We start from the raw sequence: 144,179 nt of genomic DNA, 5'->3' as shown, positions 1-144,179 counted from the left end.
TATGGCGCACCAGTTCTGTTTCAAAGGAAGAAGGATGGTTCCTTGCGCATGTGCATAGACTACCGAGCACTAAACAAGGTATCTGTTAAAAATAGCTATCCTATTCCTTTGATTGCCAATCTTTTCGATCAGCTGGGGCATGCCCGCTACTTCACCAAACTGGATATGCGGTCAGGTTACTATCAAGTGCGCATAGCCGAAGGCGACGAGCCAAAGACCACCTGTGTTACAAGGTATGGGTCTTACGAATTTTTGGTTATGCCATTTGGTCTAACAAATGCACCAGCCACTTTTTGCACATTGATGAATAAGATATTCCATCCGTACCTCGACTGGTTCATGGTCGTCTATCTAGACGACATAGTCGTGTATAGCAAAACCTGGGAGGAGCATATGCGGCACCTCAGGGAAGTGTTCCAAGTCTTGAGGGACAACAAACTGTATATCAAGAAAGAGAAATGCTCTTTCGCCAAGCCGGAGGTAATGTTCTTGGGTCACAAGATCAGGGATGGGCAGCTTATGATGGAGGATAACAAAGTGCAGGCCATTCAAGAGTGGAAAACACCCACCAAAGTGCCGAAGTTACGATCCTTCCTTGGATTAGTAAACTACTACCGTCGGTTTATCAAAGGCTACTCAGCAAAGGCAGCCCCGTTGACAGACTTACTCAAGAAGAGCAAGCCGTGGGACTGGTCTAATGAGTGTAAAACAGCAATTGAGGAGCTGAAAGCTGCAATCAGCAAAGAACCTGTGCTTGCCTTGCCAGACCATACTCAGCCATATGAAGTGCACACGGACGCATCCGACTTTGCCATCGGGGGAATACTCATGCAGAATGGCCATCCGATTGCTTACGAGAGTTGAAAGCTTAATGAGACTGAGCGGCGTTACACTATGCAAGAAAAGGAGATGACATCCATCATCCATTGCCTTAGAGTATGGCGACACTACTTGCTTGGGTCCAAGTTTGTTACTTTGACAGACAAAGTCGCGACAAGCTACTTTCAGACCCAAAAGAAGTTGAGTCCGAAGCAGGCACGATGGCAGGACTTTCTTGCTGAGTTTGATTATGTCCTGGAGTACAAGCCGGGCAAGACCAATGTAGTGGCAGATGCACTAAGTCGCAAGGCCGCATTGGCGAGCATCAGTCAAGTCACAAGCGCATTGGCTGACCGAATCAAGCAGGGACTCCAGCATGAGCCATTGGCTCGTAATATCATTGCCTTGGTAGAAGAAGGGAAAACCTGGAGGTTTTGGCTGACTGACGGCTTACTCTACACCAAAGGCAACCACCTCTACATCCCGAGATGGGACAATCTGAGGAAAGAACTGATTAAGGAGTGTCATGACTCCTTGTGGGCAGGCCATCCAGGTATGAGACACACCCTTGCTCTCTTAAAATCTGCCTATTATTGGCCTGGGATGCAGGATAGCATTGAAGGGTATGTACGTACGTGCCTTGTTTGCCAGCAAGACAAGGTACTGTAACAACAACCGGCAGGCTTCCTACAACCATTGCCCGTGCCCGAGAGACCATGGAAGAATGTCTCAATGGACTTCATCACATCTTTGCCAAAGTCCGAGGGATCTGGGAGCATCATAGTCGTTGTGGACAGATTTAGCAAGTATGCCACTTTCATCCCTGCATCCACCGATTGCACAGTAGAGGAAACAGCCAAGCTTTTCTTCCGCAACATCATCAAGTTATGGGGCATTCCAACAAGCATAGTCAGTGATCGAGATCCTCGGTTTACCGGGAGATTTTGGACAGAGTTATTCAAGATGCTCGGATCAAACCTAGACTTCTCGACAAGCTTGCATCCCCAAACTGATGGTCAGACCGAGCGCATCAATGCACTGTTAGAGTTATATTTGCGACACTATGTGAGCGCTAGCCAGCGGGATTGGGCAAAGCTCCTTGACACAGCCCAATTCTCATTTAACTTGTAGTGGAGTGAGGCAACCAACAAAAGTCCTTTCGAGATCATCATGGGACGACAACCGAACACACCTCTTTCCCTAGCCACACGTTATGATGGGAAGAGCCCTGCAGCCTTCAGGTTAGCCAAGTCTTGGCACGAACAAACTGAACTTGCTCGTGCAGCCCTACATAAGGCAGCAAAGAGAATGAAGAAGTGAGCTGACAAGAAAAGAAGGCATGTTGAGTTCCAAGAAGGTGATCTTGTTCTCGTAAAGCTTCTGCCCCAGCAGTTCAAGACATTAAGGAAAGTGCACAAAGGCCTCGTGCACAAATATGAAGGGCGCTTTCAAGTGATACAATGCATCGGCAAAGTTTCGTATCGACTCTAACTTCCTCCGAAATTGAAGATACATCCGGTCATTCATGTAAGCTTGTTGAAGCCATTCCATGAAGACCCAGAGGAGCCATCCCAAGGAGTCTCTAAGCGAGCACCAACGGCCGTTGTAACATCATTTGATAAGAAAGTTGAAGAAATACTTGCCAACAGAGTCGTTCGCCGACGTGGTGTGCCAAATTATCGGGAATACTTCATCAAATGGAAGGGACTTCCTGATAATAAAGCCAGTTGGGAGACCGAAGACTCATTGTGGCAATTCCAAGATTCAGTCCTGCGTTATAAAGATAATGTGATGAGGGCGTCGCAGCATTAGGTGCCGGAGAATGTCACAACCAGCCTACTTGCCCAAGCATGCTGCACGTTACTTACCGATTAAGTATACTTCAGGGTGAAGCAAACTTAAGAGCTAAGTTAACTTAGGGGCTAAGTTAACGACTCAACAGCTAGGTTCGGCGACTAAGCACCTTCGTTTCCAAGGTTGCTCCAATGCTCGCCACCCACGAGCTTCGTTTCCAAGGCTGCACCAATGCTCGACACCCATGTAGCTTAGTCACATTTAATTTGAGGAGCTTGAGCCTATAAATAGCCAACTCCACCATGTAAATTTCATAACTTGAATTCCATCAATACAGAGTTTAGATTTTCTCTACATTTCTCTCTCGTTTATATACTTTGAGCCTGTTAGCGTTAGGCTGCTTAACTCATTTCCGACGAGTTAAGGCCGCACGAACTTAGCAACGAAGTTAAGTGCGTGACAATAGGCTCACAACACATTTTAAAGAATTTGGATGCTTTTTTCTAACTAACCATCTGTTTGGGGTTGAAAAGAATACTAAAGTGTAACTTAGTTTCTAATGCCTTATGCATCTCGTCCAAAATATTGAAATGAGTTTTGGGTCCCTATTATAAATAATCATTTTAGGTACACACGGGTGTTTTGCAATATACGAAACCGTGCAAGTAATACAGTTTGAGTAAACGGATGTCAAATCCCAAGAGAATTACTAGTTACCAAGTACCAAAATAAATTATCCTATTACTATTTGTTTAACTTATAACTTTGAAGAATAACTAAACTAAAATTAAAAATATAAAAGAAAACTAAAACCAAAAGAAAACAAGATTTAAACAAAGATGTTGGTTGTAATGCAGTTTGACTAAACTTAGAGCACTAACTTCAAATCAATTTTACTCCTATGTATTGATAATTATTACTAATACTATTAAGCTTCTTCTATAAACCAAACTCCTTAGAATTTCAATAATTTTCTCTCGAACAATTACTAGATTAACCATTTATTACTAATCCAAGATATATCTAAATCGGATTTAAAAGGTCTTAAGAAATCATTAAGCTCTATGGAGTGCACCAAAGGCCCACAAATCGTTGTAACCTATCTTTAGTGTTCGCTCAACCTATGGTTTTATTACATTAACTTAACTAGATTTCATCTCTCGATCTCAACCTAGTACATTAGATCAATAAACTGTTAGGCCTAAAAAATTGAAGCATTAAAAACCATAACAAAACTTAGAAAAAATATGTTTTACAAATATTAACAATAACTAACCAACACATATTCATAAAATTGGGCTACATCTTTAGCCCTAGAAAATATTATTTACTTCGTAATTGAATTAAAAGAAACAATCATTATAAAAATAATAGATATAATTTCATGAAAAATATAAAATAAAGCTTCTCTAGTTGAAGATCCAAATGTCCAAGAATTAATGCTTTGATCTTCCAAAATCGCAGCTAGCTCTTTCTCTCTTTTCTCTCCTTTCTTTTCTCCCCTTAAAACTAGCTAAAGACACATATTTATAGTGCTAGGGTTTTAGGAGTCGCAGGGACAATCCTATTTGAATTAGAATAAGAAAATACACTTCTTGGTGAAATAGAATAAGAGAATCCTAATGAAATTAGGATTTCTTCACACGAGCCGTCCAAATATGTCAAAAATAGAGTATGATAAGTTCTAAATCTATTGAAGTCATAAACATATGAGTTTTTTTCCTTTCAAAGTAGCTTTCTACTGCTTCAAGAATTGTCTAAATCCAAGGTCTACAGCTCAAGTTATCGTAAAAACACTGAAACGTGTTTCATAACTTGTGTCTGCATTGAATTCTTCTTTCAAAACCCGAGAGCACCTGGCCTCAGTGGATAATTTTTCATGCCGCGGCAAGCACTAAATCTAGAGAACACTCGAAAACCATATATACTCAAAATTCCATAACTTTCTTGTTTCAACTCTGATTTTCGAATCGTTTGTTTCCAATCGTCACAAATTTCCTCGCTGACATTATTCTTAATTCGAATATCATTTTTAATCATTTATGACCTGAAAATAAACATAAATACTTGTAATCCTATAAAATACATATATGAAATAATTAAGTCAAATCATACAGTTTGAACCTAATTTCCCACAGATAATACCAATAAATCACTAAGTAAAAGTGTATTTTTGAGCACTTATCAGGTACCCCATGTAGCCTCTCTATCTACTTTACAGCATATTGATCTATAGAATAAGTCTTACTCACAAGGAGAAAAAGCACTGACTTTGTCAATCAATCCACAATTACCCATACAACATTATAGTTGTTTTGTGTTCTCGGTAATCCCATGACAAAGTTTTTTGTTGTATCCAACCATTTATAAACAAGCACACATAAAGGCATTAACAATCCAAATGGTCATTGATGCTCAATCTTGAGTTGTTGACAAGTCAAACATTGTTCTACGAATTGTGCAATATATCGCTTCATTTAGTCCACCAATAAACCTTTTAAGATCGTGTGGTACATCTTTATTCCACTTAGATGGATAAAATACAAAGACTTGTTCCCTTCCGTTAGAATCTCATGTTAAGACTTCTACCTTCGAAACACAACAACCCTTTAGTCATTGTGAAACCAAGCCTATTTCTAATCAGTGCATCCTTTATGACTTTCTTCAAATGTGAGTCTCCACTCTAAGTTTCTTTAATTCTTTCTAATAAACTTGGCTTCACAATGAAATGCGCTTGAACATAGTGATCACCAACTTTCACAACCGACAAACCAAGTTTCTGTAAGTCTTGGATAATTTCCTTCTTAGTAGTCAAAAGTGTGTATAAGTGTCCTGTACACTTTTTACTTAGATCATCCGCTACTACATCAGCCTTTCCAGCGTGATAATTAATGACACAATCGTAGTCTTTAACCGATTCCAGCCATCATCATTGTCTCATGTTCAACTCCCTTTGCACGAAGAAGTACTCAAGGGTTTGCTTTTTGGAGTTTTTTTCCAAGTGGTTTTGGGGGGTTTTTGATTAGATTGGTTTTGAGGTGTTCTAAAACCATTACTTGCTAGATTTTTTATGCATTGATTTTGACTGGCTCAGAAACCCCTAGAACCAGTGTATGTATTTTTTATGGGTTTATAAAACCCCTCAGAACCAGTGTAGTGTATTTTTGGTTTTAAAATGTTATTCCACAGATACTCTATCCACAACGAAACTATCCCAATTATATCCAAAAATCACTATTGCCGATAAAAAAGGCACAAAACAAAAGGAAAGAGAAAAAGACTTGACTTCTTTTCATTCGATTGTTCATTCTTCAGCTTCTTCAATTCTCTCAACAAGGTTCGTTTTTCTCTTTCTTTCTCATTTTTTGTTTGGGTTTAATGGCATATCTGTCATGCTTAAATGAGGGAAGGATCCTTCGTTCTCTTGGTAGAATCATTCATGTTTTCCTTTTTTTTATTTTTTATTATTGGGTGCTTTATAATTGACTGAAAGGATGGGCTATTCGTGATTTTTTTGGACATTTACAAGTAATTTAAAATTTATTTCATTTCCGAATACTACTTTGATTTGCCCTAGAATTGCAAAAAGTTATTTTTTTTTTTTCCTCTAGTTAATGTTGTTATTTTTTAATGGATTCGTAGTTTTAATAATGGACGCTCGTCCATACGTTTTTTTTTTTTAAAAAAAAAAATTCTAAAAATAACTCTTCTTCTTCATCCATAGCTTTTGGTTTTTGATTCTGCACTGCATTTTATCGCTAACGCAGTAAGCTTTTCTTGTTTTGTCACCTTTTTCTTTGTTTACTTTCATCTTTTTGAGCTTCTACATTGTCTGGTTTCTTGTGATAGAAGAGGAGAACTTTAGTTGACATGGAGGGAGACAATGGAGTGGTAATGAAGGAAAATAAAGAACACCCCACAAATCTTTTAGAGAGGTTTTCACCTGACAGAGAAAATCCAAAGCAAAGCCAACAGTCAAATTCAGAATCTCTTCATGAACCAGACCTCAATCTTCAACTCTCTTTGGGAATTAACTTCAAGGGTGAGAACTCGCTAACAAGGTCGTCTTCAGTGGCTGGATTCATGACTCAGAGAAAGGACTCTGGGGAAGGTGAGAGAAGAGTTTTTTCATTGGAGAGGTCTTGTTCTCTGCCGGCTGAGAGAGAGCAACAATAGAGGCTTATAAATATGAGGGAGTTGTAGGCAATGAGGAGAATTCAGGCAAAGAACAGGCTTCTGGAGAGGCAGAGGATAAGCAGGGAAAATAAAGAGAAAGAAAAGTCTAAAGCTTCCCTACAGGAGCCAATGCTCCCTTTGCCTCTAGTTGAAATGGCTACTTGGGCCGCAGCTTCGCCGGCAAAGAGCCCCCCTCTATATCAAGCCATTGTCAACATCAACCCAAAAGGAGAGTTAGCAGCTCAGAGCCAACAATTTAACTGAGAAGAGCCAACAATTTCTCAGCATCATCCTCACAGCCAACAACATGGTCATCTACTACAAAGGAGTTGGCTCTTCTCAGTTCGTTCAATCTGTAAAAAGCATAATCCTTTCTTTCATCCTTGTTACCAATATCCTTAAGGCGGTACTGTTTGCTTTGCCGAGAAATATCACAAAGTTTCTTTCTGATATCTTCGATCTTCTTGCCTATGTTGCGTAGATGGGGAATGAAAACGAAAAAAAAAAAGAGGAGATGGGGAATGAAGACGAAGAAGAATGGGTTTTTGTTTAGAATTTTTTTTTTTATTAAAAGTATGGACGGCCGTCCATTCTTAATGGACGCCCGTCCAAATGTAAGGGACGGCCGTCCCCAAAGTTTTTTGTTTTTTTTTTTTCATATTTGGGTCAAGGACGGGCGTCCATTATTTGTGAACGCCCGTCTAAAAGTAATGGACGGCCGTCCATAATGGATGGACGGCCGTCCCTAATGTTTTGTAAAATTTTTTATTATATTTTATTTATGGACGGGTGTCCTTTAAATGGGGACGCCCGTCCCTGGTATATGGACCCTCGTCCATATAATATGGACGGGCGTCCATGTGAGTGAACGGTTGTCCAAAATTTTTGGATGACTGTTCACTAGAAAAAAATTGAAAAAAAATTCACGCGGTTGGTACACGTAGGCCGATACACAATTTTGGTGCAGGTTTTTCGGTGTTCCTAGCTTTATTGTTTAAAAACCGCTATTAAAAACCTCTCTAACCATTACGGTGGTTTACTCTCAAAACCGCTACGATAGTTTACCCTCATAACTGCTACCATGAAACTCTCAAGCAAACCCTTGGAGTATTCCACTATCTCCCTTGGTTTATCACCCAACCAAAGAAATCCATTACAAATAGCTTTCTTCTAGGTGTTATTAAACACTTACTCACAATTGTTTCACAAGGTGCAATTGAAACCTCTCTCTCACACCTAAGACTTACTTTCTGTCACCAGAGTGCCAAAAACCCTAAGAGTGTAACACTCTTTTACAATTTGCAAATATAATAAAATTTAATGTAAAACCCTCAATAGAGTGGATAAACAAGTGTATAACCCAAAGAAACCCAATCTACAAACATTACAAGTGTTGTGTGCACCAAAATTTAATTAAACATAACCCACCAAAATTGTTAGTAAACAGTCCCATATACGCAGCGGAAACAAAACAAATATAATATAGAGATCGTTTACATGAACCAAGATCAAGGGTATAATTTTACAAATCATATTAAAATAAAAATCTGCAGAAAAATAAATATGAGTTTAAAGAAAACAAACGCACATTTGAGGCTCCTCCAAATTTGTCAACGAATGTTTTGCTACCGATCAAAGTATAGGATCAAACCCACGTAGTCCACACGAAGACAATCTTAAAAGAACCAAAGAGGGATTTGCTAGATCCTCTTTGGCTTCAAGATTAAGAAGAAAGCAAATCAAATTGAATTGATTTCTAAGCAAAAGTGTTTCTGCCGTGGGAGTGTTTTCAAAGGGGCTGCTGTGTTTTAATTTCAAAGAAAAATTTAATTCACATTTAATTAACACATTTTTCTTTTTATAGTCAATAATCATGTTGCCCTATTCCTATATGGAATAGGCTTGGGCTCCGATCCAAACACCCCATGTTGCCAAACACTCCCAATTTAATATTTTATTTTTCCATCATTATCTCAATTAAAATCAATTAATATATATTTAAATATATATTAACATTTAACAATAATGATAATATATTTAAATATGTGCGAACACACATTTAAACGTAATTTCACTTATTTAATTTTTCTAACAAATTAAATAAAGGCTACGACCTCAGCAAATTTAATTGCACTGTGAAATTACCAAAATACCCTTTCGCCTTAAAAGACGAAAATGCCCTTCTTTCTTCTTGCATCTTAAATTGTCTTCTATGTGTGTGACCCTTAGGCTCCTCATCATATCGGCAGTGTATAGTATTGCGATTAACACCAATTAATCGTCTCACTAATACACAGACCAAGATTGGCCCCTAGCAAGGCATCATGGCCACCCGATAGATTTGGATTCAGCAAAGTAGCTACCTGTCAACGATATGGTTACCATGCAATTCGATCCTTTCATCATATGTTATCTCGACGAGACGAAAGCATAGAAATAGTGTCAACCGTTGGTTACTCTCGAGATTATGTATTCAATTTCTAGACCAATGACCCGTATTAGAAACTGGATAGAGCAACAACTCAATCCCACTGTGGCCACAGTTTTAGTGTCATTGCCACATACTGAATTGCACCATGAGATAACTTCTCCCGTACCCGGGAATGATGAATCCTCTGTCAATCCACCATAGTCTTGATACACTCCTTGATACAGCCAATCACCACAGTATTGATAGCTCTAAAAAGAACTGTGTTAGGCTAGTGTCAAACTGCACCAATCGGTGCACAAGGCGCTCTGGTGATCTCAAGTCTAAGGATCACATACACCACCATTCATTAGAGGATTTATTCCATAGACACTGGGGTTACCATCCATATGGAGTCCTCTGGTGGGTCAATCCAGTGAACTTGCTGCGGTGTAATCGCCTACAGCAAGTACCTATGTGTTGCACTAGGTTGTCACCAAACAATCTTGATAAGTGAGATCAGTCACTGCCTTTCGACAGGGTCGTTCAACACTATGATAGTCTTACCGTATTATCTGTGACCTTACTTCAGAATAATACTGGGGCTACGAACGTTTCTAGATTGGCCACCATATGTGCTCATAAGGTTCTCACTATCAAGATTTGAAACACTTGATACCCTCGTCACGGTTCTACCATTCTAAGGACATATATCAATACATATTGCAATAATAATGATTTACGCAATATAGAATAAAATGCCTTTTATTGATTGATTAATGAACATTATTACAAAGAGTCAATTCTATAATAATTGATTGGCTCTAGGGCACCTACTCTAACAAAAATACCCCATTAAACGGCTTGGGTCCACTAATCTTGAGGAAGGTTAAGAGAACATATCTTGGTGCGAGGCCCACTATACCTTGTTGGAGTGTGAGATAGCCTTAGAATCACTATGGGCCCTTACGGGCTGCCTCGACAAAAGTGGTCATAAAAAATAGCTTAATTGGTGGCTTTGTACCCTAATTGGGTATTGATCATAGCATTGGGCTTCTTTGACAAAAGTGGCCATCAACAAAGTTAAATGATCTAGTAATAAATTAAGAACTATATAGATATAAGGTATGAGACATAGGCTCCATTTGGTTCATTATTCTGATAGTTTTTAGAATAATCTTTTGAAAAAAGTTAAATTGGGCGAGTATTACATATGTGTTGAGTTGATGGAATTTTGGATGAAAAATGAAAGTATGGATGTGGAAAGGTGGAGGATGAATTTCAGCTAGGTTGATGGTTGGCTTTAGGGAGTTCTTACTCCTATTTTGGTGGCTTGAGAAAGATGTGGAATTGTAGCCAACTTAGTATTTGCATGTGCATATGAATTGTTTGATGAAAATCCTAAGAGAAAACATGTTACCATGGTTGCCTTGTCAAATCCGTGGACTTCTAAGTGATTTTTAGGCATCTTACCTATCGAATTGGGTTGAGACCTAAACATAAAAGTTGTAGCCCTTTCTCTAAGATTTAAAATGAGACCAAGATCATAGCAATCCAATGTGTGTAACTCGAGATATGCTTTTTTGAATATGACCTATGTAGTATGACTACCTCAAGAATGCTTCCAATTTATTAGTTTATTTTTAGTCTAATCTATGATTGATTTCAAGTATGGGAATATTGTTGGTAGAGAATAATTCCCTAATGATATATTTATATGCCATAATGCATTCTCACATTTGAGCATCTGCATTTAGAAAGAATAGCAAAGAATGAGCATATTTCCATGCACATACACATATATGAGAACATTAAAGAATAAAGAGAAAGAAAAAAAAAAGAAATAAATTGTAGAATCATCCTCTAAAGAATATAATTAAAGAATAATTCAAATCTGAAATTTTATTTAAAGATATGTAAAAAGAGAAGAGAAGAGAAGGTTGTTGCGATGGGGAACTCGTGAGTGACCGAGAAGAAGAATAGCCCACATGCACACCGCCTTTAGTGAGCAGCCTCAGAATAAGAAAGAAGAATTTGTATAGTCCGTTAGAAGTGCACGTGGATGAGAACTATACCCAGCAAAGCATACCTACATGCACTCTACCTTTAGTGAGCGGCCTCAGAATAAGAGAGAAGAATTTGTAAAGTCCATTAGAAGTGCATGTAGATGAGGACTGTACCTACTCACACAGCCAGGGTTTTGAATCCATGCCTCAACCGAGTCCTATCGGCAAACAAGAATAGAAAAGAAATGAATAGAAAAGAAAAGAAAGAAAAGAATAGAGAAAGAAAATAAAGAAAAGAATAGAAAAGAAAGAAAGAATAGAAAAGCAAGAAAAACAGAAAAGAAAGAAGAGAAACAGAAAAAGAAAGAAACACAGAAAAGAAAATGCAATGCATAGAAAAAGTTTATGCATTTGTGCATATGCATCATGTCATTGCTACTAGCCCGAGTTAGTTTCCCTATTTGTGCTTACATTTCGGTAAGTAAGAAACAAGAATCTTATAAAGGGCAGAGAAGAATTGAGAAGTTTGGTGTAAGGAAAGAAAATCTAGAATCAGAGTAACGAAGAAAGAATAGAAGTGTTGTGGGTTTACTTACTGAGCAATTAGAGCTCACCCCGTTGATTTCACTATTTTTGCAGATAGTAGATGAGATGCGATCGGATCGAATGTCAAGTAGCGAAGGAGAAAGGCAACATTGTCTAACTATATTTTGAGTTTATTTTTGTGACTATGGTGCTTGATGTAGAGATTTGTATATAAAAGTAATGCTATTTTTGGGCCCACTATCTCATACTTATGTACATATATGTTTTCTATAACATATTTAGTGATTTCATAATATATTTCCAAAGTATACTAGCTAGAGAGAGTTATTACATGACAGAGGGATTTGACTACACGGTATGTGTGATCAAAATAGGTTCATTGGAGTTTACACTTCATTGTGGTTTAGGGGTTATGAACATTGCTAGACATCTACCATAATCAGTGGGAATTTCGATTATAAAGAGTTATAACGAAACATATCAAAATCTGATATTGAGCCCACGACTAGATCACAGTGAACCAAAATGGTCACACATAAAACCAAGCTCAAGGAGAAAGAGTAATACATATCATTAACTAGATTAATGATGTTTGTACATAAACAGTTGCATTCAAATTAATCTGTGTCATCGCTTTAGTGAGTGGGTCAGCTACATTCTGTGCTGAAGGTGTTTTCTGCACTAAAATTTCTATCATCTTGAGAAGATGGGTATTAGATACTATAGTGATTGGCTCTAGTGCAAGTGGGAGTTTTGTTAGTGTATGCCCTAGGAACCAATCGTGTTGTCGATTTCAAGACATTATATCTTGTAAATGTATTATGAATAAAAGAAAGTGTTCTTATTTCACATGTTGATTTTCTACTTCATTTAGATTATATTATATTTAATACTGCATGTGAAATTTCTGGATGACACAGATCTTCAGAAGATCAAATCATCAAAGAATTTCCTACGCAAGTAATGTTAATTCGGCAATAACATTGCGTAGTAGGCATGTTGAATGTCTCCATTGAATATCATGTGATGGTATTAGTATGGGTGATTATAAGAGGTATGTCACTAAGGCATTAGCATAGATAAACGGTTAGTGAACTGTTTATCGAATATGACCGATTATGATAAATCACATGGATGTGGTCAATAATGCATCGTAGGATCGTGCTAGTGTATCACTGATCCTTAGACCTGAGACATCACGGTTGGATTCAACATAGGATGCATATGGTTCATATGGTGTATAAGCACGAGACTAGTCATGTCATGTGTAATAAGCCGGTTTAGGGGTTATGAAACATTGCTAGATGTCTACCATAATCAATGGGAGTTTCGATTATAAAGAATTATAACGAAACATATCAAAATCCAATATTGGGCCCATGCTAGATCACAGTGAACCAAAATGGTCACACATAAAACCAAGCTCAAGGAGAGAGAGTAATACATATAATTAATCAGATTAATGATGTTCGGACGTAAACAGTTGCATCTGAATTAATGTATTGGTGAGAAATAATCATCCATGGATAGCTAGCACTAACCAAGGGTAATAAGGATTTATTAAATATTATTATTTAATCGGATTCAATAATCGGGACAAAAGTGCATTGGTTTTATTTTAAGGGTTAGAATATTTAATGAGATTAAACTTTGGGTAATTATGAATTAACCATAAAACTAAGGACTTGACATAAATTCTCTTTTCCAAGATTAATTTTAAATTGTTGGAGGACTTCCCAAGAAATTTAAAATTACACTTTGTGCCCATGGTATATAAACCAAGTGTTATACCATTTTCATAGAATTGAAACAAAAATCACTCTCTCATTTTCTCTCTCACTCTCTCGGCTCTCTTTTCCTTAACTTGTGTGGATCACATTTTGAGGTTATTCAAGTCCACTTGAAGAACTAAGACTCCAAGAAAGAAGATTCAAGTGTTGAATAGCAAAGGAGTTGGTAATTTTCTATCCTTTTCTTACATTAATATGTTAATGTTTTAATGGTTTGTTTTCTACCTTATGTTCATCATCTCGATCATCATTTTCCCTCCATTTCCATGTCCAAAATGCATGAAACACAACAATGGTATCAGAGCATGTTTAAATTCATGCATGCATGTAGCATTTTTGGTGAAAAATGGCTTGGTTTGGACATGAATATGGTTTTGCTTTAGATGCATGTTGAAGTTATTGTGTATTTTGAATACAAATGATGATAGATATGTGATATTCATGCTTATTAACATGCTTCTATGAAATTTTTATATTTAGAATACAAAATTCTTGTTCTTGAAGTCATATGTAACATGCATGTTTGATTTATTGCATCGTGATGCGTTTTTGTTAATTATGAATATGTCTCATTCATATGATACATGCATGTGTAATATAAGCATATTTGATGCAAATTTGATGATTTTGGGAAGGGATGAATTCGGTCAAAACTGAGTCAAATGCATAATATGTTTTGAATGCATATTTAAAAGTGTTATATGTGATACAATAGTCTATAAATGCATTTGACTTAGATTGTATTGTGAATGCAAGTTGGTTGATTCATCTTTGAGTAAAAATCCGTGCATCATGAACATTTACATTTAATTTTATTTGATTGAATGTGATGTGAGAGATTTTTTAATGTGATGGGTAATATGATATTTTTTCATAAATATTATGGAGATGAAATTATGCATGTGCCCTTGGTTTAATCATGACATATTTTATACATTTATTGCATGAAATCCTTAGGATAATATATATTTCTTTATATTCATGTGATGGATAATATAATGATATTATAAGTTTAAGGGTAGTAAAATTATGCATGTACCCTTTGTTCAATCATGGCATGTTTTTATGTATTTATTACATGAAGTCCTTAATTTATAAATATTGCAACTTGCATAAGTATTTATTTATATGCCCTTGATTGAATTAATATTTATTAATGTGATGGATGAATATTAATTAGGGGATGATCATGGGTGTATATTTATTTTTCCCAAAAATATTTGATATTTGGGCATGTAATATTCTTTCAATGGCTTTTAATAATAATTAATTTTATTATTAGTTTGTTATCCGGGTCTACGTGTCCTAAATTGGTTTATGTAATCGTACGACTAGACGGAGGATGGAGATCTGATCAATCACCGGATGAAGATCCGCAAGGATTAATAGAATTAGGTGAATAGTTTACCTAATTATGATGTATTTTCCAAAACCCCATGATCATCCCACCGTGTTTTATAATTATATGGATGCATTTGAATTAATGTATGTGATAAATGTAAAACATTTTTTAATCAAAGGTTAAACCTAATAATCTCCCTAACAAACAATATTAGATCCAAGCCTTCCATTATGGGCCAATTAATTCTTTGGCATAAAATTAGAGATCCCAAAATTTCTATTATGTGAGGGATGCTAATTTTATGACATGGAATTAATTGTCTTAGTTCTTGGATAGAAATTTTCATAATACCCAAGATTTCTATTATGTGAGAGTATAATGGGAATTCTATTTTAAAAAAGCATAATGGGTTGGATTTAACTAGTCTAGGGTACCAAGATTTCTATTATGTGAGGTATCCAAAACTAGAGGCAAGGAGTGAATCATACCTTATATAGTGATATAAAAGGAAATAGTTTCCTACTAGTTAAATTTAATTGACCAAGATTTCTATTATGTGAGGTTTAATTAAATTTAATAAGAATTTGATTTCCCACTAGAAATTTATTCCAATGAAATTTCCAAATCATCATTTAGAGGAGTATGGGATTTGAATAATAGTGGGAGCTAATAAGATTAGCATTAAAGGGTTTGAATTTACAAGACACTAATAAAACTTATATTTTTCCTTGTAGTCCCTTTTGGTATTTTGTGATATTTAGTTAATGAAAATGAGCAATAACTTGCTTTTGAGGATTCTCGATAACAACATGTTGATCGGACCTAATTTTAATAATTGGTTAAGGAATTTGAGAATTATTCTCAATTCCAAAAATGTCGGGTATGTCTTGGAAGCACCCCTTCCACTTTCTTTGCCTCCTGATGCCATACCACAAGAAAAGGGAGTTTTTGATAAGTGGCAGGAGGATGACTTACGAGCTTGAACTTACATGCTAGCGTCAATGAATGCTATAACATCCACATGGCGGTATGTAATTTAATTTATGTTTTTATAGCCCTTAGTTGATTTTGGTTAAAGTTATTTTGAGAGAATGTGAAGAAAATGCCTTAAAGTTATTTTGAGATAATGAGAGAATGTGAAGAAAACGCCTACACTCATTCATTTATATCTTATGGGATGATAGAAAGATTAGGTTTGAAACCTACTAGAGTGAGTCGACCCATTAAGATAGAGTTACCTGATGGGGTTAGTGTTGTGACCCATGAGATGTTGTCAAGAGTCCATGGTGATCTATGGTCGGGAGTTAGCAGTTGATTTAATAGTGTTTGATATGCCTGACTTTGATGTGATTTTGGGTATGGATTTCCTAGGGAGGTATGGAGTAGAAATTGATTGTCAGAAGAAGAATGCGAGATTTAATCTTGATAGTGGAGATAAGTTTAGTTTCGGAGAGGGCCATCAATTGAGTATGTTGATTAGTAGCATGAAGGCTAGAAAGATGCTAAGAAAAGGGTGTTCTAGGTATATAGCCCATGTGGTGCAAAGTAGAGATGTCCTACAACCAGAATTGCAGAGTGTGCCAGTAGTCCAAGAATTTCTAGATGTATTTCTGGAAGACTTACCGGGTTTGCCTCCGAAAAAAGAAGTTGAGTTTAGTATTGAACTGGCACCAGAAACAGCACCGATATCTAAAGCCCCTTACCGAATGGCCCCAGCCGAGCTTTAGGAATTGAAAAAGCAACTCCAAGAGCTCCTAGATAAAGGTTTTATCCGACCAAGTCATTCTCCTTGGGGAGCTCCAATCTTGTTTGTAAAGAAGAAAGATGGGTCATTACGGATGTGTATTGATTATAGAGAGTTGAATAAAGTGACAGTGAAGAATAAATACCCGTTACCTCGGATAGATGATCTTTTTGATCAATTAAAGGGTGTAGCAGTATTTTCCAAGATTGATTGAGGTCAGGTTATCATTAGGTAAAAGTGGTAGAACAAGATGTAGCTAAGAATGCCTTCCGGACAAGATATGGGCATTATGAATTTGTGGTGATGCCTTTTGGGTTAACTAATGCCCCAGTAGTCTTTATGGACTTAATGAACCGGGTGTTCCATGATTGTCTGGATCAGTTTATAGTGGTATTTATTGATGACATCCTGGTTTATTCGAAGTCGAGAGAAGAGCATCAAGAACACTTAAAATTTGTGCTGCAGTGATTGAGAGAAAAGAAGTTGTATGCCAAGTTTTCTAAATGTGAGTTCTGGCTTGATCAAGTGATATTTCTAGGCCATACTGTTTCTAGCAAGGGGATTTCAGTGGATCCTAATAAAGTAAAGGCAGTCCTAGAATGGCAAATGCCAAAGACAATAAAAGAAGTGAGGAGTTTCTTGGGACTAGCTGGTTACTACCGCAGGTTTGTGGCAGGGTTTGCCTAGTTGGCTAAGTCATTGACAGCTCTTACCAAACAGAGAGTTCCTTTTATATGGTCAATTGCCTGTGAAGAGAGTTTTCAAGAGTTGAAGAGAAGATTAACGACAGCTCCTGTGTTAGTGTTACCACAGGAGGGTGTAGATTATGACATTTATACAGATGCCTCACTGCAGGGACTTGGTGCCGTATTGATGCAGTTAGGTAGAGTTATAGCTTATGCTTCTCGTCAATTGAAAGAGTACAAAACAAGATACCCTACACATGATTTAGAATTGGCAGCAGTAGTCTTTGCCTTGAAGATTTGGAGGCATTACCTTTATGGTGCCAAGTATAATATCTACACCGACCATAAGAGTTTAAAGTATTTCTTTACTCAGAAAGAGTTGAATATGAGACAGAGAAGATGGCTAGAGCTGGTTAAAGATTATGAGTGTGAGATTAAGTATCAACCGGGGAAAGCTGATGTAGTAGTTGATGCTTTGAGCAGAAAAGCTTATTTGTCCCGACCCACAAGACAGAAAGAGTTAATAGAAGAGTTGTGTAAAGAGCAGATTGAGGTCATACCAGGAATGATTGTCAGGTTAGAGGTTCAGTCTACCTTATTGGAAGAAATTAAAGAAAAGCAACTAACCAATGAGTGGTGTCAGAAAATAGTTTAGCAGGTGCATGAGGGCAAGACATCAGAGTTTCAGTTGTTGGATGATGTCCTTCATTTTAGGAGTCGGTTGTGTATTCCTCAGGATGATAAGTTGAGAAAGAGAATCCTTATAGAGGTTCATGACACACCGTACATTGCTCATCCTGGAGCAACCAAAATGTATCAAGATTTAAAGAAAGGCTATTGGTGGCTAGGTATGAAGAAAGATATTGCAGAGTTTGTAGCTAAATGCCTTATTTGTCAGCAAGTGAAAGCAGAACACCAGAGGCCATCAGGGTTGCTTGAACCACTTAGTATTCCTGAATAGAAATGGGAGAGTATCTCGATGGATTTTATTACAGGTCTCTCTAAAGTGCAGAAAGGATATAATGCTATATGGGCGATTGTAGACAGATTAACTAAATCAGCCCATTTTCTTCCAGTAAATGAGAGTACCACTTCGGATCAATTGGCCCAGATGTATATTAAAGAGATAGTAAGACTTCATGGTGTACCCAAGACAATAGTATTAGACAGAGATTCCACATTTGTCTTAGCTTTCTGGATGAGTTTACAGAGGAACTTGGGTACCAGGTTGGCTTTTAGTACAGCCTATCATCCTCAGACAGATGGCCAGACGGAGAGAACAAATCAAGTGCTTGAAGACATGTTGAAAACATGCTGTATGGATTATAAAGTATCCTGGCATGAGATGTTACCCTTGGTGGAGTTTGCTTATAATAATAGCTACCAGTCTACAATTAAGATGGCTCCTTACGAGGCCTTGTATGGTAGACGATGTAGATCTCCACTGCATTGGGATGAGATGGGCGAGAAAGATGAGTTAAATATAGCTCTTGGGCCAGAAATGACTCAGAAAATGATAGAAGATGTGAAACTGATCAGAAGCAGAATGAAACAAGCCTAAGATAGGCAGAAAAGCTATGCTGATTTGAAAAGAAAAGAAGTTGAGTTTGAAATGGGTGACAAAGTTTTTCTAAAAGTTTCCCCCTACAAACGGGTGATGCGTTTCGGTAATAAAGGAAAGTTGACACCGAGATTCATTGGTCCATTTGAGGTGTTATAGCGAGTAGGAAAGGTGGCCTACAGATCCACCCAGTATGGACAAAGTTCACAATGTATTTCATGTCTCGATGCTTCGAAGGTATATAAGTGATCCCTCCCATATTCTGAGCATAGAAGACGTAGACTTGGAAGAGAATCTTGTGTATGAGGAGCATCCAGTACAGATTTTGGACAGAAAGATTAAATAGCTCCGAAACAAGAGTATCCCTTTAGTGAAAGTCCTCTGGAGAAATCATAAAGTTGAAGAAGCTACATGGGAGGTGGAGCAGGATATGCAGAACCGTTACCCGGAGTTGTTTGTTTGAATTTCGAGGACGAAATTCTTATAAGACGGGGATAATTTTAACGCCCACACGGAGGTATGTAATTTAATTTATGTTTTTATAGCCCTTAGTTGATTTTGGTTAAAGTTATTTTGAGAGAATGTGAAGAAAATGCCTTAAACTTGTATTAAGGGTAAAATGGTCTTTTCACTCAAAATTAGTTGAAATTGTGGGGAGTGAAAAGAAATAGAATTTCATGGAGAATGCAATAAAAATGAGGGCATTATGGTAATTGATTAAGGGACAAAGATGGAATTTTCAAGAAAGTGTAAGGGCAAAATAGGAAAGCATGTTTGTAAAATAAGATATTAAGGGTTTAGTCATATAAACCCTCTTATTTCTCTTCTTCCACCGCCACTTTCTTTCTCCATTTTCTCTCAACTTTTCACTCAATTTTCCAAGGATTTTTGAGTGAATTTTGACGAGGTTTTGGTTCTAGGCAACAAGAGGTAAGAATTCTTGCTCTATATATAAGATTTACTTGTGTAGAAGTTGAATTCTTATTAAGTTTATGCTTAGGGTTAAGGGGAAATTTGAGTCCAACAAGAGTAGAGAGCTTTAGTGGAGACTACTCAAGTATAAGGTAAGTAAATCCAACTCAAGTTAAAGTTTAAGAAATCAATTGAGTAGAGATTTCTTTAAGCATGTATATGTTATGATTGTTGGGAAATTGAGATGAGATTGGTGATTAGTTATGCTTGTTGTTGGATATATTTGAGTATGAGAAGTGTTTTTGATTGTATGAGAGTTTAAGAAAGTTTTGGGAGTGTTTTGCCATGATAGGGATTGTGATGATACAAGAGAGTTTTACTGTCATTTTGGATGGTTTAAGAAACAAATAGACTTATAGTTAAAGTAGAGTTTGTATATGCACATTTATTGTTTGATGAAATGCCTAAGAGAAGCATGAGTATGAGTAGAAACCTTAATTTTATGCAACATTGCATATTTGCATTTCATGAGTGCATTTAAGTAAGAATTTTAAGCATGAGTCATCCATATGCATATATTTGTATATATGTAGTACTTAAGAAAGAATAAAGAATTTTAAGAATAAAATACTCTAAGAATAAAGAGAAAGAAGGAAAAAGCACTAAAGAATTAAAGAAAGAAAAAGTGTTAAAGAAGAGAAAAGAATAGGTTATTGTGATGGGGAACCGTGAGTGCTAAGAAGAAATTCTCATATACACGCCACCTTAATTAAGTGGCATAAGAAGAAGAAGAATTGTACGACCCGTAAGAGTGTATGTGGATGAGGGTTATACCAAGAAGAATTCCTATATGCACGCCATCTTAATTGAGTGGCCTAAGAAGAAAGAAAGAATTTGTACGGTCCGCAAGAGTGCATGTAGATGAGGATTGTACTGTAACGCCCAATATGGAGGTACATGATTTAAATTATGTTTTATAGCCCTTAGTTAATTTTTGTTAGAATTATTTTAAGAGAATATGAAGAAAATGCCTTAAACTTGTATTAAGGGTAAAATAGTATTTTCACTCAAAATTAGTTAAAATTGTGGGGAGTGAAAAGAGATAGAATTTCATAAAGAATACAATAAAAATGAGGGCATTATGGTAATTGACTAAGGGACAGAGATGGAATTTCCAAAAAAGTTTAAGGTCAAAATGGGAAAGCATATATATAAAATAAGATGATAAGGGTTTGTAAACCTTATTTCCTTCATTTCACCACCACTCTCCTCCTCCATTTTCTCTCAAATTTTCATTCATTTCTTCAAGGAATTTGAGGGCTTTTGAGTAGATTTTCATAGGGTTTTGATTCTAGGCATCAAAAGGTAAGAATTCATGCTCTTTATCTATGATTTATTTATGTAAAAGTTGAGTTCTTATGAAGTTGATGCTTAGGGTTAAGAGAAGATTTGAATCCAACAAGAGTAGAGAGCTTAGGAGAGACTACTCAAGCATAAGGCAAGTAAATTCCACTCAAAATCCAACTCAAGTTAAAGTTTAAGAAAATCAAGTGAGTAGAGATTTCCTTTAAATATGCATATGTTATGATTATTGAGAAATTGAGATAAGATTGATGATTATTTATGCTTGTTGTTGGATATATTTGAATATGACGAGTGTATGTGATGGTTTGATGATGGGTTGAAATTGGAAGAATTGGAGAAATCTTTTGGGAGTGTTTGTGCCGTGTAGGTATGGTGATGATATAAGAGAGTTTTTCTCTCAATTTGGGTGGTTTAAGAAACCAATAGAATAATAATTAAATTAGGGTTTGTTCATGCACAATTATTGTTTGATGAAATGCCTAAGTGAAGTATGAGTTGGGTAGAAACCTTAATTTTATGCAACATTGTATATGTGCATTTCATAAGTGCATGTAAGTAAGAAATTTTAAGCATGAGCCATCCATATGCATATAATTGTGTATGTGTAGAAACTTAAGAAAGAATAAAGAATAAAACACTCTAAGAATAAAGAGAAAGGAAGAATAAGCATTAAAGACTTAAAGAGTGTTAAAGAAGAGAAAAGAATAGGTTGTTGTGATGGGGAACCGTGAGTGCTAAGAAGAAATTCTCACATACACGCCACCTTAATTGAGTGGCAAAAGAAGAAGAAGAATTGTACGGCCTGTAAAAGTGTATGTGGATGAGGGTTGTACCAGAAGAATTCCTACACGTACGTCACCTTAATTGAGTGGCCTAAGAAGAAAGAAGAAGTTGTACGGTCCGCAAGAGTGCATGTAGATGAGGACTGTACTCACTCACATGGCCAACGTTCCAAATCCATGCATTAATCGAGTCCGATCGGCAAAGAATAAGAAAAGAAAGAATAAGAATGAGAATAAGAAAGAATGAGAAAGAGTAAGAAAAGAAAAAATGAGAAAGAATAAGAATAAGAAAGAATGAGAAGGCTTGAACAAGCCAAGAAAAGAAAAGAGAAACAAGAGAAGAAAAGAAAAGAAAAACAAGAAAGAAAAGAAAAGAATAGAAAGAAAAAGAAAAGAAAAGAAAAGAAATAGAAGAAGGCTTGAACAAGCCAAGAAAAGAAAAGAAAAGAAAAACAAGAAAGAATAGAAAAGAATAGAAAGAAATAGAACAAGAAAATAGAAATAAGAAAGAAAAAGCATTTTATGCATTATTGCATATGCATTTTATTCATGCATATTGCCATGAATTTCATCATTGTTAGTGATAAGTGCTTGAAAATACACTTATACTTAGTGGTTTATAGGTATCATTTGTGGGAAATTAGGATTAATTCGCATAAATTACTTAATTGTTTCATAAACGCACTTTTCGGGATCACGGGTATTTTTGTTGTGTTTTCAGGGAATATGGCTCAAATATAATATTCGGATGAGAGATGATGTTGGCGAGAGAATTTGTGACGACTAGAAACAAACGGATCGAGAATCGGAGTTGAATTAAAGAAGTTATGGAAGTTGAAGTAAAGAGAAGATTCTAGATTACGTTCCAGCTTGAGCATGCCTTGGTATTTTGAGAATATCTTGCGTTGTAGAACTCGGATTAGAACGATTCTTGACCGTTGGAAAGCTGATTCAAAGTGATGCATTTCATATGTTTACCACTTTTCCAAATTCCATCATTATCAAGTTCAAAAATCACCATCTTTGAAGAACAGTGGAATGATGCGGGAAGAAGACTTGTAGCTACTGTGCCGCGGCACACTTTTTCCAGTAGCTACTGTGTCGTGGCACAGTCACAACAGCTGGGAACTTTTCTTCCGTTTTTGACTAAGAAAATAGGGTTTTAGGAGTCCTAAACTAACTAGAATTTAGGAAAACAAAACCCTAACCCTTGTGGGATATAAATAGAAATCTTTTAGCATTATTTTGGGGGAATTCTTTTAGAGAAAAAAAAGAGAGAACAAAGATTATTCAAGAACTAAAGAAAAAGGGAGATTAAAGAAGGCTTGGAGAAGAAGAATTGGAGGANAACAAACCTAAGGAAAGTCAAACTTCTTACTGTTCCCATACAAAAATGGTAAAACAACGCATAATGCCGAATGCAGTTAATTAAAAGGAGAAAATGACAATAAAAGTACAACCTAAAAGATAAAGAAACTACAGACTACTATTGTCAGAAAGCCATCGCATCCTAAAATTGCATATATTAAAGAAGGCAATTGTTAAGACTCCCTGCAACAATAACAAGCAACAGCACAAACAGTCCAAGATAACAGAAAATATTCACTCCATCGAGTCTCAACCAGAATATATTTCTAGAAAATGGAAAAGAAGCAACCAAACAAATAGAAACCAAACAGATAGATCCCAGCAATTTGAGGAGCTAGGGACCTCCCACAATGACATTATATTAATCTCTATCTTCACCAAAACTGACCCTTTATTTATACTACATTCATGACTAGCTATTCACTATAATAACAACTTTGATTCCCCACTCACACGTGACTATAACCAATTTCCCTAACAACCAACAACAAGGCACCTCACACTCTTTACACTTTCTGACCCGATTGTCCCTTATGCCCTTTGTATTGATAAACATGTTTAATGGGACTTCTTCCACAGAGGAAGGGTAATTTGTAAATTCGAGTAGAGTGGGTGGATCCCTTCCGTATAGGGCTCTGAAGAGTCATTTTAATGAAGCTGTGATGTGTGGTATTGTACCAATATTCTGCCCAGTATAGCCACCTATGCCACTGTTTTGGCTATGAACTACAGAAACATCGTAGGTAAGTTTCTAAACATTGGTTGACAACCTCCGTCTGGCCATCGGTTTAAGGATGATATGCAGAACATAACTTCAGCGAAGTGTTGGCAGCCTTGAACAGTTCCTGCCAAAATTGGCTGATAAAGATCCTATCGCGGTCCGAAACTACGGACTTGGGAAATCCGTGGAGCTTCACAATATCAGAGATAAAAATGGCAGTAACATCCTTAGCGTTGTAAGGATGGCACAGAGGAATAAAATGTCTGTTTTTAGTGAGTCGATCCACCACAACCAGTATAGTATCCTGTCCTTTTGCTTTTGGTAACCCTCCAATGAAGTCCATGCTGATATCTTCAAAAACCCAGAATGGACTGGGTAAGGGCTGAAGAAGACCTGCTAGTTTGAAAGCAAAATATTTATTTAATTAGCAAATGGAACACCGTTGGACATAATCCTGCACATCCCTCTTAATACCATCCCAAAACATGATATTCATCAGCTTCTTATAAGTTCTGAAAAAACCTGAATGCCCCCCCCCCCCCCCCCCCCGGGGTGCTGTGAAATTCATCTAAAAGTTTAGGGATGAATTTCGAATTTCTGAGTAAGACCAACCTGTTTTTGTAGATGAGGCAGCCATGGCGAAAACCATAATAGGGACGACAGGCGGGGTCAAAAAAGAAGGTCTTGGATGATTGCTTGGAGCTTTGGATCTTGCTGTGCTTCGGCGGCTAACTCATCCAATTCTGAAAATTGTACTACCTAAATGGCCTCCAACTCAGCACTTTTGTAACGCCCCACTTGAGGTACGTAGTTACATTATGTTGTATTGCTTGAATGTTTGTTGATGTGTTCTCTTTTGAGCTTGTTGAGCTTGTATGTTGTTAGTTTGGTTGGTTGGCCTTGGTTGAGTGTTTGCCCTGATTTTGGTTGAGACTTGGCGAATTTTGGAATTTCGGTCTTGGCCAGGGCGAAGAATAGTCTTCGTCGCGGCGACGTTGGTTTTGTAACGGCGGTGTCGGCTCTGAAATTTTTCGCTGGGGCGACGGAATTTTCTTCGCCGCGGCTACGGGACAGCAAAAAAGTTTGGTGAGGTTTCATTAGGGTAAAATGACCTTTCTACCCTTAGTTAGCAGAAAAAGTGGGGAGTAAAATGTAAGAGAATTTTATGGAGAATATGTTAGAGTGGGGGTGTGATTGTAATGATTGAAAGGACAAAGATGAAATTTTTAAGAAAGAGCAAGGGCAATATGGGAATGAATGAATATATTTTGAGCTAAAAAGGGTTGAAGCTTAGTGAACCCTTCATTATATTTTGAGCTAAAAAGGGTTGAAGCTTAGTGAACCCTTCATTCATTCTTCTTCCACCGCCATACTCTTTCACCATTTCCTCTCAACTCTTCCTTCAATCTTTCAAGGATCTTTGAGGGTTTCTTAGTTGGATCTTGGTAGAGAATTAATTTAAGGCATCCTAAGGTAAGGATTCTTGCTTTAGATGTGAAGTTTTTGCAAATATTTATACATTGAAGTCTTATAGTTTTATTGTTTAAAGGGTAGAGAAGAGACAAGCAATCTAAAGGAAAGGAAAGTGCTAGTGAGATCTCTCCATTACAAGGTAAGTAAATACCAATCCAAGTTGATATTTGAGAACTCTTTTGAGTAGAGATTTAGTAGAAATTGTAGAGATTTAGTAGAAATTGTGTATGCATGTTAGATGATATGTTATTGAGAATTGAGATGGAGATGAATAATTGCTTTGTGGTTGGTAAATACACTTCAAGTATGAGAAGTGTGATGTGTGATGAGAATATAGTTTGAGATAAAATTGGAGGAGATTGAGAACTCTTTTTGGAAGTCTTATGTTGTGACAGGAATTATAGCTTGGTGAGGGAGTTTTCTCCCATTTTGGATGGTTCAAGAGAGGGATAGAACCATAGATAAAGTAGAGTTTATGTATGCACACTAGTTGTTTGATGAAATGCCTAAGAGAATCATGAGTAGTAAACCTTAATTCTTGCAACATTGCATGTTGGCATTTCATGAGTGCATAAGTGGAGAAGATTAATTGTGCATTGAGAAGTGGCTTGAGAAAGAGTAGAGAACTCTGTGTATGAACTACTCTAAGAGTAGAGAGAATGAGAAAAATACGAAAGACGGGTTGGTGCTTTGTGATCTCCACCCAGTAGTTATTCAACGCGGGTTGGTGCTTTGTGATCTCCACCCGAAAGTTACGAAAAACGGGTAGGTGTTATGTGATCTCCACCCGAAAGTAACGAAGAGTGGGTTGGTGCTGTGTGAACTCCAACCGGCCGTGCCTCCGGTAAGATGAGGCCGTGACATATAGCAGAAGTTAGGTAAGAGAGCTATGTGAAAGAGAAAATAAATGAGATGAGAAAAAGTGTAAGGAAAGAATTAAGAGAAAGAGTTACGGGGACAGTCGAGTAGAGAATTTACTTACTGAACATTGTTTTGTGCTCACCCCGTTGTTTTCTTTGTGGTTGCAGGATCTAGGTGAGAACACAGTCGGATGGGCGTCGGCAAGCGAGGAGCAATAGCTACACTGTCCACTGTTTTAATATCATTTTGTAAATGATATTCTATTTTGTGAAAATAATGTTTATATGTAATAAAAGAAAATTTTGGGCCCATTTACTTTTGCTAATATAAATGTATTCTACTTAATATATTTCTATGAGTATCCTAGTATAAAGCAGTTATTACAACTCTCCCCTCATCTAGACAAGGCATTAGCCACCTGGTTTGAGCTTCCAGGTTGGTAATGGATTTCAAAGGAAAATCCTAAGAGTTTGGAAATCCACTTTTGTTGTTCGGGTGTCTTAACACGTTGATCTGTCAGAAATTGTAGGCTGCGCTGGTCAGATTTAATGATAAATTTGCGTCCACTAAGGTAATGGCTCCATTTGTGGATAGCAAACACAATTGCCATCAGCTCCCTCTCGTATGCTGATTTTTGTCAAGACTGGGAGGAAAAAGCTTGGCTAATGAATGCAATAGGCCGCTGATTTTGGACTAGGACAGCTCCAATTCCTTGTCCCGATGCGTCGGTATGAACCTCAAATGGAAGAGCAAAGTCGAGTACAACCAGCACCGAAATTGAAGTCATTGCCGTTTTAAGAGTTTCAAAAGCCTATTATGCATGGTCATGTCCCATGTGAAGGAGTCCTTATGCAGCAACTATGTCAACAACTGCGCGATTAAACCATAATTTTGTACAAAACGGCGATAGGAACCAGTTAAACCCAAAAATCCCCGTAGTCCTTTGATTGTGCGTGGGACGGGCCAAGTCAGTGTTGAATCAATTTTTTGTGGGTCAACCTCTACCCTTTTTGCTAAAATTAAGTGACCCAAATACTCTAATCTCTGACAGCCAAAAATACACTTCTTGAAATTTATGACCAATTCATGCTTGTTGAGGATTTGAAAGGTGTATCTCATGTGGATAAGATGAGTCTTCAAATCAAGGCTGTAAATAAGGATATCGTCAAAAAACACAAGTATGAATTTCCTCAAGACCGGTTTAAATATGGTATTCATTAAAGCTTGAAAAGTGGAGGGGGCATTGGTTAATCCGAAAGGCATGACCAAGCATTCATAATGCCCTTCGTGGGTCCTAAAAACTTTTTTGGGAACATCCTCTTCCTTAACCCTAATCTGGTGGTAACCTGATTTTAGGTCTAATTTTGTGAAAATGGCTGCCCCTGATAATTCATCCAACAGTTCGTCAATGGAGGGAATCGGGAACTCGTCGGGTATTGTGATGTTATTTAGTGCCCTGTAGTCCACACAAAAACGCCAACTACCATCTTTCTTCTTAACCAACAACACAGGACTAGCAAAAGGACTGGTACTAGGTTGTATAATTCCTGCCACCAACATCTCACCTACCAACTTTTCGATTTCATTTTTTTGGGAATAGGAATATTTGTATGGGCGAATGTTAGGAGGTTTGGCATTGGCTTCTAAGACTATGGCGTGATCATTGGATCTCTTGGGTAGGAGCTAAGTAGGTTGTTCAAACAGATGACTAAATTTATTTACGACTGCTGCTACTGCCGGATCCATGTGTTCCTCTGTTTCCTCTTCCTTGACACCAATGGAACAAAACTCAATCACATATCCCACGTCCTCCTGCTGTAGGGATTTCAGCATTGCTTTTAAGGATACAATCGTCTTGACTAACAACGGGTCTCCTTGCAAAACCACCCTCTTCCCTTCACTGATAAAGGCCATTGTCAGATTCCTCTAGTTCTCATAATCACCGCCCAGCGTACTGAGCCAAGAAACCCCCAACACTACATTAGCCCCTCCTAACTCAAAAGGAAAATAATCCTGACGCAATTCAATCCCCTGTATCCTCAATTGTACTCCCTTGCAAATGCCCTCCCCTCTAATTGTAAAACCATTCCCCACCATAACCCCAAATGATTTTCCCCTTTCCACTGCTAAACCTAATTTTCGCATCAAATCATGCGAAATAAAATTATGGGAAGCCCCACTGTCAACCAGCACAATCACCTCAGTTCTTCCAATCAGCCCTTTTAATTTTAAGGTTTTATCTATGGTTACCCCAACAATATAATGCATAGACAAAGCCAATGGATTACCTTCGTCGTTATTTTCTGAGGTGGGTTCAGGAGTGCTTTCGTCATTTATTGTCTCATCGTCATCGATCACCAACAAGATTTGGATCGATTTGCTCCGACAGCAGTGGTTTGGCCCAAACTGTTCATCACAACAGAAACAAAGACCCTTTTCTCATTTTTGCTGCAGCTCGACGTCGGAAATTCGCTGGAAATTATCCTTGCGAAAGTTATGCGTTGTTGCGTCACTTAATCGATTTCTGTCGTGAAATCGATTTGGGGTAAATTGGTGACCTAGATCTGGATTTCACGATAGGTTAGTCCAATAATTTAGGCGAATGGGTTCTGGGCTTGGGCTTGGGCTTGGGGTGACCCGAGTGTAAGAGTCCAATTTGTTTCCTTGGGCTTTAGCAAACCTGGGCCTGTTCTTGTCTAAGACCCAATTTCTTTCCTCCACGTGGTGGGCCTGATCCATCAATGCTAACAGAGAAGTGGGCTGAGTCAGACGAATTTCAGCTCTGACTTCCTCCTTTAACCCATTTGTAAAAACCCCCATCAGAATATCTTCTCCTACCTCATGTAAGGGAGCTGCGTGAGCTTCAAAATTTTCCCTGTACTCCATCACTGTACCAGTCTGCTTCAGAGCTACCAGAGCTTCATAAGCTGATCCTTTAAATGACGGTCTGAACCTCTCAACCATTGCAGTCTTAAAATTTGTCCAAGAACCAATGGGTGCTCTGGATTCCACCCATTGATACCAGTTTAGGGCACGACCTTCCATACACACGGCGGCTGCTGCCACCTTTTCTTCCTCCTTATATTGATTCACAGAAAAATATTGGTCAGCTCTGAATGTCCATCCATAAGGATCTTCCCCATTGAATATGGGTAGTTCCAACTGCTTCACCTTCGAATGCTCTACCTCCTTGTTCCTATCAACTCCCCTACTGTCACTACTGTTGGAAGGTTCAGCGTTAGACTCTCTCCCCTTATCCTGGCTTAGATTTGCATCTCTATCTTCCTTAAGTCTCATCCACTCGTGAAGCTCTAATAAGTAGCCCTTAATGCTCCCTAGCTCTTCCCTTACAGTCCCCATTTCTTTCTCAATGTTCCCTATTTCCTTTTCCAATCCTTAAACGCTATTCTCCATCTTCGATTTAACCATTACCCAACGAAGCTCTGATACCAATTGTTAAGACTCCCTGCAATAATAACAAGCAATAGCACAAACAGTCCAAGATAACAGAAAATATTCACTCCATCGAGTCTCAACCAGAGTATATTTCTAGAAAAGGGAAAAGAAGCAACCAAACAAATAGAAACCAAACAGATAGATCCCAGCAATTCGAGGAGCTGGGGACCTCCCACAATGACACTATATTAATCTTTGTCTTCACCAAAACTGACCATTTATTTATACTACCTTCATGACTTTCTATTCTCTATACTAACAACTTTGATTCCCCCCTCACACGTGACTGTAACCAATTTCCCTAACAACCAACAACAAGGCACCTCACACTCTTTACACTTTCTGACCCAATTGTCCCTTATGTCCTTTGTATTGATAAACATGTTTAATGGGAGGTCTATCAGTAGTCAATCTGCATCAATCTTTTAAATATATACACTTTTCATAATGAGTTTACTAACCCAAGAGGGCAAGTCATTATATATACAAATCACAGGCATATTAACATTAATAACTAGGAAATAGGTCTATATAGATTCCATCTTATCAAACAACATAATCATTCACAGCATCAGATATTATTGCACCAAACCTTACTACGGTAATCAATCTCTAACTGTTCAACAACATCTTCACGAAGTGGAAGCCAATCCAGGTCCCCTTTACGAGCAAACCAATGACCTCTAAGAACACGTCGATTGTCTCCATTCCAATAAACAGGGAAACAATGTCTCTTTACTAAATCTACCTGCAACATTTTTAAGGATTTGATCTTCAGAAGTATTCTCTGAGTTGAGTAATAAAAAAAGACGGCTCTTAAATATAAATAAATAATTTAAAAAAATCAAATTAAAATTTATGCTCAAAAGTTCAGAGTTTCGCAGACCAAAATATATAAATAATTAAAAAGGTCAAAACATAAGTTTTTAAAATAACTAAATGAATAAAGAACAAGAAACATGGCATCCAGATCTACATGACAAAAAAATAACAGTAATAATAATAAGAAGTTAATAAATCATGTCTTAAGCCATATTTCACTCTTACTTAACACACACAACAATTACAGCTAAAACCTCAGAAAAAGGGTTACCTCATAAAGTCCTCCCTTTACAGGAACTCCAACCCTTTCTTCTTCTACATCTAGCTAGGAGTAATTTCTGAGGAAGCAAGACTTGGTTGCTTTTCCAATTTCTTACTGGAACTAGGTTGTTCCTTTGGACCTTCACTACATTCTGCATACTCTTTCGACCAACTAGAGAGCAATTCTTCCTGTGTCTGTAAAGGTACATTCAACAGATAAGCATTTAGCAAATTGCATTAATGAGAAAAACCTGTCTAACAGTTGGATGCAAATATTGCTCAACAAAAGTTTCTTAGAACTAAAATCATTTTATATTAAATCACCTTTATGGGTTGCTTCTAACCATGCCTCCTAAATATCTTACGGAAATTTCATAAAATCTTGCATCATAATAAAACATTAACTAGAAGGAACTTATTTGTTAATCAAAAGAGGTTGATGGTCTGAAAGCCAACCCAAAATCCTAATAAAAATCGAAGGAAAAGCATAATCATTCAATAGACCTACAAGAAGGATGTCTCTATTGCAAGAGAATCTCTCATACCAAAACGAAAGCGTTCATTCTTTCCCACTATCTCAGTTCGAGGAAGTGAAGTAACTGGCTCTGTAGAGTCACAAAAGGAGCAATATTTCATCAAAATTCACACGTATCTTTGATTTGACACAAATATTAATGGCTAAATCTATTAAAAAGAAACAAACCACTAAAATTTGTGTCGGTGCAGCTATTAATCAATTATTTGCTCACAATGGAACCCCCTCTAGGAGGCACTACGACTTAGTCTTCAGCATTCTGACAACATTACTTACAATAGCTAACAAAGTAACATGTTTACTGAGCCAACAAAGCTCAAATCCAGATAAAAACTTGAAATGTCATATGGGTAAAAACAAAGCAAAATAACCTTGCAACAATGGCCACTTCTAAATCAAAACAACTAATCACAGTAACATGCTAGCTAACCCAACAAAGCTCAAACTCCATAGACAACCACAAAACTTTCATATGGGTAAAACCAAATCAAACCAAAGCAATGAGACCACTGGAAAGCAAAGAGAACTCAATGCAGACATACCCACATCTAAATCACGATAACCAACCAAACTAAAGTTCTTGTTTAGCTAACCGATATCTGTTCAGAGAGAGAATACAAACCATTACATAGAATATATGTATGCATGCAAGGTATGTATTTGTAGGACATATACATACAGGCCCCTTAAAACAGGTAATAAACACTCCAAACCATTTATACATTATCATGATGCAAGCTTCAAAAAATATGTAAAGATTCTTACCAACTGTTTTCGGGGTATATCTCACCAAATTCACAGAAGTGCCCAAAACCCATTGGCTAGAGTCAACTAAATGAACAAGTAACCATAGTATTCAGAGCAACTTGTAATTATATGGAAAGAAGAAGGAAACTTTTCTAAGAGAAAAAAAAAAAAAAAACAAAAGAATTATGTCCCTGCTTTACTAAAGCCAATCTAATGCTTTCGGAATGAACAGATTAGTGAACCAAAACATCAGAGTAATTTCAAACAAAAATTAAGGCATACAAGGCACTAAGTTAATTTAGATCTGGTAGAGGCTGCTATTAAAGCTTAACTTTAAAAGTTATGGTTCATACTTTGCATTGGCTTGAAGTCCCCTACGCAGACGCATTCCAGGGTCCCGCTCCCCAATGAATGGGCGACGGTCCTGCTTGTCAGTGAGGGGGCGGGGTTGAGGGGGCAGTTAATCATATCATGAAAAATGTTTTAAACGGACATTTGCATTAGTGTTAAATAGCATAAACTGATTCAGATTATAGGTGAGCTGCATATCTTTTGTATTATCAACTTTTACAAAGTCATATAGACCATCAATGTAATTTTACCCATTTTATAACTGGGATGCGAAAAGAAAACATTCAAGATGATCCAAAGTACCCAACTTATATTCTCTTAAATGGCTTAGTTGAAAAATGAATTAAACCATTTCCATTAGATGCAACTTACCTTTTTGGTCCAAAGAGATGCACCGAAGTGAAAAAACAAGCTGAAAACACCGAACTAAGGCCATGTGGCTGGATGTCTGTCATCACCAAAATGATAACCACGAATGTTAAGTATAGTACTAAAGAAAAAAAAAAAAAAAAAAAAAAAAAATTATCAAACTTCGGGCATGCCATAAAAACGCAAAGAAAAATGATGAGACCATGCAAAATCTATTCCACTTTTTCAAAATATCTGAAAAAGGAACACAGAGGAGATAAAAGTAAAAACAATGGAAAATAACATAAACATGAATCACCTTAAATTGCGTAAACAATAAAGCAATGTTATAAGTGTGAGACATAGCCTCAAAATTTGCAGGGTTATTTTCTGCAGATGTTGCTTGAACCCAGGCTGATGAAAGCAAAAGACTCACTTGATGGCTACTCAGTAGGAAGCAAGTTATCTGCAGGAAATAATTTAGACAGGTAGATGATTAAATAGAATTTCTAAAACACTCTGTTTAAATTAAAATTGTAGGATTTTGGGGTTTCATACTGTTTTTACATCAGTCAGAGCACGCTTAATGCTATGTGACTGACTATGAGAGTGTCTCACATTCACATCTGGTACCCGACTTTCCTCTTACAGTCATCCATCCATGAGTTTTTCTTTTTCTTTACCTTCATCCTGAAAGGAGAAACTTCCACTTCTTACTTTCTGTGACACAGAGACTAGCAAGATGCTAGAAACAACTTGTGAAGTGTCCTTGCCCTAATCTGACTAATGGGAGACCAAAGATGGCATTAGCACAACAGAAAATACACTATGTGCCCCAACTCAGGTTTCATGGTCCGGATGAGCTATTGCTAGGAGTAATTGATGAAACAGAGCATCAGGAAAAGCCTGAAACAGAAATCCTCAAAAATTAGATGTTTCTTCAAATTTCTTAAAACTAAACAGTGTATTGCAATTTCAACAAGTACACTTGCCTTCTTGTAATATGATATGTTCCAGATGGAAAAGACAATCTGAGTAGTCCTATGAACAGCCAAGATTGTTGTTCTACCAATAATAGTATTATTTAAAATATTCTCTAGCAAACTAGACATCATCTAAAGAATGGATCCCACATCGCCAAGTACAAACAGTTTGCATATATGGCATGACTGTATATATATTTTTAACTCCACTTCAAAAAATAAAAACATAAAGAATCACAAACCTTATTTGAGAGTTGTGAAATGCAATTTTCTGAGGCATATTGAAAATTGGCATTCCATTTAGCCATATCATCCACAGCATTAGATAATTCAGCTGCATTTTGCTGGCATTTTCGTAACTGTTTAATCAAGTCGCTTATTGCACCAATGATAGCAATATAGGCTTGCATCTTTGCATTTTGTGTGAGTTATGTGGCAACATCAACAGTATGAATCTGTATACAAGTTGTTTGGCAGCATTCTTATGATCCAAGTGCTTGATCAAGATAGATAGCAATAGGTGGGAGTTTCCTCCTGGAGATTGAACCAAAAAAAAAAGTTCATATCACTTATATCCACAGAAAAACTAATAAAAAAATAATTGCAACAAGATGGAGCATTAAGATTCCATATGTAACCTGATTCCTCCAAAAGCGACTGCAGGTACAATATAATAGAACAGGCAACTCCTTTATCTGATGACCAATGATTTTCCACATCAAAATGATGGAAAAGGGGTTCAAGCACACGCCTCACTGTTGTAGCTCCCTTAGCCAACCTGGCTATATTGTTCAAGTAAACTTTGGACCAGTAAGAGGGACTCTTGGAAGAGTCATTGTAAAATTTGCATATAAAGCTAAGAATGTTAACTACATTTAAGAAATCTCCTTATATAAAGAATATATACCGAAGAAGTAAAAAATGATGCCTTACGTTGTTGAATACTGTTGCGGACCTACCCAGAATTCTCAGTCATTCATACACACAATAGCTCATAACAGAAACAAACAGCAGTTCATTACAACATTGAGAATTCCATAATAACAGATTATGTATATTTCATTGATAACTCAGTATTACACCAAATCTGCGTAGTATCTCAATATAAGATCTACCGGATTTAATTAACCAACAATGAAAATAAGAGAAACCAACAATAGAACATAACAGAAACAGATATGCTGGACTTCAAGGGCCAGTTACCTCCCCTTTTCCTAACTTCTCTCTCGATGCCTATTTCCTCCTTTGCTGCTCCCTTTATTCATTTCTTCTCCAGACAGAATTTATCCCTCCCCCAGTAATCTTTCGCCACCTGTCCCTCTACCTCAATTCACACTTTAGTTGCTTCTTTTAACACTATTGATCCCCTGGTGCTTCTTCCCACGCCTCTTGTACACCAGCACTTCGTGTGTTGTATCAATACCCTCTCGAAGGAGAGCCACCTTGTCCTCAAGGTGGAATGAAGGAAATTACAGTTTCAGGGTGTCATATTCTTCCCAAGTATTCTCATGGTGGGGTAACCCCTACCACTTAACAAGAACTTCCCTTTGCCCATTGAGTAACCTGCGGAGCTTAAGTACTTCCTCCGGTTCAACAACTAAGACCAAGTCCTCATTCAGTGAATCCGAAAGAGGCTGAATATGTGGTGATGGAAAATTGGCCTTCTTGAGTTGAGACACATGAAACACATTATAGATACGGGCAGTTTCTAGTAGTTCTAACCTGTAAGCGGCTGATCCAATTTTCTCAAGGACTTGGAAAGGGCCATAAAACCTGGGACTTAGCTTTTTATTGCAACGGGAAGCTAGAGATTTCAGACGGTAGGGCTGTAGCTTCAGGTAGGCAGAGTCTCCTACTTCAAACTGGACATCCCGTCTCTTTTCATTAGCAGAAGTTGTCATGCGGTTTTGAGCTTTGTGCAAATTCTCCTTAAGCTCAAGTAAAATGTTGTTGCGGGTCTACATTTGTTGATTAACTTCATCCACCGAAGAATTGTGGTCTGTGTATTTCAGCAATGCTGGAGGATCTCTTCCATATAAAGCTTCGAAAGGGCTCATACCTGTGGAGCTACTATATGTAGTGTTGAACCAGAATTCTGCCCACGAAATCCAGTGAGGCCACTGCCGAGGCTGATTTCCCACAAAACAGTGGAGGTAAGTTTTCGAACACCTATTAACAACCTCCGTTTGCCCATCCGTCTACGGATGATAAGCCGAGCTCATATGAAGTTTAGTTCCAGCCTGTTTGAACAATTCTCCCCAAAAATGGCTCATGAACACACGATCGCGATTCGACAAAATCATTCTTGGAAACCCATGAAGCTTAACTACATCTTTAATGAACGCTGCTGCCACTTCCTTTGCTGTAAAAGGGTGTTTGAGTGTGAGGAAATGGTTGTATTTAGTGAGTCTGTCAACTACCACCAGGATAGTATCCAAATTCTGCACTTTTGGGAGTCCCACTATAAAGTCTATGGAGATGTCTTCCCAAACCTGAACTGAAATAGAGAGAGGCTGTAATAATCCGGCTGGCCACAATGCTTCATATTTATTCTGTTGACACACACTGCAGGAGTTCACATACATCTGGATATCCCTCTTCATTCCATCCCAATAAAACACATTCATCAACCGTTTGTAAGTTCTGAAAAATCCAGAGTGACCTCCAATCGGGGATGAGTGGAATTCATGCAAAAGTTTTTGAATATGAGGGCCTTGTTTCGGGACAACCAACCTGTTGTGATACATGAGGTGTCTACCTATTAGCTTGAAAGGAGGATGGCAATGAGGGTCGACCATAAGCTGCTAGGTGAGCTGCCGCAACTTGTCATCTTTTTGGATGGTCTCTTCCAGTTCATCTAACCCTCCGAAAAAGCCCATTGAAATGGCGTTAATCTCCACATTCTCAAGCCTCCTAGATAAAACATCAGCGGCTTTGTTCTCTGGCCCGGGTCGATACTGTATTTCAAACTGTAACCCGAGCAGTTTTAACACCCATTTCTGTTGGTCTTCTTTCAGCAACCTCTGTTCAGTAAGGAAATGAAGGCTTTTCTGGTCAGCTCTGATGAGAAAGCGTTGGCCTAGCAAATAATGTCTTCACTTCTGTACTGCCAACACAATAGCCATCAGTTCTCTTTCATAAACTGACTTAAGTTTCGAATTGGCGGACAGTCCTTTACTGAGAAATGCAAGAGGCCTCCCTTCCTGCATTAAGACAGCTCCCAACCCACACCCTGATGCGTCTGTTTCAATAACAAACTATTTAGAGAAATCAGGCATCCTTAGCACTGGTACACTGGTCAGGGCAGATTTCAAGGCTTCAAATGCTGCCTGCGGTTGCTCACCCCAAATGAAAGCATCCTTTTTTAACAGGTTAGTCAGGGGAAGTGCGATTTTCCCGTACCCTTTTACATACCGTCTGTAGTACCCAGTCAGTCCAAGGAACCCTCTGAGTGTTTTAATATCTTTCGGGCGGGGCCAGTCAACAATACTCTCAATTTTAGAGGGATCCACAGCCAATCCATCCGCTGAAATTAAATGGCCCAAATATTCTAATTGGGGTTGCCCGAAGGAACATTTTTTTCCGTTAGCCACTAATTGGTGTTCCAGTAGTTTTTGAAATGTGAGACTGAGGTGTTGCATGTGGTCTTCCATTGACTTGTTGTACACAAGAATATCATCAAAAAAAAACCAGAATAAATTTTCGAAGGTAAGACCTGAATACCTTGTTCATCAAAGCTTGGAATGTGGATGGGGTGTTGGTCAATCCTAAGGGCATAACTAGAAGTTCATAATGCCCTTCATGAGTGCGAAAAGCCGTCTTGTGCGTGTCTTCAGATCGCACTCTGATTTGGTGGTAGCCTGACTTTAAGTCCAACTTGGAAAATACCTCAGCTCTCCCAAGTTCATCGAACAATTCATCAATGGTCGGAATGGGAAATCTATCGGGAATGGTCAGTTTATTAAGTGCCCTATAATCTACACAAAACCTCCAGCCACCATCCTTTTTCGTAACCAACAGCACCAGACTGGAAAAATGACTGATACTAGGCTTAATAATCCCCGAGGCTAACAGCTCCCCAATGATCTTCTCAATTTCATTTTTCTGGTAATACAGATATCTATAAGGCCTAAGGTTTGGGGGTTGGGCATCTGGCATTAATCGAATTGCATGATCCTGGGGTCTACTAGGGGCCAATTCCGACAGAGGCTTAAATACAGATCTGAATTTTTCTAACACTGGAAGCAGCCGGCTACTGACATTGGCCTCTTCATCTGACTGTTTTTGCAACTGCCCAAATTCAACCATGTATCCAGGTCCCTCACTCCTCAACGTTCTGATCATGGCTTTCAAGGAAACCATTGTTTTGCTAAGTGCAGGATCCCCTATAATTGTCATCGTTTCCTTACCCAATTTAAATTTCATCACCTGCTTCCTCCAATTCATCGTAGTCTCCCCTAATGTTTCCAGCCAAGCCATGCCTAGCATTACATCTGCACTACTCATGTCAAAAGGACAAAAATCTTGAATTATTTGTACCCTTTGGACTTCCAAACATACTGCCTTGCACTCTCCCTCACACCGGACTTTATATCCATCTCCAACTATCACCCCAAACGCCTGTGTTCTTTCAACAGCAATACCCAGCTTCTCTACCAACTCTCGGCTAATGAAATTGTGGGAAGCCCCACTGTCAATCAAGATAATAACCTCCTAACCCATAATACTTCCCTTCAACTTCATTTTTTTGGGCCATTGATTCCAACAATCGAGCTAAGGGAAAGTTCAACATTACCTTGGATTTGTTCTACCGTCGCTCCTTTACTGATTTCCACGTCCTCCAGATCCAAATCTTCTTCTTCTTCATCAACAAGGATTACTTGAAATTGTTTCTCACCACACTTATGGCCAAAGAAATACTTCCCATCGCACTTGAAGCATAACCCTTTCTCTCTTTTCCGCTGTATTTCGGCCTCTATCATTTTTCGAAAAAGAAATTCACGCCGCGGTGGATGGGCTCTGTCGAAGGATCTGAAGGTTGTAGAGGTGTATTCGCGAGGAGAGGAATTCACCGATGAACCCACGGCAGTACCATCTGTGTTTCGTCGCCCGGAATTTGAGAAGGAATTTGAGTTTAGGGATTCAGTCGAAATTGGGGCTTTTTAGTGAATCTCCGGGTCGGGTTGAGGTCGGGTTGAAACTCCTGGATCAAAGATTGCTTGACCCGACAGTTAATCCAGGCCCATTCCACCTGTTGGTTCTTGCTGGACCAGTCTTAAGCTCCTCTAAAGCCCAATTACACTCCTCTACTCTATGGGCTCTCTCTATTGTTTGGAGAAGAGAAGTGGGCTAGATCAACCTCAGCTCAGCCCGAATTTCTGCCTTTAAACCATTCAAAAACGCAGCGTTCAGGATCTCTTCTTTCTCTTCCACCAACAAAGTAGCTACAGCTTCGAATCTTCTTCTGTAATCAGTGACTGTACTGTTTTGCTTCATGGCCATAAGAGTCTCATAAGGTTTACTCTCTTGAGATCGCTGAATCTTTGAATTAAAGCCAGTTTAAACGATGGCCACGAAGTTATAGGTGCTCTGACTTCCATCCATTGATACCAGTTAATGGCTTCCCCTTCCATGCAACTGCCGCAGCTGTTAGCTTACCTTCGTCAGGGATTCCCTTTAGAGTAAAATACCTTTTAATTCTAAAGATCCACCCGTAAGGATCCTCACCCACGAAAATGGGTAATTCCAGTTTCCTTCCTCCCAACTCACTCTGACTTTGTCCCAAACTCCCTGATCCACTTGCTCTATTTTGATTTTCCCCTTCCTGATTTCTCACGTTTCTGGATGAATTTTGTTCCCCACGTCCAACTTCTTCTTCATCCTTTCTCCTCATCCAACTTTGTATCTCTACCATGCATTCATGAATCATTCCCATATCCACGCCCAATTTCGTCACCTCCCGTTCCACATTTTCAAGTCTAGATTCCATTCTTGTTGCTACCATAACCCACACACCTACTCTGATACCAATTTGTTGCGAACCTACCTAGAATTCTCAATCATTCATACACACAATAGCTCATAACAGAAACAAACAGCAGTTCATTGCAACATTGAGAATTCCAGAATAACAGAATATGTATATTTCATTGATAACTCAGTATTACACCAAATCTGGGTAGTATCTCAATATAAGATCTACCAGATTTAATTAACCAACAATGAAAATAAGAGAGACCAACAATAGAACATAACAGAAACAGATATGCTAGACTTTGAGGGCCAGCTACCTCCCTTTTTCCTAACTTCTCTCTCGATGCCTATTTCCTCCTCTACTGCTCCCTTTATTCATTTCTTCTCCTAACAGAATTTATCCCTCCCCCAGTAATCTTTCGCCACTTATCCCTCTACCTCAATTCACACTTTAGTTGCTTCTTTTAACACTATTGATCCCCTGGTGCTTCTTCCCACGCCTCTTGTACACCAGCACTTCGCGTGTTGTATCAAATACAACTTACGATTACTCACAGGGTTCCAGAGAGAAGAAACCCTCTTACTCATATCTGGAAAAGATGAGCCATGAGATTCTTCTTTAAGCACCCCTTGAACCCACTGGTCCTGAGATTGAGAATGTTGCCTCGCTTCCTTACCATCCTCGGGTTTCATTTGAAGATCGAGGTAGTTCTCCAAAGTCACTGAAATAATCTATTTTGGAATGGAAAATTACTTCAAATTAATATGAAAAGCAAACATTGTGCACTCCTGCTAGTGTACCTCATAGTCCAACTTAAAATATAAGAAGAAAAAAAAAATGTTTCCCAAAATTCACCTATAAACTAGATGACATTAATTATATATATAATGTAAGCAAAAAACACTAATAAGAACCAACAAGAGGAAAAGCAAACTCACATTGTCAAAGTCCATTGAGATGTGTGATTGCTCACCCATGAACCAAACCTAAGCATAGGAAGCGGGAAGAGATTATTAAAAGTGGCACAACATTAACAAATGAAATCTCTACATTTGAACCAAAAAAGTATTAAGTTTGTCAATAGAATATGTTGGAGTTATGAGAAAAGAATTTAATAATGATCTATTCATGTATTAAAGGCCAAATGATAAAATCAACTCAACATCTTCTAAGTCTAATAAAGGGGCCTGCTGACAAGTAGAAGAAGTGACAGACAATGTGGTCCAGAAAGGTAATGCAGAGAACCAGCTTGCTAATGGAAGCAGATTTCATGTTCAATCATTGTATACCGCAAGCAGGAAAAAGTGATGCCACACCCACATTCTTAAACAAGGAATGCAAGTCCAAAGGCAAAAATTATTCTTATTCACAAAAAGGTTAGCTTGTCTTGTTTTAGTTAGATTTTAATTAAAATTAATTAGGTCTTTATTATCTCCCATATAAGAAGGACTACAGGTGTAGGACGTGGATCAAATCTTCTCTCCTGACTTCTATTCCGCCCCTTTCTTTTTCTCTTTCACGATCGTCATACGTTCCCTATTGTAACACTAGAGGGTTTATGTGGACAGTTTGTCCTCGGTATTAGGAAAATTTGTTAATTCTCTTGCAAAATCTCCTATACATAATTCAACTATGCTTTGTTTCATAGCATATAACAAAAGATCATTTATAAAACAGAAAAGAAGCAATTACCACACAAGTAACCTACAATAGCAAGTCACAGAAAGTATAAAAGTTCCACTACTTTTTACATAACGGAACTGGAAAACTGTTGTCAGATGATTTCTTTAGGTTTTGGCCTTTTTATTGGTGGTAATGGATTGGAAAACTTGACTATACATGGCCATTCTCTTAACTTTACTGTTTTTCACACCATGATCTGAAAAAGATAAAAGAAAAAAGTAATGGCAAGAGGAGTGCATCACTATAAAATTAAAAATTAAAAAAAAAAAAAAGCAAAAAAAAAAAAGTCAAGCAATTATTTCATTTCACGCATAAACATCCTGAAAAAGGTAAAAATTCTAGAAAATAAACAATTATTCATTTTCTCATACAACAAATAGATAACCAGGCATGAGAACCAATTCTGGCTCTAAATTAAAAAGACGAATTCAACTAGTAAAGATCACAGTAGTCGAGAAAGGAGAAATAAGTAAAATAAAAAATAAAAAAATTCTTTTAAGAACATATCCACGACTTTAAATCGCCTGGGTCCATAAAAAGTTCAATTAAAATTCATTTTAACCCAATCAATTATGGCCAAATAAATGAAAAATACACCAAGTGGAAAATACCTGAGTTCGATTTTCGAATGCGCCACATCTGATTGAATAGAGACATGAGGAAGCATAATCAATTGGATCTCATCTATACTGTATATTGCATGACCGCATATACATCCAATTTGTCTTCGCTTGGTAACCAAAATCAAATAATATAACAAAAAACTTAATGCAACCTTTACAAAATGAAATGAAAAGAAAAAAAAAAAAAACTCAATTATATACTGAAATGTACAGAAATAACAATATAATAGAAATAATAAGGTCTTTAACCCACACCCCCCCGCCCCAAAAAAAAGACCTCTTGTTCCTGTCACTCCCAATTAAATTGAAGCAAGTTTTTGATTTCCTGAGGGGGCATAAACCACCGGATCCTCGTTGATATTTAGATGGCTCAGATCGATCAATTTTCAACACTCGAAAAAACCTCTTGTTCCTGTCACTCCCAATTAAATAGAACCTCTGCTCAAAAACACCCAAACTCAATTCAGTTGAATAGCCCTTAGTTTATCAATTATTTGAAAATTACAGTTAAAAAAAAACCCTCACCGCTCTGGTCTCCTAAAGCTTGAACTTCTCAAGGGAGCAGGAATTGGAGTCTATCTCGGGGTGGGATTTTGCGGAAGAGGAAGCATATGCAGGCAAATGAGATTTCGCCATTGAAATAAGCTTCATACTGATCTTGTCGGGTACAGATTTTGTTTATAGGATTCCAATTCGATGGTGAAGGGATTTCAACGGTCGGGTTAATTACATTTTGAAGTCCGGTCACACTCACTACATTTTAAAGTTAGATCAAATTCCCTTTCCCACCCTAGGTTTGGAAAATCTATTTCCCATCCCTAATTTCGGAACCATCATGTTCCCCCAATTTTTAAATTTCAAATATTATGCTTAATCGTCAAAGCGTATTTACATCTTCTTATGCAATATATACAAACTTGAATAAAAAAAAAAAAAAAAAAAAACTTAAATCATCACCCAAATAAATTTTTAAATAAAAAAAAGAACCTAAAAAGAGGGTTGAAAAACAAAAAAAAAAAAAAAAAATTGAAGGCCATGCCTATAGGGGGGCCGCTGGTTAAGGCCATGTTGGTCGCTACTAGATTTGACAGTATGTCATGGCTACTTTTGTTATTTCATTCTTTCTAGATTTGATTTTGAAGTTTTGTTTTTGATGTGTTTGGACATGGTTAATTATATCAATTTTTTTTTTTTTTTTTTTTTTGTATCTGTGAGTGTCTAAACCAGTTTGTGCGTACCTCAATAAGTCTCTTAGGACCCTAAAGTTGACGGTCAGATAAGCATTCAGTGGTTATCCCTTATTAATAGGTCTGGAGATTTGAACTCAAAACCTCTTAAATAATATACTCAAAAGTCTCAAGCAAACCGTCAAACTATCTAAAGATAATTATAAAAGTTTAATGTTGATGATGTAAAAGTTTGATTTTGTCACCCAAAGAACATTTTTATCATAAATATGACGCAAATTTAGAAGAGATGATGAGAAGACATTTCAAAATCGATAACTTTAATTGAAATTTTTTAAATGATTGAAATATTTGTGTAGATGATTTAATTGTTAAATTAAAAGGCTACTTTACCCCTTTCCATGACTTATCAACTTAAACAATATTTTTTTATATTCCTTATTCTTATTAATCATTAACCAAAAATAAAAATAAAAATTTATTTTAACTAAAATACCAATATTTTGATTTTGTCTCAAACTGAAATTACTTAAAGGTTTTATAAAAGATCTAGCCTTTGTTTGTCTCATAATATAAATTTTAAAATGTTTGATTACAATAAAATTTGTTTTAAGTAATTTTTTTTTTTTTTGGTAATCGAGGTATCCGAGTCAGTTTGCACATATCTCAACTAATATTTGAAGTCCATTGAATACCCTGTAATTTTTAATAATTATTGCAAACTATCTAGTGCATTTCTCACACATTTCCACTTTCGAAATTTTTGTCGATCCTTCAACCAAACGTTATAATCCTTCCCCGGCTTGCACTCAATAAAGTCAGCTAAATCATCAAAGTCAGACAATTTTTGGGAACCTCAAGTAGACACTTCAGAAAAGCCTCACCATTGCAGGCTTCAACTGTTTCCTCTTCTTTACCTAGATTAGATTCCATCTCATTCACGACAAAGGCATTTTCTCAAGTTTCTGCACGTTTGTCTTTGTTTCTTTCATGGATATTTGTGGGTTTGCTGTGTTACGAAACAAAAAGAAAACATGAGATTATAGAGATGAATGGCAAATTACCATAGGACAAGGAAGGAAAAATAATATAAGAACAACAGAAGAGAAGAATTTAGGATTTGGAAGAAATTATCATAAATACATTGTTATTTTCAATTATCAAGAAGCTGTGCCCAATATTTAACATACAGCCTATCAGGTTCAGTCATAAAAGCTAAATATGAGATCCTTACAAATGTCCCAAGTTTCGATGGTATCATAATTAAACAGTCTCCATGATAAGACTAATGATAATCAACAGAAAACCTGACCTTCAGAACCCAAAAATAATAATAATAAGCAAAAGAAAATCAAATAATCAAAGAAGTTCCTAAGTATTACACGTCTTTAGGTCTTATAAGGGTCTCCATCAGAGAAGCTACCATATTCGTTGCAAAATGCATCATGGTTAAATTAACAATGAGCAAGATACGTAAGGAACCAAAAATATAAATGCGATAAAGTATAATAACTAGATATGTGGGAACTGTCATAGTTCATGCATAACTGACTAGGAAGAAAATCAGTAAATAGGTTTGTAGGGGTAATAAGTCTTAACAAATACCAACTTGCAGCACAAGGGCCATAATAACTACCTTGTCATGCAGAAAAAGGATGTGCAATTCACATTTGGACCACCATAAATCTTATATAAGAAACAAAACACTAAATAAATTTTTCAAGCAAAAGCTAATCAGCATCATTCTAGTTGTGCATCTTATTCCCCCATTTTGTCACAGGTTGCATCCTTATGAAATAAAATATAAAGTAGAAATTTACAGTTTCCAGAACTCTGTGCCCCCAATTGTGGCATTGATTCAGAGATTTTATATCAAAACAATGCATTTTGACGCTATTATCTTCTAAGATATTATAAAATCTCTGGTAGCAAAAGATTTGCATTAATATGACATAAGTTTTTTTTTTAATTTTTAGTTACTTTAACCAAAGGCATAGTTTTAAATATTGGATGGATGAGAGATTTTTGTTTAATCTTTGTTTGATGTTGATTCGAAATTTGTTGATGATATTTAACTGAAGATTGTTGTATGGTAAAAATTTCGTAAACCATCAAAACTGAACCAATCTGACCCAATTTTCTCAGTTTGGTTTCAATTGAAGAAGGCTCCAGTACAGTTGGGTGTTTGAAGGAAAAAAAATTCAATTGGGTTTGGTTCCATTCAGACCAAAAACCAATATGTAGTGACTTTATGCAAGTACAAGGCTAAATTAATATGCTCACCCAGAGAAATTTGGAAAAATAAATCCTGTGTTGATATCAAAATCATTAAAAACAAACTCCAAATAAAATTTATGCAGATAGCAAATATTAAGGCAAATGAAGAACTTATACACTCAATGTAAATAAGATGTACCTGAAGAACGTTGTCTGCATCTTTTGAAATTTTGATGCAATTGTTCTGCATGACTTCTGCTCCAGCAATGCCTGTAACAATGACAACAACGTTAAAGCAAGGAAGGAAATGGGAGAAAGGAAATAGAAGAAATGATTTAGGGAAGACATAAAACTCACTTCTCCTACTTTATCAGAAAATCTTGATGAAATAAATTCCGATCCAGAAGCAAATAATGGTGACAGAGCATCTAAATCTCCCTCTTCAAAGACATAGATTCAACAAGGACATCATTGTAAGGATGCAGTCTTTAACTAAAAAATAAAGTCCAACAACATAACTTAATGAGAGCAAGCCTGAAAAATGCAAAAACATCCATTTGGACTCTTTATGCCTCATCGGGTGAGTTTTCATCACATCAAACACAAACTTCTGAATTGGTAGACAGATATTGAATTGCCGAAAACAATCAACAAGATGCACTACGGATTCATATTTCTTACATGACAGAACATCCTGCAAAGTTTTCAGACAACCTGAATTGCTGTTGTGCCTCAAGCACCAAATTGCTTGCAACATCGAACTACTCATTAACTTCAATATAGAAGCCAGAAGACATATATCTTGGGGACTTTTGACCTGAATACACAAAAAAGGATCACGCATATTATCAGAAGAGCTTTTATGTACAATGGAAGTTAATATTGACAACATTTTATCTTTGTATGATTTATCAAAAGCATTTAGGCTCTCCCTTACATATGCAATAGAGGCATCCATCAGGTCGGATTTTGTTCTATGAGCTGTATTGTTTACGTAACAATCCAAAGATTTGTTAAGCTTTGTAACTAGATGATCAATTTTGTCCTTTGTAGCTGGCTGAAGATAAGATTCAAAAGCCAGTTGACTACTTCCAAACATACACGATTTGACACTTGAACTGTTACTACCTATAGGAAGGTCATCCATATGCAAGTTGGAAAAGTGGCTTTTGTACAAGATAATGGACCTCTCCAATGACCAAAATGGCACATGAATAGCATTTCACTTGTGGACGACGCAGAATCAATTAGCAAAAAGTACTCCCTCAATGACTTATGCATTATATATACAGTACCAGGAAACACAGCTGCAAACTGGTTTCACACTTTCTGCAACTTCTCCTCCCCAATGATCCATCTTGACAACCTACTCGGATCTTCAGCAAACAATTTACATGATGTCGGGATGATCCGAAGATCAGCACCAATTTGATCATACTCCCTGAGGACTGCTTCCATCTCTGCTTCGACAACATCTTTGTCAAGTCTATTCATTTCTACAACATGAGAATAGTGCATCTCCCTCTCATGATCATTTTGGCAGGGTTCCATTGCTGGGCCCTGCAATTCCAAGAGTTGACTATAAGAGCTTGTTTCCAGTACATGCCCATATGCATCAATTATGAAAATGATTAGAGCTGGCTATATTTTCTTTTCCTTCAAAGAACATGAACACATTACCTGGCATAGTTCAGTATAATGTTTATATATCTCACTGCCTTCATCTTGATCACCGAGCAGTGTTCCACCATACCAACCATTGGCTTCATCAGCAAAGATCATTGTGAGATACCTAGATAACCACAAGACAATAAATAAAGTTATAAACAAAAATGAAAAGAGATGAGAAAATCAGTCACAGAAATGAAAACTACACATTCCCATTTTAAAGTGCCATCGCCATTCTGAATTTGGTATTGGTGTAAAAACTCTAAACCTTCGGTGATTTCTCAAAAGAACAAATAACCCTTTAGTTTATCAAAAATAATAAAAGACCCCTGACATAAGTCTAATTATACATGACAGACACCTAACACACACAGACTAGTGAAATCTCGTATTTTCTTATGATTTTTAAAAGCTTTCATTAAACGACCAAAAACTTGAGACCCCTAGTCTTCCTCAATACAAATAACCCTATAATGTTTTGGTGACATTATCCAAATGTAATAATTAATTTTACAAAAAAGAGGGACCACTTATAAATTAAGCTCCGTAGTTAGGCCGGCCAATGTGGCAGTATGAGTGAAGAAAAATTGAAAAATAACTTGTGTTTACGTACAACTTTGTGAAAACTAGCAACCTATCCATTTATAATCGAGAAAAGCTCATTTGTAATTTCTATATGATTCAAAGTTTCAAAGAATTAATCAATTTTTTTTTTTTTTTTTTTAAGCTCATTTGTAATTTCTATATGATTCAAAGTTTCAAAGAATTAATCAATTTTTTTTTTTTTTTTTTTAATCTTTTAAGAAAACATAGTAATTCAGCATGAATGACTTTGTCTTGAAAAAAATCAATCTGACCCTTCAACTTAAATAATTTACCATTAATACAATATTTTATCTATTCCATCAAAATCATATTAATATAGGTGCACGGGATGAAATAAATTAAACTTTTATGAATTCTTCCAAGGTTTGTTCTGACATATTCTAAGAACATAAGATAAAAAAAAGTTTACCAATGTATTTTTACACTCAAAAATAATTTTAAAAAAGATAACATAAGCAAGAGTTATCCGTATTTTCAATATATCTCATGGAGTTTAAAATTATCTATTTTTTATTTTATTTTATCTGATCTTTTGCATCATCAATTACCATTTTAGCCTACAACTGCTCAACTGTAACGGAAATTTCATTAGCATTTGATTAACTTCTTTTTTTTTTGCCTTCAGAAAAAAAGGTGGAGGTTATTTGTATTTTCAGGGAATGACATGGGATTTAGAGTTATTATACTTTCGTAGACAATTGATAACAGATGATGTTAAGTGAATTCTAGAGTGAAACTTTTAAGTAACATTTTAATGTGTTTAAGATTATAAATCCAGATAACCTACACATGTATAAAATGTTCTTGTATCTAAGATTTAATGGTGGTCATCTCCAACAGATTGTGTTTGAATTAAAACATAACAGCTGTGTCTGAATCAACATACTACAACACTAATCAATAAATCTAGGGCTACCTACATATCTAAAAAGGATGAAAATTTATAAAACCCTCAACGTTAATTGAACAAATTAAAGTCAAAATCCCATTCCAACTTCACAAATAAACTGATAGTTGCGTATGGAATCATGTCAAAGATACTCCAAGCATGCATATTTGCTACATAATCTATAATGTAGCCAGGTTTCACCTAAATCATACCAATAGCTACATGGCCCATGAGCAGAGTAGAAAATAAATGCATTGTCACCTTTGGGTTCTTACAGGCTATTATGGAGTTCAAGCTTTGGCTCAAAACAAGCAACTTGAGGGCCAGCCTAGCTAGTGACAAACTGAGTTGGGTTAACTAAGTTATAACACTGAGAAACAGCATCGAAGTGTCCTTCTATGCCAAATGGGAATGCTTTAATTATAGAGAAAATTACCTCTGGAAGACACCTTCGTCATTTATGTCATCAACTGAAGAAAGCCAATTCAAGTCACAGAAAGTGTCGGCTCTTATTTCATTATGAACTTCCTGATTTACAATTTCATGTGATGTAACATTGGGAGCAGACACACTTCCTTCAAGCTTTCTCTGGCCGAAGAGCATATTTGGACTCTTCAACTGTATTTCACTGCATAAGAAACTTGCCCGAGTTAACAAATATAAAATAAATTGCCGCACAAATTCTCATATTTGCACTGGCAAGATCAAAGTGTTAAACAAACTAAAAACGAGATAATGAAAATACTTCATGCAAATAACTAAGAGTAATGAAATAAAAATGCGGACATAAAACAATGTAAAAAAAAGGAGCTTATTTTGCAAGTTATTAAGTTCAAACAGGTACTCTAAGACTAGTGACCAAATGAAGAAACTAAACATGCTTATGAACTTGGTGGAGAGACAAGCCTCTTGATCTAAGGTGACCCACACAGCTACACAACAATACATATAACAAATAAGACTGTATTAAAAAGGTAGAAAAACCTGAAATCATAAGCTTAGAGGGAAAGTATGTCCTCAACAGCAGAACAGAAGAGATGGAGGAAGTCATAAACATGACCAGAAAAACTAAGAGAGTAAACAGATCAACATCTTTTAAGAAATGAGATAGAAATTGTGCACAAATGCAGAATGAGAAAGGGAGGAAGATTCACGCTGCATCAGGTGCCACCACCTGGTCTTTGGTCTGGTTCACTGCAAAGTCTTTAACATTTTTTATTGAGCTACGTGTTTTCGCTATCAATTTTTCAAAGGAAGTCAATTTTAGGCGAGAAAAATCTTCTCTGCATGCTGGAACTGGGGCAAGAATCATCCCTTGTCCCACAGCTTTAACAGTAGCTTCCAAACTGCAAAGTGGACAATTGAAAGAGAAAAAAAACTAAATTCTAATAGGATAACATATCTGCTACTGTGTGTGAGTAAGAAGAGTCAATTGATAAGATACCTACCATTTATCAGGGAATAGGTCATCACCAATCCCAGAAACGTGAAGATAATAATCAGAATCCAATTCCCATAGAGCAGGTTTCCCTTCCTGTGGTTTAAAATAACCCAAAAATCTGGTAAAACCAACAAAACATAATAGTTTCAGAACGTAAACAAGCTGACGTAAACTTCAAAACCAATTTAATTTACAGCCAGAGCATTGTGACACTATCTTTTCATAGATAATTACTAAGCCTTTATGGAATAAAACTTTTAAGGATAAGGGAAAAGCAATTTAAGCCTTTATGGAATAAAACTTTTAAGGATAAGGGAAAAGCAATTTAGAAATGTAAAATTAAAAATAAAATATGACAGGTAGAAATAAGTACAAATTTATTGCATCTTGCTTTTCACCATCGGTGTCGCTTGATAGACTAAAGAAATTCTCTAGATTGGGTAGTAGCTCTCCACCTTCCCTGCCTGAGAAGAAGGATGTATTTATAGTCCAAAAAAGAAGACACGCAACTAGATGTGCAAATTCAATAGCCAATAAATGCATATTAAAATATAGCATGTCAGAGATAATCTGATGAGACAAACAATACCTGGTATATAGGAGAAAAAATAAAAGATTGAGGGACTCAGGTCAGGCTTTGAGCGTGACGGTGGGTGGTTTTAGGTTTATGGAAAAGTGACAAGTGGCAAACACTGAGTGGTTCGAGAGTTGAACTCAGTTACAACAATAGAGTACAAAGAATAAAAGGCAGCGGGAAGGACCTGTGGAGCAGCAAATTTTGTAGAGGGAAGAGATTTGGAGAGATGCTAGCTCTCGAAGTCCAGTGGGTTCTTATTGTTGGCAGACTCATCCTGGATGAGCTGTTTTTTTGATTTAATTGATTATTGCTTTATTTGAGTTGTAAAGAATTGTTATCTTAATAGAATTTACTTTGATCTGTCATTGAGTACAATTATCAAATCTGTCCAACATTATTGTGTTCCATTGAGAGTAGTACTTTGGTTAGAATTGGTTGACTGAAAATTCTGGGTTGATAACCAGCAGAATTGAAATAATCTGGGAAGTGTCTATGAGTTGAGCGTGACAGAGGTAGGCCAGGTTTCTATCATAATCATTCAGAATTGTGAGCAGCAGAGCCACCATATTGTTGTGCAAGAGGATCCCCCATAAGAGCTGGAGCAATGCTGCTATTAGGGTCAACTTTTGGCATGTCTGTCAAACCCATTGCATGCAGCTGGCGGCCCAAAGCAGCAAGCCCATGGCAACATCATGGTTGTCTTTTCTATTTTCTTGGCCAAAATCCGCATCTCTTTCTCAACTAATTGTAGAACTTAAATTCTCACCACTACTTGCAAGCCTTGCAAGGTCCCCTGAACTGGCACGCAACTCTCTTAGAGGAGCATCTCTGCAAGAAACAGACACAAAAAGAAAAACAACGTTAGAATTTTGAAAATCATAATACGTGTCTTGTCTAGGCACCTAATAAAGTTTTACGCTGAGATAGAAAACCAAACACAACCTCAAAGAATGGGCTTCCAAAAACCATGTATTTCTGCACCTGTAACAGTCTACATAGTGTCTCCAGAATAGAGTGCCAATAACAGAAAATAAAAATGTTCATATACTTAAGCACCTGTAACAGTCAACATAGTGTCTCCATATATTTAACTCCGGTTTTGAATTAAAAAAAAAAGAATTCCAAAAGTATATATAGCCATCATGTTGTTTAAAGAGTAGAGTGCCAATAACAGAAAATGAATATGTCGTCCACATACGATACCTACACTTAATCAACATGCCAATATTATCAAGTAGAAGTGAAAGAAAAAAGGAATGTGAATATAGAATTTGTAATATTTTGTGAGGAAAGAAATAAAATTAATTTTATGGCTTCTATAAAAGAATTGAACCAAATTTGCAGTCTCTTGACTATTGGAGAGCCAGAGAAAATATATTTTTTCGGTATTATCAAGACTTGCCCTTGGAGTGTTTTCGCTGTTCCTGTCTCAACCGTCTCATAGAACAAACCTTTAGTGCAAGTGGAAGAATTTTAAATGAAAGGAGGACTAAACTTTCACCACAAATGATTAAAGTCCTCATATGTCTGAGATTGAGAAGGTCGCGTCATCAAGGTCAATACGAGGTTGTGACGACATACTTAATATAATCATTTCAATTTTGTAATATAGATGATACGGATAAGAGAGGTCCTAGTGAACCCCAAAATTAATGTGTTTGTAAATTGTAAATTATAAATTAATTGTCAATTATTGCACTCTTTTTCCTTACCAAGTTTTTGTCCTATTGGGTTTTTTGGTGAGGTTTTTAACGAAGAAATGAATAATTATTGTAATTTTATTTTATTTTTTAATAAATGAAAAATTTAATTTTCTTATATTACAATTTTAATATAAATGTATTAAATTGAATTAACATTTGGAATGTTAACAAAAAAAAAATTAATTTAATTTAATTATTGATATTTGAAAAGAAATTAACAATTAACTAAAAACAATTACATTTATAAATTGTTAATTATTCATTTGAAAAGTTAATTAACATTTAAACTTAAACAAAAAAAAATAAAAAAAAATCAAAAAGCGGTTAACCGGCGGGTTAGGGTTGCGGTCGGGTTGGGCCAGCCAATTCTCTAATATTGGCAGGCCTAACCGGCCCGCCAATTTCACCGGGAGGGTCAGGACCGACCCGCCATTTACAGCAACCAGCGCGGGTCGGGTTGGGCGGGCGGGCCGGTTGCTTTTTCACCTCTAGATAAGACTAATGATATCAACAGAAAACCTGACCTTCAGAACCCAAAAATAAAATAATAAGCAAAGAAAATCAAATAATCAAAGAAGTTCCTAAGTATTACACGTCTTTAGGTCTTATAAGGGTCTCCACAGAGGCTACCATATTCGTTGCAAAATGCATCATGGTTAAATTAACAATGAGCAAGATACGTAAGAACCAAAAATATAAATGCGATAAAGTATAATAACTAGATATGTGGGAAGCGTCATAGTTCATGCATAACTGACTAGGAAGAAAATCAGTAAATAGGTTTGTAGGGGTAATAAGTCTTAACAAATACCAACTTGCAGCACAAGGGCCTAATAACTACTGTCATGCAGAAAAAGGATGTGCAATTCAACATTGGACCACCATAAATCTATATAAGAAACAAAACACTAAATAAATTTTTCAAGCAAAGCTAATCAGCATCATTTAGTTGTGCATCTTATCCCCATTTGTCACAGGTTGCTCCTATTGAAATAAAAATAAAGTAGAAATTTACAGTTTCCAGAACTCTGTGCCCCCAATTGTGGCATTGATTAGAGATTTTATATCAAACAAATGCATTTTGACGCTATTATCTTCTAAGAATTATAAAATCTCTGGTAGCAAAAGATTGCATTAATATGACAAGTTTTTTTTTTTTAATTTTAGTTACTTTAACCAAGGATAGTTTTAAATATTGGATGGATGAGAGATTTTTGTAATCTTTGTTTGATGTTGATTCGAAATTTGTTGATGATATTAACTGAAGATTGTTGTGGTAAAAATTTCGTAAACCATCAAAACTGAACCAATCGACCCAATTTTCTCAGTTGGTTTCATTGAAGAAGGCTCCAGTACAGTTGGGTGTTTGAAGGAAAAAAAATTCAATTGGGTTGGTTCCATTCAGACAAAAACCAATATGTAGTGACTTTATGCAAGTACAAAGCTAAATTAATATGCTCACCCAGAGAAATTTGGAAAATAAATCCTGTGTTGATATCAAAATCATTAAAACAAACTCCAAATAAAATTTATGCAGATAGCAATATTAAGGCAAATGAAGAACTTATACACTCAATGTAAATAAGATGTACCTGAAGAACGTCTGCATCTTTTGAAATTTTGATGCAATGTTCTGCATGACTTCTGCTCCAGCAATGCGCAACAATGACAAAAACGTTAAAGCAAGGAAGGAAATGGGAGGAAAGGAAATAGAAGAAATGATTTAGGAAGACATAAAACTCACTTCTCCTACTTTATCAGAAATCTTGATGAAATAAATTCCGATCCAGAAGCAATAATGGTGACAGAGCATCTAAATCTCCCTCTTCAAAGACATAGATTCAACAAGGACATCATTGTAAGGATGCAGTCTTTAACAAAAAATAAAGTCCAACAACATAACTTAATGAGAGCAAGCCTGAAAAATGCAAAAACATCCATTTGGACTCTTTATGCCTCACGGGTGAGTTTCATCACATCAAACACAAACTTCTGAATTGGTAGACAGATATTGAATGCCGAAAACAATCAACAAGATGCACTACGGATTCATATTTCTTACATGACAGAACATCCTGCAAAGTTTTCAGACAACCTGAATTGCTGTTGTGCCTCAAGCACAAATTGCTTGCAACATCGAACTACTCATTAACTTCAATATAGAGCCAGAAGACATATATCTGGGGACTCTTTTGACCTATACACAAAAAAGGATCACGCAATATCAGAAGAGCTTATTTTACAATGGAAGTTAATATTGACAACATTTTATCTTTGTATGATTTATCAAAAGCATTTAGGCTCTCCCTTAATATGCAATAGAGGATCCACAGTCGGATTTTGTTCTAGAGCTGTATTGTTTACGTAACAATCCAAAGATTGTTAAGTTTGTAACTAGATGATCAATTTGTCCTTTGTAGCTGGCTGAAGATAAGATTCAAAAGCCAGTTGACTACTTCCAAACATACACATTTGACACTTGAACTGTTACTACCTATAGGAAGGTCATCCATATGCAAGTTGGAAAGTGGCTTTTGACAAGATAATGGACCTCCATGACCAAAATGGCACATGAAAGCATTTCACTTGTGGAGACGCAGAATCAATTAGCAAAAAGTACTCCCTCAATGACTTATGCATTATATATACAGCAGGAAACACAGCTGCAAACTGGTTTCACACTTTCTGCAACTTCTCCTCCCCAATGATCCATCTTGACAACCTACTCGGATCTTCAGCAAACAATTTACATGATGTCGGGATGACCGAAGATCAGCACCAATTTGATCATACTCCCTGAGGACTGCTTCCATCTCTGCTTCACAACATCTTGTCAAGTCTATTCATTTCTACAACATGAGAATAGTGCATCTCCCTCTATGATCATTTTGGGAGGTTCCATTGCTGGGCCCTGCAATTCCAAGAGTTGACTATAAGAGCTTGTTTCCAGTACATGCCCTATGCATCAATTATGAAAATGATTAGAGCTGGCTATATTTTCTTTCCTTCAAAGAACATGAACACATTACCTGGCATAGTTCAGTTAATGTTTATATATCTCACTCCTTCATCTGATCACCGAGCGTGTTCACCATACCAACCATTGGCTTCATCAGCAAAGATCATTGTGAGATACCTAGATAACACAAGACAATAATAAAGTTATAAACAAAAATGAAAGAGATGAGAAATCAGTCACAGAAATGAAACTACACATTCCCATTTTAAAGTGCCATCGCCATTCTGAATTTGGTATTGGTGTAAAAACTCTAAACCTTCGGTGATTTCTCAAAAGAACAAATAACCCTTTAGTTTATCAAAAATAAAAAAGACCCCTGAATAAGTCTAATTATACATGACGACACCTAACAACACACAGACTAGTGAAATCTCGTATTTCTTTATGATTTTTAAAAGCTTTCATATAAACGCCAAAAACTTGAGACCCCTAGTCTTCCTCAATCAAATAACCCTATATGTTTGGTGACATTATCCAAATGTAATAATTAATTTTACAAAAAGGGACCACTTATAAATAAGCTCCGTAGTTAGGCCGGCAATGTGGCAATAGAGAGTGAAGAAAATTGAAAATAACTTGTGTTTACGTACAACTTGTGAAAACTAGCAACTATCCATTTATAATCGAGAAAAGCTCATTTGTAATTTCTATATGATTCAAAGTTTCAAAGAATTAATCAATTTTTTTTTTTTTTTTTAATCTTTTAAGAAAACATAGTAATTCAGCATGAATGACTTTGTCTTGAAAAAAATCAATCTGACCCTTCAACTTAAATTTACCTTAATACAATATTTTATCTATTCCATCAAAATCATTATATAGGTGCACGGGATGAAATAAATTAAACTTTTATGAATTCTCCAAGGTTTGTTCTGACATATTCTAAGAACATAAGATAAAAAAAAGTTTACCAACGTATTTTTACACTCAAAAATAATTTTAAAAAAGATAACATAAGCAAGAGTATCTGTTTTCAATATATCTCATGGGTTTAAAATTATCTATTTTATTCTTATTTTATGATTTTGCATCATCATTACCATTTTAGCCTACAACTGCTCAACTGTAACGGAAATTTCATTAGCATTTGATTAACTTCTTTTTTTTTTTGCCTTCAGAAAAAAAGGTGGAGGTTATTTGTATTTTCAGGGAATGCATGGGATTTAGAGTTATTATACTTTCGTAGACAATTGATAACAGATGATGTTAAGTGAATCTAGAGTGAAACTTTTAAGTAACATTTATTAGTGTTTAAGATTATAAATCCAGATAACCTACACATGTATAAAATGTTCTTGTATCTAAGATTTAATGGTGGTCATCTCCAACAGATTGTGTTTGAATTAAACATAACAGCTGTGTCTGATCAACATCTACAACAACTAATCAATAAATCTAGGGCACCTACATACTCATAAAAGGAGAAAAATTATAAAACCCTCAACGTAATTGAACAATATAAAGTCAAAATCCATCCAACTTCACAAATAAACTGATAGTTGCGTATGGAATCATGTCAAAGATACTCCAAGCATGCATATTTGCTACATAATTATAATGTAGCCAGGTTTCACCTAAATCATACCAATAGCTACATGGCCCATGAGCAGAGTAGAAAATAAATGCATTGTCACCTTTGGGTTCTTAAGGCTATTATGGAGTTCAAGCTTTGGCTCAAAACAGCAATGAGGGCAGCCTAGCTAGTGACAAACTGAGTTGGGTTAACTAAGTTATAACACTGAGAAACAGCATCGAAGTGTCCTTCTATGCAAAGGGAATGCTTTAATTATAGAGAAAATACACTTGGAAGACACCTTGTCATTTATGTCATCAACTGAAGAAAGCCAATTCAAGTCACAGAAAGTGTCGGCTCTTATTTCATTATGAACTCTCGATTTACAATTTCATGTGATGTAACATTGGGAGCAGACACACTTCCTTCAAGCTCTCTGGCCGAAGAGCCAATTTGGACTCTTCAACTGTATTTCATGCATAAGAAACTGCCCGAGTTAACAATATAAAAATAAATTGCCGCACAAATTCTCATATTTGCACTGGCAAGATCAAAGTGTTAAACAAAAATAAAAAAGATATGAAAATACTTCATGCAAATAACTAAGAGTATGAAAAAAAATGCGGACATAAAACAATGTAAAAAAGGAGCTATTTTGCAAGTTATAAGTTCAAACAGTACTCTAAGACTAATGTAAATTAAATAAATCTTTATTAGGATTTAGATTAATGGATGTTGATCATAGTGGTGAACAAATTTATAATAAAATTGTTGAAGTTTTAGAAGATTATGATGTTGTTAGTAAAGTGATAAGTTTAACTTTAGATAATGCAAGTTCTAATAGTAAAGCTATAAATTATTTTCAAAGTAATTATCCTTTATATAACAATTTAAAGTTTTTTCACCAACGTTGTACATGCCATGTTATTAATTTAATTGTGAAAAGTGGTATGAAAACAATTAAAGAAAAAATTAATAGAATTAGAGATTGTTTAACTTGGATTACTAGTAGTAATAAAAGAAATGTTGAATTTCAAGACACTTGTATAAAATCAAATATGTCTCTTAGAACTTTTGCATTAGACATACCGTTAGATGGAATAGTACTTATTTAATGCTTGATTCATGTTTACCTTATACTAATATAATTAGTTATTTTGTAACAAATAATAGAGGTCCTCATTATTTGGTAGAAAATGATTGGCAAATAGCTAAAGTATTTCATTCTTTTCTTAAAACTTTTTACCAATCCACTTTACAACTTTCTAGTGTGTATTATCCTACTAGTCCATTGGTAATACATACAATTATAAAAATTTCCAAGTTATTTATAAAAAACAAAGACAATGTAATTTTAAATGCACCAATAAAGGCAATGAAAAAAATTTTTTTTAAAAATATTGGGAACCCATTCCTTTTCTTTATTGTTTAGGTGCTATATTTGATCCTAGAATTAAATTAGCAGGTTTAGAAAATGGTTTTGACAATTTATGTGAAAATTTACAAACCGAAGCATATGCCAATCAAATAGGAGAGGTAAAAAATATATTTTTCGAAGTATATTTTCAGTATGAAAACAGGTATGGGAACCCGCAAAGAGACGAAACATCCAGGGAAGCTGCATCAGAAGAAACAAATGAAGACTTCTACTCTTGGGGTGCACTGAATAGGCCGAAGAGGACCCGAATCCGAAGCACAACCTCCTCTTCAGAGGCTCCAACAACAACAACAACAACAACTAATGTACTGTCTTCCATGTAGTCGCAGAGTAATGAGCTTCAACAATATTTGGTAACCCCTCAAATGTTACCAGTAAAATCCACAACAAAGAGCCAAAATTGATCTCTAGACTATTGGAGAGCCAGGAAAATTATTTTTCGGGTATTATCAAGACTGCCTTGGATGTTTTCGCTGTGTTCTAGTCTCAACCGTCTTCATCCGGACAAAACAACATTTAGTGCAAGTGGAAGAATTTTAAATGAAAGGAGGACTAAACTTTCACCACAAATGATTAAAGTCCTATATGTCTCGAGATGAGAACGGTCGTCGCGTCTCAGGTCAATACGAGGTTGTCGACGCTACTTTATATAATCATTTCAATTTTGTAATAGATGATACGGATAAGAGAGGTCCTAGTGAACCCCAAAATAATTGTTTTGTAAATTGTAAATTATAAATTAATTGTCAATTATTGCACTCTTTTTCCTTACAAGTTTTTGTCCTATTGGGTTTTTCTTGGTGAGGTTTTTAACGAAGAAATAATTATGTAATTTTTATTTTATTTTTAATAAATGAATAATTTAATATTATTATATTACAATTTAATATAAAATGTATTAAATTGAATTAACATTTGGAATGTTAACAAAAAAAATTAATTTAATTAATTATTGATATTTGAAAAGAAATAACAATTAACTAAAAAAAATACATTTATAAATTGTTAATTATTCATTTGAAAAAGTATTAAACATTTAAAATTAACAAAAAAAAATAAAAAAAAATCAAAAGCGGGTTAACGGCGGGTTAGGGTGGCGGTCCGGGTTGGGCCAGCCAATCTCTAATATTGGCAGGCCTAACCCGGCCCGCCAATTTCACCGGGAGGGTCAGGACCGACCCGCCATTTACAGCAACCAGCCGCGGGTCGGGGTTGGGCGGCCGGGCCGGTTGCTTTTCCACCCTAGATAAGACTAATGAAATCAACAGAAAACCTGACCTCAGAACCCAAAATAATAATAATAAGCAAAAGAAAATCAAATAATCAAAGAAGTTCCTAAGTATTACAAGTCTTTAGGTCTTATAAGGGTCTCCATCAGAGAAGTCCATATTCGTTGCAAAATGCATCATGGTTAATAACAATGAGCAAGATACGTAAGGAACCAAAAATATAAATGCGATAAAGTTAATAACTAGAATGTGGGAAGCGTCATAGTTCATGCATAACTGACTAGGAAGAAAATCAGTAAATAGGTTTGTAGGGGTAATAAGTCTTAACAAATACCAACTTGCAGCACAAGGGCCTAATAACTACCTTGTCATGCAGAAAAAGGATGTGCAATCACATTTGGACCACCATAAATCTTTATAAGAAACAAAACACTAAATAAATTTTTCAAGCAAAAGCTAATCAGCATCATTTAGTTGTGCATCTTATTCCCATTGTCACAGGTTGCTCCATGAATAAATATAAAGTAGAAATTTACAGTTTCCAGAACTCTGTGCCCCAATTGTGGCATTGATTCAGAGATTTATTCAAAACAAGCATTTGACGCTATATCTTCTAAGAATTATAAAATCTCTGGTGCAAAAGATTGCATTAATATGACTAAGTTTTTTTTTTTAATTTAGTTACTTTAACCAAAGGCATAGTTTAATATTGGATGGATGAGGAATTTTTGTAATCTTTGTTTGATGTTGATTCGAAATGTGTGATGATATTACTGAAGATTGTTGTTGGTAAAAATTTCGTAAACCTCAAAACTGAACCAATCTGACCCAATTTTCTCAGTTGGTTTCAATTGAAAGAGGCTCCAGTTACAGTTGGGTGTGAAGGAAAAAAAATTCAATTGGGTTTGGTTCCATTCAGACAAAAACCAATATGTAGTGACTTTATGCAAGTACAAGGCTAAATTAATATGTCACCCAGAGAAATTTGGAAAATAAATCCTGTGTTGATATCAAAATCATTAAAAACAAACTCCAATAAAAATTATGCAGATAGCAAATATAAGGCAAATGAAGAAATTATACACTCAATGTAAATAAGATGTACCTGAGAACGTCTGCATCTTTTGAAATTTGATGCAATTGTTCTGCATGACTTCTGCTCCAGCAATGCCTGAACAATGCAAAAAACGTTAAAGCAAGGAAGGAAATGGGAGAAGAAAGGAATAGAAGAAATGAATAGGGAAAAAAATCACTCTCTACTTATCAGAAATCTTGATGAAATAAATTCCGATCCAGAGCAAATAATGGTGACAGAGCATCTAAATCTCCCTCTTCAAAGACATAGATTCAACAAGGACATCATTGTAAGGATGCAGTCTTTAACTAAAAAATAAAGTCAACCAACACAAATTAATGAGAGCAAGCCTGAAAAATGCAAAAACATCATTTGGACTCTTATGCCTCATCGGGTGAGTTTTCATCACATCAAACACAAACTTCTGAATTGGTAGACAGATATTGAATTGCCGAAAACAATCAACAAGATGCACTACGGATTCATATTTCTTAATGACAGAACATCCTGCAAAGTTTTCAGACAACCTGAATTGCTGTTGTGCCTCAAGCACCAAATGCTTGCAACATCGAACTACTCATTAACTTCAATATAGAAGCCAGAAGACATATATCTGGGGACTTTGACCTAATACACAAAAAAGGATCACGCATATTCAGAAGAGCTTATGTACAATGGAAGTTAATATTGACAACATTTATCTTTGTATGATTTATCAAAAGCATTTAGGCTCTCCTTAATGCAATAGAGGCATCATCAGGTCGGATTTTGTTATGAGGCGTATTGTTTACGTAACAATCCAAAGATTGTTAAGCTTTGTAACTAGATGATCAATTTTGTCCTTTGTAGCTGGCTGAAGATAAGATTCAAAAGCCAGTTGACTACTTCCAAACATAAACGATTTGACATGAACTGTTACTACCTATAGGAAGGTCATCCATATGAAGTTGGAAAAGTGGCTTTTGCACAAGATAAGGACCTCTCCAATGACCAAAATGGCACATGAATAGCATTCACTTGTGGAAGACGCAGAATCAATTAGCAAAAAGTACCCTCAATGACTTATGCATTATATATACAGCAGGAAACACAGCTGCAAACTGGTTTCACACTTTCTGCAACTTCTCCTCCCCAATGTCCATCTTGACAACCTACCGGATCTTCAGAAACAATTTAATGATGTCGGGATGATCCGAGATCAGCACCAATTTGATCATACTCCCTGAGGACTGCTTCCATCTCTGCTTCACAACATCTTTGTCAAGTCTATATTCTACAACATGAGAATAGTGCATCTCCCTCTATGATCATTTTGGCAGGGTTCCATTGCGGGCCCTGCAATTCAAGAGTGACTATAAGAGCTTGTTTCCAGTACATGCCCTATGCATCAATTATGAAAATGATTAGAGCTGGCTAATTTCTTTCTTCAAAGAAATGAACACATACCTGGCATAGTTCAGTATAATGTTTATATATCTCACTCCTTCATCTTGTCACCGAGCAGTGTTCCACCATACCAACATTGGCTTCATCAGCAAGATCATTGTGAGATACCTAGATAACCACAAGACAATAAATAAAGTTATAAACAAAAATGAAAAGAGATGAGAAAATCAGTACAGAAATGAATACTACACATTCCCATTTAAAGTGCCACGCCATGAATTTGGTATTGGTGTAAAACTCTAAACCTTCGGTGATTCTCAAAAGAACAAATAACCCTTTGTTTATCAAAATAAAAAAGACCCCTGACAAAGTCTAATTATACATGAAAGACACCTAACACACACAGACTAGTGAAATCCGTATTTTTTATGATTTTTAAAAGCTTTCATTAAACGACAAAAACTTGAGACCCCTAGTCTTCCTCAATACAAATAACCCTATATGTTGGTGACATTATCCAAATGTAATAATTATTTTACAAAAAAGAGGGACCATTATAAAGCTCCGTAGTTAGGCCGGCAATGTGGCAATTGAGTGAAGAAAATTGAAAAATAACTTGTGTTTACGTACAACTTGGTGAAAACTAGCAACGTATCCATTTATAATCGAGAAAAGCTCATTTGTAATTTCTATAGATTCAAAGTTTCAAAGAATTAATCAATTTTTTTTTTTTTTTTTAATCTTTTAAGAAAACTATTAATTCAGCATGAATGACTTTGTCTTGAAAAAAATCAATCTGACTCAACTTAATAATTTACCTTAATACAATATTTTACTATTCATAAAAATCATATCAATATAGGTGCACGGGATGAAATAAATTAAACTTTTATGAATTCTTCCAAGGTTTGTTCGACATATTCTAAGAACATAAGATAAAAAAAAGTTACCAAGTATTTTTACACTCAAAAATAATTTTAAAAAAGATAACATAAGCAAGAGTATCGTATTTTCATATATTCAGGAGTTTAAAATTATATTTTTTATCTTATTTTATTGATTTTTGCATCATCAATTACCATTTAGCCTACAACTGCTCAACTGTAACGGAAATTTCATTAGCATTTGATTAACTTCTTTTTTTTTTTTGCTTCAGAAAAAAAGGTGGAGTATTTGTATTTTCAGGGAATGACAAGGGATTTAGAGTTATTATACTTTCGTAGACAATTGATAACAGATGATGTAAGTGAATTCTAGAGTGAAACTTTAAGAACATTTTAATGGTTTAAGATTATAAACCAGATAATACCACACATGTATAAAATGTTCTTGTATCTAAGATTTAATGGTGGTCATCTCCACAGATTGTGTTTGAATTAAAACATAACAGCTGTGTCTGATCAACATACTACAACACTAATCAATAAATCTAGGGCTACCTACATATCTAAAAGGATGAAAATTTATAAAACCCTCAACTGAATTGAACAAATAAAGTCAAAATCCCATTCCAACTTCACAAATAAACTGATAGTTGCGTATGAATCATGTCAAAGATACTCCAAGCATGCATATTTGCTACATAATTATAATGTAGCCAGGTTTCACCTAAATCATACCAATAGCTACATGGCCCATGAGCAGAGTAGAATAAATGCATTGTCACCTTTGGGTTCTACAGGCTATTATGGGTTCAAGCTTTGGCTCAAACAAGCAACTTGAGGGCCAGCCTAGTGACAAACTGAGTTGGGTTAACTAAGTTATAACCTGAGAAACAGCATACGAGTGTCCTTCTATGCCAATGGGAAGCTTTAATTATAGAGAAATTACCTCTGGAAGACACCTTCGTCATATGTCATCACGAAGAAAGCCAATTCAAGTCACAGAAAGTGTCGGCTCTTATTTCATTATGAATTCCCGATTTACAATTTCATGTGATGTAACATTGGGAGCAGACACACTTCCTTCAAGCTTTCTCTGGCCGAAGAGCAATTTGGATCTTTAACTGTATTTCACTGCATAAGAAACTTGCCCGAGTTAACAAAATAAAATAAATTGCCGCACAAATTCTCATATTTGCACTGGCAGATCAAAGTGTTAAACAAACTAAAAAGAGATAATGAAAATAATTCATGCAAATAACTAAGAGTATGAAATAAAAATGCGGACATAAAACATGTAAAAAAAGGAGCTATTTTGCAAGTTATTAAGTTCAACAAGTACTCTAAGACTAGTGACCAAATGAAGAAACTAAACATGCTTATGAACTTGGTGGAGAGACAAGCCTCTTGATCTAAGGTGACCACACACTACACAACAATACATATAACAAATAAGACTGTATTAAAAGTAGGAAAAAACCTGAAATCATAAGCTTAGAGGGAAAGTATGTCCTCAACAGCAGAACAGAAGAGATGGAGGAAGTCATAAACATGACCAGAAAAACTAAGAGAGTAAACAGATCAACATCTTTTAAGAAATGAGATAGAAATTGTGCACAAATGCAGAATGAGAAAGGGAGGAAGATTCACGCTGCATCAGGTGCACAACCTGGTCTTTGGTCTGGTTCACTGCAAAGTCTTTAACATTTTTTATTGAGCTACGTGTTTTCGCTATCAATTTTTCAAAGGAAGTCAATTTTAGGCGAGAAAAATCTTCTCTGCATGCTGGAACGGGGCAAGAATCATCCCTTGTCCACAGCTTTAACAGTAGCTTCCAAACTGCAAAGTGACAATTGAAAGAGAAAAAAAACTAAATTCTAATAGGAAACATCTATGCTACTGTGTGTGAGTAAGAAGAGTCAATATGTATAGATAGATACTACCATTTATCAGGGAATAGGTCATCACCAATCCCAGAAACGTGAAGATAATAATCAGAATCCAATTCCCATAGAGCAGGTTTCCCTTCCTGTGGTTTAAAATAACCCAAAAATCTGGTAAAACCAACAAAACATAATAGTTTCAGAACGTAAACAAGCTGACGTAAACTTCAAAACCAATTTATTTACAGCCAGAGCATTGTGCACTATCTTTTCAGATAATTACTAAGCCTTTAGGAATAAAACTTTTAAGGATAAGGGAAAAGCAATTTAAGCTTTATGGAATAAAACTTTTAAGGATAAGGGAAAAGCAATTGAAATGTAAAATTAAAAATAAAATATGACAGGTAGAAATAAGTACAAATTATTGCATCTTGCTTTTCACATCGGTGTCGCTTGATAGACTAAGAAAATTCTCTAGATTGGGTAGTAGCTCTCCACTTCCCTGCCTGAGAAGAAGGATGTATTGTACTTAGTCCAAAAAAGAAGACACAACTAGATGTGCAAATTCAATGGCCAATAAATGCTATAAAATATAGCATGTCAGAGATAATCTGATGAGACAAACAATACCTGATATAGGAGGAAAAAAAATAGAGGATTGAGGGACTCAGGTCAGGCTTTGAGCGTGAGGAGGGTGGTTTGGTTTATGGAAAGTGACAAGTGGCAAACCTGAGTGGTTGAGAGTTGAATCAGTTACAACAATAGAACAGAAGAATAAAAGGCAGCGGGAAGGACTGTGGAGCAGCAAATTTTGTAGAGGGAAGGGATTTGGGAGATGCTGCTCTCGAAGTCCAGTGGGTTCTTATTGTTGGCAGACTCATCCGGATGAGTGTTTTTTTTGATTAAGATTATTGCTTTATTTGAGTTGTAAAGAATTGTTATCTTAATAGAATTTACTTTGATCTGTCATTGAGTACAATTATCAAATCTGTCCAGCATTTTGTGTTCCATTGAGAGTAGTATATTTGGTTAGAATTGGTTGACTGAAAATTCTGGGTTGATAACCAGCAGAATTGAAATAATCTGGGAAGTGTCTGTGAGTTAAGCGTGAAGAGGTAGGCCATATCATAATCATCAGAATTGTGAGCAGCAGAGCCACCATATGTTGTGAAGAGGATCCCCCATAAGAGCTGGAGCTATGCTGCTATTAGGGTCAACTTTTGGCATGTCTGTCAAACCCATTGCATGAAGCTGGCGGCCCAAAGCAGCAAGCCCATAAGCATACTAGGCAACATCATGGTTGTCTTTTCTATTTTGTTGGCCAAAATCCGCACCTCTTTCTCAATTAATCGTAGAACTTAAATTCTCACCACTACTTGCAAGCCTTGCAAGGTCCCCTGAACTGGCACGCAACTCTCTTAGAGAAGCATCTCTGCAAGAAACAGACGCAAAAAGAAAAACAACGTTAGAATTTTGAAAATCATAATACGTGTCTTGTCTAGGCACCTAATAAAGTTCTACGCTGAGATAGAAAACCAAACACAACCTCAAAGAATAGGCCCCCAAAAACCATGTATTTCTGCACCTGTAACAGTCTACATAGCGTCTCCAGAATAGAGTGCCAATAACAGAAAATAAAAATGTTCATATATTTAAGCACCTGTAACTGTCAACATAGTGTCTCTATATAACACAGTGTCTCTATATATTTAACTCCGGTTTTGAAAAAAAAAAAAAAAAAAGAGAACTCCAAGAGTATATATAACCATCATGTTGTTTAAAGAGTAGAGTGCCAATAACAGAAAATGAATATGTCGTCCGCATACGATACCTACACTTAATCAACATGTCAATATTATCAAGTAGAAGTGAAAGAAAAAAGGAACGTGTATAGAATTTGTAATATTTTGTGAGGAAAGAAATAAAATTAATTTTATGGCTTCTATAAAATAATTGAAAAATGTTATCCTTACAAAGACCCATACAAAGAGGGTTACAAGATGACATTATCCAACAGAAAAAAATAAAGAAAAAACGAAAAAAGAGAGAGAGAGAGAAAGAGAAATCATGAAAATCAAGGGTGGGGATTGTCTTTGTATACCCCTTTTGCATGTGCCTTTGTAAAACTAATATTGCTCAAAAGAATTTAATGTATTCTCAAGAGGAAGTACTCAGTCAAAACTTCAAGAGTGCTAAGCTGCTTCTCCCAGGATTTTGAGAATACAACTTCTTTAAGAAAATTTTGCCCTTCCCAATCCATATTTACTTAGAAACTTCTTACTTAGAATTGTTTTCTCCATGGTTGTAGTCAGTCCATCTATAACTAATGTGAAAAGAAATGAGAAAAGCCATCTCCTCCCATTATTCCCCCTTTGTCTCCCATTTATAGATATACAAAAGCCATAATCCAACGTCCCCATTTGTAGTCAATCCATCTACAACTAATGTGAAAACAAATAAGAAAAGCCATCTACTCCTTATTCCCCCCTAGCCTCCCATTTATAGATATAGAAAAGCCATAATTCAACCTCCCCAGCTCCCCCTCACAAAGAACAAAGTCCATCAAACCCCAATCTAAATGCTAAGAAAACTTTTCAAAATCTATTTAACCACCATCCCTTCTAGCTTTTTCTTTCCTACATTACTCAACTTCATTGGCCACCAACGCAACATAAAAATATTTGTGTGCCCTTGGCAAAGGCTCATTGTGCAGTGGAGGCTTAGCACTTCTTTCTTTCAGTCTATTAGGCAATTGAAACAAGAATTAGTAGCCTATGATGGATTAAATACAACAACCACCCTAAAGTTTCACAAACTGAAAGCTAGACACTAACTTTAGGAGTATTATACAAAATCACCCTTAAAGTTTGAAAATTATTCAAAAACCACCCCTATTGACAGAATCTTTTAGTCTACCATTAACAAACTATGAAATATCACTTATACCCTTATTTTTATATCTTACTTAAAAACAATTAGATAAAAATCCCCAAAACACCCTACTAAAAATATCACAAACTTTGTGGTGTCTTTCATAATATCCAAAAAAAAAAAAATTTCTATTTTCCTCTCCCCCATCTTTTTCTCTTTTTTTCAAATTCCTAAATCCTTCCAAATGACAAATGGTGACAAGGCCAACGGTGTCCATGCCAATGGTGGACGAATTAGTAGTCCAGTGTGACTGCACACAAACTTAGTGACACCCCGTATGGTGCATCATGGTCTCATGTTGTTGCCTGCTATGGCCTCGTCACAACCTCAAGTTACTACAAGTGATGGCCATGTAACGACCTTAAGCTACAACCAACTTGGGCCGCATCGCGCATTATGCAGCAACTACCACCACCATTGCCCACATTTCAGACAACTAACACCAACGACTTTCAAAATTTTTTTTTTTTAATTTTTTTTTGTTGTCAGATTTTGATTTGGGCGTTTATACATGTGCTATGAAGTGGGTTTTTCTATGTTTTTGCCTATCATCTGGTGCCAAATAAAGAAAAGAGTTGCCTTTACTATCCAAGAAGTCAGGACTATGTTTATTCTGCCTTTGAAATCAATATTCTGCTTACATGCATGGAAAGGATTTTTTGGGAAAATTGCTTGAGGATGTGATAATCCGTAAATTATACAGTTCTATTTGATCTTTTTGTCGGATTTCAGGTACTTTCTAGTGCATTTTGACCTGAATTGGTGCTTAATTCTTTACTTTTCGTGTTTCAGGTTAAAATGGACTTTTTGAGCGAATAAAGACAAAATTGGATAGTTTTGACTCAGAATTGAGCGGATTTCAGAAGATAGGAGAGTTCCGGAGCAGGACAACGCTGATGAAGCTTGTTTCCAAGGTAGAGAGCCGAATATCGAAGAATCGAACGAAGAGGAAGCGAGTGGCAGTTCTGTAAATTTCAGAACTTTTGAACGAGCTTCGCCCGGCGAAGAAATTGTCTTCGCGCGGCGAAGTTAGGCAGAGACGATTGGAATTTTTCATTCTTCGCCGCGGCGACAGTCAAATTATTCAGTTTTGTAAACGCACAGTTTCGTGTGTGCGTGTTTTTGGCTGGGTTTGGACTAAGTATAAAAGAAAAACTTAACTTTTTGCGAAGAGAGCTTGCGCTGTTAGGTTTAGCCGTCTTTTACATTTTCCTTAGAGAAAAAGCTTGAGTTTTTCGGATTGTAAAAGGGAAGATTCAGATTTTGACTAGAAGATTCATCTTTTGGGGAGATTTCTTATCTTTCATCTCAGTTTCATTATGTTAACTTGTTTATTTCTATTTTTCGTTTTTTGTATTGTTAATTTGGCTATGAACTAATCTTCTATGGGTTAGGGTTTTGATTGTATTTGGGATTTGAAATGGGTTAAGTATTTGATTGTGTTATTTCCATGTGAATAAGCTTTGGTTGTGTGTTACTCTGGAATTAAATGCTGTATGTGATGAACATGATGAGATTGAGAAATAATTCATGTTAAGCTTCTTGGGTAATCACCATTTTAGTATTGGATGCTAGAGATAGATTCAAGAATTAATGAAATCAAATTAGGATTCTTGTGCTTAATGAATTTAGAATTATTAACCTTCAAATTGTTGGGTGCGGAATGTTAATAAGGATGAATAGGCAAACATAGCCCGAGAGGGTATGTTAACATATTAGTGAATCCGATTTACAACCATTGCGCATGAATGTGAAAATAGTGTAACTCTTCGGTTTAACCCATAAAAGTCCAAACGAAGTCAAAACCCTACCCGTTTTACTAGAATTGATATTCTATGTGTCGTTTTATTTTCTTAGTTAAGATTTAATTCTCTATTTACTTTCATTTTTGTTTTCTTTTTCATTACAAATTAATCCCACCAATCCAAAGAATTCGATTTCTTCAACTTGATAACGTAGGAAACTTAGTGCTTTGCTATAGTCCTCGTGGGAACGATATCCTACCCATCACTCTATTACTTTATGCGACTAGTGCACTTGCTATTCTTTGCATGTTTTAGTAAACACGCATCAGGATGGATAGAAGGTTTTGCAGGAAATAATAGGTAATGGGGAAAGATTTAAATACCAAAACTCTTAAAGAAGACTACAGATGTTCAAACTATTTATCAAAAGTATCTAAAAACTAGAGCACAATTTAATACCTTCCAGTTCGACTACGTTGGTTGGTTTTCCTCTTAACGATGCTTGGTTTACCACCATAGAAAAAACCAGTCAAGTCAAGTGCTTCACTTGCCGCGCCACCCAAAACAGATACAACATTGGCAGACTTGCTAGAAATCAGCAAAGAAAAACAAAGAAAGGAAAAAAAAAGGTTAGCTGACCTGAAATGCAGCTTCTTTCTTGTGTTAGATTGGATGATGATTACTTTGTGAGATTAAATACATGATTACCTCTTTGCAAATTATGGAAGTCCCAGTTTATAAATCGAACTTGTGTTAAGATACCCAACTGCATCTGCAAACTCACGCCTTAGCATCATTTCCCGCAGCCTTTTCTCAACGGTCTGCATTTTGATATGTAAATGAGCTCCAAAAAAGTATTTAAATGTGGAGAAATGATTTAATAAGTAACTAATATGTAAAGGCTGACAAAGAAAAAAGAGAAAATGTTACGTTACAATGTCTTTCCACATTTATGTGCTCTTAAAAACAACTATTCGGATGGGGGGAGAACCCTCATAGTGAAGTTGCGGTTAATGAAATAAATAAGAACTGGAACAAACAAAAATGAAGACATAATATAATTACAAAGAATATATGTCAAGCTTTCTTACCTTTCCTAAGGTTTGGCCCAATTTTAAAGTAGGGTTTTCTTTTTTTTTTCTTTTCAACAAAGACCTCCATATGAAGGTTTCTGGTGGTATTATACAATTGTGTGTATTGGCCGTTCTCATATATTTAATTGGGAAGAAATAAAAAGATTTTATCATGATGCTTGGATTAATGAGATAAGTCAAGCTTTCTTGCTAAGACTTCATTTATATCTTTGAAAACTGAAACCTACAACAACAAAGAAAGAGCACCTTATCTTGTTAAAATCCAGATTTCAAGCATCACTAAGTTCTATTTCTTTCCGATCATTATACAACAAATGCAGGTGGGAACAAGGGATGCACGAAAATCCTGAAGCAACTCAATCAATGCTTCCAAAAAAAAAAAAGAAAGAAAATAGGCAGGGGCTTATCGCAAGGGTAGATTGAAGTACTACTACAGAGATTGAATCATTCATGCAACCCAGCAAAAGGAATTAAGCTTCTGATAAGAGAAGGAGAAAAAATAACAAGATAGATATAAAAGAACTAATGAGATAGAGAGAAATTAGATATTTAGAAGAGGAACTAGCAAGAGATTCCAGGAAACAATACTCAATTATCAATCTCATTATTAATCATCAACTCTCTTATATTCCAACAAAAATAAGCCTTATTTATAGGCTAAAGAACCAAATCCAATTCTAATCCTAATACGGCAATGAACTGTGGAATATTCTAATCCTAATTAAGCAAAGAAACAATGAAATAAAAGACTGAAATAACTAAGACACTCAATCCTAAAATATAGAAAGATAAGGAACTAAATATCCCTTTGCATCCTATATGTTCTACATCAGCTTCCTTGTTGAGAAGGTTGGCTTGGTATTTAGGGGCTTCCAAGTTCTAGTTCATCCACATGAAAATGAGGTATTTGAGAAAATGGCAAATGTTGTGGAGAATTGGTTGTGGTAAATAGTCAAAACGAACCATTTCGTTCTATTTAAAGCAGAAATTAAGTAAGAGAATCTAGATTTATATCAGCATTCTATGACATTGAAGATATCTGGTTTAAATGGAAAGAGACAAGCTGATTGACAATGATATTAGCCACCATATATAAGGGTCTTAGTTGTTTTGCTATCTAGCCTTAGCTCTGATAGATTATTGAGAATAAAGAAAACTTCCCCATTCAAATTTTCTCTTCTCACTTCTCTAATTCCTCCCCTTGCTTTTTCTATTCCATGATCTTCATAGGTTTCTTATTTTCTTCCTCAAATTTTCTCTCCTGACTTCTGTTCCTCCCCTTTCTTTTTCTCTTTCACGATCCTCATATGTTCCCTATTGTAACGCCAGAGGGTTTATGTGGACAGTTTGTCCTTGGTATTAGGAAAATTTGTTAATTCTTGTGTAAAATCTCCTTTACATAATTCAACTATGCTTTGTTTCATAGCATATAACAAAAGATCATTTATAAAACAGAAAAGAAGCAATTACCACACAAGTAACCTACAATAGCAAGTCACAGAAAGCAATAAAAGTTCCTCTACTTTTTATATAACGGAACTGGAAAACTGTTGTCAGATGATTTCTTTAGGTTTTGGCCATTTTATTGGTGGTAATGAATTGGAAAACTTGACTACGAATGGCCATTCTCATAACTTTACTGTTTTTCACACCATGATCTGAAAAAGGAAAAAAAAAAGTAATGGCAAGAGGAGTGCATCACTATAAAATTAAAAATTAAAAAAAAAAAAAAGCAAAAAAATAAACTCAAGCAACTATTTCATTTCACGCATAAACATCCTGAAAAAGGTAAAACTTCTAGAAAATAAACAATTATTCATTTTCTCATACAACATATAGATAACCAGGCATGAGAACCAATTCTGGCTCTAAATTAAAAAGACGAATTCAACTAGTAAAGATCACAGTAGTCGAGAAAGGAGAAATAAGTAAAATAAAAAATAAAAAAATTCTTTTAAAGAATATATCCACGACTTTAAATTGCCTAGGTCCATAAAAATTCAATTAAAATTCATTTTAACCCAATCAATTATGGCCAAATAAATGAAAAATACACCAAGTGGAAAATACCTGAGTTCGATTTTCCAATGCGCCACATCTGATTGAATAGAAACATGAGGAAGATAATCAATTGGGTTCATCTATACTGTATATTGCATGACCGCATATACATCCAATTTGCCTTCGCTTGGTAACCAAAATCAAATAATATGACTCCAAAAACTTAATGCAACCTTTACAAAATGAACAAAAAAAACTCAATTATATACTGAAATGTACAGAAATAATAATATAATAGTAATAATATAAATAATAAGGTCTTTAACACCCCACCACCCCAAAAAAAAAAGACCTCTTGTTCCTGTCACTCCCAATTAAATTGAAGCAAGTTTTTGATTTCCTGAGGGGGAATAAACCACCGGATCCTCGTTGATATTTAGATCAGACGGCTCTGATCGATCAATTTTCAACACTCGAAAAAACCTCTTGTTCCTGTCACTCCCAATTAAATTGAAGTAAGTTTTTTATTTCCTGAGGGGAATATACCACCGGATCCTCGCTGATATTTAGATCAGACGGCTCTGATCGATCAATTTTCAACACTCGAAAAAACCTCTTGTTCCTGTCACTCCCAATTAAATAGAACCTCTGCTCGAAAACACCCAAACTCAATTCAGTTGAATAGCCCTTCGTTTATCAATTATTTGAAAATTACAGTTAAAAAAAAAAAACCCTCACCGCTCTGGTCTCCTAAAGCTTGAACTTCTCAAGGGAGTAGGAATTGGGGTCTATCTCGGGGTGGATTTTTGCGGAAGAGGAAGCATATGCAGGCAAATGAGATTTCGCCATTGAAATAAGCTTCATACTGATCTTGTCGGGTACAGATTTTGTTTATAGGATTCCAATTCCATGGTGGAGGGATTTCAACGGTCGGGTTAATTACATTTTGAAGTCCGGTCACACTTAATTACATTTTAAAGTTAGATCAAATTCCCTTTCCCACCCTAGGTTTGGAAAATCTATTTCCCATCCCTAATTTCGGAACAATCTGTTCCACCCAATTTTTAAATTTCAAATATTATGCTTAACCGTCAAAGCGTATATACATCTTCTTATGCAATATATACAAACTTGAATTAAAAAAAAAACTTAAATCAACCATAATCTCTCTCATTATTTTTTAAATTAGAAAATTAATCCAAAAACAGATGTTTAAAAAAAAAAAAATTTGAAAGTTTATATATTCTTTTTTGGTATCTATGAGTATTCGGCCAGACTAGTTTGCGCATACCTTTTAAGTAATACACTTAAAAGTCTCAAGCGAACCGTCAAACTATTTAGAGGTAATTATGAAAATTTAATATTGATGGTGTGAAAGTTTGATTTTGTATCATCCAAAAAACATTTTTATCATAAATAGAACACAAATTTAGAAGAGATAATGAGAAGACATTTCAAAATCTATTACTTTAACCGAAATTTTTTAAATGATTTTAATATATATATATAGATGATTTAATCGTTTCAAAATTAAAAGTCTACTTTACCCCTTTCCATGACTTACCAACTTAAAAAATATTTTTTTATATTCCTTCTTTTTATTAATCAAAAAATATATATATCTAAAATACCGGCATTTTTATTTTGTCTCAAACTAAAATTACTTAAAGGTTTTATAAAAGATCTAGTCTTTGTTTGTCTCATAATACAAATTTCTAACTGTTTGACTACAATAAAATTTGTCTTAAATAATTTTTTTTTTTTTTAATAATCGAGGTGTCCGGACTAATTTTCACGCATCTCAACTAATTTTCAGGATTTATTAAACACTTTATAATTTTTAAATAATTATTGCGGACTATCTAGTTATGTCCTTTTTTTTTAAATGGCTAGCTTTAATAAATTTTTAATGTCTTAACTAAAATATAATTATTTCTAAAGTTGATAGAGCAATATTTCAACATCTATTATTTATTTAATCATGTTTTAATTATTTCATTCATACTAATCTCATTTCTTATAATTATCATTTATTATTTAGCCATTTTATCTCTTTAAAAACACAATTATGATATGTTTTATTATATCTAAAAATCAACTAAATGTGTAACCTTACTTGGGATAGCATAATTGTAAGTTCAAGTAGGGGTGAGCACGGATAGCGAGTAGAACCAGAATTGGAACCGATAATATGTGGGTAGGTTCCGATTCCATTTTTTTAAAACCAACACTGTGCGATTCCAGTTCCTAATCGGAACCGAAACTTGGGAAAAGAACTTGAAGCAGGTACCCGGTCTGGAACCTGCTTAGAACCGAGGGCGAGTACTCAGTTTGGAACCTGCTTAGAACTGAAGGCGGGTACCTGGATTGTAACCTGTTTTAGAACATCGACTGAAAAAATAACTATGAAGAATGGGGGGTCTACCGTAATTTTAAATATAAAAAAAAAATTAAAAATGGAAAAAATTAAATTTTGACAATAACCTAATTAAAATTATATATACAATTATACATATAAACTACAACATATAAAAAACTTTAATATATTATAATAACCTAATTAAATATATACACATATATAGTAATATATACTTCACTATATATATATATAATAATATATTAAAAATTTTATATATATAAAACTTTAATATATTATAATATTAAAGTTTTGGTTAATTATTTGATTAATTAAGTGTATAATTGAAATTAGAATCAAATTAAAAGTGATTTAATGTTATTAAAAAAAATTATTTTTGAACAAAATAGTATATTTGATTGAATAATAATATAATATTTAATTATTTACTTCAATTATCAAGTTCTAAGTATATCTATAATAAATTAGTAATTAGTTAATTATATATGATAAATGGACAAACATTAGTATATTAATAGTTAAATGATTACTTAATTAATTATAACATTAAATTATAAATATTAGTAATCTATTACATTAAAAATTTAGTGCATTACTTAATTAAATGATTAGAAATTTAATTAATTATGATATTATATTATAAATTTATTGTATGATTACTTAATTAATTATAACATTACATAAGTAAATGATTAATTAATTAATTAATTATAACATTATATTATAAACATTAGTAATTTATTACATTAGTACAATGTTTAATTAAATGATTAGAAATTTAATTAATTATAACAGTAGATTATAGATTTATAGTATGATTACTTAATTAATCATAACATTACATTATAGTTAAATGATTACTTAATTAATCATAACATTACATTATAGTTAAATGATTATTTAATTAATTATAAATTTATAACAGTGATTTATTATATTAATATATTACTGAATTAAATGATTAGAATTTTAGTACAATATTTATGAGTCACATTAGACATAAATGAATAAGTAATCAAAAGTTGAAAACTACTAAATGCAGGTTTTTTTAATTTGTTAGGCGTATATTTGTAAACTTTTAAAGTATTTTTGTTATTTTTTAAACTAATAGTGAGATAACAATTTTTTACAATGTACCCACGTAAGGAACCAGAACCTATATTTCAGGTTTCGGTTCCTTGAATTTAAGAACCAAAACCGACAGGTTCTAGTTTCGATTCCCTTTTCTAGGAACCTGTACTATGCGGTTTTTGTTTTGATTCTTTGAAAATTGCAGGGTATCGGGAACTACTCATCCCGAAGTTTAAGGTTGATTTGGTAGATTTTGATATTTATAATTGAGTGAAAGATTTAAGAAATTTATTAACCTGGTAAATAATATGAGGGGGTAAAATAGATTTTTAATTTTAAAATTGGATGAAAGTTTAAAATATCACTAAGGATGTGAGTGTATTTATATTTTTATATTAAAGTAGATGAATTAGATATTAACTGATCCAAAAAAGGGTAAAGTACACCCGACAACAGCTCTGTTTCATAAATTTTTTAGAATAACATTTTTTGAAAGTATAAAAGGATTTTGAGAAAGTTTTGGGTATAATTATGAATAGCTTTTTATAAAAATATTTATTATTTTAACTTCTTACGTTTATTAATTTAACTAAACACTTCACTATAAAAGTTTATAAATTGATAAAAACTTTGCCTCCCATCCACCCATATATTGTCGGCAATGGACTTCAACGCTTGCATTTGAACGCAAGATGAACCTAAACTTAAAACATGTTTCAACTTCAACGCTTGCATCTGAATGCGACAATTTTCTCCTTTACAATTCCAAACCATAACATTCCACTCTTCCCTTGAAACCTCTCACACTCATCTTCTTCAGGTCTTTTTTTTTTTTTTTTTAATTGGTTAATTGCATATCGCAATTGTATTTTAAGGATATTGCTCTATTTTTTTTTTTTTTTATTTTTATTCTATTTTATTTTATGATATTGCTCTTATGTATTTCTGGGTATAAGCTTTAAACCTCAATCCAGTATCATTTGTATTTATATTAGCTTTGATATGATTTGGGTATATTTTGTTTCTTTTTTATTATTTGAAGTATAAATTAGGAGCTCAAGACATTTGGTGAACAAATCTATGTCGGAGAAGTTTTCGGTTCTTTTGATAAGGTACTTTTGATTTATGATTTTACGTTATTTATGTATGCATACTGATGTTAAATTTCTTGTGTCGTGTTTGTATAATTTGGTAATAGTTTGTAGATAAATTTTAATCAACTTACGTCATCAGTTTTTTGTTAAAATTTTAATACTTTTAGAGTGCAATTTGTTTTCAGTGCAATTGTAAGAGATCAATGGTGACAAGAAGGAAAAACAGGTGTGACCTGTTTTCTACTGGCCCATTAAACATCCATTTTAAAGAAATTATGGGAATGGAGTTGTGTGAGGTGACATCAATGGTAGTTTGCTGAAAAAATTGATTTTCAGACATGGGGAGTAAAGAAGATTGTGGTGAAACTTGGGACCGATTTGAAACAAAACCTTTATATCTGTTTTAAGTGATAATAAATTTTATGGGGAGAGTGAAATTGTTCCAGTTCTTAACTTTAATTGGGTTCTAGTTTTCAGCCGCTGGTATCTGACCTGTTTTGTCTTGATGAGATATTTCCTATTGTTTTGTTTTAATATCCAAATGAGGAGAAAGCTGGTCCTGAGTTGCGACGAGGGTTGTTAGAAAATGGTTTAAAAAATGCAACAAATTGATGTAGTGGCATTGTGATGAGACTAACAATACCTTGGCATATAGGAGGAAAAATAAGGGCGCAAACAGAAGATTGAAGGACTCGGGTCAGGCTTTGAGCGTGATGGAGGGTGGTTTTGGGTTTATGGGAAAGTGACAAGTGGCAAATGCTGAGTGGTTGGGGAGCTAAATTCAGTTACAACAATAGAGCACGAAGAATAAAAGGCAGCGGAAAGGATATGTGGAGGAGCGAATTTTGTAGAGGGAAGGGATTTGGGGAGATGCTGGCTCTCGAAGTCCAGTGGGTTCTTATTGTTGGCAGACTCATCCTGGATGAGCTGTTTTTCTAATTTAATTGATTATTGTTTTATTTGAGTTGTAAAGAATTGTTATCTTAATAGAATTTACTTTGATCTGTCATTGAGTACAATTATCAAATCTGTCCAGCATTGTTGTGTGCCATTGAGAGTAGTATTGTGGTTAGAATTGGTTGACTGAAAATTCTGGGTTGATAACTAGCAAAATTGAAATAATCTGGGAAGTGTCTATGAGTTAAGCGTGACAGAGGTAGGCTAAGTTTCTATCAAAGTGGTATCAGAGTAAGGTTATGGTTGGTACAAGAATGGAGAACAAGGTTGATAAGATTGAAAGTGAACTGGGTACGATCAGAGAGTGTTTGGTTGAGATGCAGGCATGGATGAGACGAAAAGATATAGAAGAAGCTGGAAAGGGAGAAGGGAGTGGATCAGCTGGAGTTAATGGGGAAAACGACCAAAACCAAGGGGAGGCAGATGACAATCACAACCACCGTGAGTGAGGAACACCGAAGTATGGTGGCCGAAAATTGGATATACCAATCTTTACAGGAGACGATCCATATGGGTGGCTTTTCAGAATCGAGAGATACTTTGGCGTGTACAGAATCTAGGAGGAAGAGGGTCGATTAAACACTGTTGCGGTTTGCATGGAAGGTGATGTTGTTAATTGGTTTCAATGGATGGAAATTTGAGCTCCTATGACGTCGTGGGCCACTTTCAAACTTTTTCCCTTATTCATAGGTTTAGTAGGTCTCAAGAGGAAGGACCTTATGAGGCGTTAATGGCAATTAAACAGACAGGAACTGTGGAGGAGTATCGCAAAAAATTTGAAGCAACATCTGCCCCTCTTCGTGAGGTTAAGGAAGATGTTTTGTGAGCTGCATTCATCAATGGGCTTAAGCCCGAAATTAAAGCTGAAGTAAGATTGAGGAGGCCTGAAACATTGGTCCAATTAATTGAATTAGCCCAAAGGATTGAAGACAAAGATTGGGCCTTAGAGGAAATTAAAAATGGAATGAATAGAGTGACAGGTTTTGGGCAAATAAAAGTCAAAACTCTTTTAGTGGAGTGGGGTCAGGTCGTCAGATTGGGTCCAATAGCCAAGGATTCAAATATAATAATAATTTCCAACCTTCATTCACAAGTATACCCAGATCTAATAACCTCCATGACCAGCAACGACGATTTCCAACTCCAAATACTAACCCAAACAACAGCCAACGAAGTAGCAGCTCCATCGTTAATTAGCCCATAAAGCAGAATCTCCCCATTCACAGAGAGTTTCCCTTTAAACACATGACTGAGAACGAGATCCAGAAGAAAAGAGAGAGAGGCTTATGCTTTAGGTGTGATGCAAAATTTTTTCCTGGTCATCGTTGTGGAGACAGACAATTTCAAGTCATCCTTGTGGAAGAAGAAGAGGAAGAAACTCAGCTTGTTAAAGGGGAAGAGATGAACGAGGAAGCTGAGGAAGCTAACCAGGAGGATGTGGAGTTGTCACTCAGTTCTGTCGTGGGAATCAATGGGCCAAGAACCATGAAATTGAAGGGGAAAATTCGGGATACAGAGTTGATTGTTTTGATTGATAGTGGAGCGTCTCATAATTTCATTAGTAGAGGAGCAGTGGAGAAATTAAAAATTCCTATTACTGGAACACAGTCGTTTGGAGTGAGGGTAGGGGATGGTTACCGGGTGAGAAGTGAAGGTGAATGCCGAGGAGTCTGTATTGATCTTCAGGGAGTGACTGCAGTGTTGGATTTCTTCCCATTTGATATGAACAGTTCGGATGTGGTGTTAGGAATGGCCTGGTTAGAAACGTTGGGAGAAACCATGATAGATTGGAAAAATCAGGTAATGAGATTCAAGGAGAAAAGTAAGACGGTGACACTCTGTGGGGACCCAGCTCTGAGCAAGACATTGGTCTCTCTGAAGGCAATGTTGAAGACAATTCAAAAGGAAAGGCAGGGCTATTCAGTAGAATTCGGATCTTTGCAAAAACAGCCAGAAAATGGGGACGATGTGGACAGTTGATTGAGAGAAATTTTGGATCAGTTCCAAGGGGTTTTTAAACCTTTAACCGGCCTACCTCCCATTAGGAACCATGAACACACCATTCGGCTTTTACCCAACGCACAACCACCAAACATCCGACCTTACCGCTATCCCTACTACCAAAAAAAATGAGATTGAGAGAATTGTCAGAGAAATGTTAGCCTCCGGCATTATCAAACCAAGCATCAACCCATTCTCTAGTCCCGTGTTATTAGGCAAGAAGAAAGATGGTGGATGGAGATTCAGTGTCAATTATCGAGCGGTAAACAAAATCACAGTCCCGGACAAATTCCCAATACCAGTAGTGGATGAGTTATTTGATGAATTGGGGCGGGGGGTGGGCGGCGCTACAATCTTCTCCAAATTAGATTTGACGTCGGGGTACCACCAAATCAGAATGAGAGGAGAAGATACTCTGAAGACCGCCTTTTGAACCCATGAAGGCCATGATGAATTCCTAGTCATGCCCTTCGGTCTAACTAACGCACTGGCAACTTTCCAAGCTCTAATGAATGACATTTTTCGGCCATACTTGCGGTAGTTTATTCCAGTGTTTTTTTTGATGATATTCTAGTATACAGTGCGAATATGGATGATCACGTGCGACACTTAACAATCACCTTGCAGACAGTGTACAAGAATAGGTTAGTTGCCAACCACAAAAAATGTTTCTTTGGGCAGTGAGAACTCGAGTATTTAGGACACATCATTTCGTCAATCGGAGTAGCAGTTGACTCTTCCAAAATTGATAGCATTCTGCAATGGCCAGTTCCGAAAAATTTAAGAGCTCTCCGAGGATTCCTAGGCTTGACAGGGTATTATTGGAGATTTGTCAGTGGGTATGGTAAGATTGCACTTCCTCTAACTGCACTATTAAAGAAAGATGCGTTCAAATGGAACAGTGACGCACAGAGGGCCTTCGAAGAATTGAAACAGGTTATGACTTCAGTACCAGTTTTAGCTATGCACGATTTTTCTAAGGAATTCGTGATTGAGACAGATGCATATGGCCATGGGTTGGGGGCTGTTCTCATGCAAGAAAATAAACCCTTGGCATTCTTGAGCAAAGGGTTGTCGTTACAGTCTCGACTTAAGTCAGTTTATGAGAGGAAGCTTATGGCTGTGGTCATGGCAATCCAGAAGTGGAGACATTATTTATTGGGCAGACATTTCGTGATAAAGACAGATCAGAAGAGTTTACACTTCTTAAATGATCAGAGACTGTTGAGTGAGGATCAGCAAAAGTGGGTGATGAAATTGATGGGGCTTCGCTTTGAGATTCAATAAAAACCGGGTTAAGAGAATAAAGTAGCTGATGCACTTTCTAGAAGAATTGAGGTTGGGGAACTTAATGCTTTATCCATGAGTTGTTTTGCAGGTAGAGAAGACTTGGAAAATGCGATCCACCAAGATGCCAAGTTGAGGAAAATAGTGCAAGAACTACTGATTCACCCATCCAACCGACTGCCTTATAAACTGGTGAGGAACCAGTTGATGTACCGTGACAAGTTGGTTGTGCCACGCATGGGGGCGCATATTCAAATGTTGTTACAAGAGTTTCACTCGTCTCCCATGGGTGGTCACTCAGGTTTTTTTCGCACTTACAAACGCTTGGCCAATGTAGTGTATTGGGAGGGTATGAAAAAGGATATATGCACCTTTATTGAGGCATGTGAGGTTTGCCAAAGGAGTAAATATCAAGCTCTGAGTCCGGCTGGGCTGTTGCAACCGTTACCTATTCCAAATCAGGTGTGGGAAGACATTTCGATGGATTTTATCACGGGCTTACCAAGGGCTTTTCAAGTTGACACCATTTTGGTGGTGGTAGACCGTTTAACCAACTATAGCCACGTTCTCACCCTGAAACATCCATATACAGCTCGAGATGTTGCAAATTTATTCATTAAAGAGGTTGTTCGGCTGCATGGGTTCCCGTGTTCTATCGTCTCGGATCGCGATCGAGTGGTCATTAGTCATTTTTGGTGTGAGATGTTCAAGCAATCTGGAACCCAACTCTGTATGAGTTCAGCCTATCACCCGTAAATAGACGGTCAGTTGGAAGTAGTAAACCGCTGTTTGGAAATATATATTTGTTGCTTTGTTAGTGCTCAACCCTGATAATGGCCCAAATGGATTCCATGGGCAGAGTTTTGGTTTAATACTACGTTTAGCAGCTCAATTGGCATGACACCCTTTAAGGCATTGTATGGTCGAGACCCTCCAGTCATCCTGAAACATTCTGAACGTCCTTGTCATGTTGAAGAAGTCAACCGACAACTGCATGACTGCAATAATATCCTTCAAGAACTAAAAGATAATTTGGTCAAGGCTCAAAATTGGATGAAACAGTTTGTTATTGATCTACTTGGACTTGGAGCTGCTTTGGCCCTCACAGAGGTGGGAGTGGGACCTACCTCAGCTGCTGAATTGCCGTTGTTGGCCTCATCTTTGCAACTGAGTGAACCATCCAATGTCTTGTCCTTGTCCACCTGGGCCGTGCATGTCTCCAGTGTTGTTGAATGGTGAGGGTTTTCGTCTGTCACAATTGTGGCTATTATAATAATTGTGTTTTATTTTTTCTCATTATTGCTAAGTTTGATGAGTGAAAATTTGATAGAAAGCAGGTATCTCCTAGGCATGTTTGTGTGTGTTTTCTCTAGGTTTTACTTGGAAAATGAAATGCTAACCACAACTTAGCTATATAGCTTCATTATTATAACTTTGTTGTGTTGTACAGTTGTATGAATTTTCTCTTTATACCGATAATTAACATTCAGTATATTTTGGGGTTTGACTTTTGAGTTCTTCAACCATTTCAACCAAAAAAAGAAGCAGTATATATGCCCCAAAACGGTGTTGTAGCATGTTTTGTAAATGCCAAGTGGATTAATTAAGAAAACGATTATTCTATTTAGATTAGGAAAATGATTATTATTGGATCCAACCAAAATACATGATAATTTAATAATTTAAAAACTAATTATGTTTATACCATTTTTTAAAATTATATAAAAATTATATAAAAACTATTTTGTTAAATAATTTATTGTATTTCAAATATATTGTACTACTATTTTAAAGTTATTGTAATTTATCATAATGTCTACATTACTCATGACAAAATAACACTTTTAAAAATTATATAAGAACTATTTTGTTAAATAATTTATTGTATTTCAAATATATTGTAACACTATTTTAAAGCTATTGTAGTTTATCATAATGTCTATATTAGTCGTGACAAAATGCATTTGATAAAATTAATTTTATCATAATATAATATATTTCTTGTAGTGATTATCACAATTATACAAATTAAATTTGGATGACAATAATAAATATGATCCATAATTCTTTACATAAGATTTATAAGTTCTTAAAGTCCTTTCAATTGGACACATCCATCGAAATCCAGTTGCAATTGTCAAGGTTTTAAAAACATGGCCTTGACCGGTTGGTCGGTTCAACCGGTTGAATCGGGAAACGGTGATTAAGTGGAGTCGGTTCGACTAAAAAACTGGAAATATTAAATGATCCAGTTTGAACCGCGGTTGGACCGGATTTTTTGTTACGAACCACCGGTTCATCCCAGTAATTGAACATCTTCATTTTTATTTTTAGTTTTTATTTTTTTTATAACATAGAATGTCTAGCTAATGAATTCATAGAGAAGGGTGAACGTCAGAGTCCATGCGTAAAGCTCAAAGGGCTTAAATGAGCATGCACCATTCAAACGGCCATAACTTTTGATCCGAGAAGAGTTAAGAGTCTTATTAGGGTTGACTGTCTCCCTATATAAACTTATTTTTCGTTTTAGAGACCATTCAATGCATTATTCGGATTTTTCTTTAGCTTTCACATTTTAAGTTTCTGGATTGAGACTTGTTTATTAGTTTTAAAGGTGTGGTCGAGTGCTACCCTTGTCTATTCATGCTAACTCGCTACATCATTTTGTATGTCATGTTGACATTAGAATGACATCATCACGCGCATAAACCAGTTTGACCGACCAACCCGATGACCGAACCGGAGTCACTCCTTGGGTCGGGTTTTAAAACCTTGACAATTATCAATAGTCATGGCTGGATTCTAGCATGAGTAATATCAACATTCCATTTATACACTCTATTTCTATTACTCCATAATGTAAATTAGGTCTACTAATATGAAGATATACATTAGTGATTAATAAAAAAGGATAAAAACTATAAACCCACCACTCAATTGATATCTTAATAATATTATTAATATTATTTAGGTTTAGGTCAATATAATAAACCTACAATAAAACAAGATAAAACAATAAACCTGCCACTGATGAATTGATATCTTAGTATTATTATTATTTTTTAGTTTTAGGTTAACATAATATTTTATATAGCAGCCAACCAAATCACAATGCCCATAAACCCGCCACCTATATTGATCATGATCTCTTTATTAAAAGAGAAGTTACAACTTACAAGTAGGGCCATTATAATATTATTCTTCCTCCAATTTTTTCCCTCCCACATATTTTATGATTTTATCTCAAACTCTCTCTCTCTCTCTCTCTCTCTCTCTCTGTGGCGCTTCAATTCACATTTTTTATGTCAGACTGTCTCTCTGTTGCGCTTCAATTCACATATTTTATGTCAGACTCTCCTTGTCTCTCTCTCGGTGGCACTTCAATTCATTAAGGCACCAATCTGCATTGTTAAGGTTAGTAGGGAAACACAGCAAATTAAGGTTAAATTACATTTTATTTTCGTTTCAAAAAAATCTGGAATATTAATTCTTCAATTTTTTTTTTTTCTTTGCTGTTCAACATGGTTGTTTGATAATTTGATTTCTTTTTAGTAGCTAAAAATCTCTTTTTGATGATTTGTTTTAGGCCGAATGACTTGTGCATACCCAAGGTTTACCATAACGACAAGTTGGTACCCAAAAGGTTTTAAAACGATAAATAGATACATTCCGTCATGTTCTGTTAGTGATTTTTGTTTATTAATAGTGAAAAGACTAAAATGCCCTTCAAAGTTTCAATTTTAGTTTTTTATAAATTTAAAAATTTCTAAAAAACCCCCTGGTTTGCTAATTTAATTAAACACCCCCATATATAAACGTTTGTTAAATGACAAAAACACCCCCACCACCCCCAGTGCCAGATTCCAGCCATCATCGCCGAAATCTGGCCGGAAAACTGCATTACGACACAGATCCGTCGGATCTGTGTCGTAACGTGCCGATCTGGCCTTTTCCAGTCAGATCCGCCACGGATCTGGCCGGAAAAGGCAAGATCTGGCCGTCGAAGCAGCAGCCAGATCTGGCCTTTTCCGGCCAGATTCGTGGCTGATCTGCCCGGAAAAGGCCAGATCTACTGCCAGATCTGGCCGTCGACGCCGCAGATGGAGTTTTACGGTATCGACGGCTAGATCTAGCCGTAGATCTGGCCTTTTCCGGCCAGATCAGCCACAGATCTGGCCGGAAAAGGCCAGATCGACGCGTTACGACACAGATCCGACGGGTCTATGTCGTAACGCAACTTTCCGGCCAGATTTCGGCGGTGGTGGCCGGAATCTGGCCCTGCGGGTGGCGGGGGTGTTTTTGTTATTTTACAAAATTTTTATATATTAGGGTATTTAGTTAAATTTGTAAACTTAGGGGGTTTTTTAGAAATTTTTAAATTTATAAAAAACTAAAATTCAAACTTTTAAGGGCATTTTAGTCTTTTCACTATTAATAAACAGTAATAAACAGAAATCACTAACAGAACATGACGGAAAGTACCTATTTATCATTTCAAAACCTTTTGAGTACCAACTTATCGTTATGACAAACCTTGGGCACGTGTAAGTCGTTCTCCCTTTGTTTTATTTTGTAATTGAATTCACATATTTTTATGTCAGACTCTCCTTCTCTCTCTCTCGGTGGCACTTCAATTCATTAAGGCACCAATCTGTATTGTTAAGGTTGGTAGAGAAACACAGCAAATTAAGGTTAAATTAAATTTTATTTTCGTTTCAAAAAAATCTGGAATATTAATTCTTCAATTTTTTTTTTTGCTGCTGGATTCAATCCATAGTTTCAACATGGTTGTTTTGGTAATTTGTTTTCTTTTTAGTAGCTAAAAATCTCTTTTTGATGATTTGTTTTATTTTGTAATTCAATTAGGGATTTGTAATTTATTTTAAGAAAATTGTGCATTTTAATTTCCATTTTATGGATTAAATTCATTGTTATAACATTATCGTTTTGTAATTTGATTTCATTATAATAGCTAGAATTTGATAGAATATAAACTTGATTTTTGATTTGAGAAATTGGAAGTCAAAATTATGTTCATTAGGCTTGTTTTTGTTTTTTATTATTGGTGACTCACTTGCAACATAAGTTTTGCAAACCTAGGTTAATTCCACTTTCCACTGGATTGAGCATTTTTTTTTAGTATTGTTTGTGTGCTTGTTAACCTTCTTTGTTTTGACCAGATGCGAATCTTGCTCTACCACCCCTTTCTTTAAAAAGAGAGAACTCTAGTGAATGGCCACCAGCCTAAGAATGTAGACTTGTTCACAATACATTTATAGATAAAGGTTTCTAGGCGAGAACCCTATATAGAGATAGAGATTGACTCCCATTCACGGTGGGGAAATCTGAACCTATTAGTAAGCTAGTTCCCGAAATAGGACATTTTTTCTAGCTGCACATGCCTCTCACAATTTATGTTAAATATTTCATGAACACAATTTTTCAAGTACTAGACTAACTAGTTTAGCTTTATAAAACTACCCATGCATGATTAGCTAGCCAAAACTTTGATATTAATTTATTTATCTATGTTAGATGTTTAATAAGAATAGGAACAAGGGTAAATAAAAATCGACACGAACATGAATACTTCTCATAATACTCATATTTCGTCAACTCCTCCTACGGCATCTGCCTCTCCGGCATGGACTCCTCCGACATTGAGTCCTTATTCGACTCCTCCGGCTTCAATACATATTACACTTATCAGTCTTATTGGAGATAATAGTATATCAGGTAGTATTTGTATATGTTAATGTTTGAAATTATTTTATTTTATTCATTATAATATTGAATGTAAATTTTTAAATATTGCAAGAGCCTCCTCCTTCAAAGAAGAAAGTACGTATGACAATACGTGGAGTAAGCACCGAAAATATTGTCAAGGTCTCTGGGAAGATTAGGATTGTGATGGATCCTGAAACTGGGAGACCCACATGTGAATTAGCTTCAAAGCGACTATCAAGTGAATGTGGGTTTTTGGTACGAACCATGGCTCCACATCAGGCTAAAAAGTGGATGAAGATTGACCTTGATGATAAAAAGTTGATTATGACTCGTTTATTGGTAAACTTGTTTTTAATTTTATTAATTACAATTTTTTTATTACAATATATTGAATAATTACTAATATATTGACTATATATATATATATATAAAATTTTGTAGACAAAATTTGATATTGATTTGAATGATCCTTTAGTCCTTGAGTACCTTAATAGTCTTATGGGTAGGGCTTATCACGATAATAGTTATGATCTTGCTGAGTATTTTCGAGGTTTTGAGGATCCTGAAGAAGCACGACGACACCCTTATAAAGATGTGCAACCAGAAGATTGGGATTGGTTATGCACATTTTTTGCTAGTGAAGATTATCAGGTAATATTTTTTAATATTTATGATTTTTACTAGTAACATTATGTGGATGATTTATACTCAGTTGCTTAGTTATTATTTAATGTTTATTATTGAAATATTATCTAATATTTATTTTGGCTAAACTAAAATATTATTATATATTTCATTATGCATCATGATTCAATTTTCAGAAACTTTCGAAAGTAAACAAGGCCAATCGTGCTAAGTTGCCGTACAATCATTATGGTGGGTCAAAACCCTTTGTTTTTCACCGAACAAAAAATTTAGAGGTTTGAAATATTTATTTTTGAGTAATTTTATATTTAAAATGTATATTTTAATTGTTATTTATTTGTTCATTTTTTGAATATTAATTGTCTTTTATTTGTTTATTTTTTGAATATTAGGATCTTCCTGAAGGCCAGCTCCAAGGGGAGGTGCATTTATTCCATGACACTCATTTTAGCAATAAAAGAAATACTTGGATAAATGATGAAGCTAAGGCTCGATATGTAAGTATTATGTAGTTTTTTTTTTTTTTTGTATAAAAGTTTATTATATTTTTATATTATAACCTAATACCTTTTAATTTTTAATTTATAAAATTATATTGTTTTTATTTATATATTCGTGCATATGGACATATATATTATTTTTGTAGGAACAAATAGAGAACATTCTCAATCAGGAGTCTGAAGAAGGTTCTCAGCCACCTACTCAATTAGAGATCACTCAACAGGTTTTGGGAAAAAAAACTTGGTTATTATCGTGGATTAGGTTATGGTCCAAAACCACTTGCATCTTCGAAGACTAGAAAGCAAGCCGATCAAAAGTTTTAGAGGAACTCACACACTTGCGGGAGGAGGTGCAAGAACTACGAGGCATAAGAGAAGAATTTCACCAATATAGGCAAACGATGGAGAAGATGCAGCAGTTCATTGCAATGAATATGGGTTCTCGATCTAATGGCTCACAAATATTTTTGGGTCCATTTCCACCGGATCCTCCACCACCTGCAACAATTTGAGTTTTTATTTGTCACTTTTTGTTGAACATTAAAAATTTAGCCAACTTTATATATTTTTAACTTTTTATTTAAAAACAAACATATATAGTTCTATAATATATTTGGTTCGATATATTTGTTTGATTTGAATTAATTACATTTACAAATTGATATTTATGTTTAGAATTAAATTTTAGAATGTCTAAGATAAATTTTATATATATATATATATATATATATATATGGGCGACCACAATTATATTTCGACGTTGTAGACTTTTAGCTATGAAATACATTCAAAGTTGAAAAGTTTTGTTGATGATTTTTACATTTTGTCTCTAATAGTTTCAAGTGACAAAATATAAAGTACCGTCATGTTATACTTTAGACGACACATATAGAGATTACGTTGCTATTAACTTTCGGCGACAACAACTCATATTTTATCGCACTACATGTTAGGCGACAAAACGTCACATTTCGTCGCTGTATACTTTAAGCGACGCTTATAATTATAATGTCGCTATTAACTTTATGCAACAAAAATGCACATTTCGTCATGGTATATTGTAGGCGAGCAAAATTCATATTTCGTCGCGGTGTAAGTTAAGCGACAAAAACACACATCTCGTTGTTGTATAGCGTAGGCAACACAATAGAGAATACGTTGCTATTAACTTTAGGCGATGACATTTAATATTTCACCGGTAATTAGATTTAGCGACAAAAATGGTATAGGCGACAATTTTTTTGTTTGTCTTGTCGCCTGATTTAGCGACGAATTTTAATAAATTGTCACCTAAAATCAAGCGCGACATGCTTACCGCGACGATCATGGAGACGATTTTTTTTCGTCGCTAAACGTATACCACAACAATTTCTAGGTTTTTAGCAACAACAAAATTCGCAGCTAAAGGCCTTTTTTGTTGTAGTGATAATTGACTCTAAATTTTCTGTTCAAAAGGATTACCGCAATGGCTTTAGTGTGGCAATATGGAGAAAAATCTGGGTACGAAGCATGGAAAGTTCTTTCATGGGGAATGGTGAGTTCCTTTTTTCAATCTTTGCTAGTTACATTACATTCCTTGTATGACTAACCTAAAATTTTAGAATGCATTATTAATTGGTTTATGCTCGGTAAACATGTTTCGTAGATGAATTTTGTGTTTATTCAAAATTCTAAAGACCTATGAAATATTTTCTTCAATTACTTCGCTAAATTAGAAGCATAAGTAATCAAACTAGGACTGTTCTAGTTTGCTTTAATATGATTTTAAGGGATAGGTTGACAATTTATAATTAAGTCAATACACTGTGAAATGTAGTCCCCCCTACAAATTTGGTTTATAGCCTAAACTTACAAATTCTAAATACTAAACTCTACACAACACAAGTCTAAATAGACTTGACCTAGTTATAAGGATCGTAAAACTCGTTCCAACTTCAATAAGAAAATAAATGGACCAAAGCAACTGATACACGAACCATAATAGGATGATTATGACTGTATAAAATCCTGTTGCCCCTTTATGTTGCAGTCTTCTTGGAAATAGTTGGAATGATACTGATCCTAGTTACCTTCTTACTTTAATGGGGACAGTACTTGTCTTTGAATGTCTTATATCTTTTAGGTATTAGCCTTTCAGATTGGCTTGTAGGTTCTGATTTATTTACACAATAAGTGCTGACTCATTTATATTTACAACTTTCTATAGAGCGCACACTTTGTACCCCTGCTTGGTGGAGCATTTTGTGCATGCACATGGCATTTCATTTATAATTCTGAGTCTCTTGAGGTGAGCTTTATCGTTTCTAAAGTTATTTATTCACTATACATTTGTTTTGAGTAATAGTATGAATTTATTGAAATGGAGAAGCTGTTGTTAACTGGTTTTAATCAAATGGTTCATTTACTTTACTTTGATGCTTTACACTAGGTTACTCACTGATAGGCTTGACTAAGTATAAAAAGAACAAGTGAAATTAGTTAAGCAAATTGAATAAATGTAGGAAATTACCGATTTAACACAATCATTGCTATGTATTTATTCCTGAATAAGGAGTTTAGCAGATGTTACTACTGTAGAGTAAAAAATTATGTGCTCCCTGAATTCTGTTATAAAGTTACAGTTGTGCTTGAGTAATGGAAGGAAATGAAACTGCGTATGATGTTATAGTGTGGTGTGTGGTTTTGTTCGATTGTAGATTGTGTTCACCAGTACTTGATGTTCTAATGAACTTTGCTGGTGTTACATAGAGAGTTTTACTTGCATATTGGTATCTGTGTCAGATAGGTGTTGATTTGAGGATTCAGTTCATGTCATTTTAGATTACATTAGAAGTGTGTCTAGTTCATTAAGTAATGATGTCTTGTATTAAACTGCTATTGCTTATTTTTAGTGTCTGAAACCCGGTTTTGAACAAATCAGATCTCCTTGGGTTCGAAACGGTTCTGAGGCTTGGTTAACTAACTCGGGGTATATCACATTTTCTTCTTTTGGCACACAAAAAGTAGTTTTTTCTTGGTAAACAAAAATGTGCATCAACATAAAGTAAATCGTATGTTCAATGGTTTCATAAAGCTTGGACATACAGAAGCTCTTCTATGTTGGATAAATTCTAAATTGATATGGTGTCAGACTTTTACACATTTTCACTTGAAGTTGGGGGATTTGGATCAGTTTTGTGTTAGACAAATTGCTTCCATCTAAGGTATTTTTTTACTGACAAAACCAGATTAGTAATTTAATCACTCCCTTGCAATTCTGTTTTGACCACCTAACCGTTTATGTATACAAACTTAGTGTTCAGTGTATCTGCTGGCTGGATTAGAAATCAGCAATCATATGTACTCACTTTACATCTGAGTATGTTATAAAGCGGCAACACAAAATTATATTTTTCTTTTGGCCGAGGCATTTCTCAACCCACTACATTCAGATTACAGTGATTATACATACTATGCATAGTTCCATAGTTCTATATATGAATATCTGAAGACCACAGTTATTTTCATTGAGCATTACACTTTTTTGTTGAACATTGCATTTCTGTGCCCTTGTGCTCGATTAAAGGAGAGTGATATTAATTTGAGATAAAGTATCTCGAATGACATGCATGTTAATCTACGATCTTTAGGTATTGATGGCTCTTCAAGCCGCGCTTATGGTGATAGGAAATGCTACAATGTGTTATGCTGCATTTCGAATATACAAATCGTCAGAGGAACGGTCGCAGAATCTGTAAATTCTTGTATTAGGATATAATCATGTGCTTGAATGCATATCCTTCTTGTCTATCAGACATATCCATAATGAAGGTAAGCAACTCGCCAACTCTCTGTTAGAATGATGAAAAAAAACCACCAGTTTTTTCCTATGGATTATAGTTGTTTAGCTTTTGCAGGAAAAAAGGAAATGGGATGCTGGAAATGTCCTTGATTGATGACAAATCCGATTTTCGTGGAGCTAAAATCTCGAAATTGGAGATAATTCTTTGCAAAACAGGTAATGGATTGTGATCATGTAGTTGTTGAGCAGCGATTGATGGAGTCAAATGCCATAATGTGTTAAGCAGTATCCGGAATGAAGAATTATATTTTCTCTTTTTGAATAGCTATAACTTATCAAGAAACAACTTTATATATGAATGGTGTTGATATATAACTATAAGATAGTGTTGTATATTTATTGTCTTATGCAAAGTAACATGGTTCCATAACCTAGAAATTTTCTTCTATGGGATTAACCTCATAGCATGATAAATTTAAGAAAAAAAAGTTCACAAAAATAATCTATATACAAAATTAAAAGATATATTCATAGTATTTTTCGTCACATAAATTTATAATTATTTCATATATTAAATAAAGGTTTTAAGTTTCAAAATTAAATTGAATATAATATAATTGTTCTTAATTATTATTATCTTTGTTTGTTTATCTATTAATCTCTTATCTAATTTCAATGTTCATAATCGTATTTATTAATAATAAATCAATGAATATAGACGTATTGGTTGTGTAAAGTTTAAAATATTCACACTAAATGAAATTTCTAATTCTTAAATTTTAATTGTAGTTTTTCTCCATCTATACTATACTATTATTAAAATATTCAATTGATTTTTAATTTTCACTTTGTCTACATTAGAAACAAACATATCATTTGCACTGTTATGGATTCCTAATTTATAGGGCCGCAAAAAAAAAAAGGGGAAACCGAACCGGACTGAGAAATCAGTTCGAAAAACTGGTTAACCGGTTAACCAGTTTCGGTTTCGGTTTCAAAAAATTGTTAAACCGGTTTTCCGGTTTATATTATTTCCATAACCGGTTAACCGAAACCGGTTTTCCTATAATCCTAATATAATAATATTATTTTAATTTTTAAAAATCTTTTATTATTTTTATTCTTTATCAGTTTGAAACTTTGAATCCCTAACTTCACAGTTTACACATTACACTCATACTCATCTTCTTCTTCATTAGCCGCCGCTGCCCTCTCATTAGCCGCCGCTGCCCTCTCATCTCAAAGACTCAAACTTATCCAACGAGAGAAAGGTACAATAATGAACACCTAAAGCCACAGTACTTTGCATTTAATGATAAATTACTTCAACACACTTATTTTAGAACGTCGTTCTTATTACGGAGCGAAACTTGCCTGCTGCAAAGATGGTTTTCCTCAGCTTAAATTCTACTTCTTTTTAGAAGAAGTTTACAAGAGTTGCAAATAGAGGAAGGAGGTATGCCTAAGCTTAGAAGTTTCCTCAGCTCATTTAAAGCAAGGAATTTCAGAATTCCGGAAAGACTGAAGAACCTCCCTTGCCCTGAAAACTGGGAATACGAAAGTTATATCGTCAACGAGTACTAGTGGTGTATATTGGGCTTGTGTTGAATTTTCTTTTAATTCGGTTTGTTTTCTGGCTGACACTTCAATTTGATATATCACCATGTAATTTGCATTCCTAATTTTATACTATTTAATTTACTGTTTCATTTTTAATTTCAACTTCTTTACTCATTAAATTTCTACTATATTTCTTGGTTGTGATTCAACTTACAAAGAAGAACAGCAAATTAAATCTTCATATTATCTCCTGAAAATCCTGAGTTTTTAAGAAATATAGTTCAAGTTTTTTTGGTGTCAAAAAATATAAATTTTCTAGAGTAAGAAATATCTTCTAAATTTTAGTGAACTTACAATGTAGAGAGCAAAAAAATTTATTAATAAAACCGGTTTGCAAACCGGTTAACCGGATTGCAAACTGAAAATTCGGTTCGGTTTGCAAACCGGTTAATGCAAAAAACCAGACCGGTTTCGGTTTGCCATATGGCTTGAACCGAAAAATCAGTTCGGTTACAAAATGCATGTATCCGGTTTGGTTACCCGGATTTTTGCAGCCCTACTAATTTATAAACATTTGTACTAGTCTAAACACTACAAGTTCCACCACTAAAAATTATAGCATATTTAATATATATTTTTCTACCAAATAGTACTAAAAAAATTAAAAAAAATAAGATGATATCTAATGATTCTACTATTGCTCCAATATTCATACATCATGATTAGGCTTCGTTGATGCAAAAAATTGCATCAACTAGAAGTACACATGATTTTTTATGAATGTACGCAGGAATCTATTTGAGATTCACGGATTTGATGTTGGACTAATAAAAGAACGAACACAATCACATAGAACAATTTTTTTTTTTTTTAAAAAAGTGGTTCAGATGCTTATGATGCAAATTCTACATCCACTGTTATGGTATTGAGTGTTTATGAGGACGAGGAACTAAGTTACAAAGAATTATCTCAAGGAATCCCTCAAGTTATCTCTCCCCTCAACCCTCTGTGAATAAATTTCTCTCTATGTATGTGTTAGGCTGAGTGATTCTTGTGTCCTCTCCCTAAAAAAGCTAGGGTTTGGGTTTATATATTATACCTATTACAAGTTTGAGTTTAATACAAAATCAATGAAACAGGAAATTGACTTGATCTTCACCCCTTAATTTGCGAAGTCTAATATCTTCTTTGAGAATTATCCTCTCCTAACCTAGTATTTTTTTTATTTTTTTATTTTTTTTAATCATTGATAAAGGTCAATTATAAATTTCGCTAATAAAGTAATGGTGCTCCTTAGTTTTTTTTTTTTTTTTTTTTTTTTTTTTTTCCAACTTTTCTAACTTATATATCTTCTCTAGAGACGATTAAATAAACACTTGAATCTACAAATATTGTTTAATCAATGACACAAATATTATATTCCTTAGTTTCTTTCTTTCAAAATTTCATGTTAAAGAAGGATTTATAATGCTTATATTGCACTATTGTCATTTGCGTAGATTTTTCTTTACTTATTACCATATAATTAAAGTTCATTTTAAATATAAATAAAAAATCTAAGGTGAACTTCATTATATCTTCTAAATTAGTGGATGATCTTTTTTTAAATATTTAATTATTAACATTTGAATTTAATAATTATAAAATAATTAACATTGTAAATACATTTATTTAAAGACCTCGGGAATTAGTTAAGATGCATACAAATTAGCCTGGACGCCTTGATTATCAAAAAAAAAAAAAAAAAAATTTATTTAAAACAAATTTTATTGTAATCAAACATTTTGAAATTTGTATTATGAGACAAACAAAGGCTAGATCTTTTATAAAACCTTTAAGTAATTTTAGTTTGAGACAAAATCAAAATACTAGTATTTTAGTTAATTTTTTTTTTCTTTTTTTTCTGATTGATAAAAAGAAGGAATATAAAAAAAAATATTGTTTAAGTTGGTAAGTATGGATAGGGGTAAAGTAGACTTTTAATTTTGAAAAGATTAAATCATCTACATATATATTAAAATCATTTAAAAAATTTTGGTTAAAGTAATAGATTTTGAAATGTCTTCTCATTATCTCTTCTAAATTTATGTCCTATTTAAGATAAAAATGTTTTCCGGGTGATACAAAATCAAACTTTCACATTATCAACATTAAACTTTCATAACTACTTTTAAATAGCTTGATGGTTCGCTTAAGACTTTTGAGTGTATTACTTAAGAGGTATGCGCAAACTAGTCCGGCCGATACTCACAAATACCAAAAAAGAATATATAAACTTTCAATTTTGTTCTTTTTTTGTATAAATATCTGTTTTTGGATTATTTTTCTAATTTAAAAAATAATGAGAGAGATTATGGTTGATTTAAGTTTTTTTTTTATTCAAGTTTATATATATTGCATAAAAAGATGTAAATACCCTTTGACGGTTAAGCATAATATTTGAAATTTAAAAATTGGGTGGAACATGATGGTTCCGAAATTAGGGGTGGGAAATAGATTTTCCAAACCTAAGGTGGGAAATATAATTTGGTCTAACTTTAAAGAGTAATGCTACTTTTATACCAGTTTTTTACATTATTCTCTTACTTCATGACCGTTTTATTAATAATAATCTATCTATCTATATATCTATGTAATGCTGAAGCAGACCGCTTCTTCTGACACCATGTACGATTGATATATGATCACCATGTAGGATGTCGTTAATTGGTCCACGTGTTCGCTGTTTATTGGGCTTGCTATAATAGGGATTATTCACATGCATTCAATTAATGTATTCAATACATATCTTTCACATTTCTCTTTCAATTTGAGATCTTTCACATTCCTCTTTTAATTTGATAAATTACTAATGATTCACGTATGTGTTATTGATTTCCATGAATATTAAGATATTGCTATAATAGGGTTATTCACATGCATTCAATCTTCTTCTCTCTTCATCTTCTTCATTAATATTTCCATCCTCCTTATCTTTTTCTCTCTTCATCGTTTTCATTATACGACCCATTTCTCTAATTCATTTCTTCTTTGTTCGCAACCATTGGAGGAGCCTTTGCCCTGTTTCAAAAAGAATCAGTGTAATGCTTTCTTTCTAGCTAGTATACTCGTAAAATAATCACTAAAACTCATTAAAAATATAAATAAGAAAATACACACACACACACACACACACACACACACATATATATGGGCCCATATTTAATTTTTCTTTATATGCAAATATTTACAAAATGTTCTCAAAAATAGCAATTTGACGGTATAGCCCAACCCTTCCACTGCGTAACGTTCCAAGCGACCGCAACTCACCTATTACCTGCAAAACATTAAAAACAACGGAATGAGCACTAACGGCTCAGTAAGTAAACCCACTATGCTACCCTTCTCTCTCCATTGCTTAAATCCTGAATTTTCTTTCCTTACAACTCATTTCCTGAGTATTCTCTATTCTTTCTCTGTTCTTCTCTTTGTTCTTTCTCTATTCTTTCTCTGTTTTGCTCTCTGTTTTCTAATTTTTTCACTACCCATGATAATGAGCATGGTATTATGCATATTCATGATGCAAATACATAAATTATGCATTTTCTTTTCTATTTTTCTTATTCTGTTTTCGGTTTCTTTTTCTTTATTTTTTTTATTTCTTTTCTATTCTTGCCGATCGGACTCGGTTGAGGCATGGATTTGGACCCTTAGCCGTGTGAGTCAATTCTCTAATTCTGGGTACAGTTCTGATCTACACACACTTCTAACGGATTATACATTTCTTCTTTCTGAATTCTGAGGCCGCTCACTAAAGGCGGCGTGCATGTGGGACTATGTCACTCATGACTCCCCATCGCAACAACCTTCTCTTCTTTTTATCTTTTTTTACACTTCTTTAAGAAAAATTCAGATTTGAATATATTTAATATTCTCATTTCTTTCTATTTTCTCTTTAACATATTTTAGGGCATTTTCATGCTCTTATGAATATGTATGCATATAGATGGTTTCATGCTTATAATTCTTTATAAATTCACATATTTAAATGCAATTATGCATTATGGAATGCAAACATGTCATTCTCTACCATCTACAAACACATCCCAAGGTAACACATAATCATACTCATACATGCACTTCTCCTTGGCATTTCATCAAACAATTCATGTGCACAAATCAACACTAATTTGGCTACACTTCTATCTCTATTTTAGGCCACCAAAAATTTGGAATAAACTCCTCCATAATTAACACCAAATCTGCCCAAAATACACACTTCAAAATTTTCACTTCAATTCTTCCAAATCTCATCCAAACATTCATCAAATAACAACTACACCAACACAACTTCTCATGGATAGGTTCTAATCATTATTCAACACCAAATCCATCAACAATTTTACATATAACACATATATATGCATAAAGAAAGTTCTCTACACAACATAACTTAAATCATACTTAGGGTAGGATTTACTTACCTTTGATATGAGCAAATTCAACCCTTTAAGAATCTCCTTTGATCAAACTCTCTTCCTCTTAAATCCTATGAGCATAAACCATCAAAATCAACACTTTAAAAACTAAAATTCACTTCTTAGTGCAAGGATCTTACCTATAGAAGCTTAAGATTGAAAATCCACTCAAAAACACTCAAAACCTATGAATTTCCTTTGAAGAAGAATTGAAGAATTTGAGAGAATATGGAGGTGAAAGTGGCGTGCAAATGGGTAAGAGTGGCTAGGGTCTCACTCTTCAATTTGATATAACATAAAAATTATATATTAGTTTCTCATTTTGTCTTTACACTTTCTTTAAAATTTCATCTATGTCCCTTAGTCAAGTACCATAATACCCTCATTTTTATTGTATTTTCTATGAAATTTTATCTCTTTTTATTTCCTATAATTTCATCTAATTTTGAGTGAAAATACCATTTTACTCTTAATACAAGTTTAAGGCATTTTTTCAAAATAATTTTAGCAAAAATTAACTAAAGGTAAATTAAATTACGTATGTGGGCGTGACAACCAGCATACTGAATCAGAGGGCCGTAAGTTTTCTCTTGGCTTTTTTTATTAGCTTCACCATCTTTTATCGTCCTCTGGGTCTTCGTACTCCTCAGGTTCGTCGTCGTTGCTACCGAAATCTAATCAAAATCAGAAATATGGGTCATTTTAATCTCATACAATCTGCAATCGTCCTCTGACACGTCATCTTCATCCTACCGTCGTCGTCGCCGAAATCTCTGCTGCGAAGAAAGATAGAGACAAGGAGTCGGCATACAAAAAGGTGCGCCCTTTTAGATCCATTCCTCAAATTCTTATTTAGTTTGATTAATTTTGTGTATAATTTCATTTCATTTGATTTAAATAATCACCAACTGTTGTTGAATCTATACGTAAGTTCGTTATATCCTTCAACTGATCGACTCTTAGTTTACTCTTAATTCCGTTTATTTTTTGTTTCTATTTTCTTAATTTTGAATTCGTGAGTTTGAGCGGTGCTTGGTTGCTGAGAAACTGCTGGAGAATGGAAAAAGAATTGGATGTTTAATTTTTAGGATTGCTTTTAATGAATTATCCTCAGTGTTTGTAGTTTATTTTAGTTGAGACAATTGTAACAAGATTCAATTGAAATGTTTTCTCAACTATATCGGAGAGGAAATGTTTTTTGCTTTTTGAGTTTGAATCCTCTGATTAGAGTCATGTTTGGGTTAATTCTATAGTTTAATTAAATTAAGTTGTTTAATGAAGCAATGGTTGGAACCTGTAAAGTGTTTAATGAATATGTTAGCCTAAATTGTATTTATGTTTTAATTGTAAATGCTGCATTTTTTGTTAGTGGTTATGATGATTTTGTTGGTTTTTTTTTTTTTTATTATTATTTTTAATTCTTTGACAGCTTGGCAATGGGAATGGAAAAAAACAGTAATGATATGGAGGAGGGAACGCTAGAGATTGGCATGGGTATTTTGTAAAGTGAATTTTCTAATTATTTCATATGTTTAATGTTATTTTGCGAATGCTGCGGTAGATTTTTTATACTTTTGACAGATGGGGAGGGCGGTCGGATTATGTATTCACACAGCTTCAAGGTGATTTTATGAGACCCAGGATTAATTAGGTACATTAGAAATTTCAAAAAAACTTAGTATTGGCATTTTTTTCATGATTTAATTGGCATAAATAACTTAATTTATACTTGAAGGAATCAAACATTTCTGGAAATGTATGATTCCTTTGTCACCACTCAAATGTGTTTGAAAGATCAACTGTAACTCCTTTCATTTGGTTTAATATTGAAGTCAATGATTCCATACTATCTTCTCATATTTAAAATGTATGGTTGCCAAACAGATCCTTATCATTTTGGGTGCATTTGTGATATGGGTTTTCGTTTTATTTTCATAAGATGATTCTAAATTTTACATTAATCATCTTTTATCTTACAGGTGGATGAGCTACTTGCAAAAGGGGTGAATGTCACCATATGCAATGGGCAAGTAAGCCATTTTTATATTTATAATCAAGAGTCCTTTTCAGCATAAACATAAAACCTTAGAAAATGGGTTGCCCATATTCCTGTGGACCACCCAATTGTCAAACCATTTTCATTTTTTTGGTTTAACTGGTATTGTGATTATGACATGATTTTGTGGTTAACTGTAGTTGGATGTAATTTGTGCAGCAAAGGGAACTGAAGCATGGAATTTATTAAATATAACAGATTTGTTCAGCTCTTAGGTATTCTCTCACTCTATTCAATTTCTTTATTGGGTTATTTTGTATAATTAATTGCTGTGACTGGTGATTAATGGATCTCATTTGATGTCAATTTCTGCAGATAGATATCAGAGTTGCTTTGGGATCAGGGTGTGTACAGCGGCGAAGGAATCATCAACTGAATAGCTGTTTAGAAGGTTTTAAGCTTCTTTTTTGCATGTTAGTTTCCGTTGCTTTATAAACATTTCTAAATAGTCAATTTTTGCTTTAACTTCCCTTAAGTCATATATATTTATTATTTATTGCACGAGTTTGAGAGGTTGAGTGGATTTTTATTCAATGTAATAACTATAAATGGAATGGAGATGAAAAAATGAAATCTCGAATAAGGAGATATGTATAAAGCGGTGCCTTTTGGAGGGTGTATGAAATCTGGGTTTGTTTCTGTTTTGTATTGGTTGGGGGTGTGAAAGAGAAAGAGGAAGAGATGGGTTAAAACTGAAGACTTAAAATGGTGGGTGTTGGGTTGGTTAAGGTAGCTGAGGTTAAGGGGAGAAAAGGTTTTGTTTTAGTTTTGGTGTTTTGTTTTAATGGGGTTTAAGAGAGGGATGAGAGATTGTGATTTGGAGAGGGTATATTTTAGCCTAATTTTAGATGGGAGGTCCTGATTATCAGTTGATACTCAATACTTTTTGTTTTGTTTTTTCTTGGTTGCGGTTGGGAAAGAGAAAGAGGAAGAGATGGGTTAAAACTGAAAACTTGAAATGGCGGGTGTTGGGTTGGTTAAGGTAGTTGAGGTTAAGGGGAGAAAAGGGTTTGTTTTAGTTTCGGTGTTTTGTTTTAATGGGGTTTAAGAGAGGGATGAGAGGTTGTGATTTGGAGAGGGTATATTTTAGCCTAATTTTAGATGGGAGGTCCTGATTATCAGTTGGTACCCATACTTTATATAAGGGCTATTTACAGATTTTTTCCCTTTTTCCAGACATGATCAAAAACATTAGTAGAAAGTTTGAGTGCTTTAGATGTGGATCTTCTATTTTTTTTTTATTGGTTTTCTTTTAATTGGATTTACTTAAAGTAACTACTATTAGTATCAAAGTTATTTTCTTGCACATCATGACCGTGTCTTTGAAATTTAATTTCTATTTTTTCTGTGCTTGAAGTTTAGGTCTTTTATTTATTTATTCCTGCTGCTGTTTCAATAATTGTTCTGAAATTAGTGAACATATTTCAATTATCCTTAGAAAAAAGGACCAATCTTCTAATGCTGTTGAGCTTTGTGTGGATGGCAGAAGATAGTGCTTATTGCTATTGTTGCTTTATGTATATAAATGTTCAACAACATAATAATTAGACATTCTGGGATATGTGAAGGCCAACTCTACGCAGAGTCATTTACCAAATTAAGGACCATAAAAATTAGACAATGTGATGAGTTAGAGCATATCTTAATCTCCATGGCAAGAAACCTTTCACATCTCCAAAAAGTCGAAGTGACTGATTGCAAGAACCTAAAAGAGATTTTTGGTGATGAAGAAATTGAAGAATCTACTAAACATGTTGATCAAAGGGTATGTTTTTTCTGTTTTTTTTTTTTTTTTTTCAAGTATTTTAATACATTTCTAAGTTTGTTTACAGAACAAGAATTATGTCTGCAGGTTGTATTCCCAAAAATTTTAAGGTTGCTGTGAAGGTATGTCATTCTTTGAAATTTATATTTCCATCTGCTGTGGTTGAACTCCCAACGTTGAATGCAATTCACATTGAGGGTTGTTAGAGTTTGAAGACTTTCTTCTCCAAGAAAGAATGTGAAGAAATCAACTTAGAGAATGACACCACTGTTATACATCCTTTCTTTGATGAAAAGGTTTATTTTATTTTTTTTTTTTTTCCTTCAGAAGCTCATGGAAAAGAATACATGGACATCTTATTCATCTTCTGCTTCATGTTATACAGGTTCATTGTCCAAGCTTGGAGAAGACGGTACTCTCACAGTTGGATAACATCCAATTAATATGGCACAATAAACTCGAAGCAAATTCTTTTTGCAAACTCAAGGTTTTGAGAGTTGAATTTTGTGGAAAATTACCCAGTTTTGTTCCTCCTGACACACTCAGAAGATTACCAAAGAATCCAAAAACATTTCACACCTTTCAAAATCTAGAAATTGTAAGGGTTATAGAATGTTGGAGTATGAAAAACCTCTTTCCAGTCTCTATAGCTGCAGGTCTCTGAAAACTTAAAAGAGATTGAGATAAATTCTTATGGGTTGGAGGAAATTGTTGCCATGGAGAAAGTAGAAGTGCCTCCTAAGTTTGAGTTTCCTCAACTTTTCAACAAAAAAAAAAAAAAAAAAAAATATATATATATATATATTAAACCGAATTTCAAGAACGAAATATTATATTATAATTCATAAATACTGAAAACATAACTTTTATTTATAAAATAGGATAAAATTAATATTACTTCTTTTAAAGATAATGGGTGCTTTTGGTACAATATTTTTACCCATATTCTCAATTGGGTTTTACAAATAGCGTTTGGTTCAATATTTACACAATGTTGTCCTGAAAATAAAATCCTGATAACTATCCTGATAGTTTTTTGATCGTTACAGTTTGCATTCCTGCTTTTATTTCACAGTCTCGTTTTCTTCACTGCTTCTTCACTGCTTAAGTGCTTCACCATTTCACTTTCTCAGTTTCCATTACCAGCTTCAATGCTTCACCATTTCACTTTATCAGTTTGCATTACCAGCTTCAGTGCTTCACCACTGTCACTTTCTCACTTTGCATTACCACCTTCGTAGCTTCACCACCGTCACAAACCATCTTTCTTCTCCAACATAATCTTCCACCTGCAAATACAAAACAAAGCACATTGGAATTCTGACCAGTCACCTGAATCAGAAAACCACCCCATAGCACCACCCAATCAATCTTCCACCATCATCACAACAGAACCGCACGGCCACCACCCATCACCATCTTCCACCATCATCACATTACCACCCCACCGCAATCACGCATCACCATTTGTCGCCATTATCACAACACAAACGTGATCGGAATCAAACAATCATCCACTGCATCACCATAATCACAAAACCCACCACCGTGAACCCACAGATCTGTCACAAACCCACCACCGTGAACCCACCGATTTGTCACAAACCCACCACCGTGAACCCACAGATCTGTCACAAACCCACCACCGTGAACCCACCGATTTGTCACAAACCCACCACCGTGAACCCACAGATCTGTCACAAACCCACCACCGTGAACCCACAAATCTGTCACAAACCCACCACCGTCAACCCACCATCACCGATCATCACAAACCCACCATCGTGAACCCATAGATTTGTCACAAACCCACCACCATGAACCCACAGATCTGTCACAAACCCACCACCGTCAACCCACCATCACCGATCATCACAAACCCACCATCGTGAACCCACAGATCTGTCACAAACCCACCACCATGAATCCACCGTTACCGATTATCACAAACCCACCACCGTGAACCCATAGATATGTCACAAACACACCACCGTGAACCCATCGTCACCGATCATCATAAACCCACCACCGTGAACCCACAGATCTGTCACAAACCCATCACCGTGAACCCAACGTCACCGATCGTCACAAACCCACCACCGTGAACCCACCGACATCACAAATCTGTCCATAGGGAAAGATGTTTTTGATTTTTTGTTTTGTTTGGCAGGTTTTTAAATCTCGTCTACATGCATGAATTTGTGATTGTGTTTGATGTTTATTTGTCTCAGGGAAGGGAAAGAGACCCGCGAAGTACCCAAATCCAGTTTGTGAGCTTCCATTACCTATTTGTTTTCAAGACACCAAGACGCAATTTTCCTCATTTTTTATTTTATTGGAAATAATTTGTTTTAGTACTGTTTTTTTTTTTTTTTTCATTAATCCTTTTAATTTGGACTTCAATAATGCATTTTATAATTGGTTGACTCAAACTGATATTTGCACATGAGCTACTTGGATCTGTGGATTTGTTTATGGGGTTTAATGGTTGTAGCATGTGCTATGTTGCTTACAATGTTTAGCACATGTGTCAAAATATTGTGCAGTTTCATATGTTCTGTATGTAACATGCTGTATGTAATGGACAAATTTTGGGAGTAAAAAATTATTGGATTATTAGAAATATTTTTTTTCGAATTTCACTAACTGATATATTTGTTCTGTAGATTTGACATCGTTCTTTAATCGTAACAACAAATTACGCTCATATGCATAGATGTCAGTATAATTTGTCTCGACGTCGCATGATCGATTACTACTTGCAGCAGAGGAGAAAGTTTCGACGTTTTTCCAGACTTGGAGTTCGTCATACACCCTGTTGGTCGACATTGTCTGTATCTTCTCCTGCATTGACGTCTTCAAGCAGTGTCGGATCGAACAAGGTATAAGTTTATCTGTGTTTACTTGACTCGTTAACATGTGAGTATTATATTTTGTAATGTGATTGGTGATTCGTCTGGTATCCTACTGTTGGTTGTCGTTCTCACCGTACTATACTTAGATGAGTGATTCTGTGGCCTGGTCCGTTGAGATGACCCATAAATTTCTGGTGCTGTTGTTTGAGCGGGCCAAAACTTTGCACGATACTTCAATAAAAACAACAGATTACCAGGAAATGTTGGATGACATATCACCAGTGGCTGGCAGGAGACTCAACGTCACACAACTAACCTCTAAGTTCTTTTGCCTACGAAGAGTATATCAAGCATAGCAGAAATTGCTGCAACACGCAGGGTTCGGGTGGGACCATGAGTCGTAAAGTCCAACGTGTCCCGTAGAGGTTTGGCAAGAATATGTCAAGGTAAATTTTCATCTTTTTTAACTAATATTAATCAAGAACACTATAATTGTATGCATTTTTTTCGGACTGCCAAATATTAATATATTATTCTTTGAACTTACCAATAAAACCCACTGGCGCAACAATTTTACCACAAGGGACTTCCTCACAAGGAGCTTTATGAAATCATATTTGAGAAGCAAACTGCCACTGGGAGATATGCGTACACATCTACATCTCAACCGATGGAGACATCCACTCATTCCAATCAGGGCACGGTTCCCATGGATGATAACGACTTTGAGCCTGATCCAGATCGGACGACAGGGGAAAAACGGTCAAACACATCTGGCCATGGAAGAGCGAGAAATAAGAGGAACAAAAGCAACCCAGGAAAATCACTTGCGGATGTTATTGGTAGATTGACGGACGAGCTTGTAAAAAAGCAGACTATGGGATCGAGGGCTAGCAATCGCAATGCAGATGAGAGGGATGAAGAGAACACTAGTGGTCCATTTGATCTGTTTTCCATGAGCAATTTATCGACATCATGACGGCCATGCAAGTACCCACAGAGTTTTACATGCCGGTTGTCAAGTACTTATATCAAAATCCAGGGTGGCGGGAGATATTCGTGAAACTCCTGCCCGAGGAAAAGGCTAACTGGATTTATAACGACTTTCGCAATTTGTAGATGATACTATATTTCCCAAGTGTTTGCCAACAATTGTGTATGCGTCAGTGGGCACTTGTCATTACAATTAGAATTTATAACGCTACTGTATGAACTTAATAATTGTGGTACTGTTTTATTATATGATATTACATGTTTCAACCCCGTTTTGGATTGTCATTAGAATTAAATATTGACTATTATATTTTGCTAAGTAGTACAACAACGGTTAATTGTTGATCAATGTATTGCAAATGTGCAGGTTTAAATGACGTCGTCTAGCCGTATAGGAAGAAGATGACGTGCTACAGATGACGAAGAAGAAATACTGATAGAAGCAACTGGGCGTCAACTATGACATACATCCGTATTAACTGGTCATGAGTACATGTTGGAAGTACTCAATGGTCATCCTGACAGGATCTATGACAAGTGCCGCATGGACAAAGACTGTTTTACATTCTTATGTGAAATTTTGTCCGATTAAGGCAAATTGTGACCAACCAGGAAGACAAGTTTGGAAGAACAAGTTATGATATTTCTAACAATTGTTAGAAAAAACGAGACAATCAGAACGATGATGGAGGATTTCCAACATTTGGGTGAGACGATCTCTAGACATGTTGGCATAGTTTGCGAGGCTATATATGAGTTGAAGACAGAATTTATCAGGCCACCTGACTTCAATGATGTTCCATGAGAAATATTAGCCACCAGAAAATATTACTCTTTCTTTAAGGTACTGGTTCATTATGTTTTCTATTAGTGGATTGTTCATTGTGTTATTAATTTTGATAGTCGGTTAATATGAGGAAAATTCAATTTTGATGATAGGACTGTATTGGAGCCATTGATGACACACATGTATACGCTTTGGTTCCACATGAATTTGCTGATAGGTACCAGAATCGCAAAGGAACATTGTCACAGAATGTAATGGTTGTATGCGACTTTAGGATGATGTTCACTTATGTCGTAACTGGATGGCAAGGATCTACATATGATTCAAGAGTTTTAAATTCAATTCTTGATGATCCTAATTCTGGATTCCTACATCCTCCATCAGGTATAAGTATTTTCTTGACGTATTATAGCATATTTGCTCCACTGTTAAGGCCCTGTAATTCAAATAAAATGTCTGATATTATTACAAGGAAATACTATTTGGTTGATGCGGGTTATCCAAATAGAAATGGGTTCCTCGCCTCTCATAGGCGAGTGACTTACCATATTTCTGATCATCGCCGTAACCGAAGGGGGCCATAAGAGTTGTTTAACTACAAACATGTTTCACTCCGCAATGTTGTCGCGAGAACCTTCGGTGTTTTGAAAAGATGGTTAAGTATTCTGAATGGAATGAACAATTACCCGTTGGACAAACAAGGGAAGATTGTTATGGCATATTGTGTACTTCATAATTTTATCAGAATGTATAATATGGACGACTTTATCTTCGAACAAACCAATAATAGTATGGGTAATGAACAAGTATATTGTGATCGTCAAAACGGGGCAGAATATGGCCGAAATGGAGAAGGACCAAGCCAACCACAACAAGGTATTATAGACAACATGACGACTGTATGGGGTAACATAACGAATTCACTGTAGGCAGCACAGTAGACCATGTCGTAGTTGTTAATGGAATATACATGTAAGAATGATTGTAAGGGTTGATAATTAGTACTTTTATCATATATGTATTAATATGATGTTTTTAAACAATTGGATTAGTACTTGAAATTAATATTTACTGGTGACAAAATTACTAATAAAATGTTTTATATTATTAAAATGTAAATTGATAAGTTATATATATAATAATACATTATTTTAACAAAATGCACCAAAATATTATATTGATAAATCATTTATAAAAAAATATATCAATCAAATATTCAACACAAATATCAAGGTCAAAATACTCTACCAAACACATATTCTTAAAATCATATTCTCGTAATCATAACCCTATTTAACTATTCAATATTATTCCCAAAATTCTATTCAAAATAATAAACTAAACGTACCCAATATTTCTTTACACCAACAATAAATATATACTATTTATTTCATTTATTTTATTTATCTCTTTAATTATCAATTCAATATAAAATAAATTTTAATATAAAAAATATATATTTAAAATACAAAAAAAACTAATAATAATATAATAGCATGCCACCTAGTTTTATTATAATATTAAAAATTTATTTATACGTGACATATGTTATGTGATAAAGATGGTGTAAATGTTGGTGTAAATTATCATTACTCAACTTTAAAATGTAATAAGTGTGACCGGACTTCAAAATGTAATTAACCCGGTCGTTGAAATCCCTTCACCATGGAATTGGAATCCTATAAACAAAATCTGTACCCGACAAGGTCAGTATGAAGCTTATTTCAATGGCGAAATCTCATTTGCCTGCATATGCTTCGTCTTCCGCAAAAATCCACCCCGAGATAGACCCCAATTCCTGCTCCCTTGAGAAGTTCAAGCTTTAGGAGACCAGAGCGGTGAGGGTTTTTTTTTTTTTTTTTTAACTGTAATTTTCAAATAATTGATAAACTAAGGGCTATTCAACTGAATTGAGTTTGGGTGTTTTTGAGCAGAGGTTCTATTTAATTGGGAGTGACAGGAACAAGAGGTTTTTTTGAGTGTTGAAAATTAATCGATCAGAGCATCAGCCAGGATCCGGTGTTTTATTCCCCTCAGGAAATCAAAAACTTGCTTCAACAGATTGATGAAGGAAATCGTGCTACCGGCGGCCTCAACTCTGTGGCTAAGGTTTTTGGTATTGCAGGTTAGACTTATTATTATTATTATTACTATTATTATTATTTTTTGGGTGGATAAAGACCTTATTAATTATTATTTCTATTATTAGTATTATATTATTATTTTTGTGCATTTCAGTATGTAATTGAGTTTTTTTTTTTTTTTTTTTCACTTTTTATTTTGTGAAGGTTGCATTAAGTTTTTGGAGTCATATTATTTGATTTTGGTTACCAAGCGAAGACAAATTGGATGTATATGCGGTCATGCAATATACAGTATAAATGAGACCCAATTGATTACGATTCCTCATGTCTCTATTCAATCAGATGTGGCGCATTCGAAAATCAAATTCAGGTATTTTCCACTTGGTGTATTTTTCATTTATCTGGCCATAATTCATTGGGTTAAAATGAATTTTAATTGAATTTTTATGGACCTAGGCAATTTAAAGTCGTGGATATATATAGGCTGTCGTTTGCAGCCAAATGTTCAGCCTCTTCAAAGTCTGCTATTTCTTAATTGTAGCCTTCTGGTTAAGGAATTAATCAGAATTTAAAACTGGAAGCAGTGTATAATTTTATGTCAGCTGCCTGTTTAGTTGGATTCTTTTCAGAAGTGAAATTTGGTGAAGTCATTCTTTGATTTTTGTAGCACTCAATTGCTTGCAATGGAAATCTGTGGAAGACAATCATTCTTTCACTCTTGGAACAAGCTTTTGGCTGGCTATTATCTCTTCACTCTTGTCATGGTGAACATCCACAATCATATCTTAGTTGGTTTCATTAAGTTATGGGCCGCCGAAATATAAAAACATCATAGAATCTTTTTTTGGTCCAGAAGTAATTAACCTCGTGGCCAGTTTGGCTTTTAAGTGAAGAAGGAGGCCATGTATTAAGTCAGGTACGAATCCTTAAATTTATGGCTTTTTTGCCCTGGTTGCAAGACAGATGAGAGAGTCATGCATTACATAGGGTTTCCGGCACTGTTTTTTCTTTTCAGCCCATACATTGAGGCTCTTAGCTAGAATGTTAATGTTAGTCAGTTGATAATTGGAGTTGGTTTTGTTGGTGTGTAGAAGACTTCACTGAACATGTCTTTACACTTCCCAGGATTACAGTACAGTGTCAGCTACTTACAGGCCATCTCCTGCAGANTGCGTGGGTGTACGTGTGTGTGGGATAAAAGGAGGGCCTTGACCATTATTTAGATCGATCGTTGTGTTGATTGGTTCTGCTTAGGTCAGCTATCATAGTTTCCCACATGCATAAACTCCATGATTTTCTGACAGCATCTCTAGGGTCTCACCAAAATATTATATTAATAAATCATTTATAAAAAAATATATCAATCAAATATTCAACACAAATATCAAGGTCAAAATACTTTACCAAACACATATTCTTCAAATCATATTCTCGTAATCATAACCCTACTCAACTATTCAATATTATTCCAAAAATTCTATTCAAAATAATAAACTAAACGCACCCAATATTTCTTTACACCAACAATAAATATATACTATTTATTTCATCTATGATATTTGTTTTATTTATCTCTTTAATTATCAATTCAATATAAAATAAACTTTAATATAAAAAATATATATTTAAAATACAAAAAAATCCAATAATAATATACCAGTATGCCATCTAGTTTTATTATAATATTAAAAATTTGCTTAAAAGTGGCATAGTGATAAAAATGGTGTAAATATTACTCAACTTTAAAATGTAATAAGTGTGACCGGACTTCAAAATGTAATTAAGCCGATCGTTGAAATCCCTTCACCATGGAATTGGAATCTATAAACAAAATCTGTACCCGACAAGATCAGTATGAAGCTTATTTCAATGGCGAAATCTCATTTGCCTTCATATGCTTCCTCTTCCGCAAAAATCCACCCCGAGATAGACCCCAATTCCTGCTCCCTTGAGAAGTTCAAGCTTTAGGAGACCAGAGCGGTGAGGGTTTTTTTTTTAACTGTAATTTTCAAATAATTGATAAACTAAGGGCTATTCAACTGAATTGAGTTTGGGTGTTTTTGAGCAGAGGTTGTATTTAATTGGGAGTGACAGGAACAAGAGGTTTTTTCGAGTGTTGAAAATTGATCGATCAGAGCATCAGCCAGGATCCGGTGGTTTATTCCCCTCAGGAAATCAAAAACTTGCTTCAACAGATTGATGAAGGAAATCGTGCTACCGGCGGCCTCAACTCTGTGGCTAAGGTTTTTGGTATTGCAGGTTAGACTTATTATTATTACTATTAGTATTATTTTTTGGGTGGATAAAGACCTTATTATTTCTATTATTAGTATTATATTATTATTTTTGTGCATTTCAGTATGTAATTGAGTGTTTTTTTTTTTACTTTTTATTTTGTGAAGGTTGCATTAAGTTTTTGGAGTCATATTATTTGATTTTGGTTACCAAGCGAAGACAAATTGGATGTATATGCGGTCATGCAATATACAGTATAAATGAGACCCAATTGATTACGATTCCTCATGTCTCTATTCAATCAGATGTGGCGCATTCGAAAATCGAATTCAGGTATTTTCCACTTGGTGTATTTTTCATTTATCTGGCGATAATTCATTGGGTTAAAATGAATTTTAATTGAATTTTTATGGACCTAGGCAATTTAAAGTCGTGGATATATATAGGCTGTCGTTTGCAGCCAAATGTTCAGCCTCTTCAAAGTCTGCTATTTCTTAATTGTAGCCTTCTGGTTAAGGAATTAATCAGAATTTAAAATTGGAAGCAGTGTATAATTGTATGTCAGCTGCCTGTTTAGTTGGATTCTTTTCAGAAGTGAAATTTAGTGAAGTCATTCTTTGATTTTTGTAACACTCAATTGCTTGCAATGGAAATCTGTGGAAGACAATCATTCTTTCACTCTTGGAACAAGCTTGGCTGGCTATTATCTCTTCACTCTTGTTAAGGTGAACAACCACAATCATATCTTAGTTGGTTTCATTAAGTTATGGGCAGCCGAAATATAATAACATCATAGAATCTTTTTTTGGTCCAGAAGTAATTAACCTCGTGGCCAGTTTGGCTTTTAGGTGAAGAAGGAGGCCATGTATTAAGTCAGGTACGAATCCTTAATTTTATGGCTTTTTTGCCCTGGTTGCAAGACAGATGAGAGAGTCATGCATTACATAGGGTTTCCGGCACTGTTTTTTCTTTTCAGCCCATACATTGAGGCTCTTAGCTAGAATGTTAATGTTAGTCAGTTGATAATTGGAGTTGGTTTTGTTGGTGTGTAGAAGACTTCACTGAACATGTCTTTACACTTCCCAGGATTACAGTACAGTGTCAGCTACTTACAGGCCATCTCCTGCAGATGCAAATTTTTGATTGAAGTATAACGTCAGATCAGTGCAGGTAATGTTGTCATACTGAAATTTTGAAATTCTGTTTAGTGAATATTTCATATGATATCAATGAATTTAGTGAATATTTCATATGATATCAATGAATAATTTTGAGGGTGGTGGTAAATCTACAGTAGGTGATGTTGGTTTTTGGCTGGTGGGTGATGGGTGATGGGATTGCTGCCCAGGTGTGTTTGCAGCTGTTAAGTGTGTGTTGCTTATTATGCTGCCCTGCAGTTTGATTTTGGTGATTGGGTTCCTCTAGTAGCTGTTTCAATTTAGACTAGGACTTTTTCTGTTAAGCAAGACCTGTTTTTGCTCTTGGTTTTGTATAGGCCTGGAGCTGTCTGCGCTGGGAAGTTATCTGCAGCTGGTTTTTGTTTACCAAAAGACCTGCATTGTTTTTGTGCTGCTGGTCATTTTTTGTATAGTCCTCTTTGAGGCTAGTTAGATGGTTATTATGGATTGTAAATTCGTGCCTCTTTGTTGCTTGGGTTTGTTTTGCTTGGTTAGCCCACTAACTTCAATTTATCTGTAGTTCTTTCTCTCTACAGATAGATAAATGTACTTGCTACTATTTTTAATTTCTATATGTTGGCTGCAATTGGATGCAACCCTACATGCATGACATATCTAATGGAGAAAGATCTTGATTTCAATTTTTCATAATTCTTTGGCATCAAATACAGCAACTTCTTTTCCTTTCTTTAATGTTAAGAACATAAGAAAAAAGAAAATCTTATCCTGCTTTTGGTTTCTTCAGTTTCAAGTGTTGCATAGAAACCTCAAATGGAAGCAATCCAGAAAACCAGAAAACTAGAAAATGTAGACCTGTTTACCACCCAATTTGATAAAATTGTTCCCATCGTGAACCCAACAAATCCAGGCATCACTTCGTATACTCATATTGTCAATCCAACAACCTCGCCGCCATTGCCAACCACTATGAACCCAAATCACAAACCCAACTCCAATTAATTCAACGAGACAGTAAATAAAAACTCTTCAAATATATCCATAAGTTATATTTCTTCTAACTATAGTTTTACATATTCTAACCAAGAACAGGAGTATTGAATAATTATAATTTATAAATTGGACAAAATTATTATATGTCGGAAATCGTAATGGTTCGCTTATTCCAGTAACCCTTTAAATGGACAAAGTAATATACAGATGATTGACAGAACAACTCTATGATTTCAGATCAAGAGAAAGCATGAGACAATGGTGATACAAATAATGGCCAAGGTGGCAATAACTGAGCCTTGGTCAAAGGCTTTTTGCAAGCTTCCTGCCCGTGAAAAATGCTGGAAAGCAAGATATATCCTACAATAAGCAAGGAGATAATCGCACCTTGTTGCGTCCCCCTGTGATAAAATGAAAATTACCAAGATGAGAAAAGAAAAAAAGGCAACAATTTCATTTATTCCCACACAATACATCTACTTGCCTTCGGTTATGACTACATAAGGAGTCACAAGAACCAAGAGTAATGCTGTGAATGGTAACTCACTAACTCAAGCTCACCTACACAAATGAAGACAAATATAGGAACTGTTAAGGGGACTGCAAACACAAGCTTTAAATTTTGCCATTGTTATGAATCAAATTACCAAAATCCAATCCTAAAATTTAAGAGAGTACAAGTCTCAATTGTGAGATATATATAGCAGTGACATCACCGGTCCAGTCCACGAAAAGTTAAAAATCTTCAGTCAAGATTTCAGTACAACTAAAATCCATCTGTCCTTCTTCCAGATTTACAGCACTATTTTTCATATTTTTTTCCCCAGACTAGATTAAAGATGACAAATTTTATGGGCACAAGTAACAACAATATTTCCTACATCAATAAAACATTAAAACAAAAAATGAAAATGGAATCACACATGCTATAATCTAATACAATTTATCACACGAGAATGGAAAATAACAACAAATATCCCGAAAATGGCTTACTTTATCCAAGAGATGATACTTGCTGGTGCTTGTAGAGCAAATACCGGAACAAGAAACAATTTCTAAATAGCTGCGCCTTTCGTAAGCATCAAAACACTACACAATTAATTCATATCTCATCAAAACGCACTTCATGAACAAACCAAACCATATTAATCAATAAAGTTGATATAAGCTATAAATTCTGTGAATCAAGAGAGAATAATACGCTGAAAAAATGGTAGAGATCCACTGAAGATTACGACTCGTTAGAGGTGCAGTTAATCCTCTTCTCTTCTCCGCCATCACGACCACCGTTTCGTTATAATTGACCTAATATCTACAACAACAAAAAATGTCGTTCTCCTTATTGGACAGGCGAGAGCGCATGTGAAAGAGACAACATCTTCGTCTTGGTGATGTTGTCGTATGTATGGTGTCGTTTTTGGCCGGAGTTAATGATGGAATGCGAAGACAAGAGATAGCCGGCGATGCTGGTCGTCTTTTATGTCGGACGACGACGGCAGCGGCGGGGGTGCGCCTGGGTGGCGGTGCGAATGATTTTCCAATTTCAGGGGACTGGGTTCTTAATTTTGGGTTTGTTTTTTGTGTTTGGGGGTTGAAATATTTGGGAGGCAATTTGGGATTTAGGGTTTAAATATTTTATCTTAAATTGTGGGAAACTGACGTGGCAGATGGTGGCATTGGCCGCCACGTCAGTTTGTAGGATTGTCAGTAGGAATGGTTTAAAGTAGGAGTAATGTTATGTGTACTAATTAAATTATATTAATCCAAATACTAATAATTGAAATTATAAAATTTTTTTCTTTAGTGTTTAGGGAAAAATTGTCACGTCAGTTTGTACTTGAGTTAGTATGATTTTGGTTAGTGCACGTAACATTATTCTTAAAGTAATACTACATCAATTAACACTCTCACTAACACCTTTACACTTACTGATGTGGCGGTTGATGTAGATGATGTCACATCATCAACCACATCCAATCTTGCCACATCAGTCCCCTTCCAAACCCAAAAAAAAAAAATTGCCAAAACCCATAACCCAAAAAAAAAAAAAAAAAAAAAAATTGCCAAAACTCATTTTGAAATTGTTTCAGTCGCATCTCAACTTCATTACATGCCAAAACCAGTCGTTCTCCAAAAATCATCGTAGATCAAACATTGTTGATCTGATCAAAAAAAATCAAATCAGCACATGATCGATCAGATCTAATTGATCGTACCCCATTTCGGTAGATTCCAACCACCTTTCGGTGGTGGTGGTAGGCTACCGACAATATGTGGGTGGATGGAGGAGTTTTTGTCAATTTATAAACTTTTATTGTAGAAATGTTTAGTTAAATTAACAGAGGATTAAAATAATTTAAATATTTTCAGAAAATACTGTTAAGAGATGTACTAAAATCTTCTCAGAATTCTATCATATTTTTTAAAAATGCTATTCTAAAAAATTTATCAAACGGAGCTGTTGTCAGGTGTATGTTACCCTCGTCAAGATCGGTTAATATCTAATTCATACACTTCATTATAAAAATATAAAAAACACTCACAACGTTAGTGATATGTCAAGCTTTCATCCAATTTTAAAATTAAAAATCTATTTTACCCCCTCATATTACTTACCAATTCAACAAATTTTTTAAATCCTTCACTCAATAAATATCCAAATCTACCAAATCAACTTACAATTATACTATCCCAAGCAAAGTTACACATTTAGTTGAATTTAAAAATAATAAAACATATCATAATTGTGTTTTTAAAGAGATAAAATAGCTAAATTATAAATTATAATTATAAAAAATGAGATTAGTATAAATGAAATAATTTAAACATGATTAAATAAATAATAGATGTTGAAATATTGCTTTATCAATTTTAGAAATAATTATATTTTAGTTAAGACATTAAAAATTTATTAAAGCTAGCCATTTAAAAAAAGGACATAACTAGATAGTCCGCAATAATTATTTAAAAATTATAGGGTGTTCAATGGATCCCGAAAATTAATTAAGATGCGTGCAAACTGGTCCGGACACTCCGATTACCAAAAAAAAAAATTATTTAAAACAAATTTTATTGTAATCAAACATTTTGAAATTTGTATTATGAGACAAACAAAGGCTAGATATTTTATAAAACCTTTAAGTAATTTTAGTTTGAGACAAAATCAAAATACTGGTATTTTAGTTAAATTTTTTTTTTTTTATTATTAATAAAAAGAAGGAATATAAAAAAATATTGTTTAAGTTGGTAAGTCATGGAAAGGACATTTTATTAAAAGGCCAAATCAAGTTCAAATTTAATTAAAATGTCATATAGTTTGAAAGTGTTAACTAAATAACCTTATTATTTATTAAGGTTAATTAAGATTAATGAAGTATTGTGTAATCTTTTAAAAATTACAATATGTCCCCAAAGAGCCAAAATTCTTGCAAACAAACCCAAACACCTTTTTCTTCTTCCTCCTGCCATTAACGCATCCTTTCCATGGTTGTTGTTTCTTCTAAGCTTCGTCTACATCTTCTTCTTCTTCTTCTTCTTCTACATTTTCTTCTTCGTCTACATCTTCTTCTGTCTGTACATCTTCTTCATCCTCCTTCATGTATATCTTCTTGTTCTCGCCATAACACTATCTACTTCCTTCGCCATTAACATCTTCTCTGCCACAGATCCTCCTCCTCCTCCTCTTTCTGACATTTCGTCCAGGTATGTGTATCTCCCCTTTCCATTTTATATTTCGATTTACAAAGATTTAATGATAGATTGGGTTTGGGTTATGATTTTGATTTAGTTGTTGGGTTGTGTTTGATGTGATGCAAGTTGAAATGAGTGAAATTTGTTGAATATTTTCTTGCATTGTGGGTAGCTGGGGGTGGTAGCACCGATTGTGGGTGGAGATGACTGAAAAAGTGTTCTAGATATGATGGATCGCTTAAGCGATCTGGTATGTCTGGTATAATGCAGTAGATCGTAGATCGCTTAAGCGATCATGTATATGGCAAAAGATCGCTTAAGCGATCTGCTATAAGTCTAGTATATGACAGTTGATCGCTTAAGCGATCTGTTATAAGTCTAGTATATGACAGTAGATTGCTTAAGCGATCAGGTAAATGGCAAAAGATCGCCTAAGCGATCTACTATTAGTCTGGTGTATGATAGTAGATTGTTTAAGCGATCAGGTAAATGGCATAAGATCGCTTAAGCGATAAGTCTTATTTATACCAGATCGCTTAAGCGATCCATTATATCGCTTAAATGATCTGGTATATGATACACCAGATCACTCAAACGACTCTACAGATGCTTTTTAAAATCTTTCAACCCTTCATACATCAATTAATAATATTAGTTTTTTCTTGTATTATAGGTACTTGGCTATTATTAGACATGAGACAAGTTGTTTTGGGTATTGAATATTTTGGTGAGTGGGTAGAGGAAGAAAGTTGCTGGAAGTGGATTGGGAAGAGCAAATAAGTTATACCAATTGCTATGAGCACATATGTTAGTTTTGATGAGTTGATTGATGAAATAATTAGAAGAGGTGATTTGAGTTGCTTATGTAGTGATATAGTTGTGAAGTATGTTTTAAGCAGAGTTCCTGAACATTATAAGGTACCTCCTACTATATTAAAGTCGGATGAAGGTGTGAAGTTATATATAATTGATGTGGGCGATAATGGTTCGATGTCGATTTTAAGGGTTTCTTTTGTAAATAAATCGTTGGAAGTTGGTTCAAATGAAGGGGATAACGAGGAAGCTGGCGAAGAGAATGTTGCTTTTAATTTGAACTACGAGGGCTTTGATTTCATAGTTGAAAAATCAAGAGTAGGCGGTGATTTGGGTGGTGAGGAGGACACTGTAGAAGAGGTTGGTCATGTGCGGCAGAATGAAAATGTTAAGGAGGAGGACCTCGAACATGTTCCCACAGATATAGAGATTCCTTTAAATACAAAAATTCACGAAATGTTATTGCTAGTCAAAGTCATCAAGTTATTGCTGATTTGATGAAAATGCTCTGATTGGTCTTTTATAACATTTTGGATTTTGTTTTAAATTCTTAGAATTAACCGACTTCTAGTTGGTAAATTATTATCTTTAAGAGTATTTTTTTGAGTCTCTTCAGGGAAAGCTAAGCTTCATTTTGAAGTATATGAGTCCTTCAACTCATATATATTCATAAGACATCTGCTCTTATTTTTTTGATGATCCTCCAAGAAAAGTTGACAAAATACTTATTTATCTCAACAAAGGAGTGATCGGACTTGTACATTGACTGAACTTAAATGTTATTACTAATCAAAGTCATATCAAAGTATTTGTCAGCTGTCACAAAAATTCACTTGTTTTTGGTAAATTGAGAGTAAGACAACCTGATTTGATGAAGATACTTTGATTGGTCTTTTATAACTCTTTGGATTTTGTTTGAAATTCTTAGAATTAGCCAACTTTCTACTGATAAATTATTATCTTTTGAGAGTATTTTTTGAGTCTCTTTAGGGAAAGCTAAGCTTCATTTTGAAGCACATGAGTCCATCAACTCATATATATCCATAAGACATTTGCTCTTATTTTTTTGATGAAGTGAAATTAAAAATATGTATTTTGACATTATGCGCTTTATGTGCCAGTTTCTTGCTCTCCTAAACATTTTATCACTAAATATCAACCATTTTGTCGCTATGCATAGAGGATTACGATGAAGGTAGTATAAATAATACTCCTCCGTGGGTGGCTTTGGCTGTTGTACAATCATATAATCCAAGGCATAAAGTCCTCGGAGTGATATATATTTTTCCTGACCTAGAATGTTGATTCTAGTTAGCTGTTGTGCACCTGGTTTAGTCCGACTTGAATTGAGTATGTTTTAATTTTTAATGACAGATTAGGTGGCCTAGTTTCTTTATGTTATGAGAACCAAACTAGAGTCTTGGTTTTAATATTTAGTCTTAATGCTAAATTTTTACTGATAATTAGATTCACACCAGATATCTCTCATTTCTTTTCAGGGCTATTTCAGTAATTATATGATAACATTTAATCCATTTCTTTTTAAATCTACAAGTAACTAAGTATAAGATCTCTTGTCTCACTAGACTTGATATGATATGCCTTTTTCTTCTACAATAATTTGTTCTTTTAATGTTTGTAAGAGGGCCTTCTTTTATCGCCTTAGGCTATGATAGATTTTCCCTTCTTTGTAAAGCACCCGTCTTTCATTTTTTAATACAGTGCAGGAGATGGGTTGGTTAGAGGAACAAGATAGACTCACCAATTAGGCTGTTGCGGACTTAAGTAGCTAGATTGTAAAGAAGTTTACTCAATTTAGAGTCAAATTATTTGTCAACAGAATTTTAATTTGTTAAATTATTTTGCTCATGTGGCTCACTCCTTATTGCAGAACAGTAGTCTAGAAAGTAAGCTTCTAATTTTAAAAGCTCCCTTCGTTGTTGTGCTAAATTTCTTAACATTGTATCTAAATTTTTCACATATCCCTTTCTAGATATAGGAGGGCACACTTACAAGGACATATGAAATAGGATACTTCAAGTTGGTTGACAGAAAGTTTTTAATGTAAGTTAACCATTGAAATGATTCGTCTCCCCTTTTATTGTTTTTAATTATTTGATAGTCTACTCTTTTTTGGTTATATTGGTTGAAATTTATAAATTGATACTTGTTTTTTTTCCAGCAATTTCTTTCATCCTTATAGAATGGTTAATGCTGATTTCTTCATAAAAATTGGGGATTCTTATTCATTTAAAATTTACTTAACTTTGCTAGTCGGACTTCTCTTGCATCGGTGATGATGTGGACTGTGGTGCAAGGAGGTGTATTTGGCTGTTGCATTAAAAGGGTTCTCCTAGAAAACTACCTTGGTAGTGATGTAAGATGAATTCCGTTGTTGGCTTCCTGTGAGTGGAACTCAATACAGTAGGAATCACACACAAGATTTTATTGTGCTAGATATGTGTGTTTGTTTCTGGACTGGAATTGAAAACTAGACAGATAATACTTTAATTTGATATATTATACACTTAATTTGGATAATTGTAGCCCTACTGTCGAACCATTTTTTTATAATCACACATATTTCGGTTTCCCTTGTTTCTCAATTTTCACTGAACAGTCAGTAATAAATTTGTTATAAATTACTCAATACAAATCCAATTGATGAGCGGTTTGCATCTTTGGAAACTAGAAAGATAAGGTTTTAATTCGATATATTATATGATGAATTTAGATAACTATAGACATGTTGTCAAACCATTCATTTTATCATCACACACATAAAACAAATTCAATTTTAGTGATGACAAAGTAATACAAATATTAGTATGTCGTTTTAATTGCATTTATTCTATCTCTTTTTGTTGATTTTTGGATCAATTTTGTTGTTTGATTTATGAGATTTGTGGGTTTTACGATTATCGTCTTTCTTTAGGATGTTATCATCTAATGCTTTTTTTGCTCTATGTGTTGATCAATTCTAATTGCAGCAAATAGATTTGTGTCGCACGACCTTTATCTGTATGGCTTCTTCAATTTGCCTTCAGATTATACTGTTGGAGTTGTTGTTGATTTCTATGTGAATTCTCTTCTCAACATTCTTAATTTTTTTTTTATTTCCAAAATAATAATTATAAAAATAATTCATTTTTTTTTCTCAACAATTAAAATTAGTTTTTTCCTTTGGCTCTACAAGTCTCTTGCTTAAAAGTTCACATTTTTCAGTAAGGTTTCTCTTTCTCTGATTGATTTATAAACTTATCAATAATACTCAGTGGGTTATCATGCAATTTTTTTGCTTTTTTTGAAAAAATTTTAAACTTTGGTTGCAGATATCAAATAGTGACATATTTGAGAAAAATCATAATGATTTGAGTTAAATTTGTAATATTTTATTTATTGATTTTTTAATTATCAATTCAATATAAAATAAGCTTTAACACAGAAAATATATATTTAAAACATAAAAAAATCAACAATAATATAAAAAATATATAATAAACATACTTGCACACGGTGCAGACTTTCCGTCTAATTAATTATATATTTAGTTCAATACTACACCAAACACGAGTACACGGCAACATTAAATTTAATCCAATATAATATTATCAAATTCACTCGAATTCAATACAAGATATTCAATTGCAGCCCATGCGACGTGCAGAATGCACCCATAGGAACTTTTCATTTCACTTCATGGAAGAATTGGAATAATAATAATGAAAATTTCCGAAAATAAAAGAATTAGATTTATTAATATTAAAATACCTTGGATTTTTTTATCCAAAAAGAGATAATAGCGCTTTCACATTCTTTATTTTTTCATCAAATAAATACTAAATGTAACTGGTTAAATTAAAATTCTGGTTAAAATTTTAATCGTTTAAAATAAATAAAAAAGCTAAAGATTTAAGTATTTAACCATTAACAACAAAATTAATTATAATTAAGTGAAAAAAATAATTAGGATAACAGAAATTAAAACTGATAATGATACAAGTCATTACAATGGGTGTATATGAGGGTGGGTTGGGGTCCAAACATATAAATCTCCAACCCCCTCCCTTGTCAGATTTTCAGAAGTGGGATAGGCTTTCCATGGATGAAACTATGTTTGGATTTTAATTTAAGCACTAGATGGCCTACATGGATGAAATTATGTTTGAGGTGAGATGGGATATGCCCAAACCCCATAAATTAGCCTTCATGGATCTCGAATCGCAAATCTTCCTGTCAAGCACCTTTCTTCTTCACGTCTTTGGATGTCTTTGGCGGCTCCTTCGTCAGCATTCTTGGTGCAATGGCCATGGCCATAAGCTCTTGGAAGAGCAACTTACATGCATAAGGAATGTGAACCTGCAAATACAATTATTATTGGTCCATTAAAGAAATATTGACATGCAACATTGGGCATTATGAATTATTACACAATACGGCCAAGAATTTTACCTGAACAATGTCAGTTTTGTTCTTGCAACTTCTGCACTCAAAAGAATTCTTCTTCAGATTTGCGATAGCTATCAACCCACATTTCTCACAGACATGGACCCTATATGCATCACTTTGGTCGAACAACCTCTCCTTGAGAAAGTGAGCGGCACCATGAGCAATCATACAATCTCGTTCCATTTCACCAAACCTGAGGCCACCATCACGAGACCGTCCCTCAGCAGGCTGCCTTGTCAGAATCTGTACAGGTCCCCGCCCACGAGAATGTATCTTATCATCAACCATGTGCTTCAATCTTTGGTAATAAGTGGGGCCTAGGAATATCATAGCAGTGAGCCGCCTGCCTGTGTGACCATTATACATTGTCTCAAACCCACGCATTTGATATCCACATTTGTGAAGAGCTTTACTGATATTGTCAACCTAAGACCAAAATCAGATGAGAATAAAAGACAGGAAAATTTTCAAACTGATCTGAAACGAAGCATAATAAATTAATAATATTAAGAGAGTTTAACACTTACGGTGACATCTGTAAAAGGTGTGGCATCACCTTCCTTTCCCATGTGAGCCGCAACCTTCCCCATAATACACTCGATCAGCTGACCAATGGTCATTCGAGAAGGAATAGCGTGTGGATTCACAATGATATCAGGGGTGATGCCTTCCACTGTCCATGGCATGTCTTCTTGTGTATAAGTCATGCCCACTGTTCCCTTCTGACCATGCCTACTGCTAAATTTGTCTCCAATCTGGGGTATTCGAACTGATCGCACCCTTACTTTCACAAACCTCAACCCATCTGCGTTTGTTGTCAGTAAAACCTACAAAAAAAAAGATAAATGGTCAGGCACACAACAAATTGGGGCACCAAACCTTATAAAGAACACACTTCAATCACGGCAGCAACTTTCCTCAGACAATGTTGTACTATTACAGAGATTTTTTTGATCAACCAGATCATGGAAAATACAGGAACAACCTTATATAAAACCAAAAATTAAATATAGTATGCACTTAATTAAAGCTCACTTGGTCCACTATCCCTGTTTCACTGTGACGTAAGCTTATGCTATGATCACGTCTTGTATAACGTGATGCCTGACCCTGAGCTTCATCCTGAGCAATAGGTGTTGTCTTTCCAATGATCACATCCTCACCAGAGACTCTTGTGCCCTAAGAAACAAAAATAAATTAATTTCAGGAAAATATCTTTCTCATTAGTTCTCCAGTATAGAAAGAGAGAACATAAGAATAACACAATACTGAATACTTACAGGAGGTGCAAGACCATCATCATCCAATTTATCATAAGAACCATGCCGCATGCCCTGTAAAAATGAGTTCCAATAAACATCCAATATTTTCATTAGCAGTGAATAGGAAGCAGTATCCTAAACTATGACCTTACCATGGTATTAGATCTATCTGGACGCCCAAAATCTTCTTTTACAAGAGTGCCCATCTTTTTCTCCTCATCTCTGTTAAAAAGTGAAAACCAAGAAAAAACAGAAAACAAGTTATGATAAAATGGATTAAATATATAGAGATAAATAAAGGTCTTAGCAATAAGCTTACCTATATGAACGGAAGAAAAGTGATCTAAAGAACCCACGATCAATGGATGATTGATTCATAATAACAGAATCTTCTTGGTTGTACCCAGAATAACAAGCAATTGCAACAATAGCATTCTAACAAAAAAGATAAATATGATAAAGTTGCTATGGTGGGGAGAAAAATGAAAAATAAAAAACTTAGTAATATACTCACAATGCCAGCAGGAAGCTGCCTAAAGTGGAGGTGTTCCATGGCTCGTGTAGTAACGAGTGGTTTTTGAGGATAATAGAGAACATAGGCCAAAGTATCCTGAGGTAAACAAAGAGAAATAATCAATCAAAATGGACCATTACCCATGAAATGGTGAAGATAGAAACTTACAGTCACAAAAAAAGGAACCAAATCATACCATACGAAATTGGTAGTTTGTGACATAGATTCCCATGGCTTGCTTACCCATAGCAGACTGATATGTATTACGAGGGGACTAAAGGCAGCAACAAAAAAAGTGAGACAGAATTAAAATATGAACACACTTGATCAAACAAAGCCCCAAGCTGGACAAAATTTACCTGATTATGATCAGGAAATGGTATAATTGAAGCACAAACACCCAAAATTAAGGATGGGTGGATCTCACAATGTGTGTATGTATCAGAATAGGCCTCTTCTGGATGAATTCTGGCTTGTACAAGATCCTGAAAATAGTTTTGTTGCAGTTAAACATCTTCAGAACTTCAAGGCATCCTTATGAGCTAGTTGGTTAATAAAATGCACCAAGATATGGTTCCCCAAATTAAAACTATGTTACTCACATTAATGGTCATAGAAATCATTGTGGTCTCTTCTTCTTCTGTGTCAATATATTCTATAAATCCCTTTGCTACAAGATCATGCCAACCACCATCTTCTGGGGTTTCCTGAAAGATACTTAGGATAGCTTTGATGTAAGTACAGGTAAAGATAACAGATCAGTAAAGAAAAAACATAAGAACTTCTAGCTCTCTCACCCTCTGCTGCAGTGCATGAATGTCTCGCTTCTTTATGAGAAGCCTTTGTTTTTCCACAATGAATAGTGGACGACTGCAACGTCCATAGTCAGTATATATACGCAACTCTTTCAAACGAATATCTCTAACAACCCCAACTTCAGTATTGACATCAACCTGCACATGTGTGCACAAATCCCAGTTCAAGTTACATATCACAGTTATTCCTTCCAACATATTCTTAAAAAAAAAAATGCTCTTGGACCTCTATAAAAACACATATGATAAATAATCAAGCAAAAAAATTATGTAAATTATATGTAACAATCTCGGCACTACATGTCTGGATGAAGAAAATATTTAGCCCCTATATGCCAGGGCACCAACTATTAAAACTAACTGTTTTTAACAGATACTTGTGTGATAAACCTGAAAGACCTGAACATGTCAAACCTCATGTGTCAAGCTACGGCTAAGACACTAAAAGGAATACAAAATGCACTGATGTGTGTTGAGTTGTATAGAACTAATTCATTCTCCATTTAATTAGTATAACTACTTTGGGCATTACATGTTCCACTAAACAAAGAAAGGTAATGATTAGAGACAGAATAGTAGCTTTATCACAATTTTGATGTAATTACTAGATCACACTGCCAATGATTAGAGACAGAAGAGTACTTTTGCATTCTAGATCACATCACTCTATTTTTTATATGTGCTCATATGAATCGATCTAATTAGTAGACTTCAACAATTAATTTTGCAGTTTGACCAATGATTTTTTCTTGCATAAAAATATCCAATATGGTATACTGACCCGTCTCCTTAATCTTCTCAATGTTTTCACCAACATATCTGGATCACGGTGGATACCAACCCAGCAACCATTTACGAAAATTTTTGTAGCTTGAGGAATAACCGCTGGAGAAATTTCCTACAACCAAGAAAAATTTCCTACAGTCGAGAAATTTTGAATAAAGGAACACCATCCAGTGCCACAAAACTCAAAAGTATGAACCTCAAAATTCTCAGTTCCCCATTCTTCTAAAAACTCCAAAATAGGATAGGCAGCCGATCCAACTGTAATGTAAACCATTAATGCGAGGTTCTTTACCAGTCCACAAGCCTGAAGTAAATCCAAATTACTATTGTAAGTACCACAGTGAAAAACAGAGAGGTCACTAGAACAACTTAAACTCAGAATTCAGAGTAAAACACTCACTTGTCCTTCAGGTGTTTCAGCTGGACACATCATTCCCCATTGTGAATTGTGCAACTGCCTGGGTTTGGCCAATTTTCCTGATAAATTAAACTCTGTCATAAAAAGAGGGAAGGAAAAAAAAAAAAGAAAAAGAAAGAAAGAAATAGCAACAATCTGATGCAAAGGAGAAAAGATTCTCTCTAAAATGCAAGAACGCTAATTTATACACAACCCTGTCTCCAGTACCAAGAAAATCATTGACCATACATACAAGCAAGTAATTTACCTTCACGCCCTATTGGAGAATTTAATCTTCGCAAATGCGACAACGTAGAGGCATATGTTAGACGATTTAACACCTAAAAAGGATGCATATGATCATTCAAAAAGGAAAATACCGGAAGAAAAGATAATCATCAGGTACTATATGTTTAAAGGAATATCATCTCAAACCTGTGACACTCCAGCCCTTGTACCAGCTGCATTTGCTTGACCCCAGTTGCCAGTTGCAAGTGAGTATTTCAGACCACTGGTAATGGTTTTTGCTTTGATAGCAAATTGCAGGTTAACATCCTTTCCGTTATCAACACACTACAACATGCATGAACATTATAAGAACAAAAGCCAAAAAAATGGTTAAAAAATAAAAAGGTTGACTTAAAAGAACCTTCTGGACGTAGCCTCTGACATCCCTGGTTAACTTTCTAAATAGCTGCATTTATACAAACAACAATCAAACTTTAAAAAGATGAAGAAAATTAAACTTCTCATCGTATTACAAGGAAATCCCAATAATACCACATAAAACTAAAACAAACCATTCTGAACAGGCCTCCAAGTAAAGGACCAGCAAGGTCCAGCCTTTTGTTGCCATAATGATCCCTATCATCTTCAGCCCTCCGGCCAAGTGCACAAAGTAGAAGCCGATTAATAATATATCTGGAAGAAGCAACAACAAATTATGGAACTCTACAACTAAATCAGAAAAAACCACAAAAGCAAATACAAACTTACCCAAAATAATAAGCTTTCTTTGTTTCACAATAATCTCCTGTACCAACATGAGGAAGCATTTCTTTTTGAAGGATCTCTTTGGCATACCTGCAAGGAGAATTCAGAGAAAATTTATCATGAAGACCTACAAAAGTTCACAAGAAGTTAGAACTTTTAAAACCCACATAAAATTTCCAAGACAGCACATACTTAATCCTCTTTTCCCTAGTTACACCGACAGTCGCTCCTCTTTTCCCTATGTAGTCTAGTGCAACCTGCAGCATACATGAGAGTAATTTCAAAATGTCAGCAAGTTCAACAGCTGTATAACCAAACAAAGAGCAGATTGACCTTAGGTAAGTGGGACAATGAAAAAGACAATTACAAGTAGACCAAGCAACATAATTATGACATATACCCCAACAAGTTTAATAAAAGAAAAACACGGAATATGTTACAAAGTATATAAATTGATAAGATATAAACTAAAGGACAAACAAGAAGATACCAAACCATTTCATGAACAATGAACTGAAAGTGTCAGAAAAATACGGTGTTGAATGTACAATTAAGGAAAAATGGTATTCACTTAAAAATCCAGCAAAAGAGACCTTAGCTGATTAGATTCTTAAAGGAAAACCTAAACCCTAAATTTATCAAATGCAACCACAGAACACTGAAAGTGGATTACCCAAGAAACAAGAAGAGAATTTTTAATATGTGCAAGAAATTATAGAAGAAAGTGGATGAAGGGAGAAACATGGGAGAAAGGCTTGTCTTACAGTAATTACAAGAACCTCGAAGCAATGATATAACTTCTCACACTCAACTAAAGAAAATTTTCATTCTAGCAAAAACGATACCTGTTGGTTTTGAATGACAAATGCTTCCTCCAGGGAAGGCCGGAGCAACTCCATCATTTGAGTATCGGAGAAGTCATAGCATATGTGCTCTAATATATCTTTGTCAGCAACGTACCCCAAAGCCCGGAATACAATAATGATAGGAATTTCAGTTCGAATGTATGGAAGTGTAGCACGAATATACTGCCCAGAGGAGCCCTGACATAATATCAATGGAAACAAAGTCAACTGACAGCCACTCATAAAACATGTAAAAAGTAATTACCTCTTTTAAAACAAAAATTAATTAATTAATTAATCAATCAAGTCTTGCGAAAAAAGCACATCAAAAGAACAAAATTGTTCTCATTACCCCTTTAGCACTAGTCCGAGAAAGCATCCGCACAAACATAGTGCTGGGCGGTCTATTTTGTGACTCTGCCATAGACCGAACTTCCGCTACATAGGCATACTTGTTAGGCTGCCTCTTTTTGAACACATAGACATGATTGGTGCTCATCTTCTCTTGAGCAATTAGAACCTTTTCACTACCATTGATAATAAAATATCCACCTTGATCATAAGGACACTCCCCAAGCTCTGTCAAATCCTTCTCTGAGTTCTGATATAATGTGCAATAACTTGACCGAAGCATTATAGGAACCTGACAATGTACCAGCACTAGACAAGTCAATTTTCAGACAAAATTCATCCATTAAACAACATAGTTCATATAACACACCTTCCCAATGAAAACTTTAGTGAAATCTTGAGTTTCGGTGACTTCTTCACCATCATGCCCTTTCTTTATAACTCTCTTAGTGACATCCACATACAACGGGGCAGAGTACGTCAGATTCCTCAATCTTGCAGCTTTGGGAAACAAAGTAGCTGTTTCTCCATCGGATTCAGTCATCATAGGCTTACTCAAATATATCTGTCCAAAGCTGATCTTATAGATGGTCTGCAGGAAAAACCCAATTGTATTCATGTAAACACTTCATTTCAACTTAAAATTCATCACATTAACCTACTAAGCTACTAAAATTCCATTTCCACACATTTACTTAAACCTAAACTCAGTATCTTCCAGAAAATTAATTATTCTTTTTCCCTTAAACCTTGAACTAACTAGCTCTAAACCCCTAAAAATTAATTAACAACTATATAAGCATTTTTTAATGAAATTTAATGACCTCAGCAAAATCAGACTGGTGGCCAGGGTTATGTTGTGATTCGGGGCGAATCTCGATGTCCGCCGATTCGTCGACAATTTCTTGCATAGTGTTCTGAATAAATTCATCGAAGGAATCGAGTTGTTGGCGAACCAAACCCTTCTCTTCGAAATAAGCTGAAATAACAGCCCACGCATCCTCCTGCGTGATCTCATCTTCATCTTCATTCTCCTCCTGTGGGTCGTGGTCGAACTCTTCTTCGCCATCCATCTTAATTGGAAACAAAAACCCTAGGGCAGAGAGGGAGAGAGTGTTCGGTTATGGAGGTTTTGCAGTTTTGGTGCAAAAGAGCGTTTAAAGAGAACGACTCTGGTTTCTAATTTTTATATTTGGGTCATTCAGATTTAGTATTTTGTGTATCGGAAAGGCGGTCTAGTGTTGCAAATACACATCAATTTTGGGCCCGTGGGCTGAGTTAAAATGAGATGGCCGGTGGTGTAATTTAGGCCTAAAAATGATTGTTGCTAAACAACCCACTAGGCCCACTACTCTTTTACGTGATGGCACTCATGAAACTATAAAAGCATTTTTTTAATATAAGCTACAAAGCCTCTTTAGTGACTATTTGAAAAATATTATTCTAAAAAAGTGTTTTAAGTTGAGTTAGGTTATATTAAATCGAATCGGATCAAATACTGAAAATGTGTTTGATAAAACATCTAAAAAGTATATCAAATTTTGATAAAATGTTGAATAGTTGTTTGATATATTTTTTAAAAAGGTTTTTAAGACGAAATAGTTGTTTGGTACATTTTTTTAAAATATTGAGATTATTTTTTTAACCCCCTACATTTGTTATTTTAGCTAAACACACTCACAATAAAAGTTTAAAAAATAACTAAAGCACCGCATCCACCCAAGAGGACAGTCAGCCATCAGACGACAGCCTATAGTCGCTTGAACGGTGTACGACTAGCCAGATCTAGTCGATCATGCACCATTTTGGCAAGTGGCAACGTCTAGTAGCAACAATGGCGGTGGATTAATTTTTAGACTGGAAAGAAAAAAAAATGAGAGAGAGAATGGTAGAGGAATGAGAGAAAGAAAAATGTTTTTAGTTGAATAGAGTTGGATAATCTAAAAACAAGTCTCGCCCTCTTTTCATTTTTAGATACAAAATCTTATTTGAGTTAGATTAATTTTCATATTGGATTGACCCAATAAGTAAACAGACACATATCCTATTTTTTAATCCAAATAGGACAACAGAATAATGATTTAGAATAGTGTAACAAACAGAGACGATATTTTTATAAATGGACACTAAAGAATATTATGTACAATTATTTTTTTTAAATAAAAATACTTTTACATACAAATGTTTTCTAACTATTTAATTTATTAGAAACAAAATTGTCAGCCTTTTTTTTTTTTTTTTTTTTTTTTTTACTTTAAAATAATTTTTATATAAGCTATCAAATGCTTTCAAGGATAATTTTTATTGAAACAACATAATATTATAAATAAGGAATAATGACTTTAAAACCCCTAGGGTTAATAAATCCCCTAAAGTATCAGTACTAACTTGAAACCCCCTGTCGTTAACAGTTTTTCGTTAGTTTTAACATAGCAGTGTTAAATGACTAATACCTTTCTCCTCACCCAACAAGTCCCTAAAACCCACACCGTTGATCAAAGTGATCCACCATCCAACAAATTAATCTTTCAACCATAAATTTAACACTATCAAATTAAATTCAACAAATCGTTTAAAACGAATTCAAATTCACATGAGGTTCATGCAACTACCCTTCTATGCCCAGAACCCTCATCTCCCTCCTTCCCTGTATAAGCCATGGAACACCCTTTCCGCCCTAGCATTATTCCTCTAAAACACCAAACCCACCAAAAAGCCACTCATAGCCACCATGATTACACAAACCAAACAAAAAAATCATTCAAGCATTTCATCGAACATCTTCCATGCTATTTTACAACTTTCCCCTTACCATATCCACACCTCCCTACCTTCCTCATACCCACACAACATCATTGTCAAATAATAATAATAATGTTGTGATGTGGCACTTGATGACACACATGGAAGTCAACTTGTAGTATGGCTGGTCAATGTAAATTGTTAAGGCGTGAGGGCAGTTCAGTCTTTTGCTATCTTCGAATGACCTAATCTGTTTTAGGTCTTATGCGCAGCCCACTGCTCTCCATTCTCTCTTGGTTAACAGAGAGAGAAATCAGTTAGAGGTGCTGTGCTGGAAATCCGAGGTTCGTCCATGGAATCAATGGTGATGGTAGGTGTTAGCTGTTCTTATTGTTTAGTCTTTCTTTTGCTGTATAAATTGATACTGATTTCTGCCTATTTGATGTGGTATGAGTGGTGAGAGCATCTGGGTATACGAGTGTAAAATTAGAGGGTTTTGTATCGGGTTTGTGCCTGTGTAAAGGGGTGAGCCGATTCTTCTGTAAGGTTTCTCAAACTCATAGTGAAACTTTTCTTTCTTACTCTGAAAAATGGATGTAGGTAATCGTTAAGATTACCGAACCACTATATATCTGGTGTTATCTCTCTCTTTGCTCTTCTTTATTTTTGCTTAATCATTATTACTGTACTCAATATTGGTGGTTGCTGCATTTTTGGTTACTGCATGTTTGTACTGTTTTGGATTACATTTTACAACAATTGGTATCAGAGCCTTGTTTTCGAGCACCTAGGTCCTATTCTAGGTTGTGAGATCCAAGTTACGAACCTTGTAGCAATCTAGGGTTTAACTGTTTTCACAGTTGTTTTTTCCCTTAACCTAGGGTTTCCAATTTTGACTTTAAATTTGGGCTTTTCTAATCTAAGTGTTTGGGAGGGTTAAAAACCTAGAAATTGCTAAGTTTGAAATAGAAAAGTTTACAGGAGATAATGATTATGGGTTATGGAAAATAATGATGAGGGCTGTCTCAGTTAAGGATGGGTTGTCTGCTACCTTAGAAGGTGAGGAGAGTTTACCAGAGACTTTGTCTGAAAAAGAAAAGAAAGAACTACTAGATAAGGCTTACAGTTCTCTAATTCTAGGGTTAGGAGATAAAGTCCTAAGAGAGGTTAAGAAGATGAAAACACCAGCAGAGATCTAGGAAAATTAGACTCCTTATACTTGTCAAAGTCTTCACCTAATAGGTTAGTTTTAAAACAGAAATTTTTCAGTTTTAAAATGGATGAAAACAAAGCTTTAGGTGACAAAATAAATGATTTTAGGAAACTAATACAAGATTTGGAATGTCTCAGTGTTACAATTGAGGATGAAGATCAAGCTGTAATCCTTCTTAATTCTCTTCCTAAAAGTTTCTCAAACTTTGTTGATACTCTTAAGTATGGTAGACAAACTCTTAAGCTAGATGAAGTTGTAGTAGCCATTACTACTAAGGATGCTGAGTTTAGAAAGGAGGGTAAGTTAGATGGAGAGGGACTGAATGTTAGGGGTAGATCTGAGAAAAAGTGGTCAAAGAAAGGTCATTTTAGAAATAGATCTAAGTCCAAATCAAAAATTTTCAAGAAATGTTTCCACTGTCATAAAGAAGGGCACTTTAAAAGGGATTGTCCAGATAGGAAGAAAAGGTCAGGGGAGAAAGAGGCTAGTGGTAGTGTTGATATAGCCTCAGATAGGTATGAAAGCTCTGATGTTCTAGTAGCTTCCGAAAGGGAATCTGAATCTGAGTGGATTTTGGACTCTGGTTGCACTTTCCATATGACTCCAAATAGGAGTTCACTGATGAACTTTAAGAAGATAGAATCTGGCAAGGTTCTAATGGGAAATAATGCAGTGTGTAGTGTATTAGGCATTGGGGATGTCAGATTAAGTCTTCATGATGGCAATTCTAGAATCCTTTTAGAAGTTAGGTATATACCTGAGTTCAAAAGGAACCTTATTTCCTTAGGTAGCTTAGACTCAAATGGGTTTAGTTACAAGGCTCAAGGTGGAGTACTTAAGGTTACCAAAGGGTCATTAGTGGTTGTGAAAGGAGAGAAAAAGAATGGCTTATATGTCTTAAATGGATCCACTGTTGCTGGAACAGCAGCAGTAACATCTCAGAAACTTAACAAGAGTTCTATTTGGCACAAAAGGTTGGGACACATTAGTGAGAGAGGTCTAATTGAGTTAAGTAAGCAGAATGTCTTAGGAAGGGATAAAATAGAAAAGCTAAGGTTCTGTGATCACTGTGTTTATGGGAAGATGAGCAGAATCAGGTTTAGTGTGGGAAACCACTGTTCTAAGGGCATTTTAGACTACATTCATTCTGATGTGTGGGGGCCAACCAAACATCCATCTTTGGGAGGATGTAGGTATTTCATTAGCATCATAGATGATTTTTCTAGAAAGGTATGGATCTATTTTTTGAAACTAAGGGAGAAGCCTTTAGGAAGTTCAAGGATTGGAAAATTATGATAGAAAACCAATCTGGAAAGAAGATCAGGAAACTAAGGACATATAATGGTCTAGAATTCATCAATGAGGATTTTGATAACCTGTGTAGGGAGAGTGGAATTCTGAGGCATAAAACAGTGAGACACACACCCCAACAAAATGGTTTAGCAGAAAGGATGAATAGAACCATCCTTGAGAAGGTTAGAAGCTTGTTATCCTGTTCTAGGTTACCCACTAGATTTTGGGCAAAGGCTACTCACACAGCAGTTTACCTGATTAATAGGATTCCATCCTCAGCTCTTAGTTTCAGAACACCCATGGAAAAATGGTCTGGGTATCTTGCAGATTATAGCAATCTTAGGGTGTTTGGATGCACTGTTTTTGTTCTTGAGAAAACTGACAAACTAAAACCAAGGGCTATTAGATATGTCTTCTTAGGGTACCCTGATGGTATAAAAGGTTATAGGTGTTGGGATATTGTAGGACAAAAATGCATAATCAGTAGAGATATTAGGTTTAATGAGGATGAGGTGATTGGCCTAAATCAAAATGGGTTGAGTGAGAGTGAAAATGCAGTTAGGGCAGAGACAATAAACCTAGATTTAGGTGGAGATAACTCAAACCTAGACAATATTGAACCAGACCCCAATACTGATGATCAAACCCTGGAAGATGAACCTAGCCTAGAGGATAGTGGTGATAGTGATAGAGTTAAAAATGAGCTGCAAAATTATCAACTAGCTAGGGATAGAGAAAGAAGGGAAATCAGATTGCCTAGTAGGTATTCACATGCTGATATAGTTGCTTTTGCTCTTCAAGTTGCTGAAGAGATTAATGAGGAACCTAGGACTGTTAGGGAAGCCATGGGTTGTAGAGAATCTAGGCAGTGGAAACTGGCTATGCAAGAGGAATTTGATTATTTAATTAAAAACCAAACCTGGATTTTGATTGACAAACCTAAGGGTAGTAGGGTAGTTAAATGCAAATGGGTTTTTAAAAGGAAGGACGGCATACCAGGGATAGAAGCACCTAGGTTTAAAGCAAGATTAGTGGCTAAAGGGTTTACACATGTTGAAGGGGTGGATTACAATGAAATTTTCTCACCCGTGGTAAGACATACAACCATTAGGATACTGTTATCTTTAGTAGCTCAGTTTGGTTTAGAAATAGAGCAGTTGGACATTAAAACAGCTTTCTTAAATGGTGATTTAGAGAAGAAGATTCTGATGGAACAACCTAAATTTTTTGAAAGGGGATCTAAGAATCAGGTATGTCTTTTGAAAAAAATCCTTGTATGGCTTGAAGCAGTCCCCTAGGCAGTGGTATAGGAAGTTTGATTTTTTCATGTTGAATGCTGGTTTCATCCGAATTAGTTTTGATGGCTGTTTTTATTTCGAATGTTTATATGGTGAATGCTACATATATTTGTCTCTATATGTGGATGATATACTGCTAGCTTGTAAGGATTTCTCTAAAATTGATAGATTTAAAAGAGAAATGAGTAAACATTTTGAGATGAAACATTTAGGACAAGCTAGGAAGATTTTGGGTATGAACATTAAGAGGAATAGGAAAACTGGAAGTCTCATACTGTCAAAGAAAGAGTATGCTAAAAAACTAATCAAGAAGTTTAATATGATTGACTCTAAACCTGTCAAAACACCCTTAGGTCAACATTTTAAGCTTAGTGTAACCTAGTGTCCAGAAACTGAAGAAGAAAAGAAGGAAATGGCTAGTATACCATATGCCAATGCCATAGGGAGTCTGATGTACTTAATGGTTTGTACCAGACCAAATTTGGCTTTTGCTGTTAGTTCAATTAGTAGGTTTATGAGTAATTCTGGAAAAACTCATTGGGAAGCAGTAAAATGGGTTCTTAGATATGTGAAGGGTACTTTGTCCACTGGAATAGTTTACAGTAGAGGGAAAAGTCAGGAAAACCCCATCATGGGATGTGTAGATGTTGATTATGCTGGAAACATTAATAATAGGAAGTCCATGACTGGTTTTTGTTTTACCATTTGGAATAACCTGGTTTGCTGGAAGGCTAATCTGCAGGCTATTGTAACTCTGTCCACCATGAAAACAGAGTATGTTGCAATTACAGAGGCAGTCAATGAGGCTATGTGGCTCAGGGGAATGCTTGTTGAGATGGGACTGGTTCAGCAACAAGTTCCTATTAAGAGTGACAGTCAAAGTGCCATTTTCCTGTGTAAAAATCAGGTATTTCATGAGAGGTCGAAACACATAGATGTTAGACTTCACTTTATCAGAAACCTGATAGAAGATAAAGTCATCAAGGTGGAGAAAATTCCTGGTAGGGAGAACCCAGCAGACATGTTCACCAAGTCAGTGAACTTAGACAAGTTAAGGCTCTTTAAGAGCCTTTTGCATGTTGAAGAAGATTAAGAAGATTTTTCAGGGCAGTAAGGAATGGAGAAGATCAAATGCCAAGGTGGAGATTGTTAGTGTATGCCCTAGGAACCAATCGTGTCATTGGTTCCGAGGCATTATGTTTTGTATATATATGTGAATGTATATAGTTTGTATATACATTTTATCTTATCCATAGAAGAAAGTGTTCTTATTTCACACGTGGTTTATTGCTTCATTTATATATATGTATTACATGTGAAATGTCCAGATGATACAAATCTTTAGAAGATCAAAATCATCAAAGTATTACCTACATAGGTAGAGATTTGTTGTGATGTGGCACTTGATGACACACGTGGAAGTCAACTTGTAGTATGGCTGGTCAATGTAAATTGTTAAGGCTTGAGGGGCAGTTCAGTCTTTTGCTATTTTCGAATGACCTAATCTGTTTTAGGTCTTATGCGCAGCCCACTGCTCTCCATTCTCTCTTGGTTAACAGAGAGAGAAATCAATTAGAGGTGCTGTGCTGGAAATCCGAGGTTCGTCCATGGAATTAATGGTGATGGTAGGTGTTAGCTGTCCTTATTATTTAGTCTTTCTTTTGCTGTATAAATTGATACTGATTTCTGCCTATTTGATGTGGTATGAGTGGTGAGAGCATCTGGGTATACGGATGTAAAATTAGAGGGTTTTGTATTGGGTTTGTGCCTGTGTAAAGGGGTGAGCCGATTCTTCCGTAAGGTTTCTCAAACTCATAGTGAAACTTTTCTTTCTTGCTCTGAAAAATGGATGTAGGTAATCGTTAAGATTACCGAACCACTATATATTTGGTGTCATCTCTCTCTTTTCTCTTCTTTATTTTTGCTTAATTGTTATTACTGTACTCAATATTGGTGGTTGCTGCATTTTTGGTTATTGCATGTTTGTACTGTTTTGGATTACATTTTACAACAAATAAAACAACCAGAAGAAGTTGATTTATCGTTTTTTCCCAATTAAGAATTTCGAAAGTTGGTTTACCAACTTTTTCAGCTACCTTTTCTATGTGTGCACTTGTCATGGTGCGACGGATGTATGAATTTGCCACATTTTGCTGTTAACTAAAGCTTGTAGATCTTTAGAAATTACTACAAATCCAAATATCGTGTACCCACATGATTTGATCTATGACATTTAATTGAATGATTCGAAACTTAAATGTATAGTGTGGCAATCTTAATGGTAATGCGACGTGGTTGAGGAGATTGGGCTGTGACGATCCAAGGAAGGAAGGAAACACGGAGAAGAGTGTACGTGGCTGTGGTTTGTTGGCGGGGTACATGTGGCTGTGGTTTGTTGGCGGGGTACATGTGGCTGTGGACGCGGCGGCAAGTGTTTGTTGGTGGGGCTGTGATAGGGTTGCATTAAGTGAAGTGATTTAACATTTTTTATTTATTTTTTATTTTACAATTTCATTAATTATACTAACTATAAAATCTATTAGCAATTTATTAACCTAAAGGTGTTCAAATCAGCTTGCGTGCGTTCCAGTAGAGACTATTCATACTATTAGCAATCGAGGAGAATCGAACTCTAGTAGAGACTATTCATACTATTAGCAATCGAGGAGAATCGAATTCTAGTAGAGACTATTCCTACTATTAGCAATCGAGGAGAATCGAATTTCAATAGAGATTATTCATACTACTATTAGCAATCGAGGAGAATCGAACTTAAGATTTTTTTAGTAATACACCAAAGAGTTCTTATCGCCCCACCCGATCATCTAGGGATAATTTAATCTGTTAAAAGTTGTGTTCCATTTAACCACCTAAGACAAGTTATAACATAATACAACTCAAATAGATTGTAAAAAATAGAATAATACTACACTTACAAAGTCCTCATACAAGAATGTGTGTACAAAGTGATGTGTCATACTATGATTAGGAGAGTGAATTTGTCAAGTCAACTTTTTAACTAAAGTCAAATTCATTGTCTAATCATGGTATGACACATCACTTTGTATATATATATATCTTTGTATGGAGACTTTGTAAATGTAGTATTACTCTAAAAAATATAAGTCAAAGTTAATCCAATTTTAATATCAAAATCTAGAAAAGAATCTACTAACATGAAAAATGTGCATGATTTAATTTAGCTAATCATATCTTGCCACATAATGTTGTATGGAAAATGTTGTATGAAAATGATGTATGTGTAGTATTACTCTTAATTCACACTGTAATTGTAAATGAGTTTGAATTGAATTGTTTTAGAGTGATCTTGTAGTTCTTATTTTCAATTATTAAGGTCACATTTTTGTTTGTTTAAAAACTATTTGGAATTCTTTGTTTCAAAATTATAAATTGAATTTACGTTTGATGTGAACTCAATTTCATTAATCAACTTAAAATTGTAAATTATTCATTTATTATAAATTCATATAATAGTCACTCTCCAAACTATACACTATAACTTAAATATTCATTAGATAATATATATAACAGAATTTAAGCACAATATAATTTGTTGTAGGTAGTCTTAAGGTTTGAAACAAAAAACTAAATGAAGGAAGAAAACTTCCTTGACTGCCAAACCAACCCCTTAAAGTTAATTTATGATATATTCATCTCAAACAAGTTTTGTTGCTGTCACACTAAAGGAATGATCGCACAATATTTCTACATGATAGAAAATCAGCAACATGAAAATCATAAGCAAATGAGTCATGTTCAAATCACAAGATTGAAATTTTATTTTGCTTGCAAACTTGATGCATGTTTCCTTCACAGAACTCAATTTGGGTTGATTTTTCTGATCTAATTTACATGTATATAAACAATCAAAATGAAGTGGGTCTTATCAAATTCTAAACCAGAAAAATTAGTATGAAAATGGAAATTGACATTTAACCAACTACTACCATCCTCTAGGCCTCTGTGTCTTACCCTACCAAACAATTTACCAATTCCCAGAAAAAGGTTTCAACTCCAGGTGGCCATTGATAGTAGTAGCCGTACCAGTTCAAATACCTGGGTAGGTGAGCAGACCAGAGATAATTTATGCAAAATGGTGTGCAAAAGAGATTAATAAATTTGCCTAATTTTAGGATTAGTAGCATTTGCATTGGTTTATCAGTGTTAAAAATTTCATGCATTAACAGGTTACCAAATCTGGTTCTTTTGAGTAACACAAAAGGAGACAAGTTCACCATCCCCCATCTGCCTTCCTCACTAGGTAATTAACCAACACTATATATTTCTTGTTCCATTCATCTTTTTTTTTACCCATTTAAATTTCTTCAATTGATTCCCTCAACACAAGCTCAATGACTACTAAGACAAAGAGAATCATCACCATTCTTCTAAGGCTTCTAGCCTTGGGAGCAACCATTGCTGCAATTGTTGTCATGGTCACAAGCCATGAATCAGCTCAAGTTTTGAACTTGACATTCACCGCCAAATATAGCAATGACCCTGTATTTAAGTAAGTTTTCACCACACATTATCTTATTATCTTTTTTTTTCCCCCTTCTTTTTTCTGGTTATTAAATGTTTGATAATTTGGTATAGGTACTTTGTGGTTGCAGAAGCAATTGCAGGCGGGTATAGCCTACTAGTTCTTGTTCTTTCTTCCAAGAGTTTGCTTTGGCGCCTAACAATCATCCTGGATGTGGTAATGAAGCAAGCAGATTTCATTTTTTGGTTTAGATGTTCTAGGTGATATTAAATTTCAACTGGGTTGATTATGGTGTTTGTGAAAATTCATTTCTCAGGTTGTAACCGCCCTGCTGACCTCAAGCATATCAGCGGCGTTGGCAATAGCTCATGTGGGGAAGAAAGGCAATAGTCATGCTGGTTGGTTACCTATTTGTGAGCAAGTTCCGAAGTTTTGTGACCGTGTCACTGGAGCACTTATTGCTGGTTTTGCTGCTGCGATAATCTACTTGGTGCTTCTTCTTTACAGTCTCCATGCTGTCCTCAGCCCGATTTTTGCTGTTAAAATTTAATTAAAAGGCTCCCTAATCCATATTATATATGTAGATCTTGTCCTTCTAAATGTTCTTTTACGTCCTTTTCCATCCAAGTGTTCTGGTGTTTATACTCCAAATGTACTAAGATATGTTAATGATCAAATATTAGAGCCATGCAATGTTTAGTTTATAAGATATTGAGAATAATAAAACTATCTTGATCAGACTCATCTCTTATAAGCATTTACCCAAAAATTTCGAATGAAAGATACCATTAATCCTAATCAAGAAAACCCAAAACCAGTTGAGAATACATACAAATAAAAAATGACAATAAATTAATTTTGTGAGGACAAGAATGAGCTACTACAAGTATTGGGCAAACAACCTGTTGAGATTGTGAAGTCAAATTCAATCCAAATTAGAGTTGGATTAGGACATGAATTTTCCTAATTTGTATTTAAGTAGAATTGTTTCTTTTAGGAATACAATTGGGAATATAATTATAATTGTATTAGAAATTAAAATATAATTCCTATTAAGATATGTGATTTGAGTCCTATTAGGAATAGTGTCTTATGTATTACCTATATAAAGGGGTTAAGTGTTAGAGTTAGATAACACAAATTGAATAAAAGGCAAAACCACAATTAGAGAGTGAGAGCCACCAAATATGGTTTAGTGAGTGAGCCAATTTGTGATGCTTGTGAGAGATTCTTGTAATTTCTTTTCTTCTTCTTCATAGTGAAATTCCGCAGTGGCAAAGTGGACGTAGCTCTCATATGGAGAGTGAACCACTATAAATCTTGTGTTTGTGTATGTGGTTATTTTGTGTCCTTTGTTCGCACTATTTTTCGCTTTCAAGGATATAGGATTTGCTAGTATTCAATTAAATCCCCCCTACAATTAGTATCAGAGCAAGGTTCAAGGAAAAAAGCGATGGTTGGAGAAGAAGGAGGATCTACACTTGGGATCAACAAGTTCGATGGAACATATTACGCGTTTTGGAAGATGCAGATTGAAGATCATCTGTATGGCAGAAAATTACATCTACCTCTCCTAGGACCAAAACCCGAAATGTGTCAGATGAAGATTGGGCACTCCTTGATAGACAAGTTTTACTGTATTAGGAGTCATTCGGTTGACATTGACTAAGAACATAGCAAGCAACGTGGCGAAGGAGACAACCACAACAAGGTTGATGAAGATCTTGTCTGATATGTATGAGAAGCCTTCTATGAATAAGAAGGTACATCTTATGAAAAAATTATTTAATATTAAGATAAAAGAAGGTGCTTCCGTGACAGAGCATATGAATTATTTTAATACAATTATTAATCAATTGTCATCTGTAAAAATTGATTTTGATGAAGAAGTCTGTGCCCTAATTCTCATGGCCTTCCTACCAAATAGTTGGGAGCCTATCAGAGAAGTAATTAGTAATTCAACAGGTAGTGCGAAATTAAAACTCACAGATGTTAGAGACAAAATTCCTGTTGAGGAGGTTCACAGGAAAGATTCAGGTGAGATAACATCAAATGCTTTGAATGTTGAAACAAGAGGTAGGGGCTACAATAGAAAATCAAATCGAGGCAGAGGAAGATCAAAATTAAGGAACAGAAGAAGCAAGTCCAGGTTTGGGAAAAAGGTCGATTGCTGGAATTGTGGCAACAAAGGCCACATACAGAGGAATTACAAAGCACCAAAGAAAGAGGAGAACAGCGATAATGATGCCGCCAATGCCATAACTGAGGAGGTACAAGATACTTCTTCGGTTTTAGATTCAGGAGATTTGTTTCATTCCACTGCACACCATGAAATTCTAGAAAATTATGTGCTAGAAATCATGGAAAGGTATACCTAGCAAATGGAGAACCTTTGGATATTGTAGGTATGGGTGATGTTAGGTTGAAGATGACAAACGAATATGTGTGGAAAATCCAAAAAGTAAGGCATGTACCAAATTTGATGCACAATCTAATATCAGTTGAGTAACTTGACGATGAAAGGCATAGTGTGTCCTTTCTAGGTGGTGTATGGAAAGTTACTGAAGCAGCCATGTTGGTTGCTCGTGGAAATAAAACTGGAACTCTTTACATGACTTCTAGTTGTAGAGATTCAGTTGCAATCGCAGTGTTAATGCTACCTCGAGTTTGTGGCATAGTAGACTTGGGCATATGAGCATGAAAAGAATGAAGGAGCTTCAATCAAAGGGAAAACTACTAGAGTTGAAGTTGATTGATCACAGTTTGCGTGAAGGTTGCATCTTTGGCAAACAAAGAAGAGTAAGTTTTTCCAAAGTAGTGAGAGAACCAAAGGCAAAGAAGTTGGAGTTGGTTCATACAAATGTGTGGAGACCCGCTCCTGTGTCATCCCTTGGAGGCTCAAAGTACTATGTGATGTTCATTGATGATGCAAGCAGAAAGGTATGGGTTTATTTTTTGAAAAATAAATCTGATGTTTTTGATACTTTTAAAAAGTGGAGAGCCATGGTTGAAAATGAGACAAACCTAAGGGTGAAGTGCTTGCGATCCGATAATGGAGGAGAGTACATTGATCAAGGGTTCAAAAAATATTGTGCCAATAATGGGATCAAGATGGAGAAGACCATTCCTGCAACTCCTCAACAGAATGGTGTCGTTGAAAGGATAAATATAACCCTAAATGAGCGTGCAAGAAACATGAGATTGCATGTTGGACTACCACATATATTTTGGGCTGAGGCAATTACTACTGTAGCCTACTTGCTCAATAGAGGACCCTCTGTACCGCTAAATTGCAAGATCCCAAAAAAAGTTTGGAGCGGCAAAGAGGTAAATTGTTCTTTCTTAAGAGTGTTTGGTTGTTTAGCATATATTCACATTGACTCTACTCTTAAAAGCAAGTTTGATGCTAAATCTAACAAATGTTTTTTCATTGGTTATGCTGAGACTGAGTTTGGTTATCATTTCGGGGATGACCAAAACTACAAGATTATAAGGAGAAGAGACATCATATTTAGTGAAGAAATGATGTACAAGGATAGGCTCAACATGAAGTTAGAAAATCCAAGCACTGAAGTGAAGAAGCAAGAGGTAGTTCCTTTGAAAGACTTCCCAATGAATGGCATGCAAGACAATGACCAGGAAGATTAAGATAATATATCTTAAGAAGTTGAACCACAAACACCACCATAGAGATACTCTCATTCTATACACTATATTTTACTAACTGATGGTGGTGAACTAGAGTGTTACAAGGGAGCAATGCAAGTTGATGACTCAATCAAGTGGGAGCTAGCTATGAAGGATGAGATGGACTCATTATTAACAAAACAAACCTGATAGTTGACATAGTTACCTTTAAGGAAGAAGGCATTTCAAAACAAATGGGTTTATTGGGTGAAAGATGAATATGATGGCACCAAATGATATAAAGCAAGATTGGTCATGAAAGGATTTTAGCAAAAAGAAGGCATTGACTACACTGAAATTGTCTCTCCAGTTATCAAGTTGACTACAATAAGAACAATACTTGGGTTAGTGGCAAAGGAAGACATTAATCTTGAGTAGTTAGATGTAAAGACGGCGTTTCTTCATGGAGAACTGGATGAAGAAATTTATATGCAGCAGCCACAGGGTTTTAAAGTACAAGGAAAGGAGAGAATGGTGTGCAAACTTCAAAAGAGCCTATATGGGCTAAAACAAGTGCCTAGACAGTGGTACAAGAAGTTTGATGGGTTTATGTGTAGTAAAGGTTTCCTCAGATGCCAAGCAGACCATTGCTGTTATTTCAAGAAACTTGGTAACTCTTATATCATCTTATTACTATATGTAAATGACATGTTGATTGCAGGGGCTTGTAAACAGGAAATAGATAAGCTGAAAAGGCAATTGTCAAAGGAGTTTGCTATGAAGGATTTGGGAACTGCAAAACAAATACTTGGTATGAGGATTACCAGAGATAGAACCAAAGGTTTCTTGAAGCTATCACAAGAAGAGTATGTGAAGAAAGTACTCAATAGGTTCAACATGGATGGAGCAAAGCCAGTAAGTACTCCTTTGGCTAGTCACTTTAAACAATCCAAAGATCAGTCACCTACAATAGAGCATGAGTGAGACTACATGGCCAATGTACCCTATAAATCAGCAATTGGCAGTCTTATGTATGTCATGGTGTGTACAAGGCCAAACATAACACATGCAGTGGGAGTTGTGAGTAGGTACATGAGCAATCTAGGAAAGCAACATTGGGAAGCAGTAAAATGGATTCTCAGATATTTGAAAGGTACTAAAGATTCAACATTATGCTTTAGGAAGATAGACTTAGAGCTACAAGGTTATGTGGATGATGATATGACTGGTGACATTGATAACCGTAAGGTACTACAGGTTATGTGGTACAACAGTTAGTTGGATTTCAAAGTTACAGAAGATTGTTACTCTTTCTACTATAGAGACAGAGTATGTTGCTATGACAAAAGCTAGTAAAGAGCTAATATGGTTACAACAGTTCCTAGAAGAATTAAATCAGAATTATGAGAAAAGCGCTTTGTATCGTGATAGCCAAAGTGCAATTCACCTGGCAAAGAACTAGTTTACCATGCTAGGACAAAACACATAGAAGTTCGTTACCATTTCATACGCTTAGTTTTGGAAGGAGTTATAGCACTCGAGAAGATTGAAGGGAGTAAAAATCCAACTAATATGTTTACGAAGGTGGTTACCATTGAGAAACTAAA

The 144,179-nt window shown here is 35.1% G+C and overlaps 4 protein-coding genes, 7 long non-coding RNA genes and 3 pseudogenes across 21 annotated transcripts; 7 read left to right on the top strand and 7 right to left on the bottom strand.

Annotated features, from left to right (window-relative positions):
* Window positions 1–33,595: 33,595 nt before the first annotated feature.
* On the bottom strand, window positions 33,596–42,886 carry LOC116110193 (annotated as a pseudogene).
* Window positions 42,887–44,046: 1,160 nt separating this feature from the next.
* LOC116110120 lies at window positions 44,047–46,722 on the bottom strand (annotated as a pseudogene).
* Window positions 46,723–46,835: 113 nt separating this feature from the next.
* Window positions 46,836–50,708, bottom strand: LOC116110119 (phosphoinositide phosphatase SAC1-like). Its single transcript, XM_031396349.1, has 6 exons — window positions 50,518–50,708; window positions 50,152–50,262; window positions 49,858–50,049; window positions 49,140–49,331; window positions 47,221–47,332; window positions 46,836–47,100 (listed from the first exon to the last, which is right to left on the bottom strand). The coding sequence occupies exons 1-6, from the start codon at window positions 50,700–50,702 to the stop codon at window positions 46,861–46,863; spliced, it is 1,032 nt and encodes a 343-aa protein (XP_031252209.1). The 5' UTR covers window positions 50,703–50,708; the 3' UTR covers window positions 46,836–46,860.
* A 15,299-nt stretch (window positions 50,709–66,007) lies between these two features.
* LOC116110121 lies at window positions 66,008–73,541 on the bottom strand. Of its 2 annotated transcripts, none has more exons than XR_004124848.1 (6): window positions 73,358–73,541; window positions 72,953–73,267; window positions 72,689–72,852; window positions 70,233–70,345; window positions 69,984–70,112; window positions 66,008–66,280 (listed from the first exon to the last, which is right to left on the bottom strand). It is a non-coding gene; the product is annotated as an uncharacterized LOC116110121 (long non-coding RNA). The 2 variants fall into 2 exon arrangements; XR_004124849.1 differs by having other exon boundaries at window positions 72,972–73,267.
* Window positions 73,542–76,759: 3,218 nt separating this feature from the next.
* Window positions 76,760–78,163, top strand: LOC116110110. Its single transcript, XR_004124839.1, has 3 exons — window positions 76,760–76,887; window positions 77,110–77,179; window positions 77,817–78,163. It is a non-coding gene; the product is annotated as an uncharacterized LOC116110110 (long non-coding RNA).
* A 4,002-nt stretch (window positions 78,164–82,165) lies between these two features.
* Window positions 82,166–92,015, top strand: LOC116110111. The gene is made up of 4 exons (XM_031396339.1): window positions 82,166–82,641; window positions 89,734–89,812; window positions 90,485–90,565; window positions 91,908–92,015. The coding sequence occupies exons 1-4, from the start codon at window positions 82,304–82,306 to the stop codon at window positions 92,013–92,015; spliced, it is 606 nt and encodes a 201-aa protein (XP_031252199.1). The 5' UTR covers window positions 82,166–82,303.
* A 6,630-nt stretch (window positions 92,016–98,645) lies between these two features.
* Window positions 98,646–102,685, top strand: LOC116110113. Of its 6 annotated transcripts, XR_004124841.1 has the most exons (9): window positions 98,646–98,893; window positions 99,506–99,570; window positions 99,658–99,727; window positions 100,056–100,106; window positions 100,292–100,347; window positions 100,448–100,523; window positions 101,701–101,897; window positions 101,985–102,193; window positions 102,283–102,685. It is a non-coding gene; the product is annotated as an uncharacterized LOC116110113 (long non-coding RNA). The 6 variants fall into 6 exon arrangements; XR_004124844.1 differs by having other exon boundaries at window positions 99,506–99,698; XR_004124840.1 differs by having other exon boundaries at window positions 99,506–99,727.
* A 904-nt stretch (window positions 102,686–103,589) lies between these two features.
* On the top strand, window positions 103,590–107,515 carry LOC116110189. The gene is made up of 4 exons (XR_004124858.1): window positions 103,590–104,779; window positions 104,899–105,198; window positions 106,113–106,589; window positions 106,685–107,515. It is a non-coding gene; the product is annotated as an uncharacterized LOC116110189 (long non-coding RNA).
* Window positions 107,516–108,137: 622 nt separating this feature from the next.
* LOC116110184 lies at window positions 108,138–112,180 on the top strand. 5 transcript variants are annotated; one of them, XR_004124855.1, is made up of 7 exons: window positions 108,138–108,370; window positions 108,467–108,657; window positions 108,821–108,986; window positions 109,284–109,380; window positions 109,473–109,532; window positions 111,938–112,021; window positions 112,146–112,180. It is a non-coding gene; the product is annotated as an uncharacterized LOC116110184 (long non-coding RNA). The 5 variants fall into 5 exon arrangements; XR_004124856.1 differs by having other exon boundaries at window positions 109,470–109,532; window positions 112,149–112,180; XR_004124852.1 differs by having other exon boundaries at window positions 109,470–109,532.
* Window positions 110,491–111,178, top strand: LOC116110185. The gene is made up of 3 exons (XR_004124857.1): window positions 110,491–110,596; window positions 110,685–110,875; window positions 111,019–111,178. It is a non-coding gene; the product is annotated as an uncharacterized LOC116110185 (long non-coding RNA).
* Window positions 112,181–112,918: 738 nt separating the features above from the next.
* Window positions 112,919–113,528, bottom strand: LOC116110146 (annotated as a pseudogene).
* A 19-nt stretch (window positions 113,529–113,547) lies between these two features.
* Window positions 113,548–114,265, bottom strand: LOC116110194. Its single transcript, XR_004124859.1, has 3 exons — window positions 114,182–114,265; window positions 113,974–114,069; window positions 113,548–113,857 (listed from the first exon to the last, which is right to left on the bottom strand). It is a non-coding gene; the product is annotated as an uncharacterized LOC116110194 (long non-coding RNA).
* A 7,397-nt stretch (window positions 114,266–121,662) lies between these two features.
* On the bottom strand, window positions 121,663–128,995 carry LOC116110125 (DNA-directed RNA polymerase II subunit RPB2). The gene is made up of 25 exons (XM_031396354.1): window positions 128,720–128,995; window positions 128,266–128,487; window positions 127,897–128,187; window positions 127,545–127,742; window positions 126,892–126,956; window positions 126,703–126,789; window positions 126,507–126,627; window positions 126,356–126,400; window positions 126,142–126,279; window positions 125,975–126,047; window positions 125,710–125,786; window positions 125,506–125,613; window positions 125,305–125,421; window positions 124,506–124,661; window positions 124,311–124,415; window positions 124,068–124,193; window positions 123,905–123,982; window positions 123,709–123,804; window positions 123,514–123,629; window positions 123,347–123,416; window positions 123,213–123,266; window positions 122,968–123,111; window positions 122,460–122,759; window positions 121,936–122,358; window positions 121,663–121,842 (listed from the first exon to the last, which is right to left on the bottom strand). Exons 1-25 carry the CDS (start codon window positions 128,966–128,968, stop codon window positions 121,720–121,722), a joined length of 3,582 nt encoding a protein of 1,193 aa, XP_031252214.1. The 5' UTR covers window positions 128,969–128,995; the 3' UTR covers window positions 121,663–121,719.
* A 9,796-nt stretch (window positions 128,996–138,791) lies between these two features.
* Window positions 138,792–139,495, top strand: LOC116110145 (CASP-like protein 1C3). The gene is made up of 3 exons (XM_031396381.1): window positions 138,792–138,972; window positions 139,059–139,161; window positions 139,262–139,495. Exons 1-3 carry the CDS (start codon window positions 138,815–138,817, stop codon window positions 139,493–139,495), a joined length of 495 nt encoding a protein of 164 aa, XP_031252241.1. The 5' UTR covers window positions 138,792–138,814.
* The last annotated feature ends 4,684 nt before the right edge of the window (window positions 139,496–144,179 follow it).

Source organism: Pistacia vera, unplaced genomic scaffold (genome assembly GCF_008641045.1).
Source record: "Pistacia vera cultivar Batoury unplaced genomic scaffold, PisVer_v2 Contig598, whole genome shotgun sequence".
NCBI lineage: Eukaryota > Viridiplantae > Streptophyta > Magnoliopsida > Sapindales > Anacardiaceae > Pistacia > Pistacia vera.
Note: the sequence above shows the minus strand (reverse complement) of the source record. Positions and strands in the feature narration are given on the sequence as shown.

Bases quoted from the DNA above. Each gene is read 5' to 3' on its own strand.
- LOC116110145 (XM_031396381.1), top strand. From the start codon at position 138,815: ATGACTACTAAGACAAAGAGAATCATCACCATTCTTCTAAGGCTTCTA. The intron at 138,973-139,058 runs GTAAGTTTTCAC...AATTTGGTATAG, and splicing joins AGCAATGACCCTGTATTTAA to GTACTTTGTGGTTGCAGAAG. The intron at 139,162-139,261 runs GTAATGAAGCAA...TTCATTTCTCAG, and splicing joins TAACAATCATCCTGGATGTG to GTTGTAACCGCCCTGCTGAC.
- LOC116110125 (XM_031396354.1), bottom strand. From the start codon at position 128,968: ATGGATGGCGAAGAAGAGTTCGACCACGACCCACAGGAGGAGAATGAA. The intron at 126,280-126,355 runs GTTCTTTTAAGT...TGCATGTTGTAG, and splicing joins TCAGAGGCTACGTCCAGAAG to TGTGTTGATAACGGAAAGGA. The intron at 125,422-125,505 runs GTTCATACTTTT...TCTTGGTTGTAG, and splicing joins GGGGAACTGAGAATTTTGAG to GAAATTTCTCCAGCGGTTAT.
- LOC116110111 (XM_031396339.1), top strand. From the start codon at position 82,304: ATGACACCCTTTAAGGCATTGTATGGTCGAGACCCTCCAGTCATCCTG. The intron at 82,642-89,733 runs GTGAGGGTTTTC...TCTGTTCAAAAG, and splicing joins GTCTCCAGTGTTGTTGAATG to GATTACCGCAATGGCTTTAG. The intron at 89,813-90,484 runs GTGAGTTCCTTT...AACTTTCTATAG, and splicing joins AAGTTCTTTCATGGGGAATG to AGCGCACACTTTGTACCCCT.
- LOC116110119 (XM_031396349.1), bottom strand. From the start codon at position 50,702: ATGCTATATTTTAATATGCATTTATTGGCTATTGAATTTGCACATCTA. The intron at 49,332-49,857 runs GTGAATCTTCCT...TTTCTTATGCAG, and splicing joins GTGGTGGCACCTGATGCAGC to TGAAATACAGTTGAAGAGTC. The intron at 47,333-49,139 runs GTAATTTTCTCT...GTGGTTATCTAG, and splicing joins GACGAAGGTGTCTTCCAGAG to GTATCTCACAATGATCTTTG.